At 43.7% G+C, this 102,932-nt stretch overlaps 1 protein-coding gene across 2 annotated transcripts; it reads left to right on the top strand.

Moving 5' to 3' along the window:
- Positions 1 to 1,965: 1,965 nt before the first annotated feature.
- Positions 1,966 to 79,264, top strand: PCYT2 (phosphate cytidylyltransferase 2, ethanolamine). Of its 2 annotated transcripts, none has more exons than XM_029599072.1 (13): positions 1,966 to 2,108; positions 6,232 to 6,320; positions 24,730 to 24,891; positions 25,562 to 25,628; positions 36,425 to 36,509; positions 43,843 to 43,887; positions 56,972 to 57,110; positions 58,434 to 58,516; positions 58,926 to 59,003; positions 59,339 to 59,404; positions 77,977 to 78,042; positions 78,300 to 78,388; positions 78,681 to 79,264. In XM_029599072.1, the coding sequence occupies exons 1-13, from the start codon at positions 2,029 to 2,031 to the stop codon at positions 78,799 to 78,801; spliced, it is 1,170 nt and encodes a 389-aa protein (XP_029454932.1). In that variant the 5' UTR covers positions 1,966 to 2,028; the 3' UTR covers positions 78,802 to 79,264. The 2 variants fall into 2 exon arrangements, with proteins under 2 accessions (XP_029454932.1, XP_029454934.1); XM_029599074.1 differs by lacking the exon at positions 1,966 to 2,108 and adding an exon at positions 3,264 to 4,534.
- Positions 79,265 to 102,932: the final 23,668 nt, after the last annotated feature.

Below are 102,932 nucleotides of genomic sequence, written 5' to 3'. Positions count from 1 at the left end.
CTACCGCCCCGGTACTGCACCGCAGGCCAACTCTCCTGGCTCGCCCTCACTAGCAATTAAAAACTGAACACTGCCTTTGTTTTTGGATTTTTTTTTAAACTAAACTTTATTGAAAGAAAAAAACAAACCCCAAAGGGGGACCTCGGGCCACAAAGAAGGAGCCAGTCCGCTGGCTATCAGGGAACCTGGAACCAGCGGGCTACTACCACCAGGGGTACCCAATTCCCTGTTCACCCGGCTCGACCCAAGGAATGGCCCACAAAGGAACCTGGAACCTCGGGGAGCAGTCTCCAAATCAGTCAAGACTGCAGGCTTGCACCTCTACCATCTGCTGGACACAGAGACATACTGAGGGACTGCAGGTGGCACTCTCGGTAATGTAGCAGTGCCTCAAAGTTTTGTGTTCTCTGCCTCCATCTGCTGGTAGGGATGCATAAACCCACTTGTCTGGACTGATCTGGGTATGTCAGGAACACCAATTTTGCTTAGGTCAGTCTAACAATCACTTTTATTTGGACCAGCAGACTACTGCAAAGGTTTATACACTGGACTCCCAAAAAATCATCAGCATGCCCTAGGACTATTGCAGAATGTGGCAGAACAAGTTTTGACAGGGGTTAATAGAAAAGAACATATTTCCCCAGTGCTTTTAGATCTTCAGTGGTTACCTGTCAAATGGAGGTCCAAATTCAAAATACTTGTAATTATTTTTAAATTGGTAAACAAGGAAACTCCTTGTGTATTGGTGAATAAGTTAAAGAAATACTCCCCAGTGTAGACGTTAAGAAGTTAGGATACTGATTGGCTGTACCATCTATATGAAAATGTAAACTGCAGACCACACATGTAAGGGCTTTTTCTTGTGTGGCTTTACAATTATGGAATGCCTTACCAACTGTATAATTACAGATATTAAACTTTTTAGGAAAGAGGATAAGACATTCTATTTTAGTGCTGCTTTTAATTTTTAATGCATATTTTATTTGTAATTTGTATCTATATTTTACATTTTATTAGTTGTATATGTTATTATTTACTAATGAAATTGTGATTGGTTCCTATGTAATCCGCATTGAACAGTATATGGAGGTAGCGGGATATGAAGAATTGCCAAATAAATAAATAAAATCTTACTAGGGACAGCACCAAAACCTCAAACATGTCCCTGATACAGTACTTCCTGTAATCTGGGACATTTCTTGATTATTATCTTATAATTTTGTTCTTTTTTTCTTTAATTTTAATCAGAGGTCCATATTCAGCAGCTATCTTGCTAGCAAAGCTAGCCAGATAAATTTATCCGGATAACTGTGCGCAACTATTCCGCGGTACCAGCTGTTGAATATCCCCGACTGTCTTTAATAGTAATATAGTAATGACGGCAGAAAAAAAAATGGTTCATTCAGTCTGCCCCGCAATTTTCTTATGGTAGTCACTGCTTCTCTGTGCCGGTTACCCCCAAGCCTTATTTTAAGATTAGTAATATTTACACTCAAAACCAAGCAATGGCCAATCCCATAACAAAACTGCTGGAAACCTGCTAGAAAACTTATCTGGCTACATTTAGGTAGCTCTCCGATAGTCTGATAGTTATCCATCTATGTTATATGAGTAACACTAAACTCAGGGATAAACCGGTTAACTTAACCAGATTGTCGACTACCCCTCCCCAAATTAACCAGGTAACTTTTATCTTAACTGGTTGGCAAAATCTGCCATTAGTCCCGATTAATCCGAATTCATCTGGATAAATGGCGCTGAGCATCGGCCACATATCGCTGTAATTTGGAAACACATATAGAGCTGTCTGTCATGCTAGTAAAGATATCAGAATCGGAATTCCTCCGAAAGCCTCGGCGTCGGCGGCTCCTGTCACGTGACAAATTCCAGCGCAGCTTCATTTGGCGCTGCGTTGATCTGGCACTTGCGAAGAGGTGTTCCTCGACGTTACGTCCTGGGCGGGGCCACGCTGTCTACTTCCGGTACAGATCTGTCCTGTCACTTGCTTGGGGACCAACAGCAGCTGTCATGATCAGGCATGGAGACGGGGTGGAGGCTGCGAGCCCGGAGCTGCGCAGAGTCCCCGTGCGGGTCTGGTGTGACGGCTGGTAAGCGACAGAGAGAGTTGGAGAGCTCCGGCCGAAGGGAGGCTGTCACTGGCATTGCTTTTTCGTGAGCTCGCTTCTGTTACTCCCTCCACTCCCGCTGAGAACTCTTTCTCCCTCCCCCACCCAAAAACTCTTGTCACCCCCTCAACCCTGCTGCCTCTCACCCAAGAGATCCCGTCACTTTCTCCCTACCTTCCCGAGAGCTTCTGCACGATTCACCTCCACCAATCTGACAGCCTCTGTAATTCCTTTCTTCCTTCCTCTCTACCTGACAGCTCCTGTCAACCTCTCCATCCCCCACTTGAAAGCACCCATTATCTCTTCCCATCTTCCCTCCACCTTCCCCTCTCCTAGGAATTTCCATCCCCTTCCCCCCCCCCCCCCCCCCCCACTGAGAGATCCTATTGTCTCCCCACCTTCTCCGAGAGCCCCTGCTCCCCTTCCAGCTTTCTAAAGAGCTTCTGTCATCGCCCCTTCCCAACAGTTTCCCTTTTCTGTATCTCCTGACTGCCCTTGCCCCTCCCTGGAGAGTTCAATAACCCTTGTTTCTCCTCCTCTCTGCCTCCCCCCTCCAACTTGAGAACTCCTTTTGCTGTCACCATTGCCCTGCTCCTCCTGGAAACCCCCTTTTCCCACTTCTCCTGAGAACTTCCCCCACTTCTCCCCCTTTCCGAGCTCTTGATCTCCACCTTCCTGAGAATTTTTGTCACTCCCTTTCACACTTCTCACCCTCGAACTCCTGTCATTTTTCCTTCCAAAGAGTATCTCTTTCCCCATCTCCCTTTAGGACACCTCTCATCCTTGAGTCCCACTATCCCTCCTTACTTGTCCTGGGATGCTCACACTTGTGGGAGAGGTAGATGAGGTGAGTACATGACTGGGAAGACAGTGATGGGGCCCTGTTCTTGGAGGCTTGTGCTAAAGGTGATATTTTATGATTGCTCACTTTGAAGCTATTATTAGATCACTGAGCTGAGGATAATATTTCTGCTGCTGATAAGAAGCAACCTTTGAGGTTGATTTTAAGTGTTGCTTGTGCATGTGGACTGTATGCGAGCAACATGGATTTTACAAAACCACAAAATATGTGTGTGTGTACTTGTGTGCGTGTAAGGAATAAGGGGTGGGAAAGGGGCAGGGCATGGGTGTTCCAGGTCGGGGCCAAGACTTGCATGCGTAACTCTGAATTTTAAAACCGAAAACCACAGCATGTATACACTAGATATCTACATAACTTTACTGCTGCTTCTGATGAGGAGCAAATCTGTAGATCTCAAGTTTTAAGGCTTATAGAAAAGGGTAATGGGTCTGGATCGACTGGGGAGAATATAGGATGAAGAACCAGAGAGATCTGAAAGACCTTGCTATTAACTGGACAAACTGGTGGACTAATTGCAAAACTGGGAATGTACCTAATGCAAGCATGTTTTAAAATTCGCTGATGTCCGCACGTAAAAGCCGACAAGGTCCTATGGAAGACTCACACGGGCTATCTGTGCTGAAGTAACTTCTTAAAATTAGGAACATATTTACATGCGACTGGTGCATTTTAAAACATACATGCACAAGTGTGCGCACAGTTAAAAATTCCACCGTAACTTTGCTTGCATGCTGATATGTGCTTGTATGGGTGCATGTGCGCTCATTGTAAAATTACTATGTGTTTATTAACTGCATATTTTTGTCTCAATCGATATTTTTCTTGCACTTTTTTCTTTTCTTAGTGATGTACCTCTTTTACACATGGACTGATGTCTCACTACAGCTGATTATCACTTTTATTAATAGAACAGGTCCATCACAAATGATGGGTGGGCATAGCTCTTGCACATGTACACAGAGACCCAAATCTCACCATCTCCCCTCATGTACCTCATCCAGTGCATGAGTTTCCCTGCAGCCAAACTTCCCCATGCTGTTGTCTTCTAGAGTCTGGGCCTCTCAAGATGCCGCCAAACATCCCTGTATTGCTTTCCATTAGGACCCGGGCTGCCTGCCACTCTGCAGCATTCCCCTGTGGTGCTGTATGCCAGGGCTGGGCTCCCTATCATGTTGTTGCCTTTTTTCAGTGGAGGACCATGAATATTACTCCCGCCTTCTCACATACTAACATTACTTTGAGTATTCTTTATTGTGTGCTCATGGGCATGTCAGTATGTGCTGGGTGCATACAACCTCTGCCTCCACACGTGGACACAGTGGCATAGAGACCAATAAACATCACCTGAAATTCAATTGCCTTTTATATATAATGGAGGGTTACTGCTTTGATGTCTTGGTGCTCTCTTTTATAGAACTTGAAAGCTGGAGTGGAAAACCTTTATCTGTATATCTTTGGGAGGGAGAGAGAGTGAAATGCGTTCCCCTTGGTTGGTGTCAACATTCCATGGAGAATCCTTGGATTATGTCATGTCACAAATGTTGTAGTAAGGGCTCTTTGCTTTACTAAAGTGTAAACACTTTCTTTAACATAAAGAGTGGTACTTTCCTGTTCAAGCTGGCTACTGGCAGGTAAGGATATGGAGAGACAGTTATAGGGAAAAGCAGTGAGCTGGTGTAGGAGGCTTAGTTGGAGCCTGAATTTTGGATTTCTGAAGGCTCCACAGTTGTGCCCTCTGCAGTTCCACAGCCTGTTTTTCCAACTTAGGATCTTGTCATTTGAAGCTGCAACCCTCAGGCTGTCAACCAGAGGCTGTATTGTTGAGTTAATGGAGCAGCTCCTTAAGCTGACTGATTAGGAAAACCCCACTCGACTTACGCAGGTTGCTCCTGTCCATCCCCTTACTCCATCCTGTCACAGTCCTGGTCTCTTCCCTAGTAGGAGCAGAAGATTTCTGCCCTAAAACCCTAATGGCAAGGAGAAAAGTTCAGGCCTGCATCACAGTGTCTTGAGGAATTCAGAGGCAGCTGTGTGTAGCTTTTGTACTAAGCTCTGGGTCTGCAAGTACATTTCAGGTAAGAGAGTTATTCTCTGGGAACTCAGTAATCATACTTGCTTGGGAAAACCACAAAGACCCAAGGGCTATTGTACTGGTTTGGAGAGGACAATATTTTAGTGGAAATAACAGACTAGGATGGAATCAGTGGAGCTTGCTTGAGTAAAAAGTCCTTTTTTTTTTTTTTTTCAACAATGTCTTAATTGCCTAAACCTGCCCTCTACCAAAGAGAAGTAGAAGACAATATATTCTGTTGCAAATATTTATCTATGATCTACCTCTGACTAAAAAGAGAGTATTAATTTCACCAAATGAAACTGAAAGTTATTTCCCTCTCCCCAGTGGGCAAGAACCTCTGTGCTTATTTCATGTTAATGAGCTAGCGCTACACTATATCTTTGTTTTACATGGGTGATGAACATCGGCATCCTTTGTGGTTGTAGGCTTCAAGCACAATACATAACGCATAACCCTTCCACATTCCTGAAAACAGGAGGACAGTCCAGAAACTAAAGATGGAACAGTATAAAAAATGTGAAGAAAAGGAGCATTACTGGGCCCTTGATTTAGATGAGGATCCTGATTTCCAGAGACAGAAGGAGTCTGTATGCCCTCAGTTCTGAAGAAGGCTTTCAGGGGTCTCTTGGGCTGTTTGAGAACGGAGACTGTTAAGCAAAGAGCTTTAAATATTAAACAGAACACCTTGAAAAAGTTCCTTTCATCCTTACTGTGGATATTTACCTCACAAAAGCTGTTTGTGTTTTGCCTCTCTCCCCTAGCCCTGGATTTTCTCCACTTTGACCCTTGGCTGATGGCTTTCTTTCAGTCATGCTGTCGGCTGTAATCTCTGGAAATCCTGGCCTAGAAATGCAGCCTTTGCATGGCCTGGCAGCCTGAGGAGAGTGTTTACAACAGCATGGCTTCTGTTCTTTGTAAATATAAGGAGCGCTGCCACTGCTATTGAGGACAGAATCTCTGCCTCTTAACTAAAGAGAAGATCAGGGGTCCAGGGCAGGGATGTGAGGGAGGGGGCAGCGGGTGGCACTCCATATGGTTCCATAAGAGTGTTCTTTGAAGCTCTTTTACCCTCTTGTGCTTTGTGTCTCCCCATCCCTGCCTTGCTCAACTCTGTTTCTTGTTTCTGATTGTGTATTTTCATGGATTTCTTTCTCTGCCTTTTATTCTAGCTATGACATGGTTCATTATGGGCATTCAAATCAACTGCGGCAGGCTCATGCCATGGGTGACTACCTCATTGTTGGTGTTCACACGGATGGTAAGAAATAGTCCTCGCCCTCCTGTTGGGGAGATGTTTGATTATGGTTCTCCTGAATTCACTCAGCTGTCTATGTTGCTTTGTTCTATCATTGGGGCCGATGCAATATTTATGCACAGAAAGCGGTCGCTGAACAGTCTGAGCCCGCTTTCTTAACGCACCCCTAGGCGCCCCCCCTGGGGGCGCCATGCAGTGTTTAAATTGGGGGGGTCGTGCAAGTGAACCTAGCGCCTCCTTGCTAACAAGAGCCCGAGCGTGTCGGCCGTCCACCGGTTAGGAAAACCGACGCTGAGTTTATTGGCGTCGATTTTTCCTAAATGCCGCACAGACAGGGGTTCAGGAAACAGAAGCTTGTCAATTGAGAATCCATTTCCTACTCCTGGGGGAATTCTGCGCACAAAACTTTAAAATTCTGCAAACTTTATATTGGTCAAAATAACACAATTTACATGACGGTCTTTAAGTAATTATATTTTAAATTAATACAGAAAAAAGTTATTACTTAAAGATGCAGAATTTCCCTAGAAATTCACTGTAAGAGTGGCTCTTCCACTTGCTCTCCCTACTCCCCTGGCCACTTTGCCCTCTCAGGTCCCAACTCCTTCACCTGCCAGTATCTCTCACCTCTATCTCTAGGCTCAATCCCTTCCACTCTATCACCACTCCCAGAGTTTGACCCCGTTCTCAGTACTGCCCCTCACACAGGCTCCCTCTATCCCTCCCTCTCTCACACACATGCTCCCTCTCTCTAGTACACATACACACATCCTCACACATGCTCCCTCTCTCTTGCATACACAACCTCACAAGCTCCCTTTCTGTCTCACGCATAAACCCTCACACAGGCTACCTATGTCTCTCTCTCATGCACCCCTTCACACAGGTTCCCTCTCACACATACACAATCCCTTCACACAGGCTAGCACCTCACATACACAGGATCCCTTTTTCATACACACCAGCTCCCAATCTCTCATACACATACACACTCCTTCACTATCTCCTCATATGGGCTCCCTCTCTCTGGTACCCATGCTCAAGCACCCCCCCCCCACACACACACACACTCTCTCTCACCTGCCCTGCTCTCTCTCTCTCTCACACCCTCCCCCTGCTCTTGCTCTCTCTCTCACACCCCTCCCTCCTCCCCTTCTCTCTCATCCTCCCTTTCCCTTTCTCACACCCCTTCCTCCTTCCCACCCCCTCCTCTCTCTCAGCCTCCCTTTCCCTCTCTCAAACCCCTCCCCCAACCTTCTCTCACACCCCTCCCTTCTCTCGCACCGCTCCTCCTCCTCACACACACACACACACACACACCTCTCTACACACATTCACTCTCACTGGGGCCTTCATCTTTGTGGCAAGTGGAGCGGGTCCCAATGCACACAGGAGCCTTCATCTTTGCTTCGAACATTGCGCCAGGGCCTTCATCTTTGTTGCGAACGGCGTGCTGAGGGCCTTCATGTTCGCTGCAAACGGCACGCTCTGTTCGCAGCATGCCGGGGTCTCCTCTGACATTTTCTGTGCAGAATTTGGCAATTCTGCGCAGGGGAGGAATTCTGCGCAAATTCTGCTCTTTGCAGTAGCGCAGAATTCCCCCAGGACTAATTTCCTGCACCCAACTGCTGGCACTTTTTTTTTTTTTTGTTAATTTACTTTTAGTTTTTCCTCCTATTTAATATTGCAACGATATTAAGTAGGAGGCGTCCTAGACGCACCTTTGTTTTTTGCATTGGGAGTGAATACCTAATAGCCTCATTCACATGCATTTGCAGGTGATGAGTGCTATTAGATTCACTCCGCGTTGGACGCACGTTATAGAGGCCCTAATCCCCTTATTGCATAAGGGGATTGGTTAGCGCCTATACAACCCGTATCCAACTGCAGGTTATACAGTGCGCTCGGCTGTATGGCATTGGCCCCATTGTGTGGAACTCGAAGGCCTTAAAGAAGCAGTATGGTTACTATCTGGCAGTATTTCCCAGTTTCTCTTCCAGCAAAAAGCAGATGCCAACTCCCATACATTATAAGAGGGGCTGCAACTGCAGCTCCATGACCTGCTGGATCATTGACACTTACATTGACACCAAGCATTCATAACCCCCATATGCAGTCAGTGTTTTCTTGCTCTTGTGGCTAGTCTCGGAAAAAAAACATTTTACATGGAACAAACAACAACAGGCCCCAGTTTAGGCATAGGCAGCTTCCTAGGGCACCCAATTTTGAAGGTGCTAAATATCCAGGCCAAAGAAGAGCCTGCTTCTGCTTGCTTTAGGTCCATGTGTCAGCTCAGCTTCAAAGGGGCACCATTGTGAGGATGCCAAAATCTTAAATCTGGCCCTATTAATTGTCCGTGTGATTTCAGTGTGGCTGAAAGTCACAGCGTTCTCCCAGCTCCTGTGTCTTTAATTGCATTGAGAGGAGGCATTCCTGGGGGGAGGGGGAGTGTCTTGGTCATGATAGGAAGAGTACATGTAGAGATTGTATTTTCAGTTCTGTGCGTGTACTTCTGTAACAGAATTCTGCCTATAGAAAAAGCTGGTCCAACAGATCACCTTTCATTGTTCCCGTGGCATTTCAAAACTAAAGAACAGGCAATACTTTTGCTTTGAGAATTTGTATGAAGCCAGCTGGTGAAAAAGCATACATGATCTTTCTCCTAATTCGGACAGTTTGAAAATTGTCCCCCCAGAGACATTCCCTCACCTCCGTTCCCTATAGTACCTGAAGCTTCTTTCAGCAGTGGATCCGACACACTAATAATCCTTTCTACTTGTAGCACTGTCTGCTGTCCTTCACCAGTCACACCCTGCTGGGCCCGGGTGCTGGTGTGCTCCGTACTAGCCAGAAGCAAATGTTTGTCATGTTTTAAATTCTGAGGTGGAACAGAACAAACAGAAAACAAGCCCAGCAGGCTTTGTAAATCATCCAGACAGGAAACAGATTTGAGCTGGATTCAAGTTTTCTCAGCCCCCACAACAGAGCCCTCCCTGCCTGCTCACTACAGAAGCATCTTTTGTACAGCAGATCCTAGACCTTAAAGAGAGACCCTGTCAAATTGATACCTACAACTATGCCCAGGCTTTTTAAAATGTTATTTTTGCATTTCTTAAAGTGTGGTTTAAACATTACCATTATAGATACTAAAAGATTTGGGTTAAGGCATGTAGTTTGTGAATAAAAATATGAATTATATTCCAGACAAGACTAAAGAAATTCATAACTTTTTGATTCTTATTTACTTGCTTAATAGGTATCTATCAGGCAAACAAAGAAGGAAGTGAAAGCCATACTTAGTCATAGATTTTCTAGTGCTTTTTAGTGATATTCTATTAAAGTGACCTGAACTTTCCACATATTGATGTTGTTGGGTTATATGCAGGTGAGGTGGGGGGCATTCTTTTTCTATGTTATAAATCTGGAGCATATGCAGATTTGTTGGATAATTTGGGGACTTTATTGTAGAAATTGAAATGGACACTTCAGTTGTTCTGATGACTACTTTTATTCATAAACACTGAATTATTTAAAAAAAAAAAAAAAAAAAAAAAAAAAAAAGTAACTTGAACTTCATTAGGTTCAATTCATTTTCAGTAGCATACCTGCCCAAATTTCGACCTGAATGGTTCATGCTAGAGTATGTTAAGGACATAAGAAATTGCCATATTGGGTCAGACCAAGGTGTCCATCAAGCCCAGCATCCTGTTTCCAACAGAGGCCAAACCAGGCCACAAGAACCTGGCAAGTACCCAAACACCAAGGACATCCCATGCTACTGATGCAATTAATAGCAGTGGCTATTCCCTAAGTAAACTTGATTAATAGCCGTTAATGGACTTCTCCTCCAAGAACTTATCCAAACCTTTTTTGAACCCAGCTACACTAACTGCACTAAACACATCCTCTGGCAACAAATTCCAGAGCTTAATTGTGCATTGGGTGAAAAAGAATTTTCTACGATTAGTCTTAAATGTGCAACTCGCTAACTTCATGGAATGCCTCCTAGTCCTTCTATTATCCAAAAGTGTAAATAACCAATTCACATCTACTCGTTCAAGACCTCTCATGATCTTAAAGACCTCTATCATATCCCCCCTCGGCCGTCTCTTCTCCAAGCTGATCAGCCCTAACCTCTTCAGCCTTTCCTCATAGGGGAACTATTCCATCCCCCCCCCAAGTAACACCCATGGCACCACTATAATTTATAGAAAAACCTGCCCGAATGATGATCTAGCAGACGCCCTATCATCATCCCTACCCAGGCTACTCTGCACAGACCCCGACACAGCTGTAACATCCTGGAACACCCTCACTGAAGACATCGCCAACAAGCTTTGCCCACTCTCCAAACGAGTCATAAACAACTCCGTAAAACCCTCAAAGCCCTGGTACTCTTCAGAATTAAAAACCCTAAAAAACAACCTTAGACAAAAAGAAAGAAAATGGCGCAAGGACCCAACCCCGCAACACTCCACAAGCTACAAAACAGCCCTACACAGCTACAGACTATCCACCCTCAAACACAAGCGAGACTTTTACGCAAAAGAATCCATGACTACAGATTTAACCCAAAAGTGCTTTTCTCATACATTACAAGTCTCACCACTCCTCCCCTCCCCATCATACCAGACACTGAAGCAGCAGCCAAATGTGAAGAACTGGCTAACTACTTCCAAAGTAAAATCTCTAACCTCCTTTCCAGATTCCCACCCTCCAATAACTGTCCTCTCCCCGACCCACCCAGCTTCCTCACATCCTCCCAACCTGCCATGGCCACACTTGACTTCACCTCCGCAAAAGAGATTGGTAATATAGTTCGAAAACTCAAGCCAGCCTCGCACCCCATTGACACCATCCCAACCAAAGCCCTAAAAGCCATCCCTGACACCATAGCTGGAGCCTTAGCAGACATTATCAATTGCTCCTTCACCCACGGGAGAGTCCCTGACTCACTCAAGAATGCAGTAGTCAAACCCCTCCTAAAGAAACCTTCCTTAGACCCAAAAGACCCCTCCAACTTCCGCCCCATATCTAACCTCCCACTCATCTCCAAACTGATGGAGAAAGTAGTCAACTCCCAACTCATGGACTATCTCGATAATCATGAGATCCTTCATGTTTCTCAATTCGGTTTCCGGAAACACTTCAACACCGAATCACTACTCCTCGCCCTATCTGACCACCTCCTCAGAGGTCTAGGCCAAGGCCACAGTTACCTATTGCACTCCTCGATATCTCAGCTGCATTTGACACCATCAGCCATCATCACCTCCTATCACGACTAGAAAACATCGGCATTTCTCGACTAGCCCTTGCTTGGTTCAAATCCTACCTATCTAACAGAAAATTCTCTGTTAAAATAGGAAACAACCTCTCATCCTCTCACACCATATGGCAAGGAGTGCCGCAAGGTTCATCTCTTTCCTCTACACTCTTCAATGTTTACCTAACCCCGCTCTGCCATCTCCTCTCTGACCTCAAGCTCAAGTTCTATCTCTACGCTAATGATGTTCAGATCATTATCCCCATCCACACCTCTATCTCCGATGCCCTAAAGCACTGGGAAAGCTGTCTATCAGCCATCAACTCCCTCCTCACCAACCTACACCTTGCCCTTAACACCAATAAAACTGAACTCCTTCTCATCTCCTCACAACCCGCCTTCACCTCCTCCCAGTCTAATGACCCCAAGCTAAACCCTATCACAACGCAACCATCCATCAGGGACCTTGGAGTTTTCCTTGACCCTCAACTAAATATGAAACTGCACATCAACTCCATTTTAAAAGCTGGTTTCTTTAAACTCAACGTACTAAAAAAAACTAAGACCCCCTACTATACACCCAAGATTTCCGTACAGTGATTCAAGCCACCATAACCTCCAAATTAGACTACTGCAACACACTCCTCCTTGGGCTCCCCCTGTCCACGATAAAACCCTTCAGATGTTACAAAATGTCACAGCAAGGCTCATCACTAACACCCGCAAACACGAAAACATCACCCCCATCCTCAGAGACCTACATTGGCTCCCCATTCTCTCCCGCATCCACTACAAAACCCTTACCATTGTACATAAATCCATCCACGCCCACCACTCCAACTGGCTCGACCTCCCTTTCAAGGCCCCCCAGTCCTCTAGACCCACCAGATCCACCAACAAAGGCACCCTACATGTACCCTCACTCAAAACAGCCCTTCTCACCTCTACTCCCGAACGTGCCCTCTCTGTCGCAGGCCCCACCCTCTGGAATTCCCTCCCCGTGAACATACGCCTTGAACCAAGTGTGATCAAATTCAAAAAGAAACTAAAAACATTTCTGTTTAAACAAGCCTATCCAGAATAGAATACCCCTTCCACTCCATCCCTGCATCATCTCATGCTGACCGCATATTCCTTACATTAAGGAGCAAGTTTGTTAACTTTTTGATTGTTCTTGTTTACGTTTAATCTATCCTTCCATGCTGTTCTTGGTTAACCCTTTCTCCCAGTTCTTATTCCCTGTTAATATGTATTTTCCAAGCCTTTTGTTCATATGTGAACCGGTATGATGTCCCCACTAATACCGGTATATAAGAATTTCTAAATAATAATAATAATAATCATTTTGGTTGCCCTTCTCTGTACCTTCTCCATCACAACTATATCTTTTTTTGAGATGCTGTGACCAGAATTGTACACAGTATTCAATGTGCGGTCTCACCATGGAGCGATACAGAGGCATTATGACATTTTCTATTTTATTAACCATTCCCTTCCTAGTAATTCCCAACATTCTGTTTGCTTTTTTGACTGCCACAGCACACTGAGCCGACGATTTCAATGTGTTATCCATTGTGACGCCTAGATCTTTTTCCTGGGTTGTAACTCCTAATATGGAACCTAACATCGTGTAACTACAGCAAGGGTTATTTTTCCCTATATGCAACACCTTGCACTTGTCCACATTAAATTTCATCTTCCATTTGGATGCTCAGTCTTCCGGTCTTGCAAGGTCCTCCTGTAATGTATCACAATCCACTTTGATTTAACTACTCTGAATAATTTTGTATCATCTGCAAATTTGATAACCTCACTCATCGTATTCCTTTCCAAATCATTTACATATATATTGAAAGCACCTGTCCAAATACAGATCCCTGAGCACTCCACTATTTACCCTTTTCCACTGAGAAAATTGACCATTTAATCCTTCTCTCTGTTTCTGTCTTTTAACCAGTTTGTTATCCACGAAAGGACATCGCCTCCTATCCCATGACTTTTTAGTTTTCTTAGAAGCCTCTCATGAGGGATTTTGTCAAACGCCTTCTGAATATCCAAATATTTATTAACCCCTTCAAAAAAAATGAAGCAGATTTGTTAGGCAAGACTTTCCTTGGGTAAATCCATGTTAACTATGTTCCATTAAACCATGTCTTTCGATATGCTCTATGATTTTGATCTTTAGAATAGTTTCCATTATTTTTCCCGGCACTGAAGTCAGGCTCACTGGTCTATAGTTTCCCGGATCTCCCCTGGAGCCCTTTTTAAATATTGGGGTTACATTGGCCACCCTCCAATCTTCAGGTACAATGGATGATTTTAATGATAGGTTACAAATTTTAACTAATAGTTCAGAAATTTCATTTTTGAGTTCCTTCAGTACCCTAGGATGCATACCATCCGGTCCAGGTGATTTGCTAATCTTTAGTTTGTCAATCTGGCCTACTACATCTTCCAGGTTAACAGTGATTTGGTTCAGTTCGTCTGACTCATCACCCCTGAAAATCATCTCCAGAACTGGTATCTCCCCAACATTCTCATTAGTAAACATGGAAGCAAAGAATTCATTTAGTCTTTCTGCAATGGCCTTATCTTCCCTAAGTGCCCTTTTAACCCCTTGGTCATCTAACGGTCCAACCGACTCCCTCATAGGTTTCTTGCTTCGGATATATTTTAAAAAGTTTTTATTATGAGTTTTTGCCTCTATGGCCAACTTCATTTCAAATTCTCTCTTCGCCTGTCTTATCAATGTTTTACACTTACCTTGACAATGCTTATCCTATTTTCTTCAGATGGATGCTTCTTCCAATTTTTGAAGGATTTTTTTTTGGCTAATATAGCCTCTTTTACCTCACCTTTTAGCCATGATGGTAATTGTTTTGCCTCCTTCCACCTTTCTTAATGCATGGAATACATCTGGACTATGCATGTAGGATTGTATTTTTAAACAATGTCCATGCCTGTTGAACACTTTTAACCTTTGCAACTGCACCTTTCAGTTTTTTCTAACTATTTTCTTCATTTTATTTTTATTTATTTATTTATTTTTAATTTTTATATACCGAGGTTCTTATAGAGACTACAAATCACTCCGGTTTACATATAACAATAAACTGCCCAACAGAGATAAGGGGCTTTACAAAGAACAGTGGCACATATGTAACAATATAACTGGATGACAATATAACATAATGATAATAAATATTATAGATTAACATTGTAATTAATAAAATTATGTAATATAATCTGTATAATTTAACTATTTAACTTGGATATAGTGACATAGTAACCATGCCATATGTAAATAATAAGATAAAATGAGTTTTTGAATTTTTGAACTTAGATATTGTAGTCCAGTTGCAGAGGAAAATATAAATAAAAAATAAGACGAATTTTTAGAACTCAAAGATTGTAGTCCAGTTGCAGAGACCTGAAGGTAGGACTTGGTACGTTGACCTAAATTACGGGGATACTTCTTTTTTGGGAAGGCTTTCCGTCTTGGTAGGATTGAGAGACTGGGAAGGCTTGTTGGAAAAGAAGAGTCTTTAGTCTTTTTTTGAACTCTTGATGATTGGGTTCAAGTCTTAGATTTGGGGGGAGCATGTTCCACTGGTGGGGGCCTGCTAAGGATAGCGCTCTTTTGCTCAGTGATGATTTTACTGTTGGGCATGCAGTGTTCCTTTGTAAGCGCTTCTGATTGGTCTAGAAGATGTGTGCGGTTGGAGTTGAGAGCTTAACGTGATGGGAGCTATTTTGTTTGTCGCTTTGTGGATGATTGTGAGTACCTTATAGAGTATCCTTTGTTTAATGGGAAGCCAATGTAGGTTACTAAGGATTGGGGTGATGTGATCTTTTTTGTTAGTGCTTGTTAGAATTCTGGCAGCAGAATTCTGTACCATCTGTAATGGTTTGATCGTGTTGTTGGGAAGACCTAGTAGCAGGGAGTTGCAATAGTCGAGCTTAGATAATATAATGGATTGTAGTACTAGCCTGAAGTCGGAGAAGTAAAGGAGGGGTTTAAGTTTTTTGAGGACTTGCAGTTTGTAAAAGCAGTCCTTTGTGGTATTGTTTACGAACTTTTTTAGGTTAAGATGATTGTCCAGCCATGCTCCAAGGTCTCTGACGTCAGTTGAGAACATGTTATTAGCGTTTGGTAGAGAGAGGCTAGAAGAGATTGTAAGGGGATCTTGAGAGACAATGAGCATCTCGGTTTTATTGGCATTCAATACTAGGTTGAGGCTTGAGAGTAATTCCTTAATGGGCTGTAGGCATTCGTTCCAGTAAGTGATGGTTTTTTGAAGGGATTCTGTAATCGGGAGAAGGATTTGAATGTCGTCTGCATAGAGGTAATGGGTAAGCTTGAGGTTTGAGAGTAGGTGGCAGAGAGGGAGGAGGTAGATATTGAATAGGGTGGGAGAAAGTGAGGATCCTTGCGGGACTCCTTGTTCTGTAAGGATTGGATGCGATTCTTTGTTGTTTATCCTTACTTTGTAGAATCTGTTGCTTAGGAAGGAGTGAAACCATCTGAGGGCTGTGCCTTTGATCCCTATAGTAGCTAGTTGGTCTATAAGTGTAGTATGTTTTACCGTATCAAACGCCGCAGAAAGATCAAGTAGAACCAGCAGGTAAGATTGTTTTTTCTCGAGGTTCACGAGGATGGTATCAGTGAGCGATAATAAGAGAGATTCGGTGTTTAGTCGTTTTCGGAAGCCATATTGAGCCGGGGATAGAATGTTATGATCTTCCAGATATTCTGACAGTTGCTTGTTGACAATTTTTTCCATCAGTTTGGCAATGAGTGGTAAGTTTGCGATAGGTCAGAAGTTAGCTGGGTCTGATGGAGAAGCGTTTGGTTTCTTTAGTAATGGTTTCAGGATTGCCAATTTTAACTGATTAGGAACTAAGCCTTGAGACAGGGATGTGTTGATAATTTCTGCTATTGGTTTTGAGATGGTGTTTGGTATGGCAATGAGGAGATTTGTTGGTAATGGGTCTGATGGGTGTGAGGATGGTTTGAGTTTTTTGAGTGTATTTTCAATCTCCAGTGAAGAAGTGAGCTCGAATGAGTCCAGGCTTGTGTTTTGTTGCGGCACTGTTGTAAGATGGTGTGTTAAGGTGGGGCTGTTTGGATGTAATTGAATGGGTAAGGTTAGTGATTTTTGTCTTGAAGTAGTTGGCTAGTTCGTTTGCTTTGTTGAGAGCTTTGAAAGTTTAGTGTTAGAGCTGCAGATTTACTTATTGTCCCCCTTCCAGTCATTAGTTCAAATTTGATCGATCAAGTGGCCCCTCCACCGTTAACTCTCTCACCAAATCCTGCGTTCCACTAGGAATTAAATAAAAAATAGCTCCCTCTCTTGTTAGTTCCTGAACCAATTGCTCCATGAAGCAGTCATGTATTACATCCAGGAACTTTATGTCTCTAGCAAGTCCTGATGTTACATTTACTCAGTTAATATTGGGGTAATTGAAATCCCTCAATGTTATTGTACTACCAAATTGGTTAGCTTCCCTGATTTCTCTTAGCATTTCATCTTCTGTCTGACCATTTTGTCAGGTGGGCGGTAGTATACTCCTATCACTATACTCTTACCTAACACACATGGGATTTCTGCCCATATAGATTCTACTGAGCATTTAGTCTCTTGTATGATCTTTATCCTGTTGGACTCTATACTCTCCCAGACATAAAGTGCCATACCCCCACCAAGTTGATCCTCACTATCATTGTGATATAATTTGTACCCTGATATAGCACTGTCCCATTGGTTATCCTCCTTCCACCAGGTCTCTGTGATGCCAATTATGTCAATCTCATTTACTTCTATATACTCTCACTCTCCCATCTTACTTCTTAGATTTCTGGCATTGGCATACAGACATTTCAAAGTGTGTTTTTTGTTTGTATTAACAACCTGCTTTTCAGTTGTTAAGGATAATTTGGAAATCTTTAGCTTCGGTGATTTTATACATAATTCTAAATCCCTCATCTGTGGTGTATCCCACTTATATGATTTGTCTTCTGTCTCATCTGTGGTGTATCCCTCATCTGTGGGATACACCACAGATGAGGGATTTAGAATTATGTTTTTGGATATCCAAATGTGGTACTGATAAATAGGATGAGTGATTCAGGCATCACATCGTAATATGATTCAAACTTGACGATGGGGATATCTGTGTAAGATCTTTAATATAGAGTGGTGTTTTCCATCATAGAAGACCAACAACTATATTAAATTTCTGGAGATGTAAAAGAAGTTAAGGGAAAGATTGAGGTAAAAAGTAGAACAGAGTTGAGGGCCATCAGTAGTCGGGTTTAAAATGATATGTTTGTTGGAAATTGTTACTATGTTGAAATGAAGTAGTAAATAACATATCCATATTAGGGATTGATATTGGTTTTATGTAAAAATTGAAAAATTAATATTTCATTGTATTTTCAATAAAGTATTATAATTTTAGTAAAAAATGAAATTTTTGGTATGGTAAATTTATAAGCAGTAGTGCTTTTTTTCCCAAAACATTTTTTGGGAGTTGTTTGCATATATATATATATTTATTTATTAATTAATTATATACCGGGGAGGATTGGAGGGCCAGCATAGAGAATTTTTTTTTTTTTTTTTTTTTTTTTAATCAAAGGAGTACTAAATTGGATATCGTTTCAAGATATCCTGGTCAGTAGTTGGTTATCCAGCCACACAAGGCCAGATAGCTTTGAACCTTGCTGGCCAGTTAGGGTTAAAGTTATTCGACTATATATAGCTGGATAGCTTTAGACGATTATATTCAGCAGGATTGGTACAAACACGAGTGGTCAAGGCTTTCTCCTTTTAAGTGCTTTTATTTACAGTGTCAAACAGTGTTTATTTCACATTTAAATAAACAAAACAAGCCAGCTATATTTCAAGGGACTGCCTTAACCGGCTTACTTACATAGTTTAGTTTCACAATTTCCAAATACAATCAAAACAGGCCAGCTATGTTCCAGGGGCTGCCTTACCCTGCTCACTCATGTAGTTTCAACTTCACATACAATCAGGTTAGCAATATTACAGGAGCTGCATTATCCTGGAGTTCAGGGGGCCTGTCTGAGCCTTCTAGGCCCTGATTCTTATCCTTGCCTGTGGGAATCTCTCTAGGACCATAATCCCTTGCTACACTCCACTTTAAGGTGGATACCTGGAGCCAGTCCTTAAGGTGTCCTGGAGCTCTTAGGTACATACTCTGTCACATGCCATCCCCCTCAGCTCAGCCCTTCTAGGGCGAGTGCCTGCTTGTGCAAGGACTACTTCCCTGGCCCAGTATCCCTGTTCACGCTCTCCTGCTGGAGCTTGATCCACTACAGTCTGTAATACTTGAGCTTGCTTGTATTTCTTCTTTTGCTGTTTTCTTGATACTTGATTAGGTCGCTCTGGACCAGAGTCTTCGCTCTCTAGATCCAGCAGGGCTTGTGCAGGGTGCTCCTCTTCCCCAGAATGGTAGTCTGCCTGCATAAGCCACCGCAGGGCCTATGTCTTCTTGTGCTACTCCATCCTGTTACTGTGAGCTCCATGTGGCAGTGTTGGTCCTGCTCTTTGACTGCCATCCATAAACCTGCCCTCATGGTATGGACAGTCCTTGTCGCTGTGGCCCTTGTGTCCACCCTGGACCCAGGCCTGGCGTTCCAGACTCATTACTCATCCCCTTTCTGAAAACTCCATTCCACTGGCTGCACATCTTGACTCAAGGAGGCTACACCAACTTTGCTGCTTTTCTTGCCTTTTTCCTCTGTCTTCAGTTGTCCTTCTTCTGGACTCCCGGAGTCCTCTTGCTTTATTCCTTCTTTATTTCCTCCTTTGCCAGGTCTCACTGCCTGTTCTTGCAGTTCCTCATTTAGCATGGTGAGTTCTCTAGTAAATTGCATCACTTGGGCCATTTCTGTTGCAATCTCTTGTATCTCAGCCACCAGCTTTAGCCGTTGGCATGGACTCCTGGGATTAGGTTCTCTGGCTTCTCTACCCTGCCAGCCTTCCTGGCTGCATTAATTCCTCAGTCTTTTCCAATTCCTCACTTGTTTTGGACTTACTCTGTTTCTCCCTCCACTCCTGCTCTCGGGAGGGCAAATTACAATGAGATAAAAATACATTGCAGTCCCGACTGGTCTCTTTTTTTTTTTCTTTCAGAGAATCCCTCAGCAACAGAATTTTCCTTCAATGGCCCTGCCCTGTTCAAACACACACAACAAACTTTTCTCTCCCTTTTTTTTTTTTTCTTCTCAAATAAAAGGCAAACCCCCCCCCCCCCCCCCTGCTTGTCCAGCTCTAGCTCGCTGGTCACCTGATCACCTGGACAGGGCTATTCCCTTTAGCCCATTGTAAATTTAAACCCTTCAAATTACTAACGTACTCAGGCCTCAGGGAAGTTCTTTATTTTATCTGTATATATTTTTCTGTCGCTGCTTGTCTGACCTGTGCCTTGCTTAGATCCAGACTCTAGCACAGAATAAAAACTTTCTCTCTCTTTTTCTCTGATTTGAGCACTGTTCTGTGCAGCTATATCTTTCAGAATTTTCTGTAACACAAGCTTTATCACGGTTCCAAACACTTCTTTTCTTGAGACATAGATGTCTGGCTGTGTGCGGCTTAGCCTAGAAAATCCCGAAACTGTCATCATATGTGGCACAAACACCAGTGGTCAAGGCTTTGTCCTGCAAATGCTTTTATTTACCTTGTTAAACATCAGCTTTTCACATTTAAACAAACAAAACAGGCCAACTATATTTCAAGGGGATGCTTACTCACAGGCTGATTCTCAGCAGTAAAGTCCCTTTGGCCCGGAGGGGCGGCTGTCAGCGTGTTTGACAGCCGACGGTCAATTTTGCCGGCATCGGTTCTCAAGCCCACTGACAGCTACGGGCTCGGAAACCAGACGCCGGCAAAATTGAGCATCTGGTTTTCGACCCGACAGCCGCCGGCCGACTTCACATTTTTTTTCTTTTTTTCTTTTTACTTTTTTTACCCTTTGGGACCTCCGACTTAATATCGCCATGATATTAAGTCGGAGGAGTTTTTACTGCTTTTCTGTGCACTTTCCCGGTGCCTGAAGAAATTAGCGCCTATCTTTGGGTAGGCGCTAATTTCTGAAAGTAAAATGTGCGGCTTGGCTGCACATTTTACTTACTGAATCGCGCGGGCATACCTAATAGGGTATTAGGTTCGGCGGGTTGGACGCGCATTTTCCACCCCTTACTGAATAAGGGGTAAGGGAAAATGCGCGTCTAATGACAGGTTAACAGTGTGCTCCGTCGGAGCGCACTATACTGTATCGGCCTGATAGTTAAGCTTCACTATTTCCAAACACAAGCTAAAGAGGCCGACTATGTTCCAGGGCCTGCCTTACCCTGCTCATTCACATAGTTTCAACTTCACAAACAATCAGGTCAGCAATGTTAACATAGCTGCCTTGTCCTGAAGTGCCGGTGGCCTGTCTAAGTGTTCTAGACCCTGATTCTTATCCTCTCATATGGGAACCTCTCTGGGAGCATAATCCTTTGCTACACTCAGCTTTAAGGTGGATTGGGCCAGATACCTGGAGCTGGGCTTTAAAGTGTTTTGGGACTCTTGGATACATACTCTGCCACAGGATTATTTATCCCACTGAATATACAGGACAAGTCATCTGGCTAACTTTAACTGGACAATTTGTCCTCTCGTTGGCTTACTGAATATGGGCCTTGCTGAGTTTAAGGTGGTGATGGGACATCCAGGCAGTAATGTCGGACAAGCAGGCCAAGATCTGGGACTGGATTCCTGAAATTTGTGGTGTAGAGAGGTAAATCCGGGAATCATCAGCATAAAGATGGTATTGAAAGCCATGAAAGGAAATCACAGCATCAAGAGAATTATTATACAGAGAGAAGAGAAGAGGGCCCAGGACAGTACCCTGTGGCACCAATTGATAATGGAATGGCAATAGAGGAGGATCTGTCAGAGGAAACACCAAAAGGGTGATGGGAGAGGTAAGACGAGAACTAAAACAGGACAGAGTCCTGAAATCCAAGTGAGGCCAGAATATCAAGGAGCAGGTGGTGATCAACAGTGTCACAAGCAGCAAATAGGTCAAAGAGGATAAGGACTGAGTAAAGGCCTTTGGTTTTAGGCATAAACAGGTCTTTGAAAACTTTGGCAAAGACTGTTTCTGTGGAATGTGGAGGGCAAGAACCAGACTGGATCAGTAATAGCTTGAGATGAAAGAAAGTCAAGACAGCAGCAGTGAACAGCACATTCAAGTAGTTTGGAAGCAAAAGGGAAGAGAGAGATGGGATGATAGTTGTCAGGACAGGTAGGGTCCAATTAGACTTTGAGGAGTGGTATGATCATAGCATGTTTGAAGGCAGCAAGAACAGTAGCAGTAGAAAGAGATAAATGGAAGATGTGACAAATAGGATGACTGGAATGGATATAGAGCTGAGGAGTTGGTGGGAATGGGGTCTGAAGAACAAGTAGTGAATCTGAAGGAGGAGATGGGCAATATTTTCCACTTTGACTTCAGAAAAGGAGGAGAGAATGGTGAAGGCCAGGGGAAGGATAGAGGAAAATAGGGGAGAGGGAAGTAGAGATGACCTGGTGAAGAACTCAAGACTAATTTTGTGAATCTTGTCAAGGAAGTAGTCAGCCATAGTCTGGGCAGAGAGAGAAGGTGGAAGGGAAGCAAAGGAAGCTTGAAGAGGGAATTGAGTGTGGCAAAGAGACAGCAAGGGTTGGATGCACATAATAGTCTTGCTTGGCAAGTGCAATAGCAGACTGGAAGGAAGTCAGCATGAATTTGAAATGTATTAAGTCTGCATGGGCACAGGATTTTAGCCAGATGCATTCTTCAGAGCAGGCACATGAATGTAGGAAACAAATTCTAGGAGTGAGCCAAAGCTAAGGGTAAGGGGAGGGGCAAGAATGTCTGCAGCAGAGAAGAGTATAGTGTTGTAAGAAGAAACTTCTTCATCAGCTTACTCAGAAAATGTAGTGGAAGAAAATAGAGATGAAACTAGTGGAGAGGATACAAGGGTTGACAGCTTGGAGGTTCCTGAAGATGATGGTGGTGACTGGATGAGCTGTGGGGAAGGATATTTAATATGAAAGGTATCAGATGATGGTCTGAGAGAGGAAGAACTGAGGTGGAGAAGTCTGAGTGATGGCAGTTGGAGGAAAGGACTAGGCCAAGGCAGTGGCCATGCTTGTGACAAGGGCGGTAGAGCAGAGTTGGAGACCAAATGAGGTTAAGGAAAGGAGTTTTGAAGTATAACGTGGAGTTAAAGTTGCCAAGAATAAGCGAAGGGAAAGATGGGTCAATGAAGAAGGAAATCCAGGAATCAGTCTGTGAGAGAGGAGGAGGGAGATTTATCAGGGGGTTGATAAATGACAGCTTCTTGGAGAGGTAGTGGGCCTGAAAAGAAAAAAGAGTGGGAATGAGGTGACAGAAGGGGTTGAAAGGGGAGAGAGCAGCAGTCCAACACCACGGCTTACTGCGCGAAGTGTATGGGAGAAAACATAACCTCTATCACAGAGAGCAGCAACTGAAGCAGAATTCTCAAGGGAAAGCCAATTCTCAGTCAAGGCAAGGAGACGAAGAGTATGAAAGATAAAGAAGTCATGAATATAGGCAAGTTTCTTGGAAATAGAATGGGCATTCCACAGGGAGCACAAGAAAGAAAGAGAAAAGGGAGGATGAAAGGGAATAGTGATAAGACTGGAGGGGAAACAGTTTAATATGTACAGATGAGGTGAAAGTTGCCTTGGAGAGCCAGGATTGAATTTGATATCCCTGATTGAGAGGAGGAGGAGCAAGAGTATACGTAGAAGAGAGGTAGAGGTGTAATGACAGTGTCATGCATGAGATGTCAGGGAGAGTGGAAATGGCTGGATGAGAGGAAAAAAACTTTGAAGTTGAAGAGCAGTGGACAGTGCAAATTACAGAATGGCAGGTGAAATAAAGAATGTATGGAATGAGGAAGGTGGTCTTGGTATTAGTAGTAGTTTGCAGCAGGGAATAAGATTCAGGAGGATTAGCATCAGGAAGAGAAAATGCAGTACAGCCATAGAAAATAGAGGCCTGCAACTTCCCCAGTACCTGGTCAGCTGCTTGAGGAATATGGGATGGGAGCAGCTCAAGCCCAAGTTGTCAGTCCCCCGAGGCAGTCACCAAGGCAGCTGGGAGATGGGCCGCAATCTCCCCAGTATCTAGCTGGCTGCTCAGGGAGCACAGGGTGGGAGCAGCTTAGGCCCAAGGGGGGTTGTGATGACTTCTGGAGTTGACCACCAAGGCAGCTAGGAGAAGTAGGCAAATGGACGCAACCTCCCCAATACTCCTTATAGCACTTTTTTTTTTGTTTTGATAAAAGTGAGGGACCCTTAGATGCAGTTTTGAATTAAGAGGTGATTCTCCCTTATAATGGGGAGATGTTGGCAACACATTTTCCCCCTCACTGTCATATACTGTAAATGTATATGTACACACAGCATATGGAGAATACAACTGCATCATACCTCTAGCATTTCTCTCATGAAGAATGAAGCTTCCACCCTTTCCCTTCAAGGGCTTTGTCTCTCAGGAGTACTAGCATTTATTTATTTGATTTATATTCTGCTTTTCAGCCACTTCAGAGTGGATTGCATTCAGATACTGTAAATATTTCCCTGTTCCCAGAGGGCTCACAAGCTAAGGGCCTGATTTACTAAGTATTTTTCTCATAGATACAGTCTGGGAGAAAAGCCTTAGTAAATTTGCATCTGACGCAATGGAGGGTGAAGTGATTTACCCCAGATTGTAAGGCGTGGCAGTGGGATTTGAACCCTGGTTTCCCTGGTTTGTAGCCCACTGTGCTAACCAATAGGCTGCTACTCTTCTCCAAAAGAGACTAATTCATTTTTCTCAAAAAAGCCATACCACATTTCTTCATCTTACTGAACTATAAAAAAAACAAAAAAAACCCCTAATAAAACTGAAATAAAACTTGGGGGTGGGGAAGACAGAGAAACATTCCCTGCCACACACCCTGGCTCAAGGTGATTGGGACCCTTCCCCTGTCACACACCTGGAGCCAACGTGACTATCCCCATAGCCTATGATACTGTCTCTACTAATCTAGATCTTGTGTGTCCTTTAAATCAGAGGAGATTGCTAAGCACAAGGGACCCCCAGTTTTCACCCAAGAGGAGAGATACAAAATGGTGCAGGCCATCAAATGGGTGGATGAAATCGTAGCAGGTGCTCCATATGTGACTACGTTGGAAACCTTGGACAAATACAACTGTGACTTCTGCGTGCATGGAAGTGAGTGGGATTCCCTCCTTGATTTCACTCTGTGCTGGTGCTGCTGCTTTGCACTCTTAGTCCCTCCATCTCCCATCTCCTCTGCCCCTGCGCAGCATTTGCTTTCCTCTAAGTCTGTGGCCTTGACACCCGGTGCCTGGAGACATTGTTCAGTTTAGGCCCTGCTCTTCTATGTTTGTAAACTCTTCTTGTGTAATGTACAGTAAGAGCACTGTCCCCTCCTGCCTCCCATCATCTTTCCGTACTGGTTATTTTTTTCTGGGCTCAGCTGCTCCCCACACTTCTTTGCTGCTTTGGCTTGTCTTAATTGCCATAAAGAACTGTGTCTGTGATCATCTCGACCAGCTGGCCTTAACTCCAGGGGTGCCCCGTGTGGAAAAGGGAGTGGGTCTTCAAAAGTCTTGCTGTCACTCCATTCATTTCTAGGTCCCCTTTAGGGGTGACAAGTCACAGGTTTCTGTATATCGTTCAGAAGGAGTGGCTATGCTCCTTTTTTCCTTTAAGGGGAAGAAAAAATTGTTTCCTTGTTGTGACCATAATGCAAGAGGATGGATGATCTGTTTTTGGCTGGTGATCTGTTACCTCACTCTCACCTTTTAGCTCAGGGATAAACCTAATTTTTTACTCCAATAGATTCTTATACAGAGTTGTAATGTTTCTTTCTTTGCAGATGATATCACATTAACTATTGATGGCAAAGATACATATGAAGAGGTGAAGAAGGCTGGGAAATACAGGTGAGGGGAGGTGGGTAGGCAAGAGTAATAAGCAAGAGTGAGAGAGGGAAGGGAGTGGACATAAGGTTAGAGGTAGAGGAGAGAAACATGGCAGAAGAGGATGGAGAAGGAGAGCACGAAGGGAGGGGAACAGAGATCAGGGTGAAGGGAGACATATTGAGGGAGGGGTAAGGGGAAGCTCTACAAACAGATAGCACTAGAGAGCAGGGAGAGGGAGAACACGATGCAGCAGGAAGATTATAGTGTTTATGGGAGAGCAATAGGTCAGAGGGTGGTGCTGAGTGAGAGAGGGAAAGCAGCAGAGGGAGGGATAAAAGAGGGAGATGAAAGGAGGCAGGTGAAGTAAGGAAACAGGAAGAGAAGAAGATGTAAAGGGGGATTGGAGAAGGTGGCCGCTGGTCCATGAAAGTGTGGAGTAGGAGAAGGGCAGAAGATGGCATGAAAAGGGAGGGAGAGCTGGAGGTAGGAAGGGAAGGAGGGCCCCAGGCAGATATCTTACTCTTTCTGGTTTCATTAGTTTCTGGAAATGTCTGCAGTGGCGAGTGAGGCCAGGCTTTGTGGTCCAAGAATGTCAGGGCTTTTCCTATCCTCATCATGTCTCGTTAGGAATGGGAGGAAGACAATAGTACTAGAAGTCACATGCATCCAATCTATAGACCAGTGTTTCCCAACCAGCATGCCATCACGTGTGATAAGGTGTGCCATGGAAGATTCGTCATTCCCTGTACGTACCCGGATCAGTCCAGACACCTGGGTTTTGCCTCCCCTCCAGCAGATGGAGACAGAGAAGTTTTTCAAAACAACCCTGCCATATTTACCAAAGTGCTACCCACAGTCCCTCAGTCTTATTCTGTCTCCAGCAGATGGCGGAGGTGCAAAACCCTCAGTCTCTTGTGATTTAAAAAAAAAAAAAAAAAAAAAGGGGGGGAGTTAGGAATAGTTTGCAAATTAGAGGCTTGTGTTCCTTTATTTCTTAAAAAAAAAACAAAAACCTAAAAACAGAAAGAAGACGAAGGAAGCTCGTGGAGAAGGCCTGTCAGTCTCTCAGGGGGTTGTCAGGGCCTGATGGGACCATCCTCCCTGGTCGAGGCAGCTGCTGAAAAGGGTAGAGGGCCCTGTCACGTTGGATTAGCAGCACTGGGGTGATACCGGGGAGCCCAGCTCACTCACCACAGCCAGAGCAGGAGCTGTCCAGAACCAAGGACAGCGTGTGAGCAGGTTTGAGTAACTTAAAATAAATAAATAAATAAATAAATAAAAATCACTTTCAACTTTTTGCTGCGCCGGCTCTCCGGTACTTTCACTTGCCCCCCCCCCGAACTGCGCCGCTGTCTTTCTTAATTTTTTGCCGGGTTTGGTAGCGCATTTGGTCGCTTTAGTTTTCCCGGGTCTGATCATGCCTCGTGGCTCCTCCTGCCACGCGGTTATCTTTCGCGCGAAGGCCTCTGCGCTCCCTGCTTGCAAGGCGGTGAAGGACCCTCCATTTCTCCTCAGGAGGGTCGGATTCAAGCCCCAAAGTCGGCCACGCGGTCCCGGACGGGTCGTTCAGAGTCAGCTGAGCCGTTCCCAATGAGCGCGGGAATGGCGGCCATTTTGGGATCGCTTCAGGCAGTTGCGCGGAATGCGGTGGGGAGTTTACCCCCTTCGCTATCTCCACAGTACATGCCTTCGGGGGAGGGGGGGCGCTCCTACAGGTCCAGCCGCTCCTTTAGTTGAGGATAGCCCTGAGGGAGCTGCAGATTCCTCGTCTGATTCCTCCTTTTCTTCTGAATTCATGCTGCTGATGCACAAGACTTTTAAAGCCAAAAAGACATGGAGAAGGCAGGCTGCAGAGAAGATTTTGTTCCCACCTTCATACAAAAGGTCCCGACAGCGCTCCGGATCTAGAGGGGAGGCTGAGCCACTTAGGTGTAAAAGATCTTTGCGTGTGGGGCCAGTTCAGCGGACATGGACTCTTCTTCTCCAGGGACACCAGATCCCTAGTCCCAGCCCCCCGGGGGGGGGGGGGCAGATGGAGACCCTGACCCTCAGCCCAATTTAAACCGGGGAGTTCAAGTGCTGGAAGGAGATAATCCAAAGGTGGTTCGTCTCTTTAAGAAAGAGGAGTTGAATCCGCTTATCCCGGTCATTCTGGGGGAGTTAGGATTGGAAGCATATCAGGCGGAGTCTCGGTTGGGGGTGATGGATCTGGTATTACTGGGTCTCAGGGGTCCTGCAGTTTCTTTTCCTTTCCATTTCTCGGCAATGGACCTTCTATTTAGAGAGTGGGACACTCTGGATTTGGGGTTGAAAGTCAGTAAAGCAATGGACAAGTAATATCCTCTGCCAGAGGAGGCTTTAGATCTGCTGAGAGTTCCGAAGGTGGATGTAGCGGTGTCTGCAGTCACCAAGAAGTCCACTATCCTGGTTACGGGAGCGACGGCCCTCAAGGACTTGCAAGACAGAAAGTTGGAGTTGCTGCTCAAGAAGGTGTTTGAGGTGTCTGCACTAGGGGTCCAAGCAGTGATGTGCAGTAATTTCGCGCTGTGTGCAGGTCTTTGCTGGGCCTAGCAACTCCAAGCCAATACTGACCTCTGAGGGGAGGCTAGCCAGGCGAACCGGCTGGAGGTGGTCATCGCGTATAGCGCAGATGCTCTCTACGATCTGCTGCGTACGTCGGCCACATCCATGGTGTCTGAGGTTTCCGCGCGCCGGCTTCTCTGGCTACGGAATTGAGCTGCAGATATTTCGTTCAAGGCCCACTAGGTTCCCTTCCTTTCAAAGGAAAGTTGTTGTTCGGTAAGGAATTGGAGGACATGATCCAATCTCTTGGAGAGAACAAGGTTCATAAGCTACCGGAGGATAGGCCCCGGTCAAGAGGATCGTTTACAGCTCGGTCTCGGTTCCGTGGTAATCGGAGACCTCGACCGGCACGGTCATCGGGGTCCTCCTTTCGGCCTGGTTCCACCAGACAACAATCGTGGCCTCAGTTCTTTCAAGGCAGACATTTTGGCAGGCCAGGTAACCCCCCGTTGAAGGCGGGGGCTAAGGCTTCACAATGAGATACTGCCGGTCCATCCCTCGGTACCCATCCTCCACCAAGTACCAAGCGTGGGAGCCAGACTATCGCTCTTCTTCGAGGAATGGACCAAATTAACGTAGGACCAGTGGGTTCTCACCGTGATAAGTCGAGGTTACGCTTTATTTATTTAATTTATTTATTTAAAATCTTTTCTATACCGTCGTTAAGCTAGTTGCCGCCACAGCGGTTCACAATAAGGCACATAATTTAAAACTTCAATGTGTTGAATTATATTAACTTAACAGGTGCCATCAAAATACTGTAACATAGTTTCATATTAAATATTACTTAGTGGTGGTGATAAGTCATGTCAACTTTAAGTATATCGGCTATAAGATAAATTAACACTTAAGTATGGTCCTCTGTTTGCAATCTAATAGAGGGTAAAGTAAGATAAAATATATACACACACACCATTTGAGTAAGCTGATGTGTGTGTGTGTGGGAGTTCTTCGGACTGCATCATACAATTCTCTGGATTCTACTCTTCATTCCCTTTGTGGTATGCTTGCTTAAATAGTCATGTTTTTAAACTTTTTTTGAATGCTTTGATGTCTCTTTGTGTTCTGATTTCTAAAGGCATTGTGTTCCATATTATAGGACCTGCTAGGGATAGGGCCCTATCCCTTACTTGCGTTAGTCTGGCTGTTTTTACTGAGGGAATAGTTAGTAGGGCTTTGTTTGCTGATCTCAAGTTTCTATTAGGGACGTGTACGTGAAGGGCTGTGTTCAGCCATTCTGCCTTTTCATCGTGTATTAATTTATGTATGGTGCAAAGAGTCTTGTATTGAATTCTTTGTTCAATGAGTAGCCAGTGTAGTTCAATTAGGGTTTTGGTGATATGGTCTCTTTAACTTTTACCGGTTAAAATTCTTGCAGCTGTGTTTTGTAATACCTGTAGAGGTCTTATCGTGGTGTGGGGTAATCCTAGTAGAAGGGCATTACAGTAATCAGTGCTTGAAAAAATTAATGCTTGTAGTACTGACCGGAAGTCATTTGGTGTTAGTAGTGGTTTAAGTCTTCTGAGAGTCATAAGTTTGGCATAACCTTCTCTTACTTTTAGAGATATATGTTGTTTCATACTTAGTTCTGTATCGATAATCACTCCAAGGTTTCGTACTTTCTCTGCTAGTTGTATTTTTTGGTTGTTATTGATTGTGATAGGGTTTTGAATGATTGTGATTTTTTTTCGTTCAAGATGAAGGAATTCTGTTTTCTCTATGTTAATAACTAATTCCATCTGGTTTAAGAGCTGTTTTATTATATCTAGATACATGTTGGCTAAGACTAATGTTTTCTCAATTGAGTCATTAATTGGAAGTATTAGTTGAATATCGTCAGCATATATGTAGTGTGAGATGCCCAGACCAGCTAGTAGGTGGCATAACGGCAGCATGTATATGTTGAATAGTGTGGCAGATAGGGCTGATCCCTGCGGAACTCCTGTTTGAAGGTTTATTCTTTTTGACATTGCTTTTTTGATTTGCACTTGGAAATATCTGTTATCTAGGTATGATTTGAACTATTTGATTGTTGTGTTGCATAGTCCTATTTCTTCTAATCTATTTAATAGGAGCTCATGATTTACTGTGTCAAATGCCGCTGATAGGTCCAGCATTATTAGAATGTAATGTTTACCGCTGTCGAACCCTCTCATGATGTTATCAGTTAGCGTAAGTAGTAGTGTTTCAGTGCTATAGTTTTTGCGAAATCCATGTTGTGATGGGTACAGAATATTATTGTCCTCTAAGTGTTCTGCTAATTGATTTTGTACGGTTTTTTCTATTAATTTTGCAATTAGTGGTAAGTTTGATACTGGTCTATAATTGCTCAGGGTGAGTGGATCGCTGTTCTTTTTTTTTAAAATTGGTTTTGCTATTGCTCCTTTTAGTGAATCTGGCATGTTTCCTTCATTTAATGATAGATTAATGATTTTTGTTAAAGTCAGAGAGATTGTGGTGGCTAGTTTTTTTATATCTGTGGTGGGTATTGTGTCATATGCATGTGGGGCAGGGTTTAGTTTTTTTTAGCATCGGTTCAACTTCTATTTCGGATATTTCACTGAATGTTTCCCATTGTTTAACATCTCTTTTTTGCATTTTGATGTTTTGTTTAGTTATTCTTGGAATCTTTGTTTTTAGGTTTGTAATTTTGTCATTAAAAAATGTAGCTATCTCATTGCATCTATTTACTGGAAGGTTTTGTGAAGAGTCAGATGTATCATTTGTGAGATTTTTTACTATGGTAAACAAGGCTCTTGGGTTGTTTGCAAATTTCTCAATTTTTGTGCTATAATATTGTTTCTTTTATATGGTGTCCTCGGGACAAGTTCCTGATCTCTCCCTGCACATACCGAGAAAAACGAGAGGTTGTACAAGGCACGCTCCAGCGCCTTCTGAACTTGGGGGCTATAACGCCGGTTCCGTCTGCAGAATTACACAGGGACGCTACTCCATTTACTTCATAGTCCCAAAAAAGGAAGGAACTTTCCACCCAATCTTAGATCTCAAAAGAGTCAACCGATGTCTTCGGGCACCGCGTTTCTGGATGGAGACTCTTCGGTCCGTCATTGCCTCCGTACATCAAGGAGAGTTCCTAGCGTCTCTGGATCTCACGGAAGAGTCTCTCAATATCGGCATCTGGTCGTCTCACCAGAGGTTCCTCAGATTCTGCATGCTGGGAAAACACTATCAGTTTCGGGCTCTGCCGTTCGGACTCGCCACTGCTCCCAGAACATTCACCAAGGTGATGGTGATGGTGGTGGTGTCAGCGCAACTCTGGAGGGAGGGCTTCCTAGTGCATCCCTACCTGGACGATTGGCTGATTTGGGCGAAGTCCGAGGCTCTGTGTCAGGCGGCTATCAGCCGGGTGCTACAGCTGTTGCGTTCATTCGGCTGGGTGGTCAACCTTGCCAAGAGTCGTCTAGTCCCTTCGCAGTCTCTGGAGTTCCTGGGAGCCCTGTTCGACATGGCACAGGGGAGAGTATTCCTCGCCACAGAACGGGTAGTCAAGCTTCAGGGACAGGTGAGGGACCTGTTTTCCACACAGATGCCTAGGGTGAAAGAGTACTTGAGAGTCTTGGGATCCATGATGTCCACTCTGGAGTTGGTACCCTGGGCCTTCGCTCATATGTGTCCCTTACAATCAGAATTGCTGTCCCACTGGAACCCAGTGACAGAACAGTTTCATCTACCGCTTCCGCTTTCGGACTCCGCGAGAGTCAGTCTAAACTAGTGGCTTGTCTCGGCACATCTGGAACGTGGAGTTCCCCTGGTCATGCCCGACTGGATGGTCGTCACCATGGATGCCAGTCTCTCCAGCTGGGGAGCGGTTTGTCTGGGAAAGGCGGTGCAGGGGCAGTGGTCCAGGGAACAATCGCAGTGGTCAATCAACCATCTGGCGACCAGAGCCGTGGCTCTGGCATTGGAAGCCTTCCTCCCGCTCCTTCGGGGGAAGTCTGTCCGAGTCTTGTCAGACAATCCAATCACGGTGGTCTATATCAATCACCAAGGAGGAACCAAGAGTCATCTGGTGGCGATGGAGGCACAACAGTTGATGACCTGGACGGAACAGCATCTCGTCAGCATTGCGGCTTCTCACATTGCCAGGGTGGACAACGTACAGGCAGACTTCCTCAGTCACCACCATCTCGATCCCGGAGAGTGGGAGTTGGCCGACGAGGCTTTTCAGCTCATCTGCAAGCGGTGTGGCACGCCATGCATGGATCCGATGGCCACATTCCAGAATGCCAAGGCTCCACGGTTCTACAATCTGCGCAGAGAGACAGGAGCCGAGGGGGTCGATGCCCTGGTACTTCCCTGGCCGACAAACATTTTGCTGTATGTGTTTCCTCCCTGGCCGCTGATAGGAAAGGTGATCCGACGAATAGAGCTCCATCCGGCGGAGGTGATTTTTAGTGGCTCTGGAGTGGCCGTGGCGTCCCTGGTTTGCAGATCTGCTCAATCTGGCCGCCATGGAACCTTGTCATCAAGGCCCCGTCTGTTTGAAAGAGGCGGATTGCTTCTGTCTAGCGGCATGGCTTTTTAGAGGCAATGGTTGAAGAATAAAGGTTATTCGGACACAGTAGTGGCCACGTTGTTGAGGTCGCGAAAACAGTCTACTTCCCTAGCGTATGTCAGAGTCTGGAAAGTTTTTGAAGCGTGGTGTATGGATCGCTCGGTAGATCCTACGCGGGCGTCGGTCTTGGACATTCTAGGCTTCCTTCAGACTGGTCTTTCTAAGGGTCTCTCTTGTAGTTCCCTACGGGTACAGGTGGCGGCGCTCGGTTGTCTCCAAGGTAAGGTCCAGGGGGTGGCGTTGGCATTGCAACCTGATGTGGCGCGTTTTCGTAGAGGGGCAAAGCACTTACGTCCTCCGCTATGCCATCCGTGTCCTTCCTGGAATCTTAATTTGGTACTTTCGTCCTTGTGTGCGCCGCCTTTTGAGCCTCTCAAGCGGACAACGCTGAAGAATCTCATGCTGAAGGTGGTATTCTTGGTCGCCATCTCATCGGCCCGTCGGGTGTCTGAATTGCAGGCATTGTCGTGCATGGAGCCTTTCTTGCGGATTTCAGATTCAGAGGTGTCCTTGCAGACAGTTCCCTCCTTTCTCCCAAAGGTGGTGTCTTTTTTTTTCACTTGAATCAGACGATTGAGCTTCCCTCTTTCTCAGAGGTGGACCTCTCGGATCCTGTAGCAAAGGATTTATGGAAACTGGATGTCCGCAGGGCTGTGATCCATTATCTAGAGGTAACAAATCCTTTCCGTGTCTATGACCATCTCTTTGTGTTGTGAAGTGGTCCAAAAAGGGATAGTATGGCCTCCAAGACGACGATAGCTCGCTGGCTGAAGGAAGCTATCTGTTCCGCGTATTTGCTGTGTGGTAAGACGGTACCGGTGGGGCTTCGCACCCATTCTACGCGGTCACAGGCAGCGTCTTGGGCGGAATGTCATCAGGTCTCACCTCAAGAAATTTGCAGGGCGGCTACTTGGAAATCCTTGCACACTTTCGCTAGCCATTCATTACAGGTTGGATGTTCAGGCTTCTGATTCCGGGGTTTTGGAGAAGGAGTGCTCCGTGCTGGCCTCTCCGGCTCCTATCCTCGGTAAGTTGGCTCTGGTATATCCCAGGTGTCTGGACTGATCCGGGTACATACAGGGAAAGGAAAATTTAGTTTCTTACCTGATAATTTTCGTTCCTGTAGTACCACGGATCAGTCCAGAGCCCCGCCCTATATCTGTGTACACTTAAGTAACGGAGAGTCCACTCATATAAAGTTTTTTTTGTCTGGTTGTTTACCATGCATTATCGCTTGTTCTATTGGTTCTGCGAGTTCTGTTCCCGGTTGGGGTTTTCAATGAGCCTTATGTTAGTTTTATTCCTTTCTGCTTTGACATTACGTAAGACTTGAGGGACTGTGGGTAGCACCTTGGTATATATGGCAAGGTTGTTTTGAAAAACTTCTCTGTCTCCATCTGCTGGAAGGGAGGCAAAACCCAGGTGTCTGGACTGATCCAAGGTACTACAGGTACGAAAATTATCAGGTAAGAAACTAATTTTCCTTTGCCTGATGCTCAAGTCCAGACCAATGCTTGGTCTTTGCTGTCAGCACCTCACAGTAAAAAGACACCAGCATGGCTCTCAAACATGATGGAGTTCCTTTCTGAACATGTGTACAGTTGTGCATGCCTCTCCTTCCTAGCTACAATATTAGCTCCAGAGTACAGTAATTAATAGGCAGTATTCAGTCAAGCCTGGATTTGTTTATAAGCATTTAATAGTCCGCCTTTTCCTAAAGATAACAAGGTATTGTATATGTAAGTGATGGATATATACAGATATGACAAATATGAGATGGATTTCTAATAAATATATAAGAATTGGGTATGTTAGATAGGAATAAGGAAGTGGGTGCATTTGGTATAAATTGCACATATATAAGTAAGAAGAATGTTAAACATTAGTGGTGTGATAGCTATTAAGAATCAGTTATGCACAGGCATAGTAGGCCTATGCCTTGGGCAGCAAAATAGAGGGGATTGCAAAATTCCCAGCCCCCACAGTCCTGCAGGCCTCCAGTCCCATCCTTTCTTATTCACACCCCCCCCCCCCCCCCCCCGCAGCACTCAGATTCTTTGCTGATGCTGCTGTTCTGAAAGGCAGCATACCCATGGGGATTGAGTTAGCCCTTGGCCCCCATGCTCAGAGATCCCACCTCCTGCAAGGAGGGACCATCATTTGGGCTGTGAGGATGGAGCCATAAGCTGACTCCTTCCCCGTGCGCACGCTGTCTGTTCAGAACAGCAGCACTAGAACCAGAAATCCTGAGATCAGTCAGTAAGGAAGCAGCAGGAACTGATAGGAGGGTAAAGAAATACAGATGGGAAGAACTGAGAGAGAGAATCTGTCCCTGAGAGATACATGTCTTCTAAGGTGTTGGGGGGCTTCAGAATACAAGAGGTCTGGGGAGGAGAGGGAATGGCAGCACTGATAGTGTCTAAGATGACAGAATAAAATTCATCGCTGTATGCTGGGCATGGACAACCAGGCTCCACTTTGGACAGAGCATACATCACCACCTCCTCTTTTCCTTCCTGAGCCTCTTTCAAGTCCTTCCTTCCTTTCTCATTTCCTTGCTGAATGAGACAGGGAAGAGAGTACATTGAGTACTGGATGCAACTCACTCAGAATTGGAAGCAGCAACAGTGGCGGATCTCTGGTATCCAAGAAAACTATAATAGAGCTGGCTGCCTGCACTGCACAGATCTTTTCAAGCACTTGTATCTAGAAGGAGCTGGAGACCTGGGAGTGGGGATGTCTGCTTACAGGGAAGAACTGAGAGCACGGAATAGAGGGAGAAGAACTCCAGGCATGGTTGGGAGCAGGGATCTACAGGCAGCAAGGAATCAAGGGAGCAGGTGCATCATCAGTGTAAGGCGTGATGGGCCCAGGTTAAGATAATAGCTGAAAGTGAAGCAGAAGGAGCGAGAGGAGGGTGCCTTAGACAAGACCCCTCTTTGCACAACAGTGAATCCAAAATGTGGCTGAAACCCAAGATAATGTTGCTGAAAAAATGGGCTGAAGCTGTGGGTAACCCACACCTACAACTTGTAATTTAGCCTCAGGTATGAGAAGAGCCATCAGGGGAAAATTCACGTTTAACAACTGGAGGAACAAAACTAGCAGCGGTTATCTGCATGCTATGTGCACATGTCTGTGTGTATTTTTTTCATATTTTTATAGACATTGAATTGTATTTTTTGATGTAAACAAAATTAGGTTTACTTTTAAGTGCTTCTGTTTTTTGATTTTAGACCCACACTCTCTCTGTCTCTGTCTCTCTCTCTTTCTCTAATGACCTGACAAACCTGTGTCAGGGCAGGAGGCTCTGGTGGCTCCCCCATAGTACCAGTTTTAAGTGGCTGTGTGTATGCATATATAAGCACACACAGCCATTTGGAGCCCTGGGAGGCATCAGAGGATTATATATGCATACATGGGAATAAGACAAGTAGGAAGGGTCAGCAGTTGCAGTCTATCTTTAAATATGGGCATTTAAAAAAACATGCATTAAACACAGTAGTGCAGAACCTTCTGCAGGTTTTCACTTCTTTTCCTTTCCTAATATTTTATGTAGTACTGGTGTGTTTTTTAAGAAGAGGAATCATGTAGATAGCTCCTGTGCTATAGATCATGTTGCATGGATGCAGCAGATTTGTGTTTGATTTTTTTGCAGGGAGTGCAAGCGCACGCAAGGCGTCTCCACCACAGACCTAGTGGGCAGAATGCTGCTCATGACCAGAGCACATCACAGCAACATTGTAAGTAGCCATATCATGCGTCGGGAACTTGTCTGGTGTCTTTTCTGTATTTACAAGATAGTCTGTGGATTTAAGGATTGTTGCAGATTCTTATCTTAATGTTTTTATATGAATAAATGTTGAAACCTCATGTAATTTGCTTGGGCATTCTCGAGGCACAGTATGAACAAGTACCTTGGATCAAGCCGATTAGCCCTGAATGATATAACCAGGTGCACAATTAACTTTCTCTTTTATTTAAAAACTAGAAATTGGTATGCCTGCTTACTTACAGAGATAATACAATTGTATGCAAAAGTTTAGATACTTGTGGTTAAATTGTATTCTTCAATGAATCTCTAAGTGAACAAAAGCTGACACAACCTCTATATGGTATAAAGTTAAACATGACATCTTTCTGCAATTTTTAATGAAAAATTGGTATTCATTTTTTATTCTATTTTCAGCAAACATGAGCTCCTCTAAGCAGCTGTCTGAGAATTTGAAAATGAAGATAATTCATCTTTATAAAGCAGGGAAAGGCTATAAAAAAATCTCTAAATGCTTCCAGCTAGCAATTTCAACTGTCAGAAACATTATTAAGATATGGAAGTTACTTGGACCTGTTGAGGTCATAAGAACATAAGAACTACCGGACTGGGTCAGACCAAGGAACAATCAAGCCCAGTATCCTGTTTCCTTCAGTGGCCAATCTAGGTTACAAGAACCTGGCAGGATCCCAAATAGTAGATAGATTCCATTCTGGCAAGGCAAGATCTGGAAGACCAAGAAAGATTTCTGATAGAACTGCCCAAAAAATGATCAGATTTGCAAAACAGAATACACAGATAGAAACATAGAAACATGATGTAAGAAAAAGACTGTATGGCCCATCTAGTCTGCTCATCCGTCCAATTAATTTAGCATTATAATTTCCATCCCTTCCTTAGAAATCCTCTGTATTTATCCCATGCTTTCTTGAATTCAGATACTGTTTTTGTTTCCACCACCTCCACTGGGAGGCTGTTCCATGCATCTACCACCCTCTCTGAAAGAAATATTTACTAAAACTCATCGCATGACCCTCATTCTAGAGCCTCCTTTGCATTGAAAGAGGCTCACCTCCTGTGCATGAAAGTCTTTGAGATATTTGAATGTCTCTATCATATCTCACTATCTCATCTTTCCTCCAGGATGCTTTAGAACGAAGACCGCTGACCATTTTAGTAGCCACCCTCTGGACCAACTCCATCCTGTTTTATATCCTTTTTAAGGTGTAGTCACCAGAATTGTACACAGTATTCCAAATGAGGTTTCACCAGGGACCTCTACAGGGACAATATCACCTCCCTTTTTCTGATGACCTTCCTCTCCCTGTGTAGCCAAGGATCTTTCTGGCTTTTACTGTTGCTTTATCAACCTGTTTGGCCATCTTAAAGTTATCATATACAGTTACCCCCAGATCACTTCTCTTCTCTGCTTAGATGAATTTCAACTCCAGTACTGTATCTATCTTTCTATCTTTCTCTGGGATTTTTGCATCCTAAATGTAAAAATCCAAAGCTTAGACCATTCCTCAAGCTTCACTAGATCCTTCTTCATGTTTTCCACATCTTCCTGGCTGTCCACCCTGTTATGGATTTTTGTGTCATCAGCAAAAAGACAAATCTTTCCCGATAATCCTTCGGGTTATGTCACTCATAAATTGTTGAAAAGGACCGATCCCTGAGACACACCGCTAGTAACATCCCCCTCCTCAGAGAAAACTCCATTTACCACAACCCTTTGTTGCTTCCCACTCAGCTAGTTTCTAATCCAGTCAGTCATTCTAGGATCCATACCAAGGGCACTCATTTTATTTACAAGTCTTCTGCGCAGAACCGTGTCAAAGGCATTGCTGAAATCCAAGTACACTACATCTAGCGCGCTCCCTTGATCCAACTCTCTGGTCACCCAATCAAAGAAGTTGATCAGATTCTTTTGACAAGATTTACCTCTGGTAAAACCATGCTGCCTTGGATCTTGCAATCCACTGGATTCCAAAAATTGCCCTATCCTCTGTTTTAGCAGCGATTCCATTAGTTTGCTTACCACAGAGTTCAGACTAACTGGTTTGTAGTTCACAGCCTCCTCCTTCCACTTTTATGAATAGGCACCACATCTGCCCTTTTCTAGTCTTTTGAGACTACTCCATACTCTAAAAATCAATGAAAAGGTCAGCCGGTGGAGCTGCCAGGACATCTGTAAATTCCCTTAGTACCCTCAAATGTATCCCATCCAGCCCCATCCCCTTATCTGCTTTTTTAGTTAGATCCTCACAAACACACTGTTCCAAAAATAGATTGTTTACCTCACTTCCAGTTTTATTTGTGTTCATTTTATGTGGTCCTGTTCCAGGCCCTTCCACAGTGAATACTAAACAGAAATATTTGTTAAGCAATTTTGCTTTTTCCTCATGAGCCTCTACATACTCCCCCCTTCACCTTTGAGTCTTACAATACCACTTTTGAATATCACACGACCCCAGGCGCCCTCTACAGCTTGGCGCCTGGGGACCTTGGCCCACTCATCTCGCTATGCCACTGCCCACAGAACAGTGTTGCTTACACAACAGTGATCTGCATGGGAGAGATGTCAGAAGAAAACTTTTCTATGATTTCATCACAAAAGTCATTATCTAAATTATGCAAACCAAAACCTTGATAAGCCTGAAACGTTTTGAAATAAAGTGCTTTTTTATTATTTTTTATTTATGCATTTTAGAATACAATCAAAAAGACTTTACAGATATTTTGAATGTTTAAATACGGTAATAAATTCTTTCAAAATCAGTTACAATAGTTATCTGTATTTGAAAAGAAGAAACAATTAATGAGGTAAACCTCAAGAAGTAAGGAAGGGAACAAAAGCGGTTATAGGTAAACATTTGGAATATACAATTAACAATTGAAAATAAGATTAAAGACCTAAATATTTCTATTTACTTGCCATGTTTTCCAAGACTAGGGACTCTTGGGCTATTGAATCCAAAAACATTTTTAATTGTGGGACTTCAAAGAAAATACTTTTCTGATTTTGATGCATTATCTCACATCTACATGGGAATTTCAAAATCATTTTCCCCCCCATTTTTTCAATTTCAGCTTTCAAGGCAAGAAACTACCTCCTCCTTAATTGTGGTAATCTGGAAAGATCAGGGTATATCCAAATTGGGGCACCATGGAATTTCTTCAATCTTTTCCTCATGTAGAGGCGGAAAATAGCATCTCTATCAGTCGCAAAAGCAAATGTTATGTGCAAGGTTGCCCTAGTTGTAATTATAGTTTCTAAAGTAGATTCTAAAACTGCGGTCAGATTCAATTGATTCTCTTCTGGTTTATTATCCAAGGTTATTTTATTCCCTTTAGGTAAAATATAATATATTTTTTAGATCGGTGGGAGAGATACTTGAGGCATCTGTAGAGTGTAAATAAGATATTCTTTAAACATTTCCAACGGAGAAATTAAATCCTGTCTGGGAAAATTCGATACTCTCAAATTAAGATATTTCAGAGTGTTTTCAATTGCTTCAAGTCTCTTATCATAGAGTATCTCTGTTTTCTGAATCTTTGATAACAACTTTCCATCTTATTCACTCTTTCTTCTAGTTGATTATTTTCTCCTTCTATCTTTGTCACAGCAGTCTCAATATTAGTAACTCGTTGGTTGGCTACTTCTGCTATTTTTGTTAATTTGACTATTGCTAATTCAAGTGCTTTAATAGCTGATCAGATAGAGTCCATTGTAATTTCCACAGGTTTACCTAACTGCAGAGAGTTGTCACTTACAATGCTGGATTGTTGTTGCCCTTCCTTAGCCAAGGCTCCTTCTCCAATCCCTACCTTAGGAAGGTTAATTATTAAAGAATCAGAAGAAATTGGTAGAGGTGGAGGAGGAGTGTTTGGGGCACCAGGACTGAGAGATGTTTCGGCTGGAAGACTGGACACCAGTTCCATGCCCAGTTCTTCAATGGCCCTATTCACCGGTTGATTATTAGGTATTGGTGAAAAGATTGCCTGGATCTGAGGTTGTGTAGGCTCAGATAAGGGAGAAGAAGTAGTAACCTCCCTAATCTTTGCCTTCCTTTTTGTATGTGGCATATTGAATAGATATGGAAAAAACAAAAGTAGCCCTCAGATCCTAAAAACCTCTCCACAATCTTAATTAAATACCTTACTGCTCAAGTGGAGGTTTGGAGAGAGGATTCAAAGTATTTTCAGTTACAAAGACTCTCAATTACTACTCATCAGCAAAAGGTCAAAAAAGACTTGTGTTAACTTGTATTTACTTACTTACTTGGGGAAGGAGGTCGGAAACAAAGAGAGAAGATCTTCTAATCAATCAAAGCTGCGCGCCCCTTAGGCACGTGCACTCCTACGTTGACTGCGCAACGTGAATAGTCTGTTTTAAAGGACCTCCCGGTGACGTCACTCCCGGAAGTGTACGGGCTCCTTCGGGGCAAGTTCATCTCTGCCCCCGGTTCTAGCGGCAAATGTAATTTCAAACTTTTGCAGATGTAGCTAAAAGTTCCTCTCTCCTTCCCCTCGAAATAAAGTGCTTTTGACTGATGAAACCAAAATTGAATTGTTCTGCCACAACCACACAAGATATTGTAGTGACTTTCATTTTTTTTACAATGTTTCTGACAATTGAAATTGCTAGTTGGAAGAATTCAGAGATATTTTTATAGCCTTCCCCTGATTTGTAAGTTTGAATTATCTTCATTTTCAAATGCTTAGACAGCTACTTAGAGGAGCCCAAGGTTGTCAAAAGTAGGCAGAACAGGAATCACAACCTGAGAGGTTAGATATGAAAGTGGCTTCACCTGACTAATTGAAGGCCTAATGAGTCAATCAACTTTTTGAGCCTTATTAACAACTCTTTTAAAAAGTAGTAATTAATTAACTGGAAGAATGTCCAAACTTTTGCACATTCCATATTCATTGTTTTAGTATTTTCAATCTATTAAAATCACCAAATAGTAATTTTGTATTAAACATTGCAGGAAGATATCATATTCAACTTTGTCAATTAAAATAATTCCAATAATGTACTTGGGGCCCGATATGCAGCGCTGGTTGGGTAAGTAACTTAGCTGGATATGACTTATCCAAGTTACAAGGGATATTCATCGGCATGGTTGAATATCCACAGTCAAGGTGCTATTTAGCTGAATAAATATTGCTACTTATCCGGTTAAGTTAACCAGATAAGTAGCACCACCGAGCTCTGCCCACAAATTGGCAGGCTGAAAGATAGCCAGATAAGTCCTACTTATCTGGCTATCCAGCACTAAACATGCTTTCCATAATGGGCCCTTGGATTTCAGTAAGGCCTTTGACATGGTTTGACATAGCCATCTTATAAATAAATGCTCTTAGTACGGGCCCTAAAATGACTAACTGGATTAGAAACTGATTGAGTGGGAGGCAGTCTCCTGTTTCCAAAGACAAGTTGAAGAGAATTGTGAGGAGTATAATCAACACTTCAAGCTCTTTCAATATCCTGGGGTGTGCACCATCAGGTTCCATGGCCTTACCCACGCTTCTTTGTGGAAATACTTTCTCCTTCTGTAAATGAGTTTGTGGTCATATACCTTCCTTTTGTGCTTTTAGTACTCACTTTCTCTTCCTTCTGTAAATACTGAGCAAAATAAGTTTCTAAAGTGTTTTGCCTTATTAGAGGTAAGAAGGTCTGCCCAGCTGGACACTGGTGCCTTGCTAGTGAGGGCACAGAATGATTGTAACTGAGGCAGTGTTAGCTGGGATCACATTCCCACCCTTGAGTATCTAGATTGGACCTTGAGGGCTCAAAAAGGGGTTGATAAAAAAGGCTTAGGGCCGGATTTTAAATGCCCTGCGCGCGTAAATCCGGCCGGATTTACGCGCGCCTATTTTGCATAGGCCGCCGGCGCGCACAGAGCCCTGGGACACGCGTAAGTCCCAGGGCTTCGTAAAAGGGGCGTGTCGGGGGTGTCGGGGGCGTTCCGGGAATGATGCGGCGTTTCGGGGGCGTGACGCGGCGTTTCGGGGCAGGCCCGGGGGCGTGGCCTGGCCCAGGGGTGTGGTCGAGGCCTCCGGACCAGCCCCCGGGTCGGGTGAAGGCGCGCCAGCAGCCCGCTGGCGCGCACAGATTTACGTCTGCTTTTAGCAGGCGTAAATCTGCCAACAAAGGTAAGGGGGGGGGTTTAGATAGGGCCGGGGGGGTGGGTTAGGTAGGGGAAGGGAGGGGAAGGTGGGGGAGGGCGAAGGAAAGTTCCCTCCGAGGCCGCTCCAAAATCGGAGCGCCTCGGAGGGAACAGGCAGCGCGCGCTGGGCTCGGTGCGCGCAGGTTGCACAAATGTGCACCCCCTTGCGCGCGCTGACCCTGGATTTTATAAGATACGCGAGGCTATGCGCGTATCTTATAAAATCCAGCGTACTTTTGTTCGCGCCTGGTGCACGAACAAAAGTACGCGCTCGCACAAAATTATAAAATCCACCCCTTAATGCTCAGGCAACTTTAATGCTGAGGGCTGTTGTGGCTGCAGAGTATGCCTGGACTCTGAATTAAAATAGCAGTGAAGTACCCTGGTACTTTATTTATTGATTTTATAATCCACAAATTTCAGTCAAGAGACTCTTCACTGTGGTTTCCAAATATTACATGTATAATAAATCATCAGAATATCAACTTATATTGTTTCTGAGACCCAAGAAAGCGGACAAGAACCAGCAGTTTATATCAGTTCTGGGCCCCCTGGGGAAACAGAACAGAGCCAGTAGTTGCATGGATTATTTATGACCCCCAGGCCTTGAAGGAAGCAGAGAAGAACAGAGTGTTGGAGCTGCTTACCCTGAGACAAGGGTGGCCACATGGCTTTGCTTTGATTTGGGTATGTATTTGTGTGACAGAGTGAGTTCACAGCTGGCCCTGGTCATGCCCCTTTGCATGGGTCACACCAGGCCCTGGTCCTGCTCATCTCATCTCATCTCCCTTCTTAGTTCCACTTCCTTTTTGTCTACAAATTAAGCCCTGATTCCAAATAACCATCCCTCTCTCCTGACACTGTTTCTGAGTCTGCCTCCTTGGAGCTTCACATCATGATGCTTAGTTTTACAATTTCCTTTCCATTACAAAAGGTTTGCTTCTTGTCTGTCTCCCGCTCCTGTCTTATGTTGTGCTGCATCTTTTGCCCCTGTTTAGGGGTTTCTAGATCTGGGGGTCAGGTACCTCAGGTATTTGTCTCTTCCTCCTGTTGCTGGATTGGCTGAGGGGGGTTATTGATAGCATTCCATCTATTCCTCTAATCTGAGAGTTTGTTTTCTCTATTCAGGATGAAAACTCAGATTACCAGCAGCACACAGATAACTTTGGCAAGGTATGTAAATGTCAATGGCCCTGTGCCTGGAAAAATTGAAATATAATTCAAGAGGAACTAATGACTTTGACAGTGACAGGAAGAATATAGATGCCTTGTCAACAGCTTGCTCCATGACTCTCATAGGAATGATGTTACCTATACTTCTGTAAATCTTGATGTACTGTGTTGGGTAAACTTCCCTTCCTTATTGTCCTTACCAGACCATTTCCAATGCATTGGTTTTTCTCCCCTATCAGAAGATGGAGACGGAGAATGAAAGCTTCACTATAAGCTGTGCCACCTGCAGGATTTCAGTATTTCTTTTGTCTCCAGCAGATGGTAGAGGTGCCAAATCTGCAGTCAATTAACTTGCTGGAACACCACTCAGAGGAATGGCATGTGGTGTTTTCCCCCTACTCCCTGATTGAGGGGGGGGGGGGGACATGCTGGGGTGGAGGAGGGGGTTTGTTGACCTTTGTCTGCTGTGCCCTGTGACTGGAGGGGGATTGAAAACCAGTGGTGCTGGTTCTTTCCCCCCCCTCTGCTGCCTCCTTTTTCTATATCTGTGCCCTTGACCTGGAAGACTTCTGGAAGATGACTAAAGGGAAGTACCTTTTATTTCTTCTTTGTTTGACTGTGCCTTTAAGTGTTGGAAAAAAATTTAAAAAGAAGTTTGATGTAGCGGAAACTACACCGAGGATAGTCATTGAGGCAGTGTCAGGGCTGTGGGAAGAAGGACCTCAGAGGCTGGAAGGCCCACAGTATTGAGGGGAATCCAGAGGCTGTCTCTCTTTTTTTTTTTTTTTTTTTTTTTTTTTTTTTTTTTAATTTCACAGGGTAGGAACACATTTTCTTTTCAGCTGCAGTAGCTCTTGAGCAGCTGTGTGGCAGGGAAAAAATGTCCCGTTTGCAGGGGCCACAGTGACAACGCATTGCTTTCGAGGCCATTTCATGCCTGCACCTGGGGAGCAAGAGTCGCTCCTGGGAGACCCTGGGAGTTGCAAGAAAGATAGTGAAACACATCTTCATGGTAGTTTTGGAGGGAGTTGATCGGCTTCAGGAAGCCGATGAACCTGAGTTGGAAACAGCACACAGCTGCACTGCAAAAATCAGAGAGGCCCCTAGGGAGCCGCTAGTATTATCCCTGGTGGCACTGGGGTTCTCAAGACTTGCTGGCAGTACTGGAGAGATGGGGCCTCTAGATTGAATGAATGGAGATCTCCTCAGAGGAGCTTTTTCCACCAAATTTGTATTTTTGATGCATCAAGTTTAAGCATGGAGCCCTGGGAAAAAAATCAGTAACAGAAGTTCTTCCTCTGCTCCTGGTCCATTGGAACCTTCTTGGCCTAAGAGGGCAAGAAAAGAGCTGGATCCAACTTGGGACACCGGCTCCACGGGGTTAATGGAGGGCTCTGAAGGCCCTCCCCCTGAGGATGAGATGGAAGGTGATCCAGGGGACCTCCCTGTGGAGGAGGGGGAGATCCCTGCAGTAGAGGGAGATGTTCCTTGCATAGTTAGATTATTTAAGTGAGGAGAGCTCCTGTCACTAATTACCTAGGCTCTGGAGGAGTTGGGGAAGGATCAATGGCTGATGCATAATTCCTACCAGAGATTGAGAATCCCATTTTGGAAAGTTTCAGGGACCTGGTGAGGACCTTTCCCTTCCATTGGGTTCTAAAGGCTCTGGTCTTTGCAGAGTGGGCAGGGTGTCAGAGTGGGCAAGGCTATGGCTAAGCTGTAAATTATGCCAGATGAGGCTTTGGAACTTTTGAACTTTCTTAAAGTGGATGCGTTGGTCTCGGTGTTTACAAAAAAGTCCACTATCCCTATTGAAGGTTCTGCGACCCTAAAGGACAGTCAGGATAGGAAGATTGAGGTGTTCCTTAAGCTGGTATCTGCCTTGGCTCTCAGGGCAGCGTGATATGGCAGCTATATGGCAATAGCATGCTTGCACTGGATGCGGCAGGTACCAGTGGGTCCCTCTGAGGAGAACTTCATGGAGAAGTAAGCTTTGAGTCGGGTCTTGCCTTTTTGGCTGATACCCTTTATGATCTCATCCAGATGTTGGCCAAAGGAATGGTTGCTTCAGAGCTGCCATGCAGATGCTGTGGCTCCATAATTGATCGGCAGATGTGTGGTCAAAGTCTCATTTGAGGAAGCAGCTCTTTTAAAGGAAAGTTCCTATTTGGAGAGGATTTAGAGAAATTGGTGAAACACTATGGGGGTAGATTTTAAAACCCCTGCGCGTGTAAATCCTCCCGGATTTACGCGTGCAGGGCACTCTCGCGCCGGTGCGCCTATTTTGCATAGGCTGCCGGCACGCACAAAGCCCCGGGATGCGTGTAAGTCAAGGGGCTTCGTAAAAGGGGCGGGAGGGGCGTGTCTGGGGGTGGTCTGGGGCGGGTCCGGGGGCATGGTGACGGTTCGGGGGCGGGCCGGGTGGGCGGTCCCGAGTCCTCCGGCACTGCGGCCTGTGCCGTGGGATGCCAGGGCGACGCGCGCAAGTTACGCCTGCTTCAAGCAGGCGTAACTTGCCCAACAAAGGTAGAGGGGGGGATTTAGGTAGGGCTGGGGTGGGGTAGATAGGGGAAGGGAGGGGAAGGTGTTGGGACGCGGAAGAAAAGTTCCCTCCAAGGCTGCTCCGATTTCGGAGCGGCCTCAGAGGGAACGGAGGCAGGCTGCGCAGCTCGGCGCGCACTGGCTGCCAATTTTGCACAGCCTTGCACGCACCAACCCCGGATTTTATAAGATACGCGCGGCTACTCGCGTATCTTATAAAATCTGGTGTACTTTTGTTCGCGCCAGTGGCGCGAACAAAAGTACGCGCTCGTGTATGTTTTGAAGATCTACCTCTATGGTGACACCAAGTCTCTTAAACTTCCTGAGGATAAACCTAGATCTTCTCGGAATGGTTTCCCAAACAGGCCGTGGTTTAGAAATGTATTTTCTATCATGGCTTAATTTGTGTTCCAGCACTTCTTTTCAGGCCTAAGTGGGAGAGCAGCAGAAGTGTTCTTCTCCAACTCCTTCCCTCCAGGCAACCTGCAGAGAAAGAAGGGGAGAAGCTGAGCCTGGAGAACACAGAGAAATGAACAGCCACTGTGCTTTCTAATCTAGCCCCTCCTCTCTTGTTCCCCCTCCCCCCACTTCTCCTCCTGTATTGCAGGGAACCGAAGGGGAAGGCGTGATATTACAGCAGACACTGCAGAGCAAAGAACAGACGTGATCACAACTTTCAAACTTATGCCAAGTGAACCCCTTTTTGTGTCCATTACCAAGAGGTTAATTTCTGGCAGAACAACCCAGACAGGTGTTCTGCCACCTTTTTTCTAGGACCCGAGAAAGTGAAGCAGAGCCGGCAATGTATAAGAGTTCTGGCTCCCCTGAAGAAATAGAACAGACCCAGTAGTTGCATGGATCACTTATGGCCCCCCCCCCCCCCCCCAGTCCTTAGAGGAAGCAGAACTGCTCATCCCGAGACAAGGGCAGCCACATCACTTTGATTTGAGTATGTATATGTGTGTATGTAAGAGAGAGAGAGAGAGTTTCACACCTGGCCCTGGTCCCGCCCCTTTACACAGGTCAAACCTGGCCCTGGCCCCACCGACTAACCCCTCCACAGTTCCACTTCCTTTCTGTCTACAAATTAGACCCTGGTTGCTATCATGCTGAGAGGTCTGGAACTTCCTCTTCGTTGTTATATTCACAGGAGCAAAATGGGAATAGGTCTTGGTCCTTTCGTGTAAGCCACAAGGGGGAAGGTGTCTGAGGAGCCTCAGGGGATATTGCATCTTCCCAATGAAGGTCAGGGGTCCACTCTTTGCTTCAAAGGATTAGGTAGGCAGCCACCCCAATTTTACGCAGCATGGACCCGAAACACATCAGATCTGTGGATGCTGTCAGTCAGCAGAGACAGTTATGCATTAGATTTTGTTCGTCCAGTGTTGGACACTTTCATGATTATGCCTTTTCACTTCAAAAGCAAGAGAGTGGAGGTGTGAGAAACCCTGAATTATCATCTTCAATTGGCAGCGGAGGTGCCGGTGCCGAAGAAAGAATGGGGTCGGGGCAGTATTCCATTTACTTCGAAGAAAGAAGGTATGTTCTGACCTATTCTGGATCTGAAGAAGGGTTCTGGACTAAGACCTTTGCTTTTTACATATTTATAAATGACCTAGAAATGGGAACAACAAGTGATGTGTGCAGGGAAGAGCACCCTCATTGGGAGTCACCACCTAGGAAAAGGATGTAGGCGTCACCGTGGATAATGTATTGAAATTATCTGCTCAGAGTGCAGCAATGTCCAAAAAATCAAATAGAATGCTAGGAATTATTAGGAAAGGAATGGAGAATAAAACAGTGAATATCATAATGCCTCTATATCGCTCCGTGGTGCAACTGCACCTTGATTATTGTGTGCAGTTCTGACCACCGCATCTCAAAAAAGATATAGCAGAATTAGAAAGGTACAGAGAAGGGCAACTAAAATAAAGGGGCTTGAACAATTCCCCTATGACAAAAGGCTAAAGGTATTAGGACTTGAAAAAAAGACAACTGAGAGGTGATATGATAGAGGTCTATAAAATAATGAGTGGAGTGGAATGGATAAATGCAAATTGGTTGTTTACTCTTTACAAAGACTAGGGGACTGTGACGGAGTGTGCTGACAACTCCAACATTCTATCTTAAGGCGTCTGGTTCAGGCTTTTAACCCAGTCCTCCTTAAGGCAGAATGCCACATTAGCAAACGGTTAGGTGTGGCTAAGTTACTACTGTCCTGTTTTTCCTGTTATCTGCACAATTAGTCTCTTGAGTAACTGCTCTTTAATGTGTCCGAGCTCATGGGTTTCTTGTTACAAGCAGGCTAAGAAAAATGGCATATTTATTCTCCAGAATTTATAGGCCTTGTATCAAATAATTACACTAGTAATATCAGTGATTCTCTGCTTCACTAATTTTTATTGTGGTACAAAGTTCTTTATGTAAGCTAAATAGCTCCCTAAAATTTCCCACATTTCACCCGCCAGATCTTGGAGCAGAGTAATCATTAATAATAGTTGTTCATAAGTACTTCTACCTTACGCAGAGGAAGGATAAGCACACGAGTCATAATAGCTTTCACAATACATATCAAAATAGCAGTTCCAATTATAATAGCAAGGCTAATGCAAATATAAATCAGTATTTTCTTTCCCCATGCTTAATCTGTTCCCACCATGCATACATACTAATAGCCTAATCAGGTTCTTTAGCCCATCCTGGGGCAAGATTCTAATGTTCAATTAACCATTTAGTACTGTTTAGTATCTGTGGGGTAAAATCAATAATCTCTGTGCAACACTGGGCACATAGTTCATCATTTAGTGCTTGGCAAACACCCCTTTTTTCTGGCAGAATTAAGTCTAATGCTATATGATTATCCATGGCATAATAAGTGTGTATTGTAAGGCATTCTGAATTTCCTGATCAGACAAATCCAGAGAGGGGAGTTCTTCTAAGCTTTACCGTTTATGACGGGACTTGTATTTCTGCTTGTGATGGGGAAAAGCAGAAATAGGCAAATAAACATACACGAGATACATTTTCCAGTCCAATCAACAGGAAGAATTGCTTGAATTTTATTCCCTCAAAAAGAGAAATACACAGGAGCTGAATTACGGTCGGGATGGGAAATGGGCCATGAGGATTGGATGTCAAGAATAATCATCTTAATAATAAACCATTCTTCCTACAAATGCAAGCGTGAGGATTGTTACGGGATAGGAGTTCAGTATGATTTATTGGTATTGAAGCTACCTCATTAACTACCTGGAACCGCTGGAATATCTGGTTACGATATTGCATGGTACCAATAAAAATATTAGCAGTCTCAGCTTGCCATGAGGGGGGGTGAAGTATATCTCCCACATTTGGGAGGGAGAACATAATCCATTGTGTCATCTCTAAAGTAATTAGAGATATTGCTCAAGGTCACTATGGTAACATTGCATGAAATGGAAGTGTTTCCTAAATGAGACCATGGGCTAAATTGTGGGTTTGGCTTTGAGTTGTTACCGAGGGTCCTGTAGAAACAAACTGTAAATAAGTAAGGAGGAGGGACATATTGGGAGCAGAAGGTATTATTAATCATAGGTCTAGCTTGTGAGCACAGAGCAGAGAGTCTGGGATTAGTATAACTATGTGAACAGTTAGCCATTATGGCTAATGGTATGGGAGCATTGGATACGATAACAGAACAATCACCAGCCTCTACGGGCATTCTATGACATACCAAACATGGGGTGGTATAGTTAGAAATATTAAGAAAGGCCAAAGATATCTCAAGAGCTAGATTCTGAGGGATTTCTATTTCACTCTTTTAGCGTATGTGTATGTTACCATAATTATCATAACGTGATATTAGTGAGTGATTCTAATGCTAAGCAACATCAAACAATCTAACAAACCCAAAAAGGTTAAAACAAACAAAGCAAACAGTCTTTTGAGTAGAATCTTCATTCTGCAGCTTTAAGTTAGTGACTTGGAAGGAAGACAGATGCGGTGTGTCCTTCAGTTGGTACGGATGCAGTGTGCCCTGGACCCAACGCTAAGATTTCTCCTTTCCTCCAGTCAGATAGTGGAAGTGGAAAATATGCCCAAACTTTGTGTCCTTCACAGAACAATCTTTCTGGTATGTCTCCCAAAGAAACAGTGGGTTTAGACTGTAGGTTGGAATGTAAAACATTAAGTACCGAAGGTCGAGCATTTAAGTAAGATTCCACAATAGGTAAATTAGTGATTCACCCAATATAGGTATCCGTGCCCTGCAATTGCAATTGTCGTTTGACAAGCCCATTAATTCTTTCCACCAAGCTTGTTGCCATTGGGTGGTAAGAAATATGTAAAAGCCAATAAATTCCCAAAGAAGCTGCAAAAAACTGTACTGTTTTCCCTGTAATATGGGAACCATTATCAGATTGAATTTCCAGAGGGTAGCCATTAAAGCAAAAAAATATTTTTAAGGCTGTAACAGTATTGTCTGCAGTGGGTCTTTTAAAAGGAAATAGATGACATGCTCCTGAACAAGTATCTACAATGTTCAGAATAACTTATGCCCATGTTTACCAGTAGGCAGTGGTCCCATATAATTTACCTGTAAAATTTCCCATGGAATTGTACCATGCTTAGTAGTTCCAGGTGCAACTCCATGTAAGGGTGTTGGAATTCTCCCTTTCTCTTTTTGATATATTACTCAGTCTTTTACTGCCTGTTCTGCTTCTCCTTTTGTCATAGGGAGATGTTTAAAATAAGTCCATTGCAACATATTAATGGCACCCAAATGACCTGATGCTTCATGCATATAGTTCCCTATGCTGAGGCATGAGTGGCTGCATATTGATCAGCAGCCTGATTATAAGTACTCTCACCATCATCTCTACCTACATGTGTATCTACATGACTAACATAAACCTGCATCTCCTGACAGATTTTCCAAATTTCAGGCTAGAGATCTTTACCCCAAAGTGGTTTTCCTTTAATCTGCCATGCATCCTGATGCCTCTTTGCCATCCAATGTAACAATCCTTTATAAACTCCCCAAGAGTCTGTGTATATGTAACAGGAACTAGCCCCATCATGTTGTGCTGATTGAAGGGCTAGAAGGGCTGCATTTAACTCTGCATATTGGCTACTTTGCCCCACACCCTCCCTGCATTGATGTTCCTGAACAGAAGGAGCATAGGCTGCAGCTTTCCATTTCCTCTGTCCCTGACTATAACGTCAACTGCCATCAATGAACCAGGCAAGTAGGTTTTGTTCTGTGGTCAGAGTATTGTATTCTGGGGCTTCTAAGACCGGACTACAAGTTGGAGTACTATCAATTACTGGAAGCATTTCAGAGAGACAAGGGACTGCCATAACCTCTTCATGTATTTTAGATAGTCCAGGGGAAGAATCTCAGACACGGCTAGCATTATACCATTTCCATTTTAAAAGGCTAGCTGTAAGGGCAGTACCAGTTAATATAGTGGTGTGCTCTGAATTTACCCATGCCAAAATTGGGATTTGTATTCTCAGGGTAATATCCCATTTCCCAATAATCTGATTAGTCTCAATCAAAGTCCAATAAACCCCTAAAATTTGATCCTCTAACATAGTATATTGCAAAGCCGCAGGAGTCCATTTCCTTTCCCAAAACCCTAAATCATTCTTTCGTCCAGTCTCATCTGCCTGCCAAAGAAACCAGTCTGCTTCTGAAGGAGACATAGATACTTCAAGAATAAAAGGAGCGTCCTCATTAATAGCATGCAAATTCTGAGCGGTAAGCACTGATAATTTGGCAACATCAAATACACTCTGTGCCTCCTCTGACTGTCTCCATATAAGTCTTCCAGTTTAGAAATCAATTATTTAATCGTGTTAAGGTTTTCTTCCTTTGTCACCTCCCTAACAAGAACAAGGGCCAATCCAGACCATGATGACAGAGCAGTCTGTACAAATGGGTGCATATCTCTGGCAATAATATGCCAGGGATAAATCCTTTTGAATAGCTAATTGTAACTCCAAGTTACGTAGTACACGGGCACCCTAATTTAGTGTATTCCACTTTTCTGCCTTATGAGGTCCTGGCCAATCACCAGTATCTCTATATTTCTCCCAAAGGACTGCCCCAATTACATTAAGGAGACATGGTATTTCTTTCTCAGTAGGTAAATCAGCAAGTATGTGATGTGCATGATCATGTACAAATTGTTCTGGCAGATAGGGCCCATCACAGCAAGCTCATCATCTGAGAGCTGTACTGACCCAACACCCTGTTCTGACAGATGTACTAGCCAATCCCCCAAATTCTCCTTTTCTTTTTGGCGAAATCTATCTGCCAATTACACTAATTGTTTGGGAGTATAAGTTGTGGTCTGCCTACTCTGAAACAGGGATCCCTTTTTCCTCCCCCTCTTGCAGTCTCTCATCCTGTGAACATTTATCAGTGACAGGTGGCCATAGACTCCTTGTGGAGCACTGCCACAACTCACTTGTCTCTTCCTCCTCATTATCACTATCACAGCCCTTCCAGATATCGTGTTCTGCAGCCAGGGCATCTCCCCTAATAATAGCAGCCACTTTAGATGTAGACATGTGAAGACCCTGCTGTATGCACTGTGTTAAAACTTGAGCATGACAAGTTGCTGAATCCTGGACGGCCAGAACAGCTTGTTTTAAAGCAAGCTCCTGCTGTGACTGTGTAGATTCAAGGGTAGTTCTTGGAGCTAAGCTATGCATCATAGTCCCGATTCTGTTTTTCCAAAAAGGTAATCTTATCCTGCAACCTCCCATTCTCATTATATTGCTGAATGTTAGTTTATAACAATAACCAGCAAACAAGTGCCCCTTTCACATCTAATTTTTCCCAACTGTATTCTTTCTAAAATTGTGGACACTTGGACTTCTAAGAGTCCTATCTCTTTGTCCAACTCTTTTTCTCACTGATCACAAGTCACATTAGACCTAGCAAGTTGCTCTGCTACACAAAACCATGGTTGATCTGGGAATCAGCCTGGAATCAACCATGTATGATTGATTAATAGTCTTATTTTTCTTAAACATGCTTACTTAACAATCACCAAGCAAAAATGTAATTCTAAGACATAAAATCCTGTTTGTGACGTCAAATGAAAATGTGACTTACTGGTAGGTTATGTATCACAGAATACACAACACACTTATTTACAACTATAGATGTTTACTTATAAGCCTGAGAATAAGCAATAAAAGCATACAAGATTAGAGTTTTTAAAGAATATACACAAAAATACTTCCCCTCACAGTTTCCAATGTGAGTCTGATATATCTTTGTAAAGATGGAAACACATGGCCGGGAAACCAGGAACAGTTAATCAGGCACTTTATTAACCACTATAATTTATTTATTTTATTTATTTGAGGTTCTTTATATACCGCCATTCGTTTAGTAATATCATGTCGGTTAACATTCAACAATATTTTAGCAGCAGCGCTGGAACAGATAGAAATTAGCGGCAGTGCTTTACAATTAATATTCAACTTAAGAAAGGTCATTAGGAGATTATAACAATGCTAAGTTAGAGCAGAGGAAGAATTGATACATGGCAATGCAAACAGGGATGGGGAGGAAGAGGAAAAATGAAATAGTAGAAATAAGATGATTACATTAAAATTAATACATAGGTTAAATACATTAAGTACATTAGGTACAATAGATTACTAGGCGTCAACTTTATAAAGATATTAGAAAGGAGTACTTTATGTAACTCAAAAGGATAATGCATATTTACAAATTTACATAAGTTTAGTCTCAGGGAAAAGCATGAGGGGAATAGCTGGATGTGATGTTGGGTACTTTATGTGAAGGCTTTTAAGAATAACCATGTTTTAAGTTTCTGCTTGAATTTTTTTGGGCATAGTTCCTGACGAAGATCAGGTGGCAAACTAATGTCCAAAAGCCTTTCTTCTGAGCTGTTCTTTCTCTGATTTCAGTTTGTCTCATGTTGCTCTTTAAGTTAATTCTTCTGACCTTTGCTCTAGTTTCTTTGAGCTACTCCCATGGGTTCTTGAGGCCCCAATTGTCTGTCCTTATCACATCAACAAATGGTTAGGTGTGACTTATTAACACCGTCCTGTTTTCCTCTGCTATCTGCACAGTTAGCCTCCTGAGTAACTGCTCTTTAATATATTTGATCTCATTACTTGTTTCTTGTTACAAGCAGGCTAAGAAAAGTGGCATATTTATTCCCAGAACTTAAAAGCCTTATATCAAATAATTACACTAGTAATATCAGTGATTCTCTGCTTTACTAATTTCTATTGTGGTACAAAGTTCTTCATGTACTTTGAAGTGCTGAAAAGCAGAATATTAAAAAAAATGTATATATAAATCTAAGCTAAATAGCTCCCTAACATAATTTCCCACACCAAGCAGAGTAAGTGTTTGCCCTGGTTTGGTCCAGATGGGGAGTTCCTCAAATGGATTTGAATGCAAGAGCTCAGAATGCCAAGTTTCCGCAGTTTTAAGCAGGAAAAGGGAATCAGGATCAGCAGGACTCTATGCTCTGACTTAAGAGTGGCCTTAAGGGGTTCTGCTTTGCATGTTTCCTCCTTGGCCATTAGTAGGCAATGTGATTCTGAGAGTTCAAAGGCACCAAGGATATGTAGTACTTAACTCGAGAGTGGCCCAGGAGGCCATGGTTTGCAGATCTGATACAGCTAAAAACATGGGGATCCTTGAGGTTCGATCTTGTGCAGCAGTTGTATCAGGGGCCAGTAGTATGCAAGCAGCAGGTTCAATTTTGTCTCACAGCCTGGCTTTTGAGAGGAGAAGATTGAGTGTAAAGAATACTTGGAGATGGTGATTGCTACATTGCTTCAGGCTCAGAAACTGTTGACTTCCTTAGCCTATGTTAGGGTCTGGAAGGTACTTGAAGTCTGGTGTAAGGAAACAGGGCTACTCCTGTTACAGATATTAATTTTGGACATTGTTTCCTTTTTGCAGAGGGGCCTTGATAGGGGCCTTATACTGAATTCTTTCAAGATGTATGGGTCAGCTTTGATGTTACCGTAGTAAGATTTGAGGGAGTCCCTTGGCATATCATCCAGATGTGGCTTGTTTTCTTTGAGGGGTCAAGAAATTGCATCCTCTGGTTAGGGGCTTGGTTCCCTCTTGGAATCTCAAACTGTTTTTGAAGGCATTGGTAGCAGACCCTAAGGAGGGCCTTACTGAAAGATCTAATGTTGAAAGCAGTGTTTCTTGTGGCAGTTTGTTCAGTGAAGTGTGTTTCGGAGCTGTAGGCCTTATCCTGCAGGGATCCATTCTTGAGGATTACATCTGAAAGTGTTTCAATTTGTACAGTCCCTTCTTTCTTACTGAAGGTAGTTTCATTGTTTCATTTGCGGCAATCGGTGAAATTACCAGTATTCAGGAGGTTGGATCCTGGAAGTGGTTCAGAGAATTCTGTGATGAATGTGCATAGGATGCTGTTACGATATTTGAAGGTGACCAACAGTTTTTGTCTATTGGCCCATTTGTGCTATTTAGTGGACATAAGAAAGATTACTTCTAAGGCTACGATTGTGAGGTGGATTAAAGAAGCGATAGCATCTGCCTACATTTGCAAAGATCTGAAGGTAGAGGAGGGGCTCAGGGCTCATTCCACTAAGGCCCAGGGAATGTCATGGGCAAGATGACAGTTTGTATTGCCACAAGAGATTTGTATTGTGTTCCTTTACCAGATATTATCTTCTGGATATGTAGGCTTGGGATGAGCATGCTGAGACTTCCTCCCAGTTTAGGTGGCTTGGGAACATCCCATGTATCTGGACTGGTCTGGTAAGGATGATAAGGAAAGTAAAATTAGGTTTTTTACCTGCTAATTTTCTTTCCTATGGTCCTACCAGACCAGTCCAGATTACCACCCATGGTCTTGCTCGTCTGTATATGTTTACAATATATTGTTTTCAGAGTACTATATACATTTTCATACCCCTGTCAGAAGAGAGGTTCATCAATTGGAAAGGTTCACCATGGATTAATATTAGTTGTTGCTGCTCCTGGGGAAGGGTTGCTTTGGGAATCTAATACTGAAAACCTGCTGGTGGCGCAGATCCTTATACGGTAAAGGTTTTATATTCTCTCTGCATCTGCTGATAAGAGAGAAAAACCCAAGTATTGGGACCAGTCTGGTAGGACTCCAGGAAAGAAAATTAGCAGGTAAGAAACCTAATTTTACCATGCTTTACAAAACCATAACACAGCAATAGTGATGTGGGCTAGCAAAGTGCAGCACAGAGCTGTGTAACAGGGTAATAATGAGCTGGCAGTATGGGAAGAGGGAGGATGGAGCACAGAGCTGTGTAACAGGGTTATAGTGATGTGGGCTAGCAGTGTGAGAAGGGGAGAGTGGAGTACAGAGTTGGGAACCAGGAGACTTGGTTTCAGGACTCATGGTGCGGCTTTGAATGAGTTTGTGAATCCTGTGCTCAGATTTTAGTTGTTAAGTATTGTCCGGCAACTGTTAGCTGACAAAGTCTTGTGCTTCTATCCTTTGACCTGTGAGGTTTTCTTACTGCTTCTGATTTTCTTTTCATTGGTTAGGGACCAAAAGGACGCAGCCCCTGGACAGGGGTGTCTCAGTTCTTGCAGACGTCTCAGAAAATCATCCAGTTTGCCTCTGGGAAGGAACCGGAGCCGGGAGACACAATTATATATGTGGCTGGAGCATTTGACCTGTTTCGTATCATTTACCTCGTGCTTGATGACACACTTTTAGAGATTAAGGAAGAAAAGGGTCCAAATACTGTGCCCACTTATTAATAATGAGAGCTCCCTATTTGCTGCCCACATGTGATAATTGCTGCAGAATTTGCGCTTTGCTTTGCTGTCCTAGCTTACCATTCAGGCCGATAGAGAATGGTGCGCTCGGCTGAGCACATCGTTTAGCACCCATTTGGCCGCGCATTTTAGATGCGCTATTATTACCCGCACATTTTACTCTCAGAAGTTAACCATATAAAGCACCAGGAAAGTGTACAGAAAAGCAGAAAAAACTGCTTTTCTGTACACCCTCTGACTTAATATCATAGCGACTTAATATCCTAGCGATATTAAGTCGAAGGCCCCAAAAATGAAAAAAAGAAATCTGCCCGCCGGTCGGTGGGTTCGAAAACAGACGCCAGTAAAATTAAGCGTCGGTTGTCGGACCCGCTGACAGCTGCTGCTTCCTTATTAGTGCGGGCCCTAATTTAAATACAAAATCGTTCGCCCAGGAGAGGTGCCTGGGCACTCGTTGGGAGAGCAGGCACTCAACACGGAGCGCCAGCTCTCTTGCACTTTTTAATGAATCTGCCTGATTGTGATCTTGTTCCTTCTTCTAACAATATATGCCACTTCCTCCTCTTGTTCAGTCACCACTTCTTAACTCCCTCTGCTGGTAACTACAGCATTTGTCAATCTTCTTTCCACCCAATACATTTCTCAACTTGTCCCTTCTTGTTGGCCATCTGTAATTTTTGGTCTCTGCCTCCTATTGCTGCCTGCCTATTATAGCTCCATTTCTCTCCTAGCCACTCCTTTCTCCCTCACAATCATAGCGCTGGCTTCTCCCTTCCGCCCTCACCCATTGGTCACAACAGCTCTGCACTGCAGCTCCATCTGAAATTGAGGTCTACCCAAGACTGAATCTTCACAAAGCCACTACAGTAACTTCTTATTTTAGTGCAGGGGAAGGAGAGTGACCAGTGAGGAAGGAGAGAGAGAATGCAGAAAAGAGGAAGAGGAATAGAGGGAAAGAGAAGGCTGTGTGCTGGGGGTGGGGGGGGGGGGGGGGGGGGGGGGTGGGGAGGGGAAGTGGAGGACAATGGCTGGGATTTGATGTATAAAGAAAGTGTTCCATTTTTTCAGTAAGGTTTAGTTATCTTTAAGCCTAAAAAAGGACTTAAACCTTCTTATGTCAGGTTTTGAGGCAAAAAGGATGGGGTAACATATTGCTCTTAAGGTTGGTTTAGGAATTGGTGTATCCTATTTCCATGGTAACTGAGATCCTTAACCAAAGCTGCAGATATTGGACATGTGGATTTCCTGGAGAAGGTGCATAGGCTGGCAGAGAGACCGTATGTTATCGTTGGACTGCACTTTGATCAGGTTATTGTACAGCCTACTGGAGCCCAAACTCATGGTGGCTAAGCATGTATGAGAGCATGAGTGGATAGAGGTGGAGGAAGGGCCCAAGTGGCAGTACAGCCATTGGGGGACAGCATGATGCCTGAAGGAAAGAACCTTGTTGGGAGAGGGGGAAGGCAGGAATGGGGATTCCGCAGTCCCTGAGGGAAAGAGCCTGTAGGGGGAGGCCAAAAGGACAGCACAGCCCCTGAGGGAAGTGGCTGGGAGAGGCTGAGGATTTGCCCAGCCCATACTAGAGAGAGTTTGGAAGCTGATGTGAATAGCTGCTTCCTTGAGATGGAGGACTGTTCTCACCTGAAAGGAATTCTAGTGGACTTCTCTCCTAGTTGCTGCTTGTTTGTCCTGAGGCTACTATCAATGTGTTTTGCAGGAGGTGAATCATTACAAAGGGAAGAATTATCCCATCATGAATGTGCATGAGAGAACTCTGAGTGTGCTGGCCTGCCGGGTGAGTGCCACCTCTATATTCTCTTACTCCCGTCTTGCAAGTGCTGTTCCTGTATAGATTTCAGACATTTTGCTGTTCAGACTTTCGTCCACCCTTTTTCCTTGGTGTATGTGGGGAGAGGGAGGGAATGGAATTTTGTTGTGATCTGAGAGTAGAGACAAGTTAACATGTACGGTAATAGCTCTTTCTGTCCACTCTGGTGCTGAAGTTGCATCACAGTGAGGCCCTTGAGAATAGCTGCTGATGCTACATTGCTGGATTGCACAAAAGCTAATAGGATTGAGCCTTTTGGCAATACTTTAGACACTGGATTTATACACTTTTTGTCCTTACAGTATGTGTCAGAAGTTGTGATTGGTGCTCCTTATTCCGTGACAGCAGATCTCTTGGATCATTTCAAGGTGAGTTCCAGATAGTCAGCATAAACCACTTTCCTTATCATTCTGCTAGACTAGTTCAGACATGTGAGTTTATACCATTCTGCCAGCAGATGGAAATAGAGAACACAAACTTTCCAGTGATCTTATCACTGCTATTATAATTGGAGTTGTGCAGATAAACTGCCAATATTTTCTGTCTCCAGCAGATGGTAGGACAAATACTGGACTAATGCAGCAGGATTTTAGGATTAGGCTACAGCCTTTCCTTGGTTGAGAAGGACTTTGTATTAGTCCCAGGGTGACTGTCTTAGACTGTATCCCCTAGTGGGAGTAAAATTCTTGTCTCCTAGGGCATTAGGGTTTCTGATGTTTTTCCTACTTGAACAGGTTGTGGACTGGGCTGGATGATTTAGTGAGAAGGAAAGCAGGGGACCTTTTGATTAGGTTCTCTCGGTCCTCTCACTCTTGTTCTTTGTGTGTTCTCTGATTCTTTCTCTATTCCTCCTGTTATTGCCTCTGAACCTTCCAGTTTCCCTCTCACTAAGGACTTTAGCAGCCTGAACAATAAAGCTTGACACTATCGCTTTTTAGAAAAAAAAAAAAGGAAAGTTAGAGGAGCTGCCTCTATTTTTCTGTTGACCTTGGCAAGCTGCTCCCACAGCGATTCAGAGTGAGGTGCCTTTGAGGATGAGAGAGAGGATGGCCAGGTACTGGGTTGGTGGTGCTGCGGAGAAGAAGGCTCTGCAATGGTTTCAGTTTGGGGATGACAGGCCAAACATTTCTGCACTGTGGAGAAGAGGAAGTCATGTGATTCTTGGGGATTCCACCAGCATTGAAGAAGGAGCATAATGGCAGAATGGCAGATAGTGGACACTGATAGGGGATGTTGATGCACAGGATATACTGTCCTTCTTGTGACCCAGCCTCTAACTGGGGAAGGGGAGGCGGAGGCTGATAATGCTGTTCCTGTATGTGGGAAAGTCAGTGAGGAGGAGAAAACTGTGACTCCAATCATGAGGGATTGATTTTTGGCAGTATGGTAGCTTGGCGTTAGTAGTTTGGGAAACAGCCAGAAGGAATAAGGAGGCAGACTCTGGCTGTTTTCTTTATGTGCAATGTATTTACAACAACAAAAAAGTCAAACAAATGGTTGCAGCTCACCTTAAACTCAGGTAGCACACAGGTATAGAAACAGAAATGATGGCAGAAAAGGACCGATGGTCCATTCAGTCTGCCCAGAAAGCTTCTCATGGTAGTATCTGCTGCAGCCTGCAGGTTAACCCCATGTATCAGTCAGTTTTGCTTGACGTACTTTGCTTATGGACTTGGCCATAGAAGCAGTCCTGTGGTTTTTTCTTAATGCCTGAGCATCAGTACCACAGACTGCAAAAAATGTCAGGCTCATGTTGGTTGTTCCTGTATCCAAATCTCTTTTTCCTTTCAACCCCCAACCTCTCCTTCTAAGCAGCGAGCAATGTTGCAGTTGCATCAAAAGCATCAAGGCTTATTGGTTAAGGGTAGTATTCCCATGCTTCTATTAAGGGTAGTAACTGCTGCACTGTTCTGGTTACCCCCATGCTCATCAGTTCCACGGGCCGTAAAATTCGGGGACCTTGATCCTTGCTGTCTAAATCCAATTCCCTTTTTCCCCTGCCGTTGAAGCAGAGAGCAATGTTGGAATTGTGACAAAAATATCAAGGTTTATTTGTTTAAGGGTAGTAACCACCACACCAGCAAGTTACCCCCATGCATGCTTTCTTTGTTTCCTTTAGGACGCGACCATAGACTCAATCCTATGCTTTTCCCCTTATGTCTGTGTAACAGTATCCCAGACCATGGAAATCAGGGCCCTCGTTTGTCATCTGAATCAAATTCCACTTATCCCCCTGCTGTTTAAGCAGGGAACAATGTTGCAGTTGCATTAAACTTATGTAATAAACCACGTTTTAATACAAAGGCCAATAATTATTTATGCACTAAAGAGGTTGCAACAACAACCCTCATATAAAACCCGCAATGTATGCGTTCTTCAATGGGTCAATATTTCTTCACTTAAATGACTGTGGGATTTAGCACCCACCTTAAAGTGAATTTTGTTAACCATATATTATATATAATCATCGGGTGTGTTGCATGAACCTGAAAATTGAGATTATTTTTTAAGATATTTTAAGATTCTTTTTTTAGAATTTTCTGAATCAATTTGTTCTGCAAATAAACCTTGACAGTTCAAAGATTCTTGACAGTTCTTTCAAATTCAAAAACTGGCCTTAATTAATAAAGTTTATCCACAGATAAAGAAAAGTGAAAAAAACACTTATCCTGGTCTTGCAAAGGGCACTGCCAATTTTATGTGCCTTTATCCCAAACGTCCGGATGTGTAGCGCGATTTCAGCCACGAAAGGCTTAACCCATACTTTCAGCCACGAAAGGCTTAACCCGATCGCCTTTGTAGTAAAACGTGGTTTATTACATAAGTTGATTGTTATACTCTTACCACTGTTTAGTTGCAGTTGCATTAAAAGCAACAAAGCATATTGGATAAGGGCAGTAATCTCCGTGTCTTCTGCTAAGGGTAGTAACCACCATACCAGCAAGTTACGCCCCTGCACGCGTATCTCATTTCTGTCTTCTAGCCTTTAGAGATCCACAGTCTTTACTCCATGCCCCTTTGAATTCTTTGCCTATTTTCTTCTTCTTCACCACCTCCTCCAGAAGGGCATTCTAGACTTCCACCACCCTCTTCATGAAGAAATATTTCCTGACATTGATTCTGAGTCATCCCCCTTGGAGTTTCATTTTGAGACCCCTAGTTCTATTGTTTTCTTTCCAAGGGAAAAGGTTCAAAGTCCATACATCATTGAAAACTTTTAGATATCTAAAGGTCTGTATTACATCTCCCCTGCATCGCCTCTCTTTCAAGGTATACATATTCAGATCCTTCAGCCTCCCCTCATAAGTCTTCTGATACAGACCCCAGACCATTTTTGTCACCCTTCTCTGGACTGCTTAGATCCTTTCTCTATCCTTTTTGAGATACAGGCTCCAGAACTGAACATAGTACTCCAGGTGAGGCCTCACCAGAGACCTGTACAAGGGCATCATCACCTCCTTTTTCTTATTGGTTATTCCTCTCTCTATGCAGCCCAGCATTCTTCTGGCTTTAGCTATTGCCTTGTCACATTGCCTCACCATCTTCAGATCCCCAGACACTATCACCCCAAGATCCCTATCTTGGTCCGTGCACATCAGTATTTCACCCCCTCCCCCCATCACATACAGCTCTGTTTTGATTACCACATCCCATAGGCATGACTCTGCACTTCTTGTCATTAAATCCCAGCTGCCAAATCTTTGACCACTCTTCCAGCGTTCTTAAATCTCTTTTCATTCTCTTTACTCCTTCAGGCATGTCTACTCGGTTGCAGATCTTAGTATCATCCGCAAATAGACATACTTTATCTTCTATCCCTTCCACAATGTTGCTCACAAAGATATTGAACAGAACCAATCCCAACTCTGATCCCTGCAGCACTCCACTTAACACAGCTCTCTTTTCAGAGTAGGTTCCATTTACCATTACATTCTGTCTTCTATCAGTCAACCAGTTTGTAATCCATGCCACCGCCTTGGCCTTCACTCCCAAGCTTCTCATTTTATTCACAAGACTCCTATCCAGGACCGTATCAAAAGCTTTGCTGAAATCCAAGTAGATCACCTCGAGCGCTCTTCCTCCATCCAATTCTCTAGTCAGCCAATCAAAAATGTCAATCAGATTTGTCTGACAGGACCTTCCCCTGGTGAATCCATGCTGACTCAGGTCCAGCAACCCACCAGATTGTAGATAGCTCACTATCCTTTCCTGCAGCAGAGTCTCCATTAACTTTCCCACCACCGTTGTGAGGCTAACCAGCCTATAGTTTCCAGCCTCCTCTCTGCTCCCACTCTTGTGAAGCGGGACCACCACTGTTCTTCTCCAATCCTACAGCAGCACTCCCATTTCCAGGGATCTATTGAAAAGGTCCTTCAGCGGACATCACATATAGCAGGCCTGTGCATAGAATGGCTTCCTGTATGCTTCCTGAGGTCTGTTTAACCCTTCTATGCCCTGAGTTCTTATATTCTGGTGAAGGGCTCGTCCCTTCACCCATGATTCCCTGTGGGGCTGGATCTTAAAGAGGGACTGGGTGAGACAGCTGTGCCCGGTCCTTTAAGGTAGTCTGAGGGAGTTTTCTATAGATTCCCTCTCAGGCAGGAACAACTCTATTTTAGATCCCTTACAGCTTATCTCTCAGACAGTCTTCTTTGGGGGGAGGGAGAGATTCCTTAGGGAGTCATTGGGGTCCCTAGATTTGTCTCTAGCTTTGGCCCCTTAAAAGGATAGAGTGCCAGAGCTGGCTAGGGCTGCCTCTTCTCTCCCACTTGATTCTCCTTCTGCTGAATTATTAAGAACCATGCAGCATGTTCTCTGTGCTGTTATTACAGTCGTGACAGTGGACCCAATGCTAGTGTTTTTTTTTTGGTTTTTTTTTTAATTCTTTATTTATGAATTTAAGTTTACAAACAAAACTATTCATATTCGTATTCAATATTACATTGAATTCTTAGGAATCAGGAACACATAATGAGTTTCTCACATATCATAAAAATTATACAACTTAAATCTAATAACTTATTGTCCTGATTCCATGTTACTAAACAGAGTGGGGAGCCATAGAGCATTTTTTAAACAAAATTATTCAATTCTATTAAAAAGGAGACAGAATTAAAACAGGATCATTTAATCCCTATTAACATTTGGATCCGGAGTTTCTGCCCCCCCTCTCTGGTTTCTATGTTCTTCTAGAAATCTCTCTAAATCAGTTGGATCATAATATATATATTTTGTGCCATCCACATACATAATGCATTTACTGGGAAATCTTATAAATACACGTAACCCGTATGTTCTGGCAACATTTGCTAAACTAATAAACTTTTTTCTCTTTAGTTGAGTTTCCTTCACCACGTCAGGGTAAACCCATACTTTCTGACCCAAATACAAAGAGGATCTATTCTGCATAAATAATTTTAACACTTTATCCCTTTCCGAAGAATTGGCAAATTTAACCATTAATGTTCCTCTTCTTTCAATTAGGGCAGAGTATGAGGTTTCTAATAGATCTGTTACATTTAAAGTGGACTCTCGTGGAAGTACTTCTATGTTTGAATTTGGATTTCTTTCCTTCAAAAAATAAGCATTCATGATTATGGGGAAATTTTCAGATGTAATTGATAAAATTTCTCTAAGATAATGCTTAAGTTGTTCCTTTGGAGATGTTACTCTACATTGAGGAAAATTAACAAATCTTAAATTACAATATCGTACTACATTTTCCAAATTTTCTATTTTTTTAATTAAGATATTTTCTCCTTTTATTATCGATGTCTGAACTTCTTTTATTGTATTAATTTCTTCTGTTACCTTCACAAGAGCCACTTCATTATTTGTCACCAGAGGACTTATATTTAACAGCGTGGATTGCATATCTTTTATGTTGGTATTTAAACTCACTATATTATTCTGTAAAGATACTATCGCTGACCATAACATCTCTAAAGAAACATGCTTTGGACTCCCAGTATTTGCATTTGAAGTAGAGGGTAATTCTATTACATTTGATAGATCTTGTCTAGAGTCCACCCCAAGGAGAGGGGCTGGCATACTTCCTCCAGTTACCAAAGCTTGCCCACTTATGCTCTCAGTCTTTCGCATCACCATTTGTTTTGGAGGATCAAGTCCTTCCGTTTCTTCCGGCCTTGCTATCAGCTCACCATCATCCTCCTCAAACGGGTTAATCCCATCAGACGTCATCCGTACTATGGGTAAACCTGGTTTTCTGGTGATTACATAAGGCTTTGGTGGTGCGGGTGTGGTTGGGACCCCAGGACTTAGACTGACCTCTCCCGACAAAGAGGACATATGCTCTATATCCTCTGTTGTAATGGGACTCTCTGGGGTCTTATTTCCTGTATTTGGGTAAAGACCTACTAGTGTTGTTTGAACCAAGGTAGGTCTGGCTGGGGTTGAGGCATCCTGCCTTACCCTACCTTTTCTTTTAGTATGCGGCATAGTTCAATTACAGACATTTGATAACAAAACTGCAAGTCTTTACTCACTCTTCTGTCGATTCACAAACGTATCCAGGTTTGGAGACAAGGGGAATGATTTTCATTCAAGGCCAAAGTCCGAGGCCGCCTACCAGCCTACGCCGGCCTAAGCCGGACCAAGCCGGCGCGCCCCTTACGGAGCGCGCGGCTTAGGAAGCGCGCCGGCGGCAATTGCGCGCCGTCTGCCACTTCCTTTATGGTAGCAGACGCCCTGCACTGACGTCACTCGTTGGCCTCGTTGTGGGTCCGCTCAGGCTGCTCCCCTCGAATCCAGGTGAAGCAGATCCTTAGGTGTTCCGGGACCTCCAAGAATGGTAAAAGGGGTCTCAAGTTGTAACGACAGGGCCTGGGTGCCCCTCTCTCCTCAACCTCTGGCTCCCCAGGTATCACGGCGTCTGCCGCTTCCTTTATGGTAGCAGACGCCCTGCACTGACGTCACTCGTTGGCCTCGTTGTGGGTCCGCTCAGGCTGCTCCCCTCGAATCCAGGTGAAGCAGATCCTTAGGTGTTCCGGGACCTCCAAGAATGGTAAAAGGGGTCTCAAGTTGTAACGACAGGGCCTGGGTGCCCCTCTCTCCTCAACCTCTGGCTCCCCCCAATGCTAGTGTTTAATCCTCTATAGTCAATGTATGGTCGGAGGGAACCATCTTTCTTCTTGACAAAAAAGAATCCGGCCCCTGCTGGAGAAGAAGAGGATCTAATAATTCCCCGAGCAAGCTTTATCCTCTGCTAGTAGAGGAAATGGAGAGCTTAATTTAGGTTTCTGAAGGCGGATGCCTCGGTTTCTGTTGTAACTTGCAAGACTAGTATTCATTTGGAAGATGGCATTGCTTTGAGGGATCCTCAGGATAGAAAGGTTGAGGCTCTTTTAAAATAGGCCTTTTCCTCTATGGCCTTGATAATTTATTCCTCCATTTGTGGAAGCTATGTAGCTTGGCACTCGTTTCATTGGTTACAGCTGTTTCCGGAGAGTCCAGAGGTAACCAGGTTGGAGTCCAGGGCTGCCTTTATGGCAGATGGCTTATATGATCGTGTAAGGATTGCCTCTTAGTCGGTGGCTTCAGTAGTGGCAGCTTAAAAATTGCATGGGCTAAGCAGCTGAGTGGCAGATAGTTTCTAAGGGCCAAATTAGTAAACTTTTCTTTCTACCTGGACAAGCAGGATGGGTGACATCTGATGGAGTTCAACATAGAAAATGTATATCAATATTTCTAGAACTCTGACAGTGCCTCATTGAGCATATCACACATCCACACAGAGTCTGTTCAGTCTTGTATTTTAGCATTAAAAAATAAAGAAACCAACTCCAAGGGGAGGAGGGTTGGTTTTGTGAGGACCGACATCCTGCTGTCCTCAGAGAACACCTATTACAGGTAAGCAACTCTGCTTTTTCCTTGGACAAGCAGAATGGCAGGTCTCACACATAGTGGCATTTGATGTTGGATTGAGAAAATAGTGGGGACTATCAGTTAGAGGTTCTCTTTTAATATGTTTTCAGGCTGATGCAATACCGTGGGCTGGCCGCAGTGCATGGCTCAACGCGAGTCCATAACCCCCAATGCAAAATGGGGATTAGCGCATCCAAACGAGCTTGTAGCTAATAGCACTCATCACATGTAAATTCATGTTGATGAGGTTGTTAGCTATTTCCCCTCGATGCAAAAAAAAAAAAAAAAATGTGCGCCCGATGCACATATTTTTACACTAAAAATGTAATGCCTGCCCCGAAGCAGGCATTAATTTTTGAGGTCCCCAAAAAGTTTACAGAAAAGCAGAAAATACTGCTTTTCTGTAGTTCCTCCGACTTAATATCTTGGCGATATTAAATTGGAGGAATCCTGCCGGCAGTCAACTTAGGAAAAGAGATGCTCAATTAACAAGCATCCACTTTCCTAACCTGTGCCTGTGCACAGGTTAGGAAAGTGGATGCTTGTTAATTGCGTGCCCCTAGTGCCACCTCTCCTGGGTGCCCGCTGCCGAGGAGGCACTAGGGGCACGCAGTTTCCCCTAGCGCCTCCGTCTTATCATGGCAGCCCATTTACATATTATATCGGGTGCCCCGGAGAGGTGCATCGGTGCACATTAGGAGAGCAGCCGCCATTTCCGTGCGCTGATATTTCATCGGCCTGTTTGTTGGGGAGTGTTTGGATTATGTTTGATTCAGGGAATGTTTTTCTTACTACATCTTACTTGTAATGTTTAATCATGGGAATATGATTAGATATTTTCTCTTAATGTTAAAGGCCTCAATTTGCCAATGAATAAACTTTTGTTTAAGGAAACTAGGATTATGAAAGCTTCTATTTTTCTGATTCAAGAAACACACCATAGGAAAAAAGATGAAAGGTTATTAAGGATAAAGTTTCTTTCAGACTTGGATTTTGCATCTAGCACAGTCAAGAATAAATATTGTGGAGTGGGTGTGTTAATTTCTAAGGATCGCATGGTGGATGTTCAGGATTTATTGAGAGATACAGAGGGCAGATTTATTATGGTCAAGATGAAGATTGCATCCCAGCTCTATACAGTTGTGAGCTTCTATGCTCCTAATTCTGATCAGGGGAAATGTTTTGATTCTATGGGGGACTCCTTGAGTCACTTTATGGAAATTCATCTTGTGAAGAGGAAGTGATGTCACGAGCACGGATGGCTGCCTAAGGGCTTTGTTCCAGATCCTGATTTTTTAAACCCTCCATAATTGCTGCAATCCTTCAATAAAAATCCTCTCAAAAACCCACTGTGAGCTTCGGGGCTCAGCACCATGTCTGTGAGGAAGAAATTGTTGAATCTGAAACAATTTTCATACGATGCCAGTGAGGCACTGAGGGAAGGTGACCCGTCTTGGGAGGAGGCCGAAGAAGATGGCGCAGCATCTCAAGGTTTGGCATCCAGGCCTAGATTAGAAATGCTTACCAGGGCGGACTTTCAAAGCTGGTTTAATAAGCTCAGACGAGACATGGGCTCGCTGAAGCAGGAACTTCTGACTATTGTCAACGACCTATGCAAAGATTGCGTGAATCTGGCAGAACACGTGGTTGACACAGAACACAGATTGGAGGAGCAGGAAGCAGCATGGGAGCAGGCTCAGAAAGGAATAAAAACCTTGAGAGAGGAGAACAGTGAGTTAAAAGATTGGATCAAAGATCTGGAAAAACAGATCTAGATGAGGCAATCTTTGGATACGAGGTGTACTAGAGGGTCGATGTTTGAGAACTGTGCTCAAGTTACTAACAGTATATGCATGGTGATCCTAGGAGAAGGTGAGGGAGCAGATGGGATTCCCAACATAGAATTTGATCGAGCACACCTTGCCTTATCTAAACCACCGGGCAATATGGCGAGAGATATCGTGGTGTGCTTCCATAAATATTCAATCAAAGAAAAAGTCCTGGCTGAAGCAAAAAAATGAAAGGACTTTCAGTAGCAATATCAAGATCTTTCTCCAGTTACGAATAGGAAGTGAAGGGAATTCAAATATAGTCAACAAATCCTAAGAAAAGATAACCACAGATATAGATGGCTATTCCCATTCGGATTACAATTTTCGATTAATGGAGTGACCTCGAGGCAGGGCCGGTGGAACCACTAGGCAAACTAGGCCTGGACCTAGGGTGCCGACCATTAGGGGGCGTGAGCAGGGGCGGTTTTATAATGAGGCAGGTTGAGGCAGCCACTTCAGGCAGCAGAATTTTGAAGGGGCAAAAGTACCCCTTCAAAATTCTGGTAAGAAAAAAGGTCAAAAAAAAAATTCTGGTCAAAAAAAAGGTCAAAGGACATAACAGATCATAATTGGGATCTAAGATCTCTCCTATGTCCTTCAGGGTCCCCTTTACGCTCTATTTGAATTGTTCACTTGTCCTCATATTTATTCTCATATTTATACTCTAATAGACGCTATGTTTTAATGTAACGCCTTAGCTGCTATTGTTATGTTGTTCTATATATTCTATTAGAAGCTTTGTTTTAATGTAACGCCTTAACCGCGATTGTTCTGTTGTATTGTAAACCGATATGATTTGTTAATTGTACAAGAATGTCGGTATATAAGAATTATAAATAAATAAATAAATATGCCCTCATTCATCAAAGCTGCCTGGCAAAGAACAAAAGTTCTTAAACACTCTAGGCAGAAAAGTATTTCAAGGCTCAATGCTTGTTTCCAGGATAGTGTCATATCAACTTTATATGACACAGTATCAGCACAAGCTCTGGAAATAGATGCAAGAACTATCTGAGACTTTGCCTCAACAGTATCAGGACTCGGTAAATGACATCATTCACAAAGGTTTGGATGCAGGCAAGCACGAGGTCCATGCTGCTTATGACAGTTTTGAGACCTCTTCACGGGTAGCGGCAACTGGTATCAGTGCACATCGTTGGGCCTGGCTCAAAGCTTCTGACCTCAGACCTGAAATTCAAGAGAAGTTGGTAGATCTACCTGTGTGGGTGATAACCTGTTTGGAATAAGGATTCAAGACACAGTAGCCCAACTGAAAGAACACTCTGAAACTCCGTGTCAACTGTCTGCTATCCCACAAGATACTTCATCTGCCACATGTCGCACAGCAGGAAAAGACACCAGGAAGCCCTACTATAGACCACGTAGGTACTATCCACCAGCACCCCGTGGTAGAGTGTCCAGACCAGTGCAAAGAACCCAGCCTAGACAACCTAGAGCTTCTAGGCCTCAGCCTCCTCCTCAAAGAGGCCTGGCATCAGGCTTTTGAAACCCAGCCAGAGGACAGCAGCCACTCCACCAACCCGAACCCAGAGTTACCAGTGGGAGGTCGGGTCTCTCTCTTTCAGTCCCATTGGTCAAACATCACAACAGATCAATGGGTCCTATCACTTATAACACAAGGTTACCATCTGAATTTTCTCACAGTACCAAAAGACTTCCCACCAAAGTCTCTTTGGATACACACGGATCATACCACTCTCCTGCAAGCAGAATTATCCACCTTTCTGAGAGCCAGGGCCGTGGATCCAGTTCCCCGACCTTAGCAGGGCAGAGGATTCTACACTCACTATTTCCTCATTCCAAAGAAAACAGGAGGCCTACGTCCTATCCTAGACCTCTGAAATCTCAACAAATTTCTACGGAGAGAGAAGTTCAGAATGGTCTCCTTAGGCACCATGCTTCCCCTTCTTCAAACAGGAGACTGGCTCTGTTCTCTGGATCTGCAAGACGCTTACGCTCACATTCCAATTTTCCCTCCTCATCGCAAGTTTCTGCATTTCCTGGTGGGTCATCAGCATTTCCAATACCGGGTTCTGCCATTCGGACTTGCCTCGGCGCCCCGAGTATTCACAAACTGCCTAGTGGTAGCAGCAGCTCATTTGCACAAGGAAGGTGTACACGTTTTTCCTTACCTGGGCGACTGGCTAATCAGAAGCCAGTCAAAGCAAGGAGCTCTCACCTCTCTCAGGCTCACAATCAACCTGCTCCACTTGTTGGGATTTCTCAACTATCAAAAATTCCACCTCTTCCCAACTCGCCTACTGCAATTCATCGGAGCAGAGTTGAACACCATAATATCAAGAGCCTTCCTCCCGGAAGACCAGGCGGAGACACTCTCCTCATTAGCAAACTCTTTGCGCTTAAAGAAGCAGGCGACAGCACATCAGTTTCTAACTCTGTTCAGCCACATGGCCTCCACAGTTCATGTCACTCCTATGGCCAGATTAGCCATGAGAATAATCCAATGGACATTAAGATCACAGTGGATTCAAGCCATTCAACCGCTGTCGTCCCCAATTCAAATAACCCACCAATTATGTTCATCTTTTCTCTGGTGGGTGACCAAGAACAACTTGCGCAAAGGCCTACCCTTCCAACAATCAGTTCCACAAGTGACTTTAATTACAGATGCATCCACCTTAGGTTGGGGAGCTCACACAGACAATCTCCAAACTCAAGGTACTTGGACAAAACTCGAAGCAACATTTCAAATCAATTTCCTGGAGCTTCGAGCTATACGTTATGCTCTACATGCGTTCAAGGACTGCCTTTCACACAAAACTGTTCTGATACAAACGGACAACACAGTTGCCATGTGGTACCTGAACAAACAGGGAGGTATGGGCTTCTATCTCCTTTGTCAAGCCGCACAGATTTGGGACTGGGCCCTGACACGTTCCATGTTTCTCCGGGCCACTTATCTGACAGGAATTCACAACGTAGTAGCAGACCGTCTCAGTCGTCAATTCCAACCTCACGAATGGTCCCTGGATCCCTTAGTAGCGACCAGGATATTTCAACTTTGGGGTCAACAAATGATGGACCTCTTTGCATCCGAACTGAATCACAAAGTGGACAGATTCTGCTCTCTGCACAAACAGACAAACCAGTTAGAGAGGGATGCCTTTGCTCGCCCCTGGAATTCAGGTCTTCTATATGCATATCCCCCGATACCGCTAATTACCAAGACTCTAGTGAAGCTACAACAGGACAAGGGGTCCATGATACTCATAGCCCCGCATTGGTCTCGACAAATGTGGTTCCCCATGCTTCTCAATCTCTCGATCAGGAACCCGATTCACCTGGGTACAGCTCCCACTCTCATACCTCAGTATCAGGGCAGGTTGCGCCATCCCAACCTTCAATCCCTATCTCTAACAGCCTGGATGTTGAAAGCTTGATTCTGCAATCACTCAATCTTTCAACTAATGTCTCTCAAGTGCTTGTAGCTTCACGTAAGCCTTCCACACGAAAAAACTATGGTTCAAAGTGGAAAAGATTCACCACGTGGTGTGCGCAGAAAAGTATTGACCCTTTTTCCTGCCCCATAAGATCTTTGTTGGACTATCTCTGGCACCTTTCAGACTCTGGTCTCCAGACCTCGTCAGTAAGGGTACACCTAAGTGCTATCTCAGCTTACCATCATACAATAGGGGATGCACCGATATCAGTGCAACCCCTTGTTAGTAGGTTTATGAGAGGTTTAATTCATCTTAAACCTCCTATACGGCCACCAGTCACAGAATGGGACCTTAATGTGGTACTAACAAGGCTCATGCATTCTCCTTTTGAACCCATAAATTCCTGCGATATTAAATTTCTTACATGGAAGTCTATATTCCTAATAGCCATTACATCTGCTAGAAGGGTTAGTGAATTACAAGCACTTGTCACATACTCACCCTATACAAGATTCCTACATGATCAAGTGGTCCTCCGTACACACCCAAAATTCCTTCCCAAGATAGTTATGGAATTCCACTTGAATCAGTCTATAGTCTTGCCCACATTCTTCCCAAGACCTCACTCTCACCAAGGTGAGAGGGTTTTGCAAACCTTGGACTGTAAACGTGGACTTGCATATTACCTAGATTGTACTGCAGTCCATAGAAAATCCATTCAACTCTTTGTTTCTTTTGATCCAAACAAACCGGGTAAAGCAAACTCTCTCCAAATGGCTTGCAGATTGTATAGAGTTCTGCTATGAAAAAGCAGGCCTTCCTCTCCAAGGGCGAGTAAAGGCGCACTCAGTAAGAGCAATGTCAACCTCAGTAGCGCACTACCGTATCGTTCAGTGCCAATAGCTGACATATGTAAAGTTGCAGCATGGAGTTCTCTTCACACCTTTGCAGCTCCTTACTGTTTGGACAAAGAAGGAAGAGAAGATTCAGCCTACGGACAATCTGGTTTAAAGAATTTATTTACAGCATAATCCCAACTCCTTCTACATCCAACCTGCTGTGATTTTAGGCTGCCTCAATTTTTCCAGCAGTACTACAGTTGTTGTGCCGTTGCACAAGTGGTTGCTGTTGGTCCACTACAAAATGACTCAGCCTCTAGCTTGCTAATCACCCATATGTGAGGATTAGCATCCTGCTTGTCCTGGGATAAAGCAAAATTGCTTACCTTGTAATAGGTGTTATCCCAGGACAGCAGGATGCAGTCCTCACGAAACCTACCTGCCACCCCGCGGAGTTGGGTCCGATAAGTTTTATTATTTTATTTTTGCTAACGTTTATTGCTATACACAAGACTGAAGGGAGACCCCTGTGGCTCGAGGGATCATGGCATGCTGGGCATGCTCTCTGTGCCAGTCAAAAGTTTCTAGAAACTTTGACAGAAAGTTTCCCGTGATAGGGCTCCGTCCAGTGACGTCACCCATATGTGAGGACTACAATCTGCTTTATGCTTTAATTGAGAAAATGTGTTCATTATGTTTCTGTTAACGTGCACTGGAGTTCTTATGTGAGACTATGTACCTGTTTGTTGGAAATTGAATAAAACCTTCAATTTCAAGAAAGTCATCTTGTTCTTGGTGGAGATTTTAATGTCACCAGATCTCCATTCTAGATAATTCCTCAGGGGCAGGTTTAGCTATCAGACAACATAGGAGCAAATTAAAAAAATCTGATGGCTAATTAGATCTGATTGATGTGTAGAGATTATTTAATCCTTCTAGAGGGGATTATACAATTTTCTCTAAGTCCCATCAATTTCTTTCACAGACTGATTTCTTTGTGGTGGATAAGGCATTGATCCCAGGAGTAAAGGCAGTTGAAATAGGTAGTATTGCTTGGTTTGATCATGCCCGGGGTGGCTAAATTTTAATCCCATTCAAAAAGATGCAAGTAGACATTTCTGGTGTCTTAATAAAAGTTTATTGGATGATTCTGCAATATGTCAGGCTCTGCGACAGAATATGTTAGAATATTATCAGTTTAATAATATGGTGGTCTCTTCGCCCCGGAGGGTCTGCATCCTGAATATGGCAGAAGCAATGCTCCTGTCTGCTGGAGATTTCAAATGGTGTCGTGGCATTGTTTCTGCCCTTTTCACCTTGCAGATGTGGACCGAACAAAAGGGGTTAAGTGGGGGCCGGGGAGGGAGGTCCCCAGCCCCGCCGAATGTTTCTGGAGAGACCCGGGGAGGCCCTGGTTCTTTAGCCAGAGAAAGGAGTGGAAGACTCTTGGAATCAATGCCTTAATCCGACCATGGCCAAGGGAGAGCATTTCTGTCTTTCTGCCTTGGCATTTAATACGCAAAACAATAAGAATAATAGATGATTATTGATTGTTAGTGATTCTGGAGACTGAAGACTGGCCAAGGAGACTGTGATATGCAGATTTAATAAGGCTGAAGGTCAGTCATCCTCTTCATTTTCCTTGTAATCGAGGGCTCTTATGTCAGGATCTGGTGGCCAGTTCTCTTGTTATTATTGGACTCTGCCCTTGAAAGATTTAATTTATTCAGGAAGCAATATCCTGCAGCACTAATTTCCACTTTGCTAAAGTCTCAAAAGAATTTGACCTCTTTGGCTTATGTGCGGATAAGGTATCTTTCTTGAGGCATGTTGCAAGTCCCTGTTTATCTTGCTATATTGGGCAGACATTCCAACCATTTAAATCTTCTTGCAGAAAGGTTTGGGAATAGATTAGCCCTTAATTCCCTGAAAGTTTAGGTGCATGATTGGATACAAAGAGTTGAAAATAGTTCAGCTATGGAAACATTCACAATGGGGCATGCCTGCTATTTTTGGTACCATTAGGACATCCTTTATCAGTTTTACAAAGGGTTGAGAGTCATCCTTGTTATAGTGCCATCGGGCCAGTTTTATTTTATTGTTGTAAATTCAATTTCAGGGCTGGCTGATGAGTTAGGTCTTGCCTTTTAGTTTCTTCTTTTTTTCTTGGCAGAGCAGTTAACTGCATAAGTTATGTGGTTAATTCCGATATTTGGAGTTAGCCGCTTAACTTATGCAGCTAACTCTGGTCGGGCTGTGAGTCTGTCCTAAAGTTAGCCAGTTAGACATAACAGACTAACTTTAAGTTAGCCGGGTATATTCAGTGGCACGACCGCACTGTTGAATATTTCCTGCTAGTTAGCCGGATATGTTTATCTGGCTAACTAGCGAAGCCGCACAGCAGTTGAAAATTGACCCTTTGGTGATTGCCTGGTTATTTGATTATTTTCCATCTGATTTATGTTATACTTATATAAATTGCAGGTGGATATATTGTTGTAAATGTCATTGTTACTTATGTTTAGTTGTGTCTCCACATCATTCTGCTGGGGTTGCATTCATTTTGGTTAGTATTATTTTTCTTATATTTTGTCTATGCATTGGATGTAAATTTCTAGTCTTTCAATAAAAATCTAACTTTCAAAACAAGAGCATATAGGTGTCAGGGATCTCTTGCTAGAAAGGGGGCTTCAGTAGCCTTTCATCCAAATATGGCTCGTTTTCTTCCTAGAATGAAGCAAATTCATCCCTGGTGCCTCAATTGGATCTTAATCCGGTATTTAATGCATTAGTAAATGTCCTGTTTGAGCATCTTGTGCAGTTTCCTTAAAGGATCTTTCTCTGAAAATGGTATTTCCGACGGTTATTTACTCCACAAAATGAATCTCTGAGTTGCAGGCTCTATCTTACAGGGATCCTTACTTAATCTTCTCAGCAGAGTCAGTATCTTTTGTCCAGTGCTGTCTTTTTTTTGCCCAAGGTGGTTTCACCCTTTCATTTAAATTGAACAATTTATTTTGCAGTCTTTGCAAAAAAGTATTGCCTTGGGAAGAATAGGTCTCTTCATGTTCTAGATGTTCATTAGGTTCTTCTCAGACATCTTAGGGCAACTAATCCCTTTAAGAAATCCAACAGACTCTTTGTCTTGTTTGGTGGTCTGCACAAGGGAAAGGCTGCTTCAAAAGCCTCTCTGTTCCGGTGGATTACAGAGGCAATCTCTTTAGCATATTTGCTGAAAGGTTGTCAAATTCCAGCACCTCTTCAGGCTCATTCAATCAGGGTACAAGTTTCATTGTGGGTAGAGGCTACAGCTGTTATACCAGAGGATATTTGTAAGGAGGCCACTTCGTCTTCCTTGCATTCTCTCACTAGCATTACAAACGTGATGTTCAAGCTAAGGCAAATGCAGCCTTTGGTGCCAGATTTCTTAAGGCAGCCTGTCTTCTTTCCTACAGGTCTGGCCCGATCTAGCAGGATAAGGAAGGATAAATGTAGCCTTACCCGTCAATTGTCTTTCCTTGAATCCTGCTAGGCCAGTCCAGAACCCACCTGGGAAGTCAGTTTGGCTGTGATTTTCTGGTTTATTAATCATGAGGCTTGCTCTCCTTTGGGGTGGGTTCAAGGTGTTTTGAAGTCTGTTTATCTTGTTATTACCTTCTCGTCTGATTCTATTGGAATCTTGAGAAAGGATTTAGTTGTTTATATTTTTGTGGCATAATGCTGCATTGCTTTGTCATTAGGATACCGGCAGATTATCTGTGCAGCTCCAATACTATTAGCAATGATGAGGTCACTAAAAAGTTTGTGTTCTCTGTCTGGCACTCTGGCAGAGTGGTATAAACTCATGCATCTGGACTGGTCTAGCAGGATTATGGGAAGGGATATTAACAGGAAAGGATAGTAACAGGAAGTCTAAATTTCTCCTCTCTTAGAACTAGCATTGCTTGTAAGAGTGTATTGGTGTTTCTCTAGGTGTGGTGTTGGGATGGGGGTGATTCTCGAAGGGCGAGAAGTAGGTAGGTGCAAGGTGTTGCATATAGGGAAAAATAACCCTTGCTGTAGTTACACGAAGTTAGGTTCCATATTAGGAGCTACCACCCAGGAAAAGGATCTAGGCATCTTAGTGGATAATAATTTAAAATCCTCGGCTCAGTGTGCTGCAGCAGTCAAAAAAGCAAACAGAATGTTAGGCATTATTAGGAAGGGACTGGTTAATAAAACGGAAAATGTCATAATGCCTCTATATTGGTCCATGGTGAGACTGCACCTGGAATACTGTATAAAATTCTGGTCGCCGCATCTCAAAAAAGATATAGTTGCAATGGAGAAGGTACAGAGAAGGGCAACCAAAATGATAAAGGGGATGGAACAGCTCCCCTATGCAGACAGGCTGAAGAGGTTAGGACTGTTCAGCTTGGAGAAGAGACGGCTGAGGGGGGATATGATGGAGATCTTTAAGAGCATGAGAGGTCTTGAACGAGTAGATGTGAATCGGTTATTTACACTTTCGAATAATAGAAGGACTAGGGGGCATTCCAGGAAGTTAGCAAGTTGCACATTTAAGACTAATTGGAGAAAATTCTTTTTCACTCAACGCACAATAAAGCTCTGGAATTTGTTGCCAGAGGATGTGGTTAGTGCAGTTAGTGTAGCTGGGTTCAAAAAAGGTTTGGATAAGTTCTTGGAGGAGAAGTCCATTAACGGCTATTAATCAAATTTACTTAGGGAATAACCACTGCTATTAATTGCATCAGTGGCATGGGATCTTCTTAGTGTTTGGGTAATTGCCAGGTTCTTGTGGCCTGGTTTGGCCTCTGTTGGAAACAAGATGCTGGGCTTGATGGACCCTTGGTCTGACCCAGCATGGCAATTTCTTATGTTCTTATGTTCTTAGGTGTGGCTCTTCTTGTTGGCTCCCTCAGCAAGGTTGGATATGAAATAGAGTTACTTTGCTCTCTTGCAGGTGGATTATGTCTGTCATGGAAAGACTGAGGTGCCTCCAGATAAAGACGGCTCCGATCCCTACCTGGTGAGTCCCAAACAAGGCTTGTATACCGGTTACACTTGCTCCAGATGCATAAACCTCCACTGCCTCATAAAGAGAGTTAGGGGAGATAGTGTGGAAGGGATGAGAGGATAGATGGAACAACTTGTTTTGAGGTCTGTGCATAACACCTGCACAGACCCCCTGTCCATCTGTAGTTCTGTTGTCTCAGAACAACAGATGGATATGGAGCACTATGATTGAGACTTGAATTCGTGATGTAAGGTTTCTTGTGTTTCCAGGAGCCCAAGAGACGTGGGATTTTCCGCACTGTGGACAGTGCTAACAGTTTGACCACAGATGACATTGTGCAGAGGATAATTAAGAACAGGTTTGTTTTGTGAAAAGGGGAGGTAGAACTTGTCAGGGCAGTGAATACTGACAACCTTGCAAACTGTGCCTGACTCTGAATACTGAAACAGTAGATGTCTGTTTTGAGCTTCATTGGTTTTTTTATTTTTGTAAAAGTAGCCATGTGAGCAAGCATCCATCTCATACCTTCTATTCTTTGTAAAGAAATGAAATGTTCAGAGCATCAAAATGCTGCGATTTGGTTGGCTGCCTGGCTGTGGCAGGAGGTGATGCTAACTCAGCACTTCATTTAATAAAATGGTTGTTTGCAGGTTGGAATTTGAAGCCAGAAACCAAAAGAAAGAAGCAAAGGAGCTGGCTGTGCTGGAGGCCATGAAGAAACGGGAGCAGGAGAAGCTGGAGGGAGAACTTCAGGCAGATCGGAAGAACTAAGCTGAGGGCAGGCTTTGCTCTCCGCAGCAGAAAGATCACCTGCCGCCTTCTTATACCATCCTGTGTCTGTGTCCTTAGGATCTTATGGTGACACCAAGTGAGATCTTGCTTCTGCCCCATAACTACCCTCGGGAAGGCTTTCGTGGAACCTTGTCCTCTTGTTTCTTTTGACATCTTTTGAAGGGGGGCTGGGGAAGAGGAGGTGACTTGTTTGCTTTTCAGTTTCATTATATTGAATTCTATGTTAAAATGGTTTTAACAGGAAGTAATTTTAGTTTTTGATATATTTTATCTATTCAGGTGAAGCCTGAAGCGGGCTGGGTGGGGCCTTTGCGTTTTGATCTTGATTGGTCAGTTTATTTTAAACACTAATTTATATTTTAACTTTTCCCTTTTCTGTTGTATTTATATAGATAGATAGAATTTTTAAATGTCCAAAAGAAATAAAGATATTTTAAATGTCCCCTGTCTTAAATAGTTTGGGGTAGCAGAATCCCAGAGATGTGACTTTGATGGCTTCTGGCGCCTGACCTCCAGCTCTTTATCCTCCCTGGTGGCTGTGGAGGATTATGGGAATGTGATTGCCAGGCTGCATGGAATGTCCACACTGAAGCCAGGACATGCCACTACCTAGCGTGGCCTGTGGGTGGTGCTAGTTTCTACCCCACAAAATTGTATTTGTAAGAAAAGGAGAGAAAATTACCACTTGACTAGATCTTTTTTTTTTTTTAAACTTTTAAGCCTAGGGAAGCTGTTAAAAAAAAAAAAAGTTTATTCTGTTAACAAAGAACATTGGAAATGATTCAGCAAATGAGATACACTCCATGTGCTAAAGTGTTACTTTGGGGCCAATGCAATAATTTTCGCAGACTTTTCACCGCCCGCTTTATTAATGTGCGCATGGCGCCTGCAAGGGGGGGGGGGCGCCATGCAATAGGTAAATTAGGGGGTCGCGCTAGCAAGGAGGCGCTAGGCTCACTTGCGCGACCTTAACGCCTCCTTGCTAACGCAACCCTGCGCGTGGCTGCCGGTTATGAAGACCGACACTGGTAAACTTGGCATCGGTTTTCATAACCGGCCGTCTGCCAGTAATGAAAACGGACACTTTTCTGTACTTCTTTTACATGCGCTCAGCTATTAACGCCTGCTCCAGGCAGATATGCCTGGAGCAGGCATATCTGCCTGCGCATATCTGAGCAATAAATGTGCGTCTGAGACGCACATTTATTTTATTGCATGCGGAGTTAATGAGTAATAGCCTGTGATGAGCGCTATCTCATTCACTTCGCTTTAGACGCGGGTTAAGTAGGCGCTAATCCCCCTATTGCATTAGGGGGTGGATTAGCGCCTATTTAACCCGTGTCCGACAGTGGTTTAACAGCGCGCTCGTGTGAGCGCACTGTATTGCATCGGCCCCTTTGAGCGCTAAAAGAAGTTGAAAGAATGCCCAAATGATTGGAACTGTAAAGAGATCTGCTGGAATGTACCTGGGCCTTACTCTTTAAGCTGTTCTCAGTTTCTTAAGACTTCCTTTTCAACCCTTCAGTACGGTCCATTTGAATTTACCCTTATTTTCAGGTGCTATTCTTTGGTACTGCAAAGTCTGGGGGTGCTCTTTACCCATGGACTTTGCATCAGTTTTCAAAGTTTAAAGTATGTGCATATTTTTACTTTGAAAATGTCCCCAGGACCAAAGCATTCGCAGACATATGCACCCTCTTTTTCTGCGGTTACTGTCCCATAGAAGAGAATGCATGCAGATTTGAACATGCAAGCCGTGCATACGCTTTCCTTCCTCCCCCTCCTGCCCGGGAACGTCTCTGAAGGTGCACTGAAGAACAACATAATTTGCTTTTGACGGAGTAAACGGTGGCCAGTTTTCAAAAACAGCCCTTTTACATGGGTCATTCAGTATATACACAGGAAGATGATTTATGAACATTTCAATCTTAATGTCCATGTTCACTGATATATTTCATATGGGACAGCTTTTACATAGAAACGGAATATGACAGCAGATAATCTGCGCAGTTTCATTCCTGGTGCAGTTCTGTTGCCCCAGTTGATCTCTGGCTTTCCTTTCACTTCTGGGCAGCTAAGGATGCTCTGTGCTTATCCCATGCCACCTGGAATTCTGTAACTGTTCAAGGGGGGGGGGGGGGGGGTTGCCTCTTCCATTAGTTTGTCCCATGAATCCAGCACCCTTTCCATGAAAAAAATATTTCCTATCCCCTTGCAGTTTTATTCTGTGACTTCTAATTTTAGAACTTCTTTCTCACTGGAAAATGTTTACTTCTTGTACATTTATGTCTTTAGGGGATCATTTTGTAACAGCCCACATCAATTTTAAGTTAATTACCTATAGACTTCACATCAGTTTTCAAAGGGAAAGTATGTGTGTATTTTCTCTTTGAAAATTATCTCACCAAAACCATCTGCCCACATTCACAGCCACCATTGTGTGTGCATATTTTTTTTTTATTGCATGCTTTTGAAAAATGTAAAAGTATATGCATAAGGGTAAGCCTCTGCCCCTGGAATGCCTGTGCTCGGTCCAGGTATACAAGTCATATGCATATAAATTTACCCATGCATTGGGCAGACAAGTTTGTAAATGGCCATTCCTTATTGTCCATGCCAGACCGGTCCAGACAAGTGGGATATTCCCTGCCCCCGACCAGCAAATAGAGACAGAGAGAAAGAAAAACAAAGCTCATTTCATTCCCCTTCAACTCTCAGCTCTTCAGCTCTCAGTATTTCTCGGTCTTCATCAGATGTTGCACTGGTGCTGCAGTTACAAGTAGGCCGCTCTTGGCAAGGCTTTAGGCCCAGGTTTTCGATGAAGCAAAGGCCAAGTTTTGGGGGTGTTCTGGTGATTGTCTTGGTGGGACTGATTCTCCCTCCCCTTTAGGGAGTCAACCTTGATTGGGGATGTGAGTTCCTGCACAGCTGGGTCAAGCACTGGGTGATCCCAAGTGACTTTGTTTCCTTAGTGGGTCCAGCAGCAGGAGTGGACTGAAAGCACACAGCAGATTCTTCCTCTATTCTTGGAGAGCAAAAGGGAGGCAGTAAAAAAAAAAAACCAAAAAAAACCACAGCCCTTTCCCTGGATTGCTTCCCATTTTCCTATGGCCCTGTGCTGGATTTGGACTCCAGTCAGGGGGTCTGAAGTAATCACTCTCCCTCCCTCTGCTTGCTTCCATTAAGGCTGTAAAAATTGGAAGGCATAATGTTGCTGGTAAGTCACAGTGGCTCAGCGTGTCAGCCAGTGTATGCTGCCTGGTTTGTGAGTAGGTAAGCACCAGGCAGGTGGATACAATCCTTGGAGGGTCAGAACTGTATCTTTTACTTATGCCTACATTAGGCAATGTATCTTTTACTGGTTAACCCCATATATACCTATCCAAGTTATATCGACCTGTTCATTGTAAGACATTTACTTGTAAATGTGATTGTTCAGTTATAATGTAAACCGAGTTGATCAGTAATTCTGTTATTGGAAAGTCGGTATATAAAAATGCTAAATAAATAAATAAATAACTCAGCTCCCTACCAAGAACAAAACTGGATGAGTTCCTCAGATTGAGCCCTGGCCCCTATGGTGGAAGCACTATAGTACGAATGGAACAGGGCCTGGTCAGCACTCCCATTTTGGCTGGATCAGCAGACATTTTGAGGTCAATATTGAAAGCTGGCCTTTTAAGTAACTTAGCCGGATATAACTTATCCGGCTATGTTACAAGGTATATTCAGCGGCACAGCTAAGCCACTGAATAAACGCATATAATTCACGCTTAGCCGTATAAGTTATAACCGGCTAAGTTTAGACCTGCTCTATGGGACATCTAACTTAGCTGCATAACTTATGCAGCTAAGACTGAATATGTTTAGCTGCAGAATTTGTACAGATAACTTGCTCTGCCCCGATCCACCCAATGCACTCCCACAAGTTATACAGCTGACCTTTTAGCCATATAAGTGACTCAATCAGCTATGCAGCGGCCACTGAATGTAGGCGCATATTCAGCAGCTTCTGCTTAGCTCATAAATTACACATATCCAGCTAAATAGTGCTGGACGTGCTGTGAATATTGACCTTCCTATTGCTGCTCCATGCCAAAAATATAAATTAAGTATGCCAGGCACTTTATCTCCCTTTTCCCTCTGAAAGTCAAACTGCGAAGTTCAGTGGGAGCTTTCATGTTTTCCCCTCAGTCACAGAAGAGCCTGCCCAGCTCCAGATCTCTACCAAGTTATTATTTCAGCAGGCCACCTCACAGACATGTAGCTCCTGCCCTCTCGGGTAACTGAGAGATAGAGGGAACAGCCTGTAGAAACAGTTCTCGGATCCTCGACACAAATTAAGCTTCCCAAAGGATCTTTTATGGCTAAATTAGACTTGTGAGGCTGTAGATTGCAGTAGCCCTTTATAAAAATAAATAAATAAATACTCCCAGAGTGGTCCTGCTTGGGCAGCACCTTTTTGGATTTCTCCACAAGCTCTTCCTAGCTCTTATCCATGTCCCTGCATTAGTCCTGGGGGAATTATGTGCAGAATTTGTGCAGAATTCCCCCCCTGCGCAGAAAATGGCAGAGGAGACCCCAGCATGCCACGAATGGCACACACCATTCGCAGCAAAGATGAAGGCCCCCAGCACGCTGGTCGCAATGAAGATGAAGGCCCCGGCATGCCGTAAACAGAGTGCGCGCGCCATTCGTGGCAATCATGAAGGCCCCCGCGTACCTCGGGATACACTCTACTTGCGGCAAAGAAGAAGGCTCCATTGAGCATAAATGAATGTAGAGAGGTGTGTGTGTGTGAGGAGGGGGAGAGGGAGGTGTGAGGAGAGGGGGGAGGGGTGTGAGAGGGAAGGGGTAGGGAGTGTGAGAAATGGGGAGGGTGAGAGATGGGGAGGGGGTGAGAGACAGAGCAGGAGGGTATGAACGAGAGCAGAGGAGTGTGAGAGAGACCAGGGAGGGTAAGTAGGAGGGATGTGAGAGAGAGCGGGGGGGGTGTTGGACTGTGGGTGCCAGAGAGAGGGAGCCTATGTGGGGAGATTGTGAAGGAATGTATATGTGTGTGAGAGATTGGGAGCTGATGTGTATGAAAAAGGGATCCTGTGCATGTGAGGGTTCTGGCCATGTAAAGGTATTGTGTATGTGTGAGAGAGAGCCTGGGTGAAGGTGCATGAGAGAAAGACATAGCTAGCCTGTGTGAGGGTGTATGCATGACAGAAAGGGAGCTTGTGAGAGTGTGCATGCAAGAGAGAGGGACCCTGTATGAGGGGATGTGTGTGAGCGAGAGAATGAGGAAGCCTGTATGAGGGTGTGTGTATGTGCACTAGAGAAAGGGAGCCTGTGTGTGAGAGAGGGAGGGACAGAGGGAGCCTGTGTGAGGGACAGTACTGAGAATGGGGTCAAACTCTGGGAGTGAAGATAGAGTGGAAGGGGTTGAGCCTAGAGATGGAGGGGAGATATACTGGCAGGTGGAGGAGTTGGGGCCTGAGAGGGCAAAATGGCCAGGGCAGTAGGAAGAGAGTGTGGAAGGGACACTCTTATAGTGAATTTCTAGGGAAATTCTGCTCAAAATATTTAAAAGTCTGCATCTTCAAGTAATAACTTTTTTCTGTATTCATTTAAAATGTAATTACTTAAGGACTGTCAAGTAAATTGTGTTATTTTGACCAATATAAAGTTTGCAGAATTTTAAGTTTTGTGCACAGAATTTATATTTTTTATGCGCAGAATTTTAAATCTTTTTGCGCAGAATTCCCCCAGGAGTAAAGAAGAACTTTAGGTTATCTTTGGCAACATTTGGAGTGCTAGAGCCCGCCACTGGCTGGAACAGTCCTAGGGAATTGACTAGACAAGAGGGGGAGATAGCTGATCTAGCATCAGGGGGTCATTGCCTCCTTATAAGGGAATAATGCCTCAGTGGGGAGGCTCTTCAGGAGAGAGAAAAGCTGGTGATCCTTAATTCTGCGCCGTAACTTCAATTTTTGGATGAGTAATGAGAAGCAGTAATATGTAGGGCGATCCTTTACTCCTGTGTGATCTTAGGCACTCCACTCGAGATTCCTGCTACTTCTGACTTTTGGAGGAGGTGGGATCTCCTCACTATGAGAAACCTGGTTCCATTCTTAAGGTGGCTAAGATGAGGGATCTATATTCCCTTCTGAAGGAAGAGAAGGATATGACATTGGATCATCTAGGGGCTTGTCTTCATCTTTTAAGATCACAATCTGTGGACGGAAGCACAATATTCAGGGTCCCCCATGAGAGAAAGTCTCTGCTTAAACAATCTTTTTTTCTATAGTCTCTCTCCCCAGGCAGCTATGTACAATGGCTTTGTGACTTGAATCCTCCTGCGTTGGGCCCAGTATCCCTCAGAGGCAGCTATGGTGACCTTCCCCACAGGTGTGCTGAAGGGGAAGTTCTTAAACTGTAGCTCCAGGATGAATTTATGGCTGATGAGTCTTGCACAGTGGAGGTAAGTGATGCTAGGAGCTCCTTTGATTGGATTTCCCCATGTGGCTTGGCCCAGACTAGTTCAAGATGGGGTTGTAGTATTTCCTCTTCATCCAGTCAGAACAGTCCAGATGAATGTGTTATGCCCACTGACCAGCAGATGAAGATAGATATCAACCAGTTCGCTGATGTCAAACCATATATGCATCCGTGCTGACGTCAGCCTGCCAGTATTTTCTCTAGCAGATGGTAGGTGAGCTTCCAGTGCTGTGGACTTCAGCCTGGTAAGCTGAAAAGGAAATAGATTGGAGATTTCTGAGGTGAAAGCCTTGTGCTCCTTCCCTCAGTTGAGCAGTTTCAGGACCTCCAGGGGGCTGGTTAGAATACATACCCCACGCCCTCCTCTCCCTCCTGCCTGTCAGTCTTAGTGCCAAGGTTTTCTCCTTGCATTCATACTTTTGGGCTTTCCCTTTAAACTTTGAGCTGTATTGTTCAGCAGCAATAGCCACTTGCATCTGGTTACATCGCAAGAGTTTTGGTTTTGGGACCGCTTGGCAGTTGTTTTAATTTGGGTAAGGACTGTAGCTGGTTGAGAAAATGATGGCAGTTGTAGAGTGTGGGAAGAAGACCACGCTCTGCGCTGCTTGTAATATCAGAAAAGGCGCAGTCGGGGGAAGGATCATGATATTGCTGTAACTGCAGTCATGCCTAGTGGGGGACCTCCGCAAGAATGAATTTTTTTCTGGGTGAGATTCAGGGTTGGAGAGCCTGTCAGATATGACCATTGGAAAAGGCCTCAAAAATATAGAACCCCAGCAGCCATATTGCAACTGTGGATCAGTACAGAAGAGCTTGGGCCTCCTCCTCTTACTTCGATGAGCTGTGGAGCCTGCTAGGGAGACAGCATTTGCGATGAGGCAGGTTTCTCCCTCGCTGGATCTTTCAACCTTACCCTGGCTAAGGAGTTTTTTTAATGGATTGTCTGGGACAAAAGTCTGCTCTCGACTCTGCTGTATCTCCTAAGCTGTCTGTGGATACTTCAGGTACTTGGGACGGAAAAAGATCCAAGCTAGAAAGAGAGAGGATGATTCTGTCTCTAGGGATTCCCTTGAGGGATTTAGTAGGTTCCCTCAGGGAGATAATTAAGAGGAGCTAGAAGAAGGAGAATGTCCTCCTGTGAGGAAGGATGATACAACTAGACTATGTACCCACACAGTATGGCATTTTCTTATGTCTCTTTCACAAGGAGGAACTAGCATCTCTCATTTCTCACTCTCTGTGGATTTTGAACATTGTGCAATATCCGCCCTATCGCTAACCTTCCCCTGATCTCAAGAGTTATGGAACGATTCGTCAACAAGCAACTGTCGGAATACCTGGAGGATAACAACATTCTCTCCCCCTTCCAGTTCGGCTTCAGGAAATCACAAAACACTGAAGCACTTCTAACATCGGACACCATCCTTCTTAATCTCGAAAAAAAACAACCTTACCTCCTCGCGCTTCTCGACCTATCCGCCGCATTCGACACGGTCAACCATACCATCCTACTCGAGCGGCTAACCGATATAGGAATTCAAGGAGAAGCTCTTAGCTGGTTCCAATCGTTCCTGGAGAACAGATTCTACAAAGTAAAAATCAATAATGAAGAATCGCATCCTATCAAATCAACTCGAGGAGTACCACAAGGATCATCTCTCTCACCTACACTATTTAATATTTACCTGCTTCCACTCTGCCACTTACTCTCTAATCTCAAGCTAAAACATTATATTTTCGCTGATGACATTCAGATTCTCCTGCCCATCACAGAATCACTGCAAAAAACTTGGGCACATTGGAATAACTGCTTACAGGCTATCAACACCCTGCTATCCAGCTTGAACCTCATACTTAATCCAAACAAAACAGAAATCCTCATCATCTCACCAGACGAAAACCATACCCTTACCGACTCCCAAAGCGCAACACAATTCTCAAAACTAACTATTAACCACTCCACCTCCGTCAGAGACCTGGGAGTGCGTCTCGACAACAAATTCAACCTTAAATCCTTCATTACCAACACAACTAAAGAATGCTATTTCAAACTCCAAGTGATAAAAAATCTTAAACCTCTTCTTCACTTTAGTGACTTCCGGCTAGTAGTCCAGTCTATAATTCTGTCTAAGCTGGATTACTGCAACTCTCTACTGCTAGGTCTCCCAGCCATATCCACAAGACCATTACAATTGGTGCAGAATGCCGCAGCGAGGCTACTCACTAACACAAATAAAAGAGCCCACATAACACCTATTCTACACAGCCTTCACTGGCTTCCTATAAAAGCTAGAATCTCCTACAAGACATTATCAATGATCCACAAGGATATCATGGGCATCGCACACCTAAATCTAATCTCACAACTCCGCCCTCACTCATCACAAAGACCCATCAGGTACAACTACAAAGGCTCCTTATATGCTTCCCCGATCAAAACTACACTTACAAAACGAGCTCTCTCCACAGCTGGGCCCACCCTCTGGAACTCATTACCGCCGGATCTACGCCAAGAGACTTGTCATCTAACTTTTAAGAAAAACCTAAAAACGTGGCTTTTCAGGCAAGCCTATACAGAATCACAAGATCACTCAGACACCGGTCAAAGAGAAAAATAGTCCAACTTCAGAACATCAGATCCTCGCTCACCCATATTCCCCTCAAGAACCAACCACGCTAGATCTGAACAACTCACCTGTTTAAGACTCCTTCTCTGATTCATCAGTCTTCTTTAATTCATGCATAACCCGGATTTATACACTTCAATAAGGTCTATGTACCCACACAGCACAACTTAGACTACCCCCCTAATTATTCAAGATATTTATTCATGCTTTAAACATCCCTTACATTGTTCCTCTTCCTGTCGACGAGTTATTATCATCATTATTATCACTATTATGGTCTATGTAATTTAATTTGTATTATTTATATTTATATTATATTTATATGTTATATGTTATATGTTACTCTTATGTTATGAAAAGCTGTTTAATGTAACGCCTTTATTGCGACAGTTATTGTTCGATGTAAACCGACCTGATTCGATACTTGTATTGAGAATGTCGGTATATAAAAATAAAAAATAAATAAATAAATAAATAAATATAAAAAGGAAGAGGCTTCTAGCTCTGCAGAGACCCCATTATGATCAGTATTAGAAAACCATCTAAATTCTTCCCCCTCCATAAAGTGGTGAAAAATGTAATAGGTTGGGAGTGGTGATCTCAAGAGGTTAACTTTAGGTGAAGTTGCTCATTAGCCAGGCTAAATCCCTTAGACCTGCAGGAAAATGAGAAACTGCGTTTTCCCAGAGTGTATGCCTCAGTCTATTCAGTTACCAAGAGAACCATGATCCCTGTAGAGGATTCTCAGGATAGGAAAATAGAATCGGTGCTGAAGCAAGCCTGAGGCAGTTAGCATGGTGCTACAACAAGCTGATATATGCATGGTCACAAAGTCTGGCCTGCAGTTTGAACAAAGTGTCCAAAAGGATTCATTGGAGGACTCCCCTCTGTTAGAACTGAGCTAAATACTTGGCTGACACCTGTTTTGATTTAGTGTGATCTTCAGCTAAGGGTGTAGCCTCCACCAAACCTCTCCAGATGGTAATGAACGCCACGGCCAGAATTCTCTCAAACACCAAAAAAAGGGAACATATCACCCCCATCCTTCAGCAGCTCCATTGGCTACCGATTAAATACAGGATTCACTTTAAAACCATTATGATGATACACAAAGCCCTACACAACATCGCGCCTCTCAACTTAACTCACCAACTCCAGCTACACACTTCCAAGAAACCAACCAGAAGCGCATACAAGAACCTGCTAATAACCCAGCCGGCAAAAACCTCACTGAGGAAACGCGCAATATCCACAGCGGGCCCCACACTCTGGAATTCACTCCCTCCAGACCTTCGCCTTGAACCCTGCCACAATACATTCAAAAAGAAACTAAAGACTTGGTTCTTCACTCAAGCTTTCCCGGAGAACTAAGAGCAGGATGAGCTAATACTTTTCAGTTTAGCCTATGACCAGACCCACCTGTAGTCCATAAGTTCCTGAAGAGCTCATCATTGAATCTCAATCAACCTCGATTGTTTACTGTAATCTCCTCTAATCTCCCCCTAGTTCATTTATGCTCCTTTAAGCTCCATCTTACTCCTTTATGTCTATCAGTTAATTGTTTACAATGTTATTTATTTAGTTATTTATTATGTTATCTGTTAAAATGTAAAATGTATTTATAATGTTATTTGTTATAATGTAAGCCGCCCACGTGGCGACAGTTTTATTTCTCTGTACACCGGTGTGATATGTATTTTATACAGGAACGTCTGTTTATAAAAACTAAAAATAAATAAATAAATAAAATAAATAGTGCCCACTAGAAGGCTTCTTTGCTTGAGGAACTGGCCAGCAGTTTCCATCTCTAAGTCTAACTTAACAAAACTTCCCTTTAACAGGAGGCTTTTGTTTTGGAGAGGATCTGGAAAAGATGGCAAAGGCTTGGGGGGAATCCTTTTGTGATAAGCCAGTAATAAATTTTAATAAATGTAAAGGTGCCAAGACTGCCAGAGAACAGGGTTAAAACTCTGTCTCCATAGTTTCCTGTCCCATAGTCAATATTGGGAGTCCAGGAGATTTAAACAAGGAAGAAGTTCTACTGGACATAGATTTAGGACCTTTTCTAGAAATCAGTCCTTTTGTTCAAAGCAAGGAGGGAAGGATGGATCCTGAGGGGCAGGATTCTTCAGGGCCACCCGAGTGCTTAAGGGCTCAATTTCTGGTTCCAGAGACAAGCGGCTAACCTACATCTATCGGAAATGGACTCAAATAATTTCAGATCAGTAGATTTTGGATATCATTTGAAATGGCTGCACTCTGGAATTCTCCTGTCCTGTTTCAGACGCCTTTATGGCTTCCCCTTGTTGCTCCTCTAGCAAGAAAAGCTGTAAAAATGACCCTGAGAAGACTTCTTAATTTGAAATCAGTGGTTCCAGTCCCAGTAGGCCAAGAGGGTCTAGGTCATTATTCTATTTATTTTGTGGCTTCCAAGAAGGAAGATTCTTTCTATCCTAATTTAAATCTGAAGCAGGTTCATGAAGAGAACTCATTTCACGATGGAAACCTTAAGATTGGTGATTTTGATGGTAAGAAAGGAGAATATTGACCTCTTTAGATTTAACAGAGGCATATCTGCACATTCCAATAAGGAAAGGTCATCAGCACTTCCTCCGCTTTGCAGTGTTGGATCAGCATTTTTAGTTTCAGGTCCTGCCCTTTGAGTTGGTGACAGCGCCAAGAACCTTCTCAAAGGTGATGGTGATTGTAGCTGTGGCATTGCAGAAAGGAGGAGTCTTGATTCATCCTTATCTGGATGATTGGTTGATAATTGCACTATCCTTTCAGGAAAGTGTACTAGCCACTCTAAGGGTGGTGCAGTTGTTGCAAGAATTGAGCTGGATAGTCAATTTTCCCGAAAGCAATTTACAGTGATCCCAATCTCTGGATTATCTGGAAGCAAAGTTCAGTATAACACTGTGTTCAGCTAACAGGGCAAAGGATCCAGAAGCTGCATGGTCAAGTCTGGGAATTATCTATCAGGAGCCCAATGGTGTGATCATATCTTCAGCTTCTAGGATCAATGGCAATGGTGTTTGGATCTGGCACCCTGGATGAAGGCTCACATGAGACCGCTTCAGAAAGTTCTTCTCTCCAGATGAAATCCTCAGTCTCTGAACTATTTCATAAGACTGCTGGAACTAGAATCAATCCAGGTGATTTTGCAATTGTGGTTTAATTGCAAAAATCTAGAACTAGGAGTGGATGTAGAGACCCTGGATTGGGTGTTGGGGATGATAAATGCCGGTCTAGTAAGCTGGGGAGCACACTGATTGGGGCAGGTAACACAGAGACAATGGAACTCCAAGGAAGCCAGTTAGTTCATTAATTGCTTGGAGGCAAGAGTAGTTCATTTGGCACTTCTGAAATTTGCCCAACATCTGAAAGGTCAGGTGGACAGGATAATGTTTGACAATGCCACAGTGGTAGCATATTTAAATCATCAGGAAGGGACCAAGAGTCCCCAGATGTCTGAAATAGATTCACTTCTTGCATAGGCAGAAAATAATTTTAAGATGTCAGTATCACACATTGTAGGTGTGGACAGTGTTCAAGTGGATTATCTTGGACACAACCTAATCGATCCAGGAGAATAGTCTCTTAAATTGCCTTTGAGCGGATAGTAGCCAGATGGGGAATTCTGGAGATGAATCTTATGGCAAATATCAAAAATGCAAAGGTGGAAAGATTTTTCAGTTGAAAAAGGAATACATAATTATCTGGAATAAATGTCTTAGTCCAAATCTGGCTGATGGGAACAGTCTTGTACAGGCTAATGCAATATTGGCGCATGTCAAATGATTGAATGCCCGCTCTCTTAAGGCGCACCAATCCTCCTCTCCAGGGTGCCCAATGTAATATTTAAAATTGTGCGTCAATAGCACCTCTCAGTATCGAGCACCCAAGGAGAGGTGGCTGTCAGTGTGAGTTCAGAAAATGGACACATTTTTAAGCACAGTCACGGGTTAGGAAAAAGGACGCTCGTTAATTGAGCGCTTGTTTTCCTAACTTGACTGCTAGTGATATTTTTTTTCCAGTTCTCTTTTTTCCAGTTCGTTCTTTTTTCAGTTCCTCCGACTTAATTTCACCACGATATCGCCACAATATTAAGTCGGAGGAACTACAGGAAAGCAGTATTTTCCGCTTTTCTATTAAATTTTGGGGCTTCTCAAGAATTAACGCCTGCTCCAGGGCAGGCATTAATTTTTGAGAGTAAAAATGTGCATGGAGGGAGGTAATAGCTATTAACCTCATCAACATAAATTTACATGTGATGAGTGCTGTTACCTACTCTATGGTTTGGGCGCGCATTTTGGATGTGCTAATCCCCTTATTGCATGAGGGGTTTTGAACGCGCGTCCAAGCACGTGTAAAGCCATGCACTCAACTGAATGCACTATATTGCATCGGTCTGAATGTGTTTCCTCTATGGCTGATGATAAGGAGAGTGATTCAGAGAATCTCAAAACGCCCCAGGTCTGTTGATTCTAGTGGCACCAGTTTGGCCCTGTCATTCTTTGTATGTGGATCACAGGCGTTTGTTAGCCAGAAATCCTCTGAGGTTTCCATCTTACAGAGAGTTGCTTTCACAGGGTCCAATCTTATATGACGATCAGGATCAATTTTGTTTTGTGGCTTGGCCCTTGAAAGAGCCTGTTTGGTGAGGAAGGCTTATTCTCAGGCAATGGTGTCAACTCTTTTGAGGATTAGAACATTTTTTACTTCATTAACTTATTTTACTTCATTAACTGAGGATCTGGACAGTTTTTGAGGACTGATGCTTAGGTAAGCAGTGTATGCCAAGTAAAGCTTCAATGCTGTTAATTTTGGATTTTTTGCAAGAAGGTCTTTCCAAGGGATTAGCTCGTAATTCCTTGAAGGTGCAGGTTGCAGCTTTTTTGTGCTATAGAGGGCAGATGTTGGGAAAAACTTTGTCTCTCTGAATTGCAAGTGCTATCTTGCAGGCAACTGTTCCTTTTGATCATGAAGGATATGATAAGGATCTGCATAGTTTCTTCCTTTATGCCAAAAGTGGGCACAGGTGATTTGTTTGCTCTCATTCAGCAAATGGAATGGTTCAGCGGAGGATGAGCATCTCCATCCCTTGGGTGTCAAGAAAGCTCTTTTGCGGTATCTCAAAGCCACACACGCATTCGGGAAGTCTGATCAGCTTTTTGATCTACATGGTCAAGTGCAAAAAGGTGAGGCAGCAACTAAAGCTACAATAGCAAGTTGGATTAAGGAGGTCATTGCGGCTGCCTATGTGGATTTGGGTACTCTTATCGAAATAGATGAGGGCTCATTCCACAAGGACTCATGCTATCTCTTGAGCAGAACTGTGGTTGGTATCTCTCTCGAAGATCTGTAAGGCAGTGACGTGGTCTTCATTGTATTCCTTTATCAAATGTTATCGTTTAGTTGTTGGTGTCAGAGAAGAGACCTCCTTTGTGTCTGAAGTGCTGAGAGCAGTGTTGGCAGAATCCTGCCCTGAACAGGAGTAGCTTGAGTACACCTCATTCATCTGGACTGGTCTGACTGGGTAAAGAGGAAGGTGAAATTGTATTTTTACCTGATGATTTATTTTCCTTGAGTTCAGTCAGACCAGTCCAGGATCCTCCCTAGGCTGCCAAATGTAACTTTTCTTTGCAGTCATAATTGCAGTGACTGATGAAGAATGGAATATTGGTCTGCTTCTAAATAGTTGGGTGCTTCTAAAAGTTTCTGTATTCTCTTACTTCCTGTCTGGACTCAAGGAAAGGAAATTATCAGGTAAGAACTTTTTTGTCTCATGAATCCTTTGTTCATTATACTTCATGTTCTTTGTATCCGCCTCACAGCGACTGTTCAGTTTATATGTAAACCGGTGCGATATGTATCCTATACAGGAACATCGGTATTTAAAAGTTATAAATAAATAAATAAATAAGAACTAATTTCACCTTATAGCTGAGCTCTCCCACAGAGTGATGGCTATTGCAGTCTCGAACGTTTACTCTCTCTGAGATTAACTGTTCTTTGGAGTAGTCCTGAAACTTTAGGGACCAAAGTTCAGAGGCCAGCTGCTTATTGGAAGCTCTTTCTTCCCTCCAGCCCCTCAATACCAGTTCTGATCAGGACCTGGGCCGAAACCACACCTGCGGCCTCGCCCCCGGAATGCCCCCCGATGATGCGCTGGCCGCGACATGCCCCCCAGGAAAACCCTGGGACTTACGCGCGTCCCGGGGCTTGCGCGCGCCGCCGAGCCTATGCAAGATAGGTTCGGCGCGCGCAGGGGGTGGAAGGGGCAGCTTTTCGAGGGTTACGCGCGTAACCCTTTGAAAATCTGCCCCATTGTGAGTAGAGATGGAATAAAAGTAATTTTAAATAAATTTAAATAAAAGAAAGATGTAGCCACAGGAAGAAATGTAAAGAAAGGGGAGATGTGTTATTACAGCATTCTTAAAGAATGAATTTGTACTTCTGTGTACTGAAAAAAACAAGTACAGCTTTCCAAACTTCTTGGTTCAGTCATGCTCCAATTCTATTTCTTGATGCTGTGATGCTTGCTCCGATCCCATGAAGTGCTGAGAAAGCCTAATTTTTGCAGTGGAGAGGAAGAGGCTGCCATGGTAGAGTTGGGGGTTAAATTTGTTTTCCTCTGTTTTCTTTGCAAATTGATGGATTCAGGCTGAATTTGTCCTGATATTTATACAGTGTAAAATATTCAGCAGGGTGTGAATTAGCACATATTACAGGGGCCTCCAGGCAGTGGCATGAGCCACCTGTTATTAAGTGTCAGGGCCACTTAGTTCTGCCCTTCGGGTATTGCGTCTGTGCTGGCAGTTTCAGTGCAATTTGCTGCAATTAGAAGTTGCTCCTAGACATATCTCTGTGTCACCATCTCAGTTGTGCTCAGTTACTGTTCAATAAATCTTCAGCATCATGTTTTCTTCATATCAGAGCTGTGGCCAGGGTTAAGCTATGTACATTGGTTCTTCCCAACTGATACCTCTGGCTGAGTTGAGCTAGAGCTGCTGTCCATCGATGGACAGAGGTCTCCCTTACTAGTCACCTTCTTCTAGCCTGTATCATCTTGGCCAGCAACATACACGATATCAGCACACTAGAAAACCATGATAAGTTGCCAGTGATGGTCTCTTTTGTTCATATCTGTTCAACAGTCAACCTCTTCCCAGCCAGCCAGCCTAGAGTTCCCTCATCATGTCCTCCAGCCAGCCTCATCTCTCCCCTCCAGCCAGTCAGACTCAACCTCCCTCCCTCCCTCCCCCCAGCCAGCCAACCAGATTCAACTGCCACTCCTTCTCCCAACCGGCCAGCCTCCAGCCTTGGACCCTAGCCTCAGAACCTCCAGCCTGCCTTGAGCCTTGGGACACCCCTCCCCCAGCCTTGAGCCTCTGACCCCCACTACCCCAACTAGCCAGTCAGCCTCCCTCCTCCAACCCAACAAGTCATTACTTTGCACACTACTGCAAGCACTGCTCGGTTTTCTGCAAATTTGAGCCATGTAGATGCCTGTATTTTTGTGCCGTTCTCATGTGATTCAGTATGAGAATACAGGCACCCATATGGTTCAAATTTGCAGAGAGCTATACAATTCCTGCAGGAGCACTTCCTGGACGGTGGACCTGAAATTTGGTCAGGCCAGGGCCCAGAAAGCCTGCCCTATTTCGACGCCTATGATCAGCTTTCCCAATGGAAAGAAGTAAATTGCAGAGAACTCCTCAGGAATCTGTACTGGGACTGGTGCTGTTTAACTTATTCATTAATGAACTAGAAGAGGGAGAAATGAGTGAGGTGATCAGATTTGCAGATGATACAAAAATATTCAAAGCAGTTAAAAACACACGCAGACAATGAGGAACCGCAGAAGGTCCTTGCCAGATTTAAGAACTGGGCATTTAAATGGCAGATTAAATATAATATTGATAGGTACGACAGAACCAACTAATAAAGGGCGTTCTTATTGGAGAGGCTGACTACAAAATGTCAATGTTTGCTGATGAAATTTTATTTACTTTAATAAACCCAGCTCAATCCCTTAAAGAAGTACTTATTGAGCTACTTAATTTTGGAGGAGTATCGGGGTTTACACTAAACGAGGACAATTCTGAAATTCTCAACGTTAACGTCCCTGTTAGAGAGTTACCTATATTAAAATCTTCATTTTCTTTTCAATGGGCAAAAAAGAAAATTAAGTATATAGGTGTCCAAATTTGTAACAATATTTCCGAGCTTTTCCAACTCAACTACCCCCCCCACCCTTATAAAAAGAATATTTGGGGATTTAGATTGGTGGTCTGCACTGTATTTATCCTGGTTCGGCAGGATTTCATCGGTAAATATGAATGTGCTACCAGGGCTGGGCTACCTTTTCCAAACTCTGCCCGTATATATTCCCAGCATTAGTCTAGTCTCAAGAGATGACAGCAGAGAATTTTCTTTTATATCTGGAGGAAACGGCCACCTCGGGTATCTCAAATGTTTTTATTTAGACACAAGTTACGGGGCGGACTAAGTGTACTGAATTTTAGTTGGTATTATATGGCAGCGCAACTGAGGGCCATTTTTGACTGGAATAGGAATGGTGAATAGAAACAGTGGGTAACTATAGCACAGTGCCTAATTGGAAAGATGCCACTCAGATCTTTAATAATAAGGCAACCCAGGAAGTCCTGGCTCCCGATATGGTGTATGCCGGTGGCGACACAATCCACTCTGCGCGTATGGGAGACATGGAGAGAGAAACTGGTGGGTAATAGAAGCTATTTTTCTAGCTCTCATGCCTATGCTAATATACGCTTTCCACCAGGGGGACAAACAAAGTCTTTTCATACTTGGGAAGGGTTAGGCTTGAAATACCTGTTCCAGTTTTGGGCAGGAGATAAATTGTCCCCTTTCTCCATACTACAGGAGACCTATGGCTTATCAGAGGGTGATATTTTTTTCATATATGCAGCTTAGACATTTTCTTCAGTCGGAACAGGTAGGACGATATTTAGCACAAGGAAAGACACAATTTGAACACTGGTGCAATCAGGCTGATACTCTCAAACGGGCGATCTCACAAGTGTATAACTATTTAAATAAAGACCCTCCAGTAAAGCCGGCATATATGAGGGCGTGGGAGATAGATTTAAGTAAGGAGATATCGGAAGACACTTGGGATTCTATTTTCTTGTATACTAAGAAGAGCTCCCCATATACCTCTCTAGCTAAGAATAGTTATAAGATTCTCTTAAGGTGGTATTATATGCAGGACCGTATTCATAAATTTAAGCAGTCGCAGGATCCCCGGTGTTGGAAGGGTTGTGGTCAGATTGGTACCTTTTTTCACTTGTGGTGGTCTTGTCCACAGGTAGTTTCGTATTGGAACGACATTTCCCACATTATGCAGACCATTATTGGTGAACGGGTGGAGTTAACACCGGAGACAGCCCTTCTGAATTTACCTCTAGATGTTACCTCTGTAAAGGAGGAAACACTGCTTTTAATCATACTTGTAGCACGTTATGAATTAGCACTGCTATGGAGGTCCAATACTTTACCTACAGAGTTGGATGTACGGGTGAGACTGTCCAGGTTATGCTAATTTCATGAACAGGCTACAACAGGCAGGTCTGCGGGACTGCGCTCAATACAACCCTGGTACCTTATGTGGGTATGGTTGCAAAAGAGCATTGCAGAGACACAAGATGCAGTGAATCTGGCCTAGCTACAAATATTATACCGCTGTGTTCATAGTGTCTACTAGATGGCTTGATGCTTGTGAACCTTCTTACATTTACTGTTTTCTTCCAGCTCCACTCGGGGGGGTGGGAGGGGACGGGGGCAATAAAACACAAAACTGTTGAGAACAAATGTAACCTTTATTATGTATCTGTTGTGTAAATATTATTTTTATATTATTCTTCATATCAAGTGTTGTATGCTTACGTTTTCAATAAAATTACAAATTAAAAAAAATGTAATATTGATAAATGCAAAATGATACTCATAGGGAAAAATAATCATAACTATAAGTACAAAATATTGGATGCTGTATTATTAGTCGCCACTCAGGAAAAGAATCTAGGTGTCATTGTGGACAATGGGCTGAATTTTCAAAGACTTGTGCGTATAAAAATCAGCATATACTTAGACAACTAATATCTACTTGGGTACATGTTATTTTATAAACCTCAGGCATACGTGTATATTTTTGCTTTCATGCACACATATACGTGCATAAAAAGGGGGCAATGTAGGGTGCTCCGGGGCAGGATCAACATTTACATGCATAAGTTGCTATTTTAAAAGACATGTAGATTTACCAACTTGTGTAATTTTACACCTGCTAATTATTTTGTGTAACTGATATTAAATGTGTTATGGACTATTGGTCAGGTGTGAGTGAACTGAGCGAAGTTCAGGCTGAAGAACCAGGAGGGTCTCAATAACCTAGAGAAGGACAGGGTGAACTGGTAGAGTCATTGGTGAAATTGGTGATTTCAATTATGTGTGCAAGTTTTAAAATACAACAATTTGTATGCGTAAATCCTGACTTACACAAGTCTCACTTTATTTTTAAATGTAAAATATACACATGTATATTTTTAAAATAAGTAAGAAAAGTGTGTGTGTTCGATGCATTTAAATACTCGCATTCATTGCATTGCATGTATTCGATTCGTGCACAAGCATACATATGCGTGTATGTTGCAGGGAAAAGATACTGTGATAAAACTACATATATATATATACATATACTCATACATATGCCACAGCATACAGTTGTTTGAAAGTTATCCTCCCAATGTTGACATCCTCAGCAGTGGCAATCAAAAAAGAGAACAGAATATTTAGGAATTATTTGGAAAGGAATGGAGAACAAAATAGAGAATGTCATAATGCCTCTGTATAGGGCTATGATGCAACCGTACCTTGAGTACTGGTCTCTCCATCTTAAAAAAGATACATCAGAACTAGAAAAGGTACAGAAAAGGTCAACACAAAGGGGATGGAACGGTTTCCTTATGAAGAAAGGCTAAACAGGTTGGGGATCTTTAACTTGGAAAAGAGATGACTAAGAGGGGATATGACAGAAGTTTATAAATTGGTGAATTGGGTGAAACAGATAATAGGGAATGGTTATTTACTATTTCAGATAGGACAAGGACTAGGGGACATGCCATTAAACTAATGGGTAGCAGATTTAAAACAAATTGGCGAAAGTATTTTTTTCACTCAACACACAATTAAACTGTGAATTTGTTGCCAGAGGATGTGGTTATGGCAGTTAGTGTAACTGGGTTTATGTAAAATCTGTTTATTCAAAGCATAGATCAAGTAACAAACAATCAAAATACATGATACACATTTTGTTCTGAAATGCACCACCTGTATACAATAAAGAAAATTAAACAAACTCTCCCACTCCTCCTCCAATTGCCTCTCCCCTCCCATCCCCCCTCCCTCTGCTGCTAAGAAGGTGCAAACTATAGCTCATAACCCTGAACTCATTGGGCAATAGTGTTCAATATCTGACTTTGTGCTCTGTGTGGTAGGGACAATATATAAGGCATCCAAATGTCCATAGTCTTCTATTTGACACGAAAGGATGTAGAATGTTGACTTATCATCAGTTCCATGTGTTATGACCGTCGGCCGCAGCCGCCCATGGCCAAACCAACTCACATCATGTCATGCTCTGCTCTCCACTGCAGGTGAACTCACGTCTGGGACTAGCCCTACCACCACATTCCTCCTGGCTCTTGTGGGACATCACCGACCTACACTCTATCTCTGGGCCTCCCTAGGTGCTCGTGTGCGCGCCACCTGGCCTCTCTTTAAAGGCCCTATGGTGGGAACTCCAGGGGCATCCCCAGCTGATGACATCACAAGCCTGAGATATTTAAGCACCTCCTTTGGCCTACGGTAACCAACTTGGCAACGAGTTCCCTGAGCTCCTCTGGTGCTTGTACCTGTTCTCCAGACCTGCGGTTCCTGCCTTGGATCCCTGCTCTTCAACCTTGGACTCTGGCTCTGGATCCACGCTCGTTGCGGGCCTGCCCTGCGCTTCCCATTCCGGGACTCTGTCTTGTGCTGCCCCGCTCCTTGGATCAGCCTCAGCACTACTTCGCCACAGATCCTTTCGCTACACTTTCCAGCTCCTTGGAGTAGCCCCAGCGTTGCTATACCAGAGCTCCTGTCGCCTCGCTTCCCTGCTCTTCAGGATAACCTCAGCACTACTACATCAGAGATCCTGCTCTACTCTTCCCCGCTCCTTGGGTCAGCCTCAGCATTACCTCTTCGGAGCTCCAGTCTCTATGCTTCCCCATTCCTCGGGGTAGCCTAGGTGTTGATCCTGTCTCTACGCTTCCCCGCTCCTCGGGGTAGTCTCAGCACTACTACACCAGAGAGCATGTCTCCAAGCTTCCCGCTCCTCAGGCCTGCTCATTGCATCTCTGCCTTGGAGATCTTTCCTCTGGTTGCCCTATCTCCTGACCTGCCTGGCACTGCAATACCTTGGAGTGTTCTCTCAGTCCCCGCTCCTTGGGGCACTCTGCAATATTGCCTCAGTGCAGGTGTCTGCGATCACGTGGCTGTGATGCAGACAACTCGTCTATGCCTCCTTTCTCCTGGGGTGCAGCTGTGGTCCAGTTGCTTGTGTTTCCATTCCACCTTGCCTCCCGACAGTGGGGCCCTGTAGGGCTCAACCCCTCAGGGAGAGTCAACTCCCACCTCGGGCCAAGGGTCCACGAAACCTACAAAACCTAACACCATGGTCATATTATGTATGCTGTTCTTCCATTCAACCACCGATGGCACTTCCGCCTGTCTCCATACTCTCAATATGGTTGCTGTTGCTAAAAGAAATATTTTATTTAACTACAGTCTACAAGGCTCTTTACATTTAAAGGTTACTGGAAATATCCCAAAGAGGGCCAACAATGGAGAATAAGGAACCTGAAGGTCGAGAATCCGACCTGCATACCGATGTACTTTTCTTCAGAAGCACTGAATGTGTTTACAGTGCTATAATGAATGACCTGAATGAGCCACTGCTTGCTGGCATTTAAAACATAAATCGTTGTCAGTTAATTTAGCTAGATGTCCTTGATGTTGTGAAATATATATTCTGTATGATATTTTGTATCTTCTTTCTCTCATAAGTACATTACATGTGATTTTACAAGTATCAGTAAAGCTCTTAAGAAAAGTTGCCAAAGGAACCTGAATCTGTAATTTTTGTATCCACTTACCCCATTCAATGTCTAGGGTCCATTTGTTGAACCAAACTGCAATAGCTATGTAAAAAAAAAAAAAAGAGATTGAATGCCTACTTGGGTCCTCTATATCAAACCATTCTAGTAAGAATTTCCAACAGAGGTTAGGTATGCCCTCCACTTCCAATGTCTGTACATAGTGACGGGCTTGATAATAAGAGAAAAAAATCTGAGGATCATAAGTTGTATCGATTACTCAATTCTGGGAAAGGTATTAAGGTCTTGTCTGCTTTGTACAGTTGAGCAAGAAATATGAGACCTGCTGTGGTCCATTTCCGAAATCTAGAGGACCCCATGCCTGGTATAAATCCGGCATTCCCTGTTCGTGGGAGAAAGGGGGAAAATTTGACATTCAAAGAAGCTTGGGACAGGAGCCATCTCCATGTTTTACGAAGAGGATATACAAAAATTGCAGATTGTACATGTTTTGATATGAATATGGAGTGTGCATGAAGTACATAAGATAAAGAAAATGGAGCCAGCAATCCCTCTTCCAGTAGGGTGTCTGAGTAATAATTCGTATTTAATAACCAATCCCCTATGTGGCGAAGATATATTGCATGATTATACAATTGTAGATTAGGAAGTCCTAAACCTCCTTTCTGAAATGGCTTTGCCATGATCCCCAGTGCCAATCTTGGCTTCTTGCCTCCCCATAAGAATTAGCTAAATGCCCTATTGCGCTATAGGAGCCCAGCAGTGTGGGATCACGACCTGGTTTCGGGAAAATGCAAATAATTGCCTTATTAGTTCTCCACTCCTCTGAAGAGCCGGTCGATAGTGCATCAAAGAAACTAGTTAAGGGCAAGCTAATTCCCTCTGGTATAATCTTATAGAACTCATTGTGTAAACCGTCTGGTACAGGGGATTTTCCCAGAGCTAGACTCTTGATTGCAAGCATGATTTCTGAGGCCGTGATAGATATCAGGATATGAGTATTCCCCCCCCCCCCCCCCCCAAGATTTAATGAGATTGGCCAAGAGCTTCCCAGCTCTGTTCCCGTACTGGAACAATTTAAATTTAAAATATAATAGGCTTTTCTTGGGTTTGTTTTTTTTTATTAGCTCATTAAGAGTACTCTGAGCCGTGAAGAATTGTTAGTAGGTGAGGGATCTTGGGTGTAGTGCCTTTTAGCTTGTTGCAATTGTTTTTCTAAGTGTAGGATGGCGCTGGCCACCTCCTTTTTTTTTCCTTGCAGTATATGCTATCACCTCCCCATTCATTACTGCTTTCGCAGTATCCCAAAATAGAATGGATTGATCCTGATGTCTTTCATTAAAGTGAGCATATTCTTGCCATTTGTCTTATAAATGTGTATGGAATAAGGTATCATAATAAAGATACATGGAGAATTTCCATCTCTGATTCATTCCCAGGGGGGCTACCCCTGATATGTCAAACCATACCGGCGCATGGTCTGATTCGGCCATGGGCCCTATCTCAGCCCTACTCACTCAAGAGAAAAAGTTTTGCTGATTAACAGGTAATCAAGTTGAGATTTTGACCCATGTGCTCTCAATATCGAAAGGATGAAGGACCCTCCAAACATTAACTAGATTCAAACTATGTAACTGGGTTTAAAAAAAGGTTTGGATAAGTTCCTAGAGGAAAAATCCATAAACTGCTATTAACTAATAAGCAATAGTAGCTTGAGATTTATTTAATGTTTGGGTACTTGCCAGGTACTTGTGATTTGGATTGGCCACTGTTGGAAATAGGATGCTCAGCTTGA

The sequence above is a fragment of the Rhinatrema bivittatum genome, chromosome 4 (genome assembly GCF_901001135.1).
Source record: "Rhinatrema bivittatum chromosome 4, aRhiBiv1.1, whole genome shotgun sequence".
In the NCBI taxonomy this organism is placed as follows: domain Eukaryota; kingdom Metazoa; phylum Chordata; class Amphibia; order Gymnophiona; family Rhinatrematidae; genus Rhinatrema; species Rhinatrema bivittatum.
This window is presented reverse-complemented; position numbering and strand designations above follow the sequence as displayed.

What these genes read in the sequence shown, in the direction of transcription:
- PCYT2 (XM_029599072.1), top strand. Translation starts at nt 2,029, where the DNA reads ATGATCAGGCATGGAGACGGGGTGGAGGCTGCGAGCCCGGAGCTGCGC. An exon ending in GAGCACATCACAGCAACATT is followed by an intron (nt 36,510 to 43,842) that starts GTAAGTAGCCAT and finishes TTCTCTATTCAG; the next exon opens with GATGAAAACTCAGATTACCA. An exon ending in ACACAGATAACTTTGGCAAG is followed by an intron (nt 43,888 to 56,971) that starts GTATGTAAATGT and finishes TTCATTGGTTAG; the next exon opens with GGACCAAAAGGACGCAGCCC.